Source organism: Ictalurus punctatus, chromosome 13 (assembly GCF_001660625.3).
Source record: "Ictalurus punctatus breed USDA103 chromosome 13, Coco_2.0, whole genome shotgun sequence".
Lineage (NCBI taxonomy): Eukaryota > Metazoa > Chordata > Actinopteri > Siluriformes > Ictaluridae > Ictalurus > Ictalurus punctatus.
The window spans coordinates 23,451,683-23,595,861 of NC_030428.2; the positions used below are offsets into that span (position 1 = coordinate 23,451,683).

The following is a 144,179-nucleotide window of genomic DNA, read 5'->3' on the forward strand; positions in this document are numbered from 1 at the left end:
ATTGTCCCATGAACAATCCTCCACTGTAGCTCAGCAGTACAGGAGGTTTATATAAAGTCTGGAAGTCTGGGCAAGGATATCTGGCCACCTTGAGACTTTTTGTCTCATCAATGAGTCTTTATGTATCGTTCTGACTGTGATGTAGTACATTGCTTATTTTGGCATGCATTTAAAGGAACTTAACGGAGGAGTCTTAAAAGACAAGATGGAGTCTGCTGGGGAGATTTTTAATTCTGTAAACTTCTTCTTATTTCCCATGTCTTTCATATTGTCATGTCTCTGTCCAATGTAAGTCCTGTGACCACTTGCTAATGCATTGTAGATTTTTTTCCTTTAACTTTGACACGAGACATGACGATCTCAAGCCTGTCACCTCTTTAAGCTTTTCAGTCTTTTTCCACCCTTTGTCTGTAATAAATGACCCAGCTTTGTTGATTCTGTTACTCTGAAAGCATTTTCGAACACTTACAGAAGACAGCAATCTAGTTCTGAATGAACGTGTTGAAAAACAGTGGCTCCTCAGGGACCCACTGTTCTGAATTGTGCACATCTTGTTCTGTTCTTACAAGAGATTTCCATGTTTGCAGCGTGGTTCTGTAAAAGGAAGTGAGTTCACATAAGATCCTCATCAAGCTTCATTAGGAATAAGTGTTTATCAAGTCCAAAGCCACCTACTCAACTCATAATGGCGCTTGCAGTCTTTTCATATAACACATCCTTATTGTATAGAAGTCACTGTGCAGCTTGTATCCTGAAAGCACAGATTCGATTGCTCACATCCACCAGGCCTTGACTACCTTCCTGTACTGGAAGGTATAATACTGGTGCACGAATCCAGTGTTGTCCATTCGAGATAAAGTTTACTGCTGCCCTTTGTATGTTTGAGATCAACTTGTCTAGTGGCTCCATAACAATAGTCCTGTGCCATAAAGTAGAGGCAGCCAGATTGTTTACTACCAGAACCCTTCCTCTATAAGACAGTTGTGGTAATAGCCATTTCCACTTCGACAATCAGCCAGACTCCTTTTCCAGCAACCCCTCACAGTTTTCTTTTTTTTTAAATTGTTCATCTCCTAAGTGCAGTTAACCCTAGCAGAGGATGTCTTTTCATATGCTCCAATAGTTTGTGTTAAAGTTACAATATTGTCTTGGTCTGTGATAAAAACCGTAAAAATGTCATCTGTGTACGCTGATAAAAACCCCTTTGGAAAGACTGTTTACATTATGGATTAGACTTCCTTTTAGATTCTTTTTGAATCTGCATAGCAAAGGTTCAATAATTAGGCTATATAATTGTCCAGAAAGTGGAAAACCTTGCCTTATGCCTCTTGAAACAGGTGCTGGAGCACTTAAGCCACCTCCTGCTTTAACCAAAACATACACATTAGAATACAATAACCGAATATATGAAATAAAAACCTCACCAAGTCCAAAATGCTTCAGCATATTGAAAAGATATTCATGATGTACGCGATCTTGATCTAATGACTGTTGTGTCAAGGCAAACCAGCAACTCAATTTCCCAGCATGCTCCACGAACTACAAACATGGCCGACAACAACTCCCAATGAAGCTCACAGACACCTTCTCTTGAGGTGTAATCACACACACCTGTTCCCAGTCACACTGACAATTACAAAACACTACTTAAGAGACTTCTCATGCACAAGGTCTTCGTGAACTAATAGGTTCAGTTGTCATAGTCGCTGTATAGTACCAAGCCATTTCATAGTTGTTGTTTTTTTTGGTCTATTCTGGTTTTGATTCTGCTTTTTCTTTGATGTTGATTTTGCTCTATCCTGATCACCTATCCACTTCCTGTGTTTGTTTGTCTTTTGCCTTTCCCTCTGGACATTATAATTACACTGCGTGATAATGACAAGACTCCCAGGTCATTCTTATTGCCTTGGTTAAGATCAATTATGTCCCTTAGTTAAAAAAAAAAAAAAAAAAAAAAAAGATTGTCTACAATAGATCTTTGAGGAATGCAGTACATTTGATCATTGTGGATCAGCTCATCTAAACAGAGTCTATTTGCTAAACACTTCTTTTTTATTATTATTATTATTATAGTCCAGGCACAACGATGCTACTGGTCTCCAGTTTTTCGGAGTCCCAAGTCTCCCTTTCTTGGAAGCAGTGATAAAACTGCTGGACCACAACTTGTAGGAAGTAATTTGCTTTTGATGTGTTCTAGTATTACATTGTGTAGTGTAAATCTGGTCCTGTTAAGTCCCAGAATTGTTGAGAAAATTCCATTGACAATCCATCATCTTCGGTTGGACACGTTTCCTTTTGAGATTAAAAAAAAGAAAGCACTGGGAGCATCCATGTCTCTGATGGAGCAGTATTTTGTTCTTTTTTGTTTTGTTAAAAACTCTAAAACTATTGCTCATTTATTCCTTTCCCTACCCCCATTAATATTTAAAGATCCTACTCTCAACATATCAAAATATACTGTTTCTCTCATGGTTCATCAATAACAAATAAATCAACTCGTGATTAGCTGTATGACAGTGATGGGATGATATAATTAGTTCTTTATTGTATAGAGATCTAGATGTATAGAGGATGTTTTTAGTATTTTAGGATGTATGTATTCTTATACATTACTTAATAGTATTGTTAATTAATGAGAGAGGGAGTCAGTGCTACTTATGAAATATGCAAATTAGCTCTACTATAGCACACCAAAGATGTATCAGTATTATTTCTGAAAATTCAATATTGTTTATAATCTTATTACAACTGCACTGCTAATTTCTCTCTGTTCTCCTCACTCTCAGATACGATCTGATGAAGTGGGTCTCCAGGAGGTGGATGAGCTGATAAGGACCTACCATCACTCCTGTGCCTGGTTCCTCGGCCCCTTTTATAACCTTGTGCGCTTTTTTCATCCTGACTTTGTCAAACCTTTGCTTCTTGCCTCTGGTAAATGTTTTATTGGACTCTACTGAGTCACCTACGTAACTTGCTAGCATTATATCTTATAACTGTTCAAACACTTAAAACTGTAAATGACCCTGAGGAAAATGATACACATTATTAGCGGATCCTGGCTAGTCTAAGGTACAGTGTAAAGAAAGGCACTATATACATTTTTTAAAAATATATTACTGTTTTATACAGTATTTTATCATTACTGTTATACATACAGTATTGTGTCTTTGTTTTGTTAAATGAATGGAAGGGATCTGGATTTGACATTTAATTAAAACCTGTCTGAAATGTGTTACTATTAACTAATATCAGCTGAGAAAATAGCACTATATTGATCGTATATACTGCTTTTTGGTATTTGTATTCATATATGTTGATTTTCTTTTTCTCTCACCAGCTTCCATCACATTTAAAGATGAACTGTTCTATGGGTTTATGAGACCTTGGCTTGGTAAGTAATGTCCCCTCTTTGCTATTTTCTCTCATCCACACAACCACCCATCCACACACACATATTGCTTAAGATGTAGTAATGTTCTGGTGTGTGTGCGTGTGTGTGTGTGTGTGTGTGTGTTTTGGTGCCTCAAGTTAGCTAACTGGCAACATCACTGCTGTTTCAACTAGGTTACAGACAGTATTAGCATGGTTCCTTCATTAATAAGGATGGAAGAGGCTCCTTTTATAGAGCTTCTCATTCCTTTTGTAAGGCTGTCATTTGTCTGAACCAATCAAATTGCTTCAAAACTTCTTTACAATTCCACCACACTATTATTAGTGTCATTTCATAACCCAGTTATGCAAGAAGCACTTGTTTGATCTGTTTTGGGAAGAAAAGAAAGACAGATTGGTACCAGATCCTAAGTCACTGAAATGTTCTTAAATGATATCATAGCAAATATGTGATGACTTGTGAACACTTGAGCAGGATTAATTTCAGAGCTGTGCATGGCTGTATTCTCAGATTTTTTTTTTATATATATATAAGTGTGTCAAATCTGCTCAATCAGCATTATATGAAATCAAATTGTGTTTTATGTCTCCAAACATGTCCTTTAATGAATTATTGAAAAAAAAAAAAGTGGGTTTACTGGTTGCAAATAAATAAATTCATTGAAATTCAGTAAATGTAAACAGTCTCTTAAACCAATGTTGCTGTTGAGTTTTGTTGTTGTTGTTGTTGTTGTTGTTTGCATTTTTTTTAGATACCATTTGAAGACCTGACCAAATGAAAATTAATACCATGTTAATTCCAGAACAAACTCTAAGAAATTCAAATATGTGAGGTGTCCTGTGAAAACCCTTAACATAGTAAAATCACTGACATTTTCTCCTTTATATACAGGTGCGTCTCAAAACATTTGAATATCATGGAAGTTTTTTTTTTTTCCGTAATCGAATTCAAAAAGTGTAACTTTCATATAATCTAGATTCATTCCACATAAAGTGAAATATTTCAAGCTGTTTTTGTTTTAATCTCAATGATTACTGCTTACAGCTCGTGGAAATCAAACATCCAGTATCTGAAAATATTAGAATAAAGAATTTATAATACAGAAATGTCAACCTGAGAAGTTCCACTTTTTGAATTAAATTATGGGATAAAAAAAAATGAACTTTTCCATGATATTCTAGTATCTGAATACAAACTGAATTGATTAGGTCTATGTCCGTTTCACTACAGTAGCTGTAGTGCAGTTCAATGCAGTAACTATGTAAAAATGTGATCAGATTGTGAGGAAATCACACTTAACTAGTGAGGTTTTGTCAGACTGACTGCGTTTACCGCTGCTTTTGTTAAACTGACTTCCCCTTCCTCGATGTGGGCTTTACATGCAGACTCCAAAGCAAGGGCAGAATATAGCCTAAATAAAAACATTTCCACTGTTTCATTATTTTGGTCAAATTAATTTATGATTTATTAAAATGCATATATCAAATTATATTACTGGCAGAAAAGCAAAATTTTGCTCAAAACCAGATCTTGTCTTTTTTTGGCTGTTTACCAGAATTCAGTTCTAGCAACCTTCTGAGCCACCTCGTATATGGCATGCATGAGCATTTCTTTTATTCATATTGTGCAGGAGATTCACCTACTTATTTTATGTACGAATCACATGATTTAATCTATTTGTGCCTAAATGAAATGTCTGTCAATACCCTGAAACAATCGCTTATTGGGAAGCCTTATAAACATGCAGGTTTCTATATACTGAATGTGTGTGTAAGACCACGACTATGCCACTGAGAGTTTGGTGTTTGCTTGTGTGTGTATGTGTGTGTGTGTGTGTGTGTGTGTGTGTGTAATACAGGACAGGGGCTTCTACTGAGTAACGGAAAACAGTGGGCTCGTCAGCGTCGTCTTCTCACTCCGGCCTTCCACTTTGACATCCTGAAAAACTACATTCATATCTTCAACAGCTCCACCAACATCATGCATGTAAGCCTGTGAGCATCATGCATCTGACCATTACACCAGTTATTAGTCACATTTGCAACTTTCAGCAGTGTGTGTTGGAATGTGGTCTGTGAAAGAGGAAACCACCAAGAGAAATGGTGTCTGGGTACTGTAAGTTGGGTCAATGGTCAAATGTAGCAATACAAAGACAAACACAGTTTCTCTAAATGTACTTAAACTTAAAATTGATCCACTGTATTGACCCAAGAGATTATAAAAGCAATATAAATACATGCAAATATATTTTACAATACTGTACAGTAGGCTAATATGACCATCAGGATTATTAATATAATTTTATTTCAGTGATCATGACTTAAAAAGATGCTAGCTCAAATCTCTGTACCCATGAGACCCTTTTCAATGTTAACCTTGGTGCAAAATATCAGGTTCATGCTTTGCTTTACGTGAAGTATATCATGTTAAAATTTCACATTCTGCATAGTGCATGCACATAGTACATGCACAGGGACTTGTATGATGGACATTTCACATAAACAGAATTTTTTTTAAGTGTAATTGTTGATTTGGGGATGTTTTCTGTGAGAAGATGATTAAAACAGAGTCTCCAGTGTCAGCGCATTGTAAGCATCATAGGTAGGAAAGTTTGTCCTCAGACAGGAAAGTTTGTGCTTTGCTGTTTCTTGTTCATTTGGGTTGGGGTTTGTTTGTCTTTTTCTTACCTTCTTATTACCTTCACGAGAAAGATAAAGGTGAGTGAATGGTGAGGGAATAAATGTTTGTGGCTGTTATGCATGTAACACAGCAACTAATGTTTCACAGATGTTCTACATCATTAAACTTCACTATAAACTGATTGTAAATGTACCTGTACATGGTGTACCTTAATATAAACACAGGATACAGATTTTAAGTGTGGGAATTTATCCCAATTGAGCAAGCCGGTGGCGACTGTGGCGAGGAAAATCTCCCTAAGATGATATGAGGAAGAAACCTTGAGAGGAACCAGACTCACAAGGGAACCCATCGTCATCTGGGTAACAACGGATAATGTGAAAGTAAAAGAAAGTTCATTAGGGTTTTTGCATGAAGTCTTTGTTGAACTACTCCACTGTTTACTAAAGGAGACCTGAGTGCAAAACTGCATGTGGTAATTGCACTCCCAAGGTCATTAGTTATCGGATTAGTTTCTGATAACAGAGCAATTTGCCAGCACATCCAGTTCCGTAAAGCTGCTTTGAGACAATGACCATTGTAAAAAGCGCTATACAAATAAAATTGAATTGAGTTGAATGAATCAACTTCATGATGTTAAAAGTAAATCTACTACATATCAAGCCATGTCACAATACCCCACTGGTGATTATTTAGTTAGAACAGCATGCAACTAAGTGTTTTACTCCTTACTTGTTTAAAATGTACATGATAACACACACAAAAAAAAAACAATCATTAATGATTTACAGAGTAGGATTTTAAGAGAGGCAGATATTCAGATATACATCCCAGGACCTTTATTCACAATATGGTCATACATTGTAACATTCTTTCATCATATTTAATGCCACTTTATTTTTTCCCTGCAGGGTTATTGTGTAAGGATTACTATCTGGCGTCACCTGTAAGAATAATGCTTTCCCTTTTGAGCCTAGTTCCCCTTAAAGTCTCTTCCTAATGTCATCTCAAGAGGTTTTTTCTTTACCACTGACAAATCTGCCATGTTAAGTAAGAATCTAAATATACTGGGTGTCCTAAAAGTCTCCATACACAGGGGAAATTAACTCTTTTTAGTGAAATGTCATTCAGTAGTTTTTATTTATGTATTTATAATTTTTATATATATATTATATTTATATACATCATGCACGACTCTGTTGCCAAACTTATTAACAAAGACTGGAAGTGTTGAAGACCAATGACCAATAGAGAAGCAGATGAAGGTCCAACCGACAATGTGCTGGCATATATAGTTCCCTATATATGGAGACTTTTGGGACACTCTGTACATCCATATTTCTGTGAAGCTGCTTTGTGACCATTCTTGCATTCCTGTGCTGTTTAGGAGAAGTGGCGCCGCCTGCTGGCAGAAGGAAAAAATGACTTGGACATGATTGAACAAGTGAGCTTAATGACTCTGGACAGCCTCCTGAAATGCACTTTCAGCTATGACAGCCACTGCCAAGAGTGAGTGGAACTCTGCTCTGTCAACACACACACACACACACACACACACACACATTTAGACCCCGCTGTGTGTGATAGACACATGGACCTTAGTGATAATAAATCAGTGAAATGGTGTACACATAATACTCACGTTTGTTCACACATTTCACATATGTACATGTGTATTTTATGTGTAATTCTCTGACAGAAAGTCCAGTGAATACATCTCAGCCATTTATGAGCTGAGTGTTTTGGTGGTAAAGAGGCAGCGTTACCTCCCTCATCACTGGGAGTGGCTGTATAAACGCACTGCAGATGGACAGCGTTTCCATCGGGCCTGCGAAATTGTCCATAACTTCACTGCCAGCATCGTAGAAGAACGCCGTTCCCAATTCATCCATCATAGACGGACAGAAAGCTCCACACAAACAAGCACGACAGGCAACAAGAGGAGAGCAGTTGACTTTATAGAGGTGCTGCTTCTGTCAAAGGTGAGTGAGTGATTTCAAACAGTTACTTTTTTTATTCATTCGGCAGATGCTTAGATTCAAACTGAAGCCCAATTCAATCCAAGCATAGATACAGTATGTGGTGGTTGTAGCACAGGTGGTAGTGCGGGTTGTCCACTAATCATAGGGTTGGTGGTTCGATTAGACATATAGGATCCTATAGGATAATGTCTACACAGTGTGAAATAACAAACGACCTGTCGATCAGCTGAGAATGCATTGTTCATATAGGAAGTCTTGGTTTGCTCACACAGGCACATGATGTAGACATGATTTGGTTGCATCATTAAGATAATACAGTCGATGTAATGCTATCAAGAGTCATGAAGAAACATACAGCGCAACAGGAAGGTTAAAGGTTTCCTGCGCAACATCAGAATTAGAATCCATGTAGTTCATATATTATGAAAAAATACATTAAAATGATTTCAAATCCATCATTCCACTTCTTAATCATACGTAAGAAAATCCTAATGATCCTTTTATGAAGCTTCATCCACTGAAAACCTAACAATTCATTTCTCTTTACATTTGGCCAGTCTGTTACAATGTCAGTTTTGCGTAGCGTTCTCAAGATTGGAAAACATTGCAAGTTAAAACAAGTTTTTGAAATGTATCCAAACTGAACTTGTTTTCATACAGTAAACATGATTTAATATTCTACGGAACATGCTGAGGTTTCCGGCTGATCTACTCGAGCATGACTAAACACAATGGTTCAAGTGGAGAGAGTCAGGAATAATGACCCTGCAATTATACCAATTATAACAATTTACCTTGCATGGTAGGCAACGGTTAATTCCTTTTAATAGGCAATGTTCGTTTCCTTTTATTCTCCTTTGCGTCAAAGCTCAGCTTCTAATGGACTTTCCGAGTGGGAGTACGTCCTGTAGTCTTGGGAACAGTTATGAGGGATGACTGTTATTTTGACCCTGTGACTGTACAAGGTTTACATCCAAGGTTAGGTCCATTAACCTTGTACCACAAGGGAAGAAATTTTGTTCAATGAATGAAGAATTTAGAAGGAGAAAAAAATCATTAACATGAATAAAAATCAATCATGCATTTATTTTCTCTGGAGTTCTTTATTCATTTTAACCAAAGTGCTGCTTTTATAACTCGCTCTGATAGATGTTTTATGTTAGTCTTTATAATGTATACCATACTTCTTCTGTCAAACATAAGCGTTTTAAAACAAATGAATAAAATTCGAATTGTTCTGGATAAAGCGTTTTAGATACGAGGGGCCAGTTTGAGCCATGAGGAGTCTAACGTGTTGAACTGATATCTTCTGACAGGATGAGAACGGAGAAGGCCTGTCAAATGAGGAGATTAAAGCACAAGCAGACACGTTCATGTTTGCAGGTAACATGTGCTGCTTTGCGTCATTGCGTTTATATTTTCCATCACAGGAATGTGACGATACAAGGAAAAAAGGAAGTGCTCAAGGAAGTTTGTCTCGTCTTTCTCTCTTAGGTCATGACACAACGGCGAGTGCGATCTCTTGGGTTCTGTATAATCTGGCTATGCACCAGGAGTACCAAGACCGCTGTCGTTCTGAGATCAATGCTCTTCTTGACGGCAGAGACACCGAGGAGCTCATGTGGTTCGCAAGTCACTTATTCCCCTGAAGTTCTCTGTGACCTCCATCTATTTTATCAGCATCAGTTTATTAATCTATAACTTTTTACATGCATCTATGAGTATTATCTTCTGTACATTATAAAATAATAGTTAGGAAAATATGACATGGTAAGAATGTTAAAGCTTTCAATTTATTTGCAACAGTGGCAGTCCTGGGATTTAAACTCAGTCTTTTAGACTTTAGCATAGAACCTTAAATACTGATCCACACAAGGTTAGTATCAGCAACTCCTTTACCGCTGACATGGATCTGATCTAGTTTAACTACTGAGCAGCATAAAAATAATACCTATCATGGAGGATTTTACTAGTTGTACACTAGGCGTTGGTATTTACAAACTATGAATCGGTTTACGTTCCCAAGTCAAATCCTTCACCATCAGCTCTTCAGCAGAGAACCGTCACTTTTGTGGTAGAAGTACAGCACCACTTTGGATTCGAAAAGTGTTGTGATTGTACACATTATTACTATTCAGAAGGTGGTGACTGAACAACAGTTTACAGCCATTATAATGTAAGAGATATGTTCCACAACAGTAAATGTATCTATAAATGGATAAAAGTATGATGTTTCATTCATTAATAAATCAATTAAAAAAATTAACATTTGGCAAATCACTGTGGTATAAGAGGAATAAAACCTCTTGGCATGCTGTTAGTGAAAATTTTACAGCACGACCAGAAGTGTTTTATTCCTTGCTTAATAAACTAAAACTGGGTACTGAAACTCTCAGAATGAATCTGTATTTTTTTTTTAATACAGATTTGATATGAATCAAATACATGAATCAGTGAGATATGCTAATCACTGAATCACTTAGACATCAAAATATAAAGACAGAAAAAGAAGGAAGGTTGACGTGATGGATGATTTCTATACTGTTTCTGATTGACGTGTTTTGTTTGCTATAGAGATTATTTCTCTATTTTTATCGACTCTAGGGAGGACCTCAGTAACCTGACCTTCACCACCATGTGCATAAAGGAAAGCATGAGGCTTCATCCACCTGTGTTGGCTTTAACCCGATACTACTCTCAGGATATGAATGTTCCTGGGGGACGCACCCTACCAGAGGGTAATTAATCACTTCTTAATCTAATTAATCACTTATTAATTAACTTTGTAACTTTCATAACAAGAGTGGATCTCGGGAACACGTCCGGTTGACCTCATCTTCACTCTGTCCATTATTCCTAGCTGTTATGTGTGTAAAATCTTAGAATAAATCAACATTTCATGCCTCATATTCATCCAAAATAACTTCCTGATTAAAGCTTGTTAGGACATTTACATTTATTCATTTAGCATACGCTTTTATCCAAAGTGACTTATAAATGAGGAAATACAAGCAAATCTAGCTGCTACACCAGCATATGCTTAACTTTGACCTGTGATTTTATTGCATTTTATTACTTGAGAAACACTGTCATACGCAGCTCTATTCACTCCCTCATGTTTACATCATATTCACCACAAGAGGGAGCTATCAACACTCAAATAGCCGTTGTGTGTCTATAACGGTGGTGCTGTATTTTAGCGATTCAGTGGTTCTTGTCTTTACTTCAAGCTTTTATGTGAACTCGGTATTTATTAAGGGAGCACTCTGATTTGCAATGCAGCTAAGCACATGTTTTATTGTTCACAGGAGATATCTGTCTGATCAGTGTTTATGGCACCCATCATAATCCAGATGTGTGGCCTAATCCAGAGGTGAGCCATTCATTTTCGTAATAAGACAACAGAGAGAACTTCTGTTTGATATGTAGAGTTCTCTTATAATGCTATGTCGCTAATCTTTTGGGTTTTTCATTGTTTCATGAAGTGCATTCAGATGTATTATTTATTAATCCCATGAAAAGGTCAAGGTTATAATCCTTGCACGATTAGGTCACGTCTCACTGCGAGACTAGATGAAGTTCATCTCAATATATGATCAAAGTTCTGATGTATGATTTACATATTTATAGCATCCAACAATTCAAGATATGATTGAACTGTTTCAAGACACGCATAGAAGCCACACCTGCTTTACTGAAACTGACTGACACAGATGCCACGCCTCCTTCACTCACACTGACGGGCATAAAAGCCACGCATCTTTCATTGATACTAACAGGAAGAGAGGTGATGTCTCTTACCTCAGGACTGACAGGCACAGAGGCCACACCTCCCTCAGTGGAACTAACATTCAAAGAGGCCATGCCTCCTTTACCGGGTCTGTTTCAGTTAAAGGGCATAAACATTGTCTCTTGCAGGTGTATGACCCCATGCGATTTGACCTAGACAACCAGAAACAACGCTCCCCATATGCTTTTGTTCCATTTTCTGCTGGACCAAGGTGAGATTTCTTCTTCTTAATCGTACAGCGTCACACACACTCGTGCACAACTGACCGGCAGTGTGTCCTGTGTTGCAGGAATTGTATCGGTCAGAACTTTGCCATGGCGGAGATCCGTGTGGTTCTGGCACTTACTCTCAGAAGATTCAGGGTTCTTCCAGGGTCCAGATCTCCAAGCCGTCTTTATATGCTCACAATGAGAGCAGAGGGGGGGCTGCCTCTAACACTGGAGCCCCTGTCACCAGCACAAAGCTGAAACACACACACACACACACACACACACACACACACACACACACATACACACACACACACACATGGCTGTAGCCTTGTAACATTTTACAAATTCACACAGCAACAAATATGTGGTCCTACATTTTGTCCTTATTTTCATTACTAAGTGAGACGAATTTGCTTACCTTTTTTTATCAGGTATACTGAACAGAAGCATATGAGTGGAGCTAGAGATGCAGGTTATTCATTGGTCAACATCCATGCACAAAAGTCATCCTCGAAAACTGTCAGAAATTCTCAGTAAATATCAGCACCATTCTCTGGTTATGTACAGTAGAACCTTTCCCTATTGAAATGTTGTCGTTTTTCTACTTCTAGGTTTCAGATTTTTTTATATTGTTATATATGAATGCATTGAATATTGTTTTTCTTTTCACTGAGATCCATGTATTGGCTTTGTTTTGGTCTTTGGCTGTTGGGTCTCTGCTCATTTTAATACCGTGGCTCCTTATATACCATATATATGTGAAATACCTATGCCATAATATAATAGATTCTGCATTTTATATAGTGCATTATAAAGGGCCTGTTGGGATTCTTTTTCCTTTGACTGTGCTGGACTCCAGGCATCCTGTACCCCTGCTGTAGAAGCCTATGTGTGTACTAGACCTTTCAAATCTCCTAAACAGCTGTATTTGAATTATAATTCTTTTTAGTAATGAAATCATTACTCAGCCAATAATTGTATACATTTTAAACATTAGCCATAATGCTAAAGCATGTATTTAGGTTACATAAACCATAGAAGGTACCACAAGGAGGTATTATCATAATTTTATTATAATATATCAGATTTGAATTTATTTTAGACATGCACCGATACTAAATTTTTTAAAAAAATTAAAATTTTAAATAATTCATATAAACATTGACTGAATTCTAAAAGACCTCCTGTTAGTCTCACATTCACTCTCTACAAACAAAAGCATTTCTACTCCATCATTGAACATCAAACTGGTAATATATATTATCAACTTTTTTATATATTAACATTAACTGGATATGAAATATACTACTCTACAAATATATTTTTCTGGCGCAATATATACCTTTTTTGTCAACTCATCTTCATTTAAATCTTCCAACGGTCTACTGGCAATTATTGTCCGATACATCGGTGCATCTCTTATTTATTTACACCCATAATGTTTTCTTGGTGATTATATTTAGCTCAAGTTAGTACATGACCCAAATATCCAACAGCTTTGATTTGTCTTTACACAGGAATATATTTTGTTTTTATTATTATTATTATTATTATTATTATTATTATTTCTTCAAGCCAGTGCACAGAATAGCAAATGTCTTCCTATTCACTATGTAATCTATGACGTACATTATAGATTAGATTATCACATAATGGCGTTATCATATCTATGTAATGCACTATATGACCATTTAGGATTCAACCACTGAGCAACTGTGATTCCAGTAAGGTTATGTGTATATAATATCACATTTATTACCTTTCCTTTTTATATTAGAATCTGAAGATACGTTACATTTAAAAAATAAATAAATAAAGTATGTCATTTATATTGATATACCGTACATGGATAATTTTATACATAGCTCTATGATACATGAGTTTAGAAATTGAAAACATATTATTACTTTAAGTGATGTGTCAATTGAAAACCCTTAAATGGGTCACTTGCCTTCCATCATACACTTAAATGTGGCGCATTCATGTGTATGGTGACCCAAAAGAGATTACATGCAGTTTTATGTCCTCCTTCCTATTGCTATTGCTTGTTGACAAATAAACTAGACGTAACTTCATGGTTTTACATATGTGGTTCAGTGATTCATGATATAACTACTACATGGTGTAACCTATAATAAAATGTATTTTTGGTATCTAAAGATTTTTTTAGGAGACATACTTTAGTTTCTGTCACTGGCATGCACAAGGAGTAAAATTTGGAATTGCAGTGATTTACATGATATTACATAATTTTCTAATTTTATAATCCAGCGTTGTAGCATGTTGAGCAAATACTTTCATTGCAAATATACAAACTAAAACCTATCTGCTTAATGCCTACATAAACAAGCGCAAAGCCAGCTGCTCTCTGTAGAGGAAGAATGTCCTAAATCCATAACAGTTCTGTCACGGAACGAGACTGGAGGCGGATGCAGGTGCAGGTCACCGTCTTTATTATTTAAAGAAACAAACAAAACAGATAAACCAACACAGGGAGCGCGGTCTCTACGGACTAGACTCACTCTGGTCCCCTAGCTACGACCGCTAGCATGCTACACCTTAGCACATACCCGTATACTTCCCTCACTTTACCAACTGAACCAACTTTAATACTGCGCGATGTGCGCAGTCACACGGGGGGTTAAATTTAACAAACCTAATTAAACTCAAAACATGTGCACCTGTGGCAAATCAGAGACATAAACTTAACTCAGTGTCCAAGCGGGAAGTGAACGAAAACAAAAGAGTCACGTGAACAGTCAGCGGCCGTACCGCAGTGCCCTCTGCTGGCCGTGGCGTAACAAGTTCACCCAGAGTAAAGAGGAAACGGTTTTTAAAGAATCAGTTAGGCCAAAAATAAAAATGATCCTTGTATCCTAAATATAAAGTTTGCTTCTAAAACTTATTAGCTATTAGTTTAGTATTGCGCAGGCTGAATGTGTAAATCCTCACATACTTGCCTCAAATCATATTGAGCCTGGTATCTCAAACAGACTTGTTTATGTGCTTTCTGACACAGTACGACACACAGATATCTATAAAAATAAACAAACGGATATGACAGAGCTAAAAGCAGTCACGGTAGACATCCTGAAGCCAAAATCACTGTCTTTCTCCACACAAAGTTTGTAGTCTGCACCAGCATTAGACTCTGTTACTATTAAGTGTAATATAGTTCCAATTTGACTTTCATGTTCTTGTTGTTTAATTATTATTAAATACAATTTTATTAAGCTGTTTTGTGAAATCCAATCCAAAACCAATCCTATTACTGAGCAGTTTTGTAGTACTTTAATCAGTTTGCATGAGACTAATCTGGTAGCTATAAGCTTTCCGTACTTGTTAACTACAACTTCAGACACATTACCTGTCTTGCGTGATAGACTGCAGTAAATATTTGGGGTAGATTATATAAATTCATCCATGTTTCTTGCATCATTTTAGAATTTTAGAAATGTATTTCTCTGTTCATCTACAATATTAATGCAATCAGCTTGTAAATAGAATGTATGCCTATAATAATGCTTAAAGATTATATGCTAAATGTTAAGAAAAAAATTCCTTCTTCCAAACAACCAGCAGTTGGAATCATGAATGATCCTTTAATTAATATATATATATATATATATATATATATATATATATATATATATATATATATATATATATATATATATATATATAAATATATAATCTCCTATAAGAGACGGACAGAAAGCTCCACACAAACAAGCATGACAGGCAACAAGAGGAGAGCAGTTGACTTTATAGAGGTGCTGCTTCTGTCAAAGGTGAGCGAGTGATTTCAAACAGTTACTTTTTTTATTCATTCGGCAGATGCTTAGATCCAAACTAAAGCCCAATCCAATGCAAGGATAGATACAGTATGTGGCGGCTGTAGCACAGGTGGTAGAGTGGGTTGTCCACTAATCGTAGGGTTGGTGGTTCGATTCTTGGCCCACATGACTCCACATACCGAAGTTTCCTTGGGTAAGACACTGGACCCCTTGCACAGCAGCTCTGCTACCTTTGGTGTGTGTGAATGGGTGAATGAGACACAGTGTAAAGTGCAGACCATTTATGTTAAAGGTGACGAGACAGTGTGTTGAATTGGTGAAGTGGTTCTTGAAGGTAAAATGGCCAAACTCGGAAGACAGAGTGATTTTTAAGGGGTTTTATTTATTTATTTATTTATTTATTTATTTATTTAAAGGTTACAGCAAATGCTGTCTTGGATGTGTCTTGTCTCAGCTAATATTGGGTTATATCCTATAGGATAATGTCTACACGGGGTGAAATAACAAAGACCTGTCGATCAGCTGAGAATGCATTGTTCATATAGGAAGTCTTGGTTTGCTCACACAGGTACATGATGTAGACATGATTTGGTTGCATCGTTAAGATAATACAGCCGATGTAATGCAATCAAGAGTCACGAAGAAACATACAGCGCAACAGGAAGGTTAAAGGTTTCCTGCGCAACATCAGAATTAGAATCCATGTAGTTCATATATTATGAAAAAATACATTAAAATGATTGCAAATCCATCATTCCACCTTCTTAATCATACGTAAGAAAATCCTAATGATCCTTTTATGAAGCTTCATCCACTGAAAACCTAACAATTCATTTCTCTTTACATTTGGCCAGTCTGTAACAATACCAGTTTTGTGTAGCGTTCTCAAGATTGGAAAACATTGCAAGTTAAAACAAGTTTTTGAAATATATCCAAACTGAACTTGTTTTCATAAAGTAAAAATGATTTAATTTTCTACGACGCATGCTGAGGTTTCCGGCTGATCTACTCAAGCATGACTAAACACAGTGGTTCAAGTGGAGAGAGTCAGGAATAATGACCCTGCAATTATACCAATTATAACAATTTACCTTGCATGGTAGGCAACGGTTAATTCCTTTTAATAGGCAATGTTCGTTTCCTTTTACTCTCCTTTACGTCAAAGCTCAGCTTCTAATGGACTTTTCGAGTGGGAGTACGTCCTGTAGTCTTGGGAACAATTATGAAGGAGGACTGTTATTTTGACCCTGTGACTGTGCAAGGTTTACATCCAAGGTTAGGTCCATTAACCTTGTACCACAAGGGAAGAAATTTTGTTCAATGAATGAAGAATTTAGAAGGAGAAAAAAATCATTAACATGAATAAAAATCAATCATGCATTTATTTTCTCTGGAGTTCTTTATTCATTTTAACCAAAGTGCTGCTTTTATAACTCGCTCTGATAGATGTTTTATGTTAGTCTTTATAATGCATACCATACTTCTTCTGTCAAACATGAGCATTTTAAAACAAATGAATAAAATTCGAATTGTTCTAGATAAAGCGTTTTAGATACGAGGGGCCAGTTTGAGCCGTGAGGAGTCTAACGTGTTGAACTGATATCTTCTGTCAGGATGAGAACGGAGAAGGCCTGTCAAATGAAGAGATTAAAGCACAAGCAGACACGTTCATGTTTGCAGGTAACATGTGCTGCTTTGCGTCATTGCGTTTATATTTTCCGTCACAGGAATGTGACGATACAAGCAAAAAAGGAAGTGCTCAAGGAAGTTTGTCTCGTCTTTCTCTCTTAGGTCATGACACAACGGCGAGTGCGATCTCTTGGGTTCTGTATAATCTGGCCATGCACCAGGAGTACCAAGACCGCTGTCGTTCTGAGATCAACGCTCTTCTTGAAGGCAGAGACACTGAGGAGCTCATGTGGTTCGCAAGTCACTTATTCCCCTGAAGTTCTCTGTGACCTCCATCTATTTTATCAGCATCAGTTTATTAATCTATAACTTTTTACATGCATCTATGAGTATTATCTTCTGTACATTATAAAATTATAGTTAGGAAAATATGACATGGTAAGAATGTTAAAGCTTTCAATTTATTTGCAACAGTGGCAGTCTTGGGATTTAAACTCAGTCTTTTAGACTTTAGCATAGAACCTTAAATACTGATCCACACAAGGTTAGTATCAGCAACTCCTTTACCGCTGACATAGATCTGATCTAGTTTAACTACTGCGCAGCATAAAAATAATACCTATCATGGAGGATTTTACTAGTTGTAAACTAGGCGTTGGTATTTACAAACTATGAATCGGTTTACGTTCCAAAGTCAAATCCTTCACCATCAGTTCTTCAGCAGAGAACCGTCACTTTTGTGGTAGAAGTACAGCACCACTTTGCATTCGAAAAGTGTTGTGATTGTACACATGATTACTATTCAGAAGGTGGTGACTGAACAACAGTTTACAGCCGTTATAATGTAAGAGATACGTTCCACAACAGTAAATGTAACTATAAATGGATAAAAGTATGATGTTTCATTCATTAATAAATCAATTAAAAAAAATTAACATTTGGCAAATCACTGTGGTATAAGAGGAATAAAACCTCTTGGCATGCTGTTAGTGAAAATTTTACAGCACGACCAGAAGTGTTTTATTCCTTGCTTAATAAACTAAAACTGGGTACTGAAACTCTCAGAATGAATCTGTATTTTTTTTTAAATACAGATTTGATATGAATCAAGTACATGAATCAGTCAGATATGCTCATCACTGAATCACTTAGACATCAAAATATAAAGACAGAAAAAGAAGGAAGATTGACGTGATGGATGATTTCTATACTGTTTCTGTTTGACGTGTTTTGTTTGCTATAGAGATTATTTCTCCATTTTTATCGACTCTAGGGAAGACCTCAGTAACCTGACCTTCACCACCATGTGCATAAAGGAAAGCATGAGGCTTCATCCACCTGTGTTGGCTTTAACCCGATACTACTCTCAGGATATGAATGTTCCTGGGGGACGCACCCTACCAGAGGATAATTAATCACTTATTAATCTAATTAATCACTTATTAATTAACTTTGTAACTTTCATAACAAGAGTGGATCTCGGGAACACGTCCGGTTGACCTCATCTTCACTCTGTCCATTATTCCTAGCTGTTATGTGTGTAAAATCTTAGAATAAATCAACATTTCATGCCCCATATTCATCCAAAATAACTTCCTGATTAAAGCTTGTTAGGACATTTACATTTATTCATTTAGCATACGCTTTTATCCAAAGTGACTTATAAATGAGGAAATACAAGCAAATCTAGCTGCTACACCAGCATATGCTTAACTTTGACCTGTGATTTTATTGCATTTTATTACTTGAGAAACACTGTCATACGCAGCTCTATTCACTCCCTCATGTTTACATCATATTCACCACAAGGGGGAGCTATCAACACTCAAATAGCCGTTGTGTGTCTATAACGGTGGTGCTGTATTTTAGCGATTCAGTGGTTCTTGTCTTTACTTCAAGCTTTTATGTGAACTCAGTATTTATTAAGGGAGCACTCTGATTTGCAATGCAGCTAAGCACATGTTTTATTGTTCACAGGAGATATCTGTCTGATCAGTGTTTATGGCACCCATCATAATCCAGATGTGTGGCCTAATCCAGAGGTGAGCCATAAATTTTCGTATTAAGACAACAGAGAGAACTTCTGTTTGATATGTAGAGTTCTCTTATAATGCTATGTCGCTAATCTTTTGGGTTTTTCATTGTTTCATGAAGTGCATTCAGATGTATTATTTATTAATCCCTTGAAAAGGTCAAGGTTATAATCCTTGCACGATTAGGTCACGTCTCACTGCGAGACTAGATGAGGTTCATCTCAATATATGATCAAAGTTCTGATGTATGATTTACATATTTATAGCATCCAACAATTCAAGATATGACTGAACTGTTTCAAGACACGCATAGAAGCCACACCTGCTTTACTGAAACTGACTGACATAGATGCCACGCCTCCTTCACTCACACTGACGGGCGTAAAAGCCACGCATCTTTCATTGATACTATCAGGAAGAGAGGTGATGTCTCTTACCTCAGGACTGACAGGCACAGAGGCCACACCTCCCTCAATGGAACTAACATTCAAAGAGGCCATGCCTCCTTTACTGGGTCTGGCCTCCTTTACCGGGTCTGTTTCAGTTAAAGGGCATAAACGTTGTCTCTTGCAGGTGTATGACCCCATGCGGTTTGACCTAGACAACCAGAAACAACGCTCCCCATATGCTTTTGTTCCATTTTCTGCTGGACCAAGGTGAGATTTCTTCTTCTTAATCGTACAGCGTCACACACACTCGTGCACAGCTGACCTGCAGTGTGTCCTGTGTTGCAGGAATTGTATCGGTCAGAACTTTGCCATGGCGGAGATCCGTGTGGTTCTGGCACTTACTCTCAGAAGATTCAGGGTTCTTCCAGGGTCCAGATCTCCAAGCCGTCTTTATATGCTCACAATGAGAGCAGAGGGGGGGCTGCCTCTAACACTGGAACCCGTGTCACCAGCACAAAGCTGAAACACACACACACACACACACACACACACACACATACACACACACACACACACACACACACACACACACACACACACACACACACACACACACACACACACAAGGCTGTAGCCTTGTAACATTATACCAATTCACACAGCAACAAATATGTGGTCCTACATTTTGTCCTTATTTTCATTACTAAGTGAGACACAAATTTACTTACCTTTTTTTATCAGGTATATCGAACAGAAACATATGAGTGGAGCTAGAGATGCAGGTTATTCATTGGTCAACATCTATGCACAAAAGTCATCCTCGAAAACTGTCAGAAATTGTCAGTAAATATCAGCACCATTCTCTGGTTATGTACAGTAGAACCTTTCCCTATTGAAATGTTGTTGTTTTTCCACTTCTAGGTTTCAGATTTTTTCATATTGTTATATATGAATGCATTGAATATTGTTTTTCTTTTCACTGAGATCCATGTATTGGCTTTGTTTTGGTCTTTCGCTGTTGGGTCTCTGCTCATTTTAATACCGTGGCTCCTTATATACCATATATATGTGAAATACCTATGCCATAATATAATAGATTCTGCATTTTATATAGTGCATTATAAAGGGCCTGTTGGGATTCTTTTTCCTTTGACTGTGCTGGACTCCAGGCATCCTGTACCCCTGCTGTAGAAGCCTATGTGTGTACTAGACCTTTCAAATCTCCTAAACAGCTGTATTTGAATTATAATTCTTTTTAGTAATGAAATCATTACTCAGCCAATAATTGTATACATTTTAAACATTAGCCATAATGCTAAAGCATGTATTTAGGTTACATAAACCATAGAAGGTACCACAAGGAGGTATTATCATAATTTTATTATAATATATCAGATTTGTATTTATTTTAGACATGCACCGATACTAAATTTCTCATCCGATTCCAAAAACCGATTATTCAGAGAGATATCGGCCGATACCGATAGTTCTGCCTTCTATGCCTTCTTTTCAATGAATAATAATTAATTCTACAATTCTGAAGGAAATGCAAATAAAAACTTTATTCTCTCCATTTCAACAAGTTGTTTCAGAGTAACTGGTCTTATAAACAGAAAACACACTACTCTAATTAACATTAACACATGAACTCAATTCTGAAGCTTAAAGTAAGATTTCTCAACATATTGAATGTTATTAATTCATATAAACATTGACTGAATTCTAAAAGACCTCCTGTTAGTCTCACATTCACTCTCCACAAACAAAAGCATTTCTACTCCATCACTGAACATCAAACTGGTAATATATAATATCAACTTTTTTATATATTAACATTAACTGGTTATGAAATATACTACTCTACAAATATATTTTTCTGTGCAATATATACCTTTTTTGTCAACCCATCTTCATTTAAATCTTCCAATGGTGTACTGGCGATTACTGTCCGATACATCGGTGCATCGATAATTTATTTATTTATTTACACCCATAATGTTTTCTTGGTGATTATATTTAGCTGGAGTTATTACATGACCCAAATATCCAACAGCTTTGATTTGTCTTTACACAGGAATATATTTTGTTATTATGATTATTATTGTTATTATTATTGTTATTGTTATTATTATTATTATTTATTTATTTTTTTCTTCAAGCCAGTGCACAGAATAGCAAATGTCTTCCTATTCACTATGTAATCTATGACGTACATTATAGATTAGATTATTACATAATGGCGTTATCATATCTATGTAATGCACTATATGACCATTTAGGATTCGACCACTGAGCAATTGTGATTCCAGTAAGGTTATGTGTATATAATATCACATTTATTATCTTTCCTTTTTTATATAAATAAAATTATATGTCATTTATATTGATATACTGTACATGGATAATTTTATACATAGTTCTATGATACATGATTTTAGAAATTGAAAACATATTATTACTTTAAGTGATGTGTCAATTGAAAACCCTTAAATGGGTCACTTGCCTTCCTTCATACACTTAAATGTGGCGCATTCATGTGTATGGTGACCCAAAAGAGATTACATGCAGTTTTATGTCCTCCTTCCTACTGCTATTGCTTGTTGACAAATAAACTAGACATTACTTCATGGTTTTACATATGTGGTTCAGTGGTTCATGATATAACTACTACATGGTGTAACCTATAATAAAATGTATTTTTGGTATCTAAAGATTTTTTTAGGAGACATACTTTAGTTTCTGTCATTGGCATGCACAAGGAGTAAAATTTGGAATTGCAGTGGTTTACATGATATTACATAATTTTCTAATTTTACAATCCAGCGTTGTAGCATGTTGAGCAAACACTTTCATTGCAAATATACAAACTAAAACCTATCTGCTTAATGCCTACATAAACAAGCACAAAGCCAGCTGCTCTCTGTAGAGGAAGAATGTCGTAAATCCATAACAGTTCATCCAGAGTAAAGAGGAAACGGTTTTTAAAGTATCAGTTAGGCCAAAAATAAAAATGATCCTTGTATACTAAATATAAAGTTTGCTTCTAAAACTTATTAGCTATTAGTTTAGTATTGTGCAGGCTGAGTGTGTAAATCCTCACATACTTGCCTCAAATCATACTGAGCCTGGTATCTCAAATAGGCTTGTTTATGTGCTTTCTGACACAGTACGACACACAGATATCTATAAAAATGAACAAACGGATATGACAGAGCTAAAAGCAGTCACGGTAGACATCCTGAAGCCAAAATCACTGTCTTTCTCCACACAAGGTTTGTAGTCTGCACCAGCATTAGACTCTGTTACTACTAAGTGTAATATAGTTCCAATTTGACTTTAATGTTCTTGTTGTTTAATTATTATTAAATACAATTTTATTAAGCTGTTTTGTGAAATCCAATCCAAAACCAATCCTATTACTGAGCAGTTTTGTAGTACTTTAATCAGTTTGCATGAGACTAATCTGGTAGCTATAAGCTTTCCTTACTTGTTAACTACAACTTCAGACACATTACCTGTCTTGTGTGATAGACTGCAGTAAATATTTGGGGTAGATTATATAAATTCATCCATGTTTCTTGCATCATTTTAGAATTTTAGAAATGTATTTCTCTGTTCATCTACAATATTAATGCAATCAGCTTGTAAATAGAATGTATGCCTATAAATAATGCTTGAAGATTATATGCTAAATGTTAAGAAAAAAATCCCTTCTTCCAAACAACCAGCAGTTGGAATCATTAATGATCATTTAATATATATATATATATATATATATATATATATATATATATATATATATATATATATATATATATATATATATATATATATATATATATATATATTCATCCATCAGAGACGGACAGAAAGCTCCACACAAACAAGCACGACAGGCAACAAGAGGAGAGCAGTTGACTTTATAGAGGTGCTGCTTCTGTCAAAGGTGAGCGAGTGATTTCAAACAGTTACTTTTTTTATTCTTTCCGCAGATGCTTAGATCCAAACTAAAGCCCAATCCAATGCAAGGATAGATACAGTATGTGGTGGCTGTAGCACAGGTGGTAGAGCGGGTTGTCCACTAATCGTAGGGTTGGTGGTTCGATTCCCAGCCCACATGACTCCACATACTGGAGTGTCGTTGGGCAAGACACTGGACCCCTTGCACGGCAGCTCTACTATCCTTTGGTGTGAGTGAATGAGACACAGCGCTTGAATGAACGGAGACACAGCGGTGTATGAGTGCAGACCATTTATGTTAAAGGTGACGAGACAGTGTGTTGAATTGGTGAAGTGGTTCTTGAAGGTAAAATGGCCAAACTCGAAAGACAGAGTGATTTTTAAGGGTTTTTTATTTATTTATTTATTTATTTATTTATTTATTTATTTATTTATTTAAAGGTTACAGCAAATGCTGTCTTGGATGTGTCTTGTCTCAGCTAATATTGGGTTATATCCTATAGGATAATGTCTACACGGGGTGAAATAACAAAGACCTGTCGATCAGTTGAGAATGCATTGTTCATATAGGAAGTCTTGGTTTGCTCACACAGGCACATGATGTAGACATGATTTGGTTGCATCATTAAGATAATACAGCCAATGTAATGCAATCAAGAGTCATGAAGAAACATACAGCGCAACAGGAAGGTTAAAGGTTTCCTGCGCAACATCAGAATTAGAATCCATGTAGTTCATATATTATGAAAAAATACATTAAAATGATTGCAAATCCATCATTCCACTTCTTAATCATACGTAAGAAAATCCTAATGATCCTTTTATGAAGCTTCATCCACCGAAAACCTAACAATTCATTTCTCTTTACATTTGGCCAGTCTGTAACAGTACCAGTTTTGTGTAGCGTTCTCAAGATTGGAAAACATTGCAAGTTAAAACAAGTTTTTGAAATATATCCAAACTGAACTTGTTTTCATAAAGTAAACATGATTTAATTTTCTACGGCGCATGCTGAGGTTTCTGGCTGCTCTACTCAAGCATGACCAAACACAGTGGTTCAAGTGGAGAGAGTCAGGAATAATGACCCTGCAATTATACCAATTCTAACAATTTACCTTGCATGGTAGGCAACGGTTAATTCCTTTTAATAGGCAATGTTTGTTTCCTTTTACTCTCCTTTACGTCAAAGCTCAGCTTCTAATGGACATTTTGAGTCCATTAGTCTTGGGAACAGTTATGAGGGAGGACTGTTATTTTGACTCTGTGACTGTACAAGGTTTACATCCAAGGTTAGGTCCATTAATATTGTACCACAAGGGAAGAAATTTTGTTCAATGAACGAAGAATTTAGACGAAAAAAAAGTCATTAACATGAATAAAAATCAATCATGCATTTATTTTCTCTGGAGTTCTTTATTCATTTTAACCAAAGTGCTGCTTTTATAACTCGCTCTGATAGATGTTTTATGTTAGTCTTTATAATGCATACCATACTTCTTCTGTCAAACATGAGCATTTTAAAACAAATGATTAAAATTCGACTTATTCTAGATAAAGCATTTTAGATACGAGGGGCCAGTTTGAGCCGTGAGGAGTCTAACGTGTTGAACTGATATCTTCTGACAGGATGAGAACGGAGAAGGCCTGTCAAATGAAGAGATTAAAGCACAAGCAGACACGTTCATGTTTGCAGGTAACATGTGCTGCTTTGCGTCATTGCGTTTATATTTTCCATCACAGGAATGTGACGATACAAGCAAAAAAGGAAGTGCTCAAGGAAGTTTGTCTCGTCTTTCTCTCTTAGGTCATGACACAACAGCGAGTGTGATCTCTTGGGTTCTGTATAATCTGGCCATGCACCAGGAGTACCAAGACCGCTGTCGTTCTGAGATCAACGCTCTTCTTGAAGGCAGAGACACCGAGGAGCTCATGTGGTTCGCAAGTCACTTATTCCCCTGAAGTTCTCTGTGACCTCCATCTATTTTATCAGCATCAGTTTATTAATCTATAACTTTTTACATGCATCTATGAGTATTATCTTCTGTACATTATAAAATAATAGTTAGGAAAATATGACATGGTAAGAATGTTAAAGCTTTCAATTTATTTGCAACAGTGGCAGTCCTGGGATTTAAACTCAGTCTTTTAGACTTTAGCATAGAACCTTAAATACTGATCCACACAAGGTTAGTATCAGCAACTCCTTTACCGCTGACATGGATCTGATCTAGTTTAACTACTGAGCAGCATAAAAATAATACCTATCATGGAGGATTTTACTAGTTGTACCCCTGGCTTTGGTATTTACAAACTATGAATCGGTTTACGTTCCAAAGTCAAATCCTTCACCATCAGTTCTTCAGCAGAGAACCGTCACTTTTGTGGTAGAAGTACAGCACCACTTTGGATTCGAAAAGTGTTGTGATTGTACACATGATTATTATTCAGAAGGTGGTGACTGAACAACAGTTTACAGCCGTTATAATGTAAGAGATGCGTTCCACAACAGTAAATGTAACTATAAATGGATAAAAGTATGATGTTTCATTCATTAATAAATCAATAAAAAAAATTAACATTTGGCAAATCACTGTGGTATAAGAGGAATAAAACCTCTTGGCATGCTGTTAGTGAAAATTTTACAGCACGACCAGAAGTGTTTTATTCCTTGCTTAATAAACTAAAACTGGGTACTGAAACTCTCAGAATGAATCTGTATTTTTTTTTAAATACAGATTTGATATGAATCAAGTACATGAATCAGTCAGATATGCTCATCACTGAATCACTTAGACATCAAAATATAAAGACAGAAAAAGAAGGAAGGTTGACGTGATGGATGATTTCTATACTGTTTCTGTTTGACGTGTTTTGTTTGCTATAGAGATTATTTCTCCATTTTTATCGACTCTAGGGAAGACCTCAGTAACCTGACCTTCACCACCATGTGCATAAAGGAAAGCATGAGGCTTCATCCACCTGTGTTGGCTTTAACCCGATACTACTCTCAGGATATGAATGTTCCTGGGGGACGCACCCTACCAGAGGGTAATTAATCACTTATTAATCTAATTAATCACTTATTAATTAACTTTGTAACTTTCATAACAAGAGTGGACCTCGGGAACACGTCCGGTTGACCTCATCTTCACTCTGTCCATTATTCCTAGCTGTTATGTGTGTAAAATCTTAGAATAAATCAACATTTCATGCCCCATATTCATCCAAAATAACTTCCTGATTAAAGCTTGTTAGGACATTTACATTTATTCATTTAGCATACGCTTTTATCCAAAGTGACTTATAAATGAGGAAATACAAGCAAATCTAGCTGCTACACCAGCATATGCTTAACTTTGACCTGTGATTTTATTGCATTTTATTACTTGAGAAACACTGTCATACGCAGCTCTATTCACTCCCTCATGTTTACATCATATTCACCACAAGGGGGAGCTATCAACACTCAAATAGCCGTTGTGTGTCTATAACGGTGGTGCTGTATTTTAGCGATTCAGTGGTTCTTGTCTTTACTTCAAGCTTTTATGTGAACTCAGTATTTATTAAGGGAGCACTCTGATTTGCAATGCAGCTAAGCACATGTTTTATTGTTCACAGGAGCTATCTGTCTGATCAGTGTTTATGGCACCCATCATAATCCAGATGTGTGGCCTAATCCAGAGGTGAGCCATTCATTTTCGTATTAAGACAACAGAGAGAACTTCTGTTTGATATGTAGAGTTCTCTTATAATGCTATGTCGCTAATCTTTTGGGTTTTTCATTGTTTCATGAAGTGCATTCAGATGTATTATTTATTAATCCCATGAAAAGGTCAAGGTTATAATCCTTGCACGATTAGGTCACGTCTCACTGCGAGACTAGATGAGGTTCATCTCAATATATGATCAAAGTTCTGATGTATGATTTACATATTTATAGCATCCAACAATTCAAGATATGATTGAACTGTTTCAAGACACGCATAGAAGCCACACCTGCTTTACTGAAACTGACTGACACAGATGCCACGCCTCCTTCACTCACACTGACAGGCATAAAAGCCACGCATCTTTCATTGATACTAACAGGAAGAGAGGTGATGTCTCTTACCTCAGGACTGACAGGCACAGAGGCCACACCTCCCTCAATGGAACTAGCATTCAAAGAGGCCATGTCTCCTTTACTGGGTCTGGCCTCCTTTACCGGGTCTGTTTCAGTTAAAGGGCATAAACGTTGTCTCTTGCAGGTGTATGACCCCATGCGATTTGACCTAGACAACCAGAAACAACGCTCCCCATATGCTTTTGTTCCATTTTCTGCTGGACCAAGGTGAGATTTCTTCTTCTTCATCGTACAGCTTCACACACACTCGTGAACAGCTGACCTGCAGTGTGTCCTGTGTTGCAGGAATTGTATCGGTCAGAACTTTGCCATGGCGGAGATCCGTGTGGTTCTGGCACTTACTCTCAGAAGATTCAGGGTTCTTCCAGGGTCCAGATCTCCAAGCCGTCTTTATATGCTCACAATGAGAGCAGAGGGGGGGGCTGCCTCTAACACTGGAACCCCTGTCACCAGCACAAAGCTGAAACACACACACACACACACACACACACACATACACACACACACACACACACACACACACACACATGGCTGTAGCCTTGTAACATTTTACCAGTTCACACAGCAACAAATATGTGGTCCTACAATTTGTCCTTATTTTCATTACTAAGTGAGACACGAATTTGCTTACCTTTTTTTATCAGGTATACCGAACAGAAGCATATGAGTGGAGCTAGAGATGCAGGTTATTCATTGGTCAACATCCATGCACAAAAGTCATCCTCGAAAACTGTCAGAAATTGTCAGTAAATATCAGCACCATTCTCTGGTTATGTACAGTAGAACCTTTCCCTATTGAAATGTTGTTGTTTTTCTACTTCTAGGTTTCAGATTTTTTATATTGTTATATATGAATGCATTGAATATTGTTTTTCTTTTCACTGAGACCCATGTATTGGCTTTGTTTTGGTCTTTCGCTGTTGGGTCTCTGCTCATTTTAATACCGTGGCTCCTTATATACCATATATATGTGAAATACCTATGCCATAATATAATAGATTCTGCATTTTATATAGTGCATTATAAAGGGCCTGTTGGGATTCTTTTTCCTTTGACTGTGCTGGACTCCAGGCATCCTGTACCCCTGCTGTAGAAGCCTATGTGTGTACTAGACCTTTCAAATCTCCTAAACAGCTGTATTTGAATTATAATTCTTTTTAGTAATGAAATCATTACTCAGCCAATAATTGTATACATTTTAAACATTAGCCATAATGCTAAAGCATGTATTTAGGTTACATAAACCATAGAAGGTACCACAAGGAGGTATTATCATAATTTTATTATAATATATCAGATTTGTATTTATTTTAGACATGCACCGATACTAAATTTCTCATCCGATTCCAAAAACCGATTATTCAGAGAGATATCGGCCGATACCGATAGTTCTGCCTTCTATGCCTTCTTTTCAATGAATAATAATTCATTCTACAATTCTGAAGGAAATGCAAATAAAAACTTTATTCTCTCCATTTCAACAAGTTGTTTCAGAGTAACTGGTCTTATAAACAGAAAACACACTACTCTAATTAACATTAACACATGAACTCAATTCTGAAGCTTAAAGTAAGATTTCTCAACATATTGAATGTTATTAATTCATATAAACATTGACTGAATTCTAAAAGACCTCCTGTTAATCTCACATTCACTCTCCACAAACAAAAGCATTTCTACTCCATCACTGAACATCAAACTGGTAATATATAATATCAACTTTTTTATATATTAACATTAACTGGTTATGAAATACACTACTCTGCAAATATATTTTTCTGTGCAATATGTACCTTTTTTGTCAACCCATCTTCATTTAAATCTTCCAATGGTGTACTGGCGATTACTGTCCGATACATCGGTGCATCGATTATTTATTTATTTATTTACACCCATAATGTTTTCTTGGTGATTATATTTAGCTGGAGTTATTACATGACCCAAATATCCAACAGCTTTGATTTGTCTTTACACAGGAATATATTTTGTTATTATGATTATTATTGTTATTATTATTGTTATTGTTATTATTATTATTTTTTTTTTTTTTTCTTCAAGCCAGTGCACAGAATAGCAAATGTCTTCCTATTCACTATGTAATCTATGACGTACATTATAGATTAGATTATTACATAATGGCGTTATCATATCTATGTAATGCACTATATGACCATTTAGGATTCGACCACTGAGCAACTGTGATTCCAGTAAGGTTATGTGTATATAATATCACATTTATTACCTTTCCTTTTTTATATTAGAATTTGAAGATACATTACATTTAATAAATAAATAAATAAATAAAATTATATGTCATTTATATTGATATACTGTACATGGATAATTTTATACATAGTTCTATGATACATGAGTTTAGAAATTGAAAACATATTATTACTTTAAGTGATGTGTCAATTGAAAACCCTTAAATGGATCACTTGCCTTCCTTCATACACTTAAATGTGGCGCATTCATGTGTATGGTGACCCAAAAGAGATTACATGCAGTTTTATGTCCTCCTTCCTACTGCTATTGCTTGTTGACAAATAAACTAGACGTTACTTCATGGTTTTACATATGTGGTTCAGTGATTCATGATATAACTACTACATGGTGTAACCTATAATAAAATGTATTTTTGGTATCTAAAGATTTTTTTAGGAGACATACTTTAGTTTCTGTCATTGGCATGCACAAGGAGTAAAATTTGGAATTGCAGTGGTTTACATGATATTACATAATTTTCTAATTTTACAATCCAGCGTTGTAGCATGTTGAGCAAATACTTTCATTGCAAATATACAAACTAATACCTATCTGCTTAATGCCTACATAAACAAGCGCAAAGCCAGCTGCTCTCTGTAGAGGAAGAATGTCCTAAATCCATAACAGTTCATCCAGAGTAAAGAGGAAACGGTTTTTAAAGTATCAGTTAGGCCAAAAATAAAAATGATCCTTGTATACTAAATATAAAGTTTGCTTCTAAAACTTATTAGCTATTAGTTTAGTATTGTGCAGGCTGAGTGTGTAAATCCTCACATACTTGCCTCAAATCATACTGAGCCTGGTATCTCAAATAGGCTTGTTTATGTGCTTTCTGACACAGTACGAGACACAGATATCTATAAAAATGAACAAACGGATATGACAGAGCTAAAAGCAGTCACGGTAGACATCCTGAAGCCAAAATCACTGTCTTTCTCCACACAAGGTTTGTAGTCTGCACCAGCATTAGACTCTGTTACTACTAAGTGTAATATAGTTCCAATTTGACTTTCATGTTCTTGTTGTTTAATTATTATTAAATACAATTTTATTAAGCTGTTTTGTGAAATCCAATCCAAAACCAATCCTATTACTGAGCAGTTTTGTAGTACTTTAATCAGTTTGCATGAGACTAATCTGGTAGCTATAAGCTTTCCTTACTTGTTAACTACAACTTCAGACACATTACCTGTCTTGTGTGATAGACTGCAGTAAATATTTGGGGTAGATTATATAAATTCATCCATGTTTCTTGCATCATTTTAGAATTTTAGAAATGTATTTCTCTGTTCATCTACAATATTAATGCAATCAGCTTGTAAATAGAATGTATGCCTATAATAATGCTTAAAGATTATATGCTAAATGTTAAGAAAACATCCCTTCTTCCAAACAACCAGCAGTTGGAATCATTAATGATCATTTAATTAATATATATATATATATATATATATATATATATATATATATATATATATATATATATATATATATACATATATATATATATATATATATATATATATATATATATATATTCATCCATCAGAGACGGACAGAAAGCTCCACACAAACAAGCACGACAGGCAACAAGAGGAGAGCAGTTGACTTTATAGAGGTGCTGCTTCTGTCAAAGGTGAGCGAGTGATTTCAAACAGTTACTTTTTTTATTCTTTCCGCAGATGCTTAGATCCAAACTAAAGCCCAATCCAATGCAAGGATAGATACAGTATGTGGTGGCTGTAGCACAGTTGGTAGAGCGGGTTGTCCACTAATCGTAGGGTTGGTGGTTCGATTCCCGGCCCACATGACTCCACATACTGGAGTGTCGTTGGGCAAGACACTGGACCCCTTGCACGGCAGCTCTACTATCCTTTGGTGTGTGTGAATGGGTGAATGAGACACAGCGCTTGAATGAACGGAGACACAGCGGTGTATAAGTGCAGACCATTTATGTTAAAGGTGACGATACAGTGTGTTGAATTGGTGAAGTGGTTCTTGAAGGTAAAATGGCCAAACTCGAAAGACAGAGTGATTTTTAAGGGTTTTTTATTTATTTATTTATTTATTTATTTATTTATTTATTTAAAGGTTACAGCAAATGCTGTCTTGGATGTGTCTTGTCTCAGCTAATATTGGGTTATATCCTATAGGATAATGTCTACACGGGGTGAAATAACAAACGACCTGTCGATCAGCTGAGAATGCATTGTTCATATAGGAAGTCTTGGTTTGCTCACACAGGCACATGATGTAGACATGATTTGGTTGCATCGTTAAGATAATACAGCCGATGTAATGCAATCAAGAGTCACGAAGAAACATACAGCGCAACATGAAGGTTAAAGGTTTCCTGCACAACGTCAGAATTAGAATCCATGTAGTTCATATATTATGAAAAAATACATTAAAATGATTTCAAATCCATCATTCCACTTCTTAATCATACGTAAGAAAATCCTAATGATCCTTTTATGAAGCTTCATCCACCGAAAACCTAACAATTCATTTCTCTTTACATTTGGCCAGTCTGTAACAGTACCAGTTTTGCGTAGCGTTCTCAAGATTGGAAAACATTGCAAGTTAAAACAAGTTTTTGAAATATATCCAAACTGAACTTGTTTTCATAAAGTAAACATGATTTAATTTTCTACGGCGCATGCTGAGGTTTCCGGCTGATCTACTCAAGCATGACTAAACACAGTGGTTCAAGTGGAGAGAGTCAGGAATAATGACCCTGCAATTATACCAATTATAACAATTTACCTTGCATGGTAGGCAACGGTTAATTCCTTTTAATAGGCAATGTTCGTTTCCTTTTACTCTCCTTTACGTCAAAACTCAGCTTCTAATGGACTTTCCGAGTGGGAGTACGTCCTGTAGTCTTGGGAACAGTTATGACGGAGGACTGTTATTTTGACTCTGTGACTGTGCAAGGTTTACATCCAAGGTTAGGTCCATTAATATTGTACCACAAGGGAAGAAATTTTGTTCAATGAATGAAGAATTTAGAAGGAGAAAAAAATCATTAACATGAATAAAAATCAATCATGCATTTATTTTCTCTGGAGTTCTTTATTCATTTTAACCAAAGTGCTGCTTTTATAACTCGCTCTGATAGATGTTTTATGTTAGTCTTTATAATGTATATCATACTTCTTCTGTCAAACATGAGCATTTTAAAACAAATGATTAAAATTCGAATTGTTCTGGATAAAGCGTTTTAGATACGAGGGGCCAGTTTGAGCCGTGAGGAGTCTAACGTGTTGAACTGATATCTTCTGACAGGATGAGAACGGAGAAGGCCTGTCAAATTAGGAGATTAAAGCACAAGCAGACACGTTCATGTTTGCAGGTAACATGTGCTGCTTTGCGTCATTGCGTGTATATTTTCCATCACAGGAATGTGACGATACAAGGAAAAAAGGAAGTGCTCAAGGAAGTTTGTCTCGTCTTTCTCTCTTAGGTCATGACACAACGGCGAGTGCGATCTCTTGGGTTCTGTATAATCTGGCCATGCACCAGGAGTACCAAGACCGCTGTCGTTCTGAGATCAACGCTCTTCTTGAAGGCAGAGACACTGAGGAGCTCATGTGGTTCGCAAGTCACTTAATCCCATGAAGTTCTCTGTGACCTCCATCTATTTTATCAGCATCAGTTTATTAATCTACAACTTTTTACATGCATCTATGAGTATTATCTTCTGTACATTATAAAATAATAGTTAGGAAAATATGACATGGTAAGAATGTTAAAGCTTTCAATTTATTTGCAACAGTGGCAGTCCTGGGATTTAAACTCAGTCTTTTAGACTTTAGCATAGAACCTTAAATACTGATCCACACAAGGTTAGTATCAGCAACTCCTTTACCGCTGACATGGATCTGATCTAGTTTAACTACTGCGCAGCATAAAAATAATACCTATCATGGAGGATTTTACTAGTTGTAAACTAGGCGTTGGTATTTACAAACTATGAATCGGTTTACGTTCCAAAGTCAAATCCTTCACCATCAGTTCTTCAGCAGAGAACCGTCACTTTTGTGGTAGAAGTACAGCACCACTTTGCATTCGAAAAGTGTTGTGATTGTACACATGATTATTATTCAGAAGGTGGTGACTGAACAACAGTTTACAGCCGTTATAATGTAAGAGATGCGTTCCACAACAGTAAATGTAACTATAAATGGATAAAAGTATGATGTTTCATTCATTAATAAATCAATAAAAAAAATTAACATTTGGCAAATCACTGTGGTATAAGAGGAATAAAACCTCTTGGCATGCTGTTAGTGAAAATTTTACAGCACGACCAGAAGTGTTTTATTCCTTGCTTAATAAATTAAAACTGGGTACTGAAACTCTCAGAATGAATCAATGAATATTTTTTTTTAAATACAGATTTGATATGAATCAAGTACATGAATCAGTCAGATATGCTAATCACTGAATCACTTAGACATCAAAATATAAAGACAGAAAAAGAAGGAAGGTTGACGTGATGGATGATTTCTATACTGTTTCTGTTTGACATGTTTTATTCGCTATAGAGATTATTTCTCTATTTTTATCGACTCTAGGGAAGACCTCAGTAACCTGACCTTCACCACCATGTGCATAAAGGAAAGCATGAGGCTTCATCCACCTGTGTTGGCTTTAACCTGATACTACTCTCAGGATATGAATGTTCCTGGGGGACGCACCCTACCAGAGGGTAATTAATCACTTCTTAATCTAATTAATCACTTATTAATTAACTTTGTAACTTTCATAACAAGAGTGGATCTCGGGAACACATCCGGTTGACCTCATCTTCACTCTGTCCATTATTCCTAGCTGTTATGTGTGTAAAATCTTAGAATAAATCAACATTTCATGCCTCACATTCATCCAAAATAACTTCCTGATTAAAGCTTGTTAGGACATTTACATTTATTCATTTAGCATACGCTTTTATCCAAAGTGACTTATAAATGAGGAAATACAAGCAAATCTAGCTGCTACACCAGCATATGCTTAACTTTGACCTGTGATTTTATTGCATTTTATTACTTGAGAAACACTGTCACACGCAGCTCTATTCACTCCCTCATGTTTACATCATATTCACCACAAGGGGGAGCTATCAACACTCAAATAGCCGTTGTGTGTCTATAACGGTGGTGCTGTATTTTAGCGATTCAGTGGTTCTTGTCTTTACTTCAAGCTTTTATGTGAACTCAGTATTTATTAAGGGAGCACTCTGATTTGCAATGCAGCTAAGCACATGTTTTATTGTTCACAGGAGCTATCTGTCTGATCAGTGTTTATGGCACCCATCATAATCCAGATGTGTGGCCTAATCCAGAGGTGAGCCATAAATTTTCGTATTAAGACAACAGAGAGAACTTCTGTTTGATATGTAGAGTTCTCTTATAATGCTATGTCGCTAATCTTTTGGGTTTTTCATTGTTTCATGAAGTGCATTCAGATGTATTATTTATTAATCCCATGAAAAGGTCATGGTTATAATCCTTGCACGATTAGGTCACGTCTCACTGCGAGACTAGATGAGGTTCATCTCAATATATGATCAAAGTTCTGATGTATGATTTACATATTTATAGCATCCAACAATTCAAGATATGATTGAACTGTTTCAAGACACGCATAGAAGCCACACCTGCTTTACTGAAACTGACTGACACAGATGCCACGCCTCCTTCACTCACACTGACAGGCATAAAAGCCACGCATCTTTCATTGATACTAACAGGAAGAGAGGTGATGTCTCTTACCTCAGGACTGACAGGCACAGAGGCCACACCTCCCTCAATGGAACTAGCATTCAAAGAGGCCATGTCCTCCTTTACTGGGTCTGGCCTCCTTTACCGGGTCTGTTTCAGTTAAAGGGCATAAACGTTGTCTCTTGCAGGTGTATGACCCCATGCGATTTGACCTAGACAACCAGAAACAACGCTCCCCATATGCTTTTGTTCCATTTTCTGCTGGACCAAGGTGAGATTTCTTCTTCTTCATCGTACAGCTTCACACACACTCGTGAACAGCTGACCTGCAGTGTGTCCTGTGTTGCAGGAATTGTATCGGTCAGAACTTTGCCATGGCGGAGATCCGTGTGGTTCTGGCACTTACTCTCAGAAGATTCAGGGTTCTTCCAGGGTCCAGATCTCCAAGCCGTCTTTATATGCTCACAATGAGAGCAGAGGGGGGGCTGCCTCTAACACTGGAACCCCGTGTCACCAGCACAAAGCTGAAACACACACACACACACACACACACACACACACACACACACACACATACACACACACACACACACACACACACACACATGGCTGTAGCCTTGTAACATTTTACCAATTCACACAGCAACAAATATGTGGTCCTACAATTTGTCCTTATTTTCATTACTAAGTGAGACACGAATTTGCTTACATTTTTTATCAGGTATACCGAACAGAAGCATATGAGTGGAGCTAGAGATGCAGGTTATTCATTGGTCAACATCCATGCACAAAAGTCATCCTCGAAAACTGTCAGAAATTGTCAGTAAATATCAGCACCATTCTCTGGTTATGTACAGTAGAACCTTTCCCTATTGAAATGTTGTTGTTTTTCTACTTCTAGGTTTCAGATTTTTTATATTGTTATATATGAATGCATTGAATATTGTTTTTCTTTTCACTGAGACCCATGTATTGGCTTTGTTTTGGTCTTTCGCTGTTGGGTCTCTGCTCATTTTAATACCGTGGCTCCTTATATACCATATATATGTGAAATACCTATGCCATAATATAATAGATTCTGCATTTTATATAGTGCATTATAAAGGGCCTGTTGGGATTCTTTTTCCTTTGACTGTGCTGGACTCCAGGCATCCTGTACCCCTGCTGTAGAAGCCTATGTGTGTACTAGACCTTTCAAATCTCCTAAACAGCTGTATTTGAATTATAATTCTTTTTAGTAATGAAATCATTACTCAGCCAATAATTGTATACATTTTAAACATTAGCCATAATGCTAAAGCATGTATTTAGGTTACATAAACCATAGAAGGTACCACAAGGAGGTATTATCATAATTTTATTATAATATATCAGATTTGTATTTATTTTAGACATGCACCGATACTAAATTTCTCATCCGATTCCAAAAACCGATTATTCAGAGAGATATCGGCCGATACCGATAGTTCTGCCTTCTATGCCTTCTTTTCAATGAATAATAATTCATTCTACAATTCTGAAGGAAATGCAAATAAAAACTTTATTCTCTCCATTTCAACAAGTTGTTTCAGAGTAACTGGTCTTATAAACAGAAAACACACTACTCTAATTAACATTAACACATGAACTCAATTCTGAAGCTTAAAGTAAGATTTCTCAACATATTGAATGTTATTAATTCATATAAACATTGACTGAATTCTAAAAGACCTCCTGTTAATCTCACATTCACTCTCCACAAACAAAAGCATTTCTACTCCATCACTGAACATCAAACTGGTAATATATAATATCAACTTTTTTATATATTAACATTAACTGGTTATGAAATACACTACTCTGCAAATATATTTTTCTGTGCAATATGTACCTTTTTTGTCAACCCATCTTCATTTAAATCTTCCAATGGTGTACTGGCGATTACTGTCCGATACATCGGTGCATCGATTATTTATTTATTTATTTACACCCATAATGTTTTCTTGGTGATTATATTTAGCTGGAGTTATTACATGACCCAAATATCCAACAGCTTTGATTTGTCTTTACACAGGAATATATTTTGTTATTATGATTATTATTGTTATTATTATTGTTATTGTTATTATTATTTTTTTTATTTTTTTTCTTCAAGCCAGTGCACAGAATAGCAAATGTCTTCCTATTCACTATGTAATCTATGACGTACATTATAGATTAGATTATTACATAATGGCGTTATCATATCTATGTAATGCACTATATGACCATTTAGGATTCGACCACTGAGCAACTGTGATTCCAGTAAGGTTATGTGTATATAATATCACATTTATTACCTTTCCTTTTTTATATTAGAATTTGAAGATACATTACATTTAATAAATAAATAAATAAATAAAATTATATGTCATTTATATTGATATACTGTACATGGATAATTTTATACATAGTTCTATGATACATGAGTTTAGAAATTGAAAACATATTATTACTTTAAGTGATGTGTCAATTGAAAACCCTTAAATGGATCACTTGCCTTCCTTCATACACTTAAATGTGGCGCATTCATGTGTATGGTGACCCAAAAGAGATTACATGCAGTTTTATGTCCTCCTTCCTACTGCTATTGCTTGTTGACAAATAAACTAGACGTTACTTCATGGTTTTACATATGTGGTTCAGTGATTCATGATATAACTACTACATGGTGTAACCTATAATAAAATGTATTTTTGGTATCTAAAGATTTTTTTAGGAGACATACTTTAGTTTCTGTCATTGGCATGCACAAGGAGTAAAATTTGGAATTGCAGTGGTTTACATGATATTACATAATTTTCTAATTTTACAATCCAGCGTTGTAGCATGTTGAGCAAATACTTTCATTGCAAATATACAAACTAATACCTATCTGCTTAATGCCTACATAAACAAGCGCAAAGCCAGCTGCTCTCTGTAGAGGAAGAATGTCCTAAATCCATAACAGTTCATCCAGAGTAAAGAGGAAACGGTTTTTAAAGTATCAGTTAGGCCAAAAATAAAAATGATCCTTGTATACTAAATATAAAGTTTGCTTCTAAAACTTATTAGCTATTAGTTTAGTATTGTGCAGGCTGAGTGTGTAAATCCTCACATACTTGCCTCAAATCATACTGAGCCTGGTATCTCAAATAGGCTTGTTTATGTGCTTTCTGACACAGTACGACACACAGATATCTATAAAAATGAACAAACGGATATGACAGAGCTAAAAGCAGTCACGGTAGACATCCTGAAGCCAAAATCACTGTCTTTCTCCACACAAGGTTTGTAGTCTGCACCAGCATTAGACTCTGTTACTACTAAGTGTAATATAGTTCCAATTTGACTTTCATGTTCTTGTTGTTTAATTATTATTAAATACAATTTTATTAAGCTGTTTTGTGAAATCCAATCCAAAACCAATCCTATTACTGAGCAGTTTTGTAGTACTTTAATCAGTTTGCATGAGACTAATCTGGTAGCTATAAGCTTTCCTTACTTGTTAACTACAACTTCAGACACATTACCTGTCTTGTGTGATAGACTGCAGTAAATATTTGGGGTAGATTATATAAATTCATCCATGTTTCTTGCATCATTTTAGAATTTTAGAAATGTATTTCTCTGTTCATCTACAATATTAATGCAATCAGCTTGTAAATAGAATGTATGCCTATAATAATGCTTAAAGATTATATGCTAAATGTTAAGAAAACATCCCTTCTTCCAAACAACCAGCAGTTGGAATCATTAATGATCATTTAATTAATATATATATATATATATATATATATATATATATATATATATAAATATATATATATATATATATATATATATATATATATATATATATATATACATATATATATATATATATATATATATATATATATATATATATATATATATTCATCCATCAGAGACGGACAGAAAGCTCCACACAAACAAGCACGACAGGCAACAAGAGGAGAGCAGTTGACTTTATAGAGGTGCTGCTTCTGTCAAAGGTGAGCGAGTGATTTCAAACAGTTACTTTTTTTATTCTTTCCGCAGATGCTTAGATCCAAACTAAAGCCCAATCCAATGCAAGGATAGATACAGTATGTGGTGGCTGTAGCACAGTTGGTAGAGCGGGTTGTCCACTAATCGTAGGGTTGGTGGTTCGATTCCCGGCCCACATGACTCCACATACTGGAGTGTCGTTGGGCAAGACACTGGACCCCTTGCACGGCAGCTCTACTATCCTTTGGTGTGTGTGAATGGGTGAATGAGACACAGCGCTTGAATGAACGGAGACACAGCGGTGTATAAGTGCAGACCATTTATGTTAAAGGTGACGATACAGTGTGTTGAATTGGTGAAGTGGTTCTTGAAGGTAAAATGGCCAAACTCGAAAGACAGAGTGATTTTTAAGGGTTTTTTATTTATTTATTTATTTATTTATTTATTTATTTATTTAAAGGTTACAGCAAATGCTGTCTTGGATGTGTCTTGTCTCAGCTAATATTGGGTTATATCCTATAGGATAATGTCTACACGGGGTGAAATAACAAACGACCTGTCGATCAGCTGAGAATGCATTGTTCATATAGGAAGTCTTGGTTTGCTCACACAGGCACATGATGTAGACATGATTTGGTTGCATCGTTAAGATAATACAGCCGATGTAATGCAATCAAGAGTCACGAAGAAACATACAGCGCAACAGGAAGGTTAAAGGTTTCCTGCACAACGTCAGAATTAGAATCCATGTAGTTCATATATTATGAAAAAATACATTAAAATGATTTCAAATCCATCATTCCACTTCTTAATCATACGTAAGAAAATCCTAATGATCCTTTTATGAAGCTTCATCCACCGAAAACCTAACAATTCATTTCTCTTTACATTTGGCCAGTCTGTAACAGTACCAGTTTTGCGTAGCGTTCTCAAGATTGGAAAACATTGCAAGTTAAAACAAGTTTTTGAAATATATCCAAACTGAACTTGTTTTCATAAAGTAAACATGATTTAATTTTCTACGGCGCATGCTGAGGTTTCCGGCTGATCTACTCAAGCATGACTAAACACAGTGGTTCAAGTGGAGAGAGTCAGGAATAATGACCCTGCAATTATACCAATTATAACAATTTACCTTGCATGGTAGGCAACGGTTAATTCCTTTTAATAGGCAATGTTCGTTTCCTTTTACTCTCCTTTACGTCAAAACTCAGCTTCTAATGGACTTTCCGAGTGGGAGTACGTCCTGTAGTCTTGGGAACAGTTATGACGGAGGACTGTTATTTTGACTCTGTGACTGTGCAAGGTTTACATCCAAGGTTAGGTCCATTAATATTGTACCACAAGGGAAGAAATTTTGTTCAATGAATGAAGAATTTAGAAGGAGAAAAAAATCATTAACATGAATAAAAATCAATCATGCATTTATTTTCTCTGGAGTTCTTTATTCATTTTAACCAAAGTGCTGCTTTTATAACTCGCTCTGATAGATGTTTTATGTTAGTCTTTATAATGTATATCATACTTCTTCTGTCAAACATGAGCATTTTAAAACAAATGATTAAAATTCGAATTGTTCTGGATAAAGCGTTTTAGATACGAGGGGCCAGTTTGAGCCGTGAGGAGTCTAACGTGTTGAACTGATATCTTCTGTCAGGATGAGAACGGAGAAGGCCTGTCAAATTAGGAGATTAAAGCACAAGCAGACACGTTCATGTTTGCAGGTAACATGTGCTGCTTTGCGTCATTGCGTGTATATTTTCCATCACAGGAATGTGACGATACAAGGAAAAAAGGAAGTGCTCAAGGAAGTTTGTCTCGTCTTTCTCTCTTAGGTCATGACACAACGGCGAGTGCGATCTCTTGGGTTCTGTATAATCTGGCCATGCACCAGGAGTACCAAGACCGCTGTCGTTCTGAGATCAACGCTCTTCTTGAAGGCAGAGACACTGAGGAGCTCATGTGGTTCGCAAGTCACTTAATCCCATGAAGTTCTCTGTGACCTCCATCTATTTTATCAGCATCAGTTTATTAATCTACAACTTTTTACATGCATCTATGAGTATTATCTTCTGTACATTATAAAATTATAGTTAGGAAAATATGACATTGTAAGAATGTTAAAGCTTTCAATTTATTTGCAACAGTGGCAGTCCTGGGATTTAAACTCAGTCTTTTAGACTTTAGCATAGAACCTTAAATACTGATCCACACAAGGTTAGTATCAGCAACTCCTTTACCGCTGACATGGATCTGATCTAGTTTAACTACTGCGCAGCATAAAAATAATACCTATCATGGAGGATTTTACTAGTTGTAAACTAGGCGTTGGTATTTACAAACTATGAATCGGTTTACGTTCCAAAGTCAAATCCTTCACCATCAGTTCTTCAGCAGAGAACCGTCACTTTTGTGGTAGAAGTACAGCACCACTTTGCATTCGAAAAGTGTTGTGATTGTACACATGATTATTATTCAGAAGGTGGTGACTGAACAACAGTTTACAGCCGTTATAATGTAAGAGATGCGTTCCACAACAGTAAATGTAACTATAAATGGATAAAAGTATGATGTTTCATTCATTAATAAATCAATAAAAAAAATTAACATTTGGCAAATCACTGTGGTATAAGAGGAATAAAACCTCTTGGCATGCTGTTAGTGAAAATTTTACAGCACGACCAGAAGTGTTTTATTCCTTGCTTAATAAATTAAAACTGGGTACTGAAACTCTCAGAATGAATCAATGAATATTTTTTTTTAAATACAGATTTGATATGAATCAAGTACATGAATCAGTCAGATATGCTAATCACTGAATCACTTAGACATCAAAATATAAAGACAGAAAAAGAAGGAAGGTTGACGTGATGGATGATTTCTATACTGTTTCTGTTTGACATGTTTTATTCGCTATAGAGATTATTTCTCTATTTTTATCGACTCTAGGGAAGACCTCAGTAACCTGACCTTCACCACCATGTGCATAAAGGAAAGCATGAGGCTTCATCCACCTGTGTTGGCTTTAACCTGATACTACTCTCAGGATATGAATGTTCCTGGGGGACGCACCCTACCAGAGGGTAATTAATCACTTCTTAATCTAATTAATCACTTATTAATTAACTTTGTAACTTTCATAACAAGAGTGGATCTCGGGAACACATCCGGTTGACCTCATCTTCACTCTGTCCATTATTCCTAGCTGTTATGTGTGTAAAATCTTAGAATAAATCAACATTTCATGCCTCACATTCATCCAAAATAACTTCCTGATTAAAGCTTGTTAGGACATTTACATTTATTCATTTAGCATACGCTTTTATCCAAAGTGACTTATAAATGAGGAAATACAAGCAAATCTAGCTGCTACACCAGCATATGCTTAACTTTGACCTGTGATTTTATTGCATTTTATTACTTGAGAAACACTGTCACACGCAGCTCTATTCACTCCCTCATGTTTACATCATATTCACCACAAGGGGGAGCTATCAACACTCAAATAGCCGTTGTGTGTCTATAACGGTGGTGCTGTATTTTAGCGATTCAGTGGTTCTTGTCTTTACTTCAAGCTTTTATGTGAACTCAGTATTTATTAAGGGAGCACTCTGATTTGCAATGCAGCTAAGCACATGTTTTATTGTTCACAGGAGCTATCTGTCTGATCAGTGTTTATGGCACCCATCATAATCCAGATGTGTGGCCTAATCCAGAGGTGAGCCATAAATTTTCGTATTAAGACAACAGAGAGAACTTCTGTTTGATATGTAGAGTTCTCTTATAATGCTATGTCGCTAATCTTTTGGGTTTTTCATTGTTTCATGAAGTGCATTCAGATGTATTATTTATTAATCCCATGAAAAGGTCATGGTTATAATCCTTGCACGATTAGGTCACGTCTCACTGCGAGACTAGATGAGGTTCATCTCAATATATGATCAAAGTTCTGATGTATGATTTACATATTTATAGCATCCAACAATTCAAGATATGATTGAACTGTTTCAAGACACGCATAGAAGCCACACCTGCTTTACTGAAACTGACTGACACAGATGCCACGCCTCCTTCACTCACACTGACAGGCATAAAAGCCACGCATCTTTCATTGATACTAACAGGAAGAGAGGTGATGTCTCTTACCTCAGGACTGACAGGCACAGAGGCCACACCTCCCTCAATGGAACTAGCATTCAAAGAGGCCATGCCTCCTTTACTGGGTCTGGCCTCCTTTACCGGGTCTGTTTCAGTTAAAGGGCATAAACGTTGTCTCTTGCAGGTGTATGACCCCATGCGATTTGACCTAGACAACCAGAAACAACGCTCCCCATATGCTTTTGTTCCATTTTCTGCTGGACCAAGGTGAGATTTCTTCTTCTTCATCGTACAGCTTCACACACACTCGTGAACAGCTGACCTGCAGTGTGTCCTGTGTTGCAGGAATTGTATCGGTCAGAACTTTGCCATGGTCGAGATCCGTGTGGTTCTGGCACTTACTCTCAGAAGATTCAGGGTTCTTCCAGGGTCCAGATCTCCAAGCCGTCTTTATATGCTCACAATGAGAGCAGAGGGGGGGCTGCCTCTAACACTGGAACCCGTGTCACCAGCACAAAGCTGAAACACACACACACACACACACACACACACACACACACACACACACACATACACACACACACACACACACACACACACACATGGCTGTAGCCTTGTAACATTTTACCAATTCACACAGCAACAAATATGTGGTCCTACAATTTGTCCTTATTTTCATTACTAAGTGAGACACGAATTTGCTTACCTTTTTTTTATCAGGTATACCGAACAGAAGCATATGAGTGGAGCTAGAGATGCAGGTTATTCATTGGTCAACATCCCTGCACAAAAGTCATCCTCGAAAACTGTCAGAAATTGTCAGTAAATATCAGCACCATTCTCTGGTTATGTACAGTAGAACCTTTCCCTATTGAAATGTTGTTGTTTTTCTACTTCTAGGTTTCAGATTTTTTATATTGTTATATATGAATGCATTGAATATTGTTTTTCTTTTCACTGAGACCCATGTATTGGCTTTGTTTTGGTCTTTCGCTGTTGGGTCTCTGCTCATTTTAATACCGTGGCTCCTTATATACCATATATATGTGAAATACCTATGCCATAATATAATAGATTCTGCATTTTATATAGTGCATTATAAAGGGCCTGTTGGGATTCTTTTTCCTTTGACTGTGCTGGACTCCAGGCATCCTGTACCCCTGCTGTAGAAGCCTATGTGTGTACTAGACCTTTCAAATCTCCTAAACAGCTGTATTTGAATTATAATTCTTTTTAGTAATGAAATCATTACTCAGCCAATAATTGTATACATTTTAAACATTAGCCATAATGCTAAAGCATGTATTTAGGTTACATAAACCATAGAAGGTACCACAAGGAGGTATTATCATAATTTTATTATAATATATCAGATTTGTATTTATTTTAGACATGCACCGATACTAAATTTCTCATCCGATTCCAAAAACCGATTATTCAGAGAGATATCGGCCGATACCGATAGTTCTGCCTTCTATGCCTTCTTTTCAATGAATAATAATTCATTCTACAATTCTGAAGGAAATGCAAATAAAAACTTTATTCTCTCCATTTCAACAAGTTGTTTCAGAGTAACTGGTCTTATAAACAGAAAACACACTACTCTAATTAACATTAACACATGAACTCAATTCTGAAGCTTAAAGTAAGATTTCTCAACATATTGAATGTTATTAATTCAAATAAACATTGACTGAATTCTAAAAGACCTCCTGTTAATCTCACATTCACTCTCCACAAACAAAAGCATTTCTACTCCATCACTGAACATCAAACTGGTAATATATAATATCAACTTTTTTATATATTAACATTAACTGGTTATGAAATATACTACTCTACAAATATATTTTTCTGTGCAATATATACCTTTTTTGTCAACCCATCTTCATTTAAATCTTCCAATGGTGTACTGGCGATTACTGTCCGATACATCGGTGCATCGATAATTTATTTATTTATTTACACCCATAATGTTTTCTTGGTGATTATATTTAGCTGGAGTTATTACATGACCCAAATATCCAACAGCTTTGATTTGTCTTTACACAGGAATATATTTTGTTATTATGATTATTATTGTTATTATTATTGTTATTGCTATTTTTTTTTTTTTTTTTTTTTTCTTCAAGCCAGTGCACAGAATAGCAAATGTCTTCCTATTCACTATGTAATCTATGACGTACATTATAGATTAGATTATTACATAATGGCGTTATCATATCTATGTAATGCACTATATGACCATTTAGGATTCGACCACTGAGCAACTGTGATTCCAGTAAGGTTATGTGTATATAATATAACATTTATTATCTTTCCTTTTTTATATAAATAAAATTATATGTCATTTATATTGATATACTGTACATGGATAATTTTATACATAGTTCTATGATACATGATTTTAGAAATTGAAAACATATTATTACTTTAAGTGATGTGTCAATTGAAAACCCTTAAATGGGTCACTTGCCTTCCTTCATACACTTAAATGTGGCGCATTCATGTGTATGGTGACCCAAAAGAGATTACATGCAGTTTTATGTCCTCCTTCCTACTGCTATTGCTTGTTGACAAATAAACTAGACATTACTTCATGGTTTTACATATGTGGTTCAGTGGTTCATGATATAACTACTACATGGTGTAACCTATAATAAAATGTATTTTTGGTATCTAAAGATTTTTTTAGGAGACATACTTTAGTTTCTGTCATTGGCATGCACAAGGAGTAAAATTTGGAATTGCAGTGGTTTACATGATATTACATAATTTTCTAATTTTACAATCCAGCGTTGTAGCATGTTGAGCAAACACTTTCATTGCAAATATACAAACTAAAACCTATCTGCTTAATGCCTACATAAACAAGCACAAAGCCAGCTGCTCTCTGTAGAGGAAGAATGTCGTAAATCCATAACAGTTCATCCAGAGTAAAGAGGAAACGGTTTTTAAAGTATCAGTTAGGCCAAAAATAAAAATGATCCTTGTATACTAAATATAAAGTTTGCTTCTAAAACTTATTAGCTATTAGTTTAGTATTGTGCAGGCTGAGTGTGTAAATCCTCACATACTTGCCTCAAATCATACTGAGCCTGGTATCTCAAATAGGCTTGTTTATGTGCTTTCTGACACAGTACGACACACAGATATCTATAAAAATGAACAAACGGATATGACAGAGCTAAAAGCAGTCACGGTAGACATCCTGAAGCCAAAATCACTGTCTTTCTCCACACAAAGTTTGTAGTCTGCACCAGCATTAGACTCTGTTACTACTAAGTGTAATATAGTTCCAATTTGACTTTCATGTTCTTGTTGTTTAATTATTATTAAATACAATTTTATTAAGCTGTTTTGTGAAATCCAATCCAAAACCAATCCTATTACTGAGCAGTTTTGTAGTACTTTAATCAGTTTGCATGACACTAATCTGGTAGCTATAAGCTTTCCTTACTTGTTAACTACAACTTCAGACACATTACCTGTCTTGCGTGATAGACTGCAGTAAATATTTGGGGTAGATTATATAAATTCATCCATGTTTCTTGCATCATTTTAGAATTTTAGAAATGTATTTCTCTGTTCATCTACAATATTAATGCAATCAGCTTGTAAATAGAATGTATGCCTATAAATAATGCTTGAAGATTATATGCTAAATGTTAAGAAAAAAATCCCTTCTTCCAAACAACCAGCAGTTGGAATCATTAATGATCATTTAATATATATATATATATATATATATATATATATATATATATATATATATATATATATATATATATATATATATATATATATATATATATATATATATATATTCATCCATCAGAGACGGACAGAAAGCTCCACACAAACAAGCACGACAGGCAACAAGAGGAGAGCAGTTGACTTTATAGAGGTGCTGCTTCTGTCAAAGGTGAGCGAGTGATTTCAAACAGTCACTTTTTTATTCTTTCCGCAGATGCTTAGATCCAAACTAAAGCCCAATCCAATGCAAGGATAGATACAGTATGTGGTGGCTGTAGCACAGGTGGTAGAGCGGGTTGTCCACTAATCGTAGGGTTGGTGGTTCGATTCCCAGCCCACATGACTCCACATACTGGAGTGTCGTTGGGCAAGACACTGGACCCCTTGCACGGCAGCTCTACTATCCTTTGGTGTGTGTGAATGGGTGAATGAGACACAGCGCTTGAATGAGCGGAGACACAGCGGTGTATAAGTGCAGACCATTTATGTTAAAGGTGACGAGACAGTGTGTTGAATTGGTGAAGTGGTTCTTGAAGGTAAAATGGCCAAACTCGAAAGACAGAGTGATTTTTAAGGGTTTTTTATTTATTTATTTATTTATTTATTTATTTATTTATTTAAAGGTTACAGCAAATGCTGTCTTGGATGTGTCTTGTCTCAGCTAATATTGGGTTATATCCTATAGGATAATGTCTACACGGGGTGAAATAACAAAGACCTGTCGATCAGCTGAGAATGCATTGTTCATATAGGAAGTCTTGGTTTGCTCACACAGGCACATGATGTAGACATGATTTGGTTGCATCATTAAGATAATACAGCCAATGTAATGCAATCAAGAGTCATGAAGAAACATACAGCGCAACAGGAAGGTTAAAGGTTTCCTGCGCAACATCAGAATTAGAATCCATGTAGTTCATATATTATGAAAAAATACATTAAAATGATTGCAAATCCATCATTCCACTTCTTAATCATACGTAAGAAAATCCTAATGATCCTTTTATGAAGCTTCATCCACCGAAAACCTAACAATTCATTTCTCTTTACATTTGGCCTGTCTGTAACAGTACCAGTTTTGTGTAGCGTTCTCAAGATTGGAAAACATTGCAAGTTAAAACAAGTTTTTGAAATATATCCAAACTGAACTTGTTTTCATAAAGTAAACATGATTTAATTTTCTACGGCGCATGCTGAGGTTTCTGGCTGCTCTACTCAAGCATGACCAAACACAGTGGTTCAAGTGGAGAGAGTCAGGAATAATGACCCTGCAATTATACCAATTCTAACAATTTACCTTGCATGGTAGGCAACGGTTAATTCCTTTTAATAGGCAATGTTTGTTTCCTTTTACTCTCCTTTGCGTCAAAGCTCAGCTTCTAATGGACATTTCGAGTCCATTAGTCTTGGGAACAGTTATGAGGGAGGACTGTTATTTTGACTCTGTGACTGTACAAGGTTTACATCCAAGGTTAGGTCCATTAATATTGTACCACAAGGGAAGAAATTTTGTTCAATGAACGAAGAATTTAGACGAAAAAAAAGTCATTAACATGAATAAAAATCAATCATGCATTTATTTTCTCTGGAGTTCTTTATTCATTTTAACCAAAGTGCTGCTTTTATAACTCGCTCTGATAGATGTTTTATGTTAGTCTTTATAATGTATATCATACTTCTTCTGTCAAACATGAGCATTTTAAAACAAATGATTAAAATTCGACTTATTCTAGATAAAGCGTTTTAGATACGAGGGGCCAGTTTGAGCCGTGAGGAGTCTAACGTGTTGAACTGATATCTTCTGTCAGGATGAGAACGGAGAAGGCCTGTCAAATGAAGAGATTAAAGCACAAGCAGACACGTTCATGTTTGCAGGTAACATGTGCTGCTTTGCGTCATTGCGTTTATATTTTCCATCACAGGAATGTGACGATACAAGCAAAAAAGGAAGTGCTCAAGGAAGTTTGTCTCGTCTTTCTCTCTTAGGTCATGACACAACAGCGAGTGTGATCTCTTGGGTTCTGTATAATCTGGCCATGCACCAGGAGTACCAAGACCGCTGTCGTTCTGAGATCAACGCTCTTCTTGAAGGCAGAGACACCGAGGAGCTCATGTGGTTCGCAAGTCACTTATTCCCCTGAAGTTCTCTGTGACCTCCATCTATTTTATCAGCATCAGTTTATTAATCTATAACTTTTTACATGCATCTATGAGTATTATCTTCTGTACATTATAAAATTATAGTTAGGAAAATATGACATGGTAAGAATGTTAAAGCTTTCAATTTATTTGCAACAGTGGCAGTCCTGGGATTTAAACTCAGTCTTTTAGACTTTAGCATAGAACCTTAAATACTGATCCACACAAGGTTAGTATCAGCAACTCCTTTACCGCTGACATGGATCTGATCTAGTTTAACTACTGAGCAGCATAAAAATAATACCTATCATGGAGGATTTTACTAGTTGTACCCCTGGCTTTGGTATTTACAAACTATGAATCGGTTTACGTTCCAAAGTCAAATCCTTCACCATCAGTTCTTCAGCAGAGAACCGTCACTTTTGTGGTAGAAGTACAGCACCACTTTGCATTCGAAAAGTGTTGTGATTGTACACATGATTATTATTCAGAAGGTGGTGACTGAACAACAGTTTACAGCCGTTATAATGTAAGAGATGCGTTCCACAACAGTAAATGTAACTATAAATGGATAAAAGTATGATGTTTCATTCATTAATAAATCAATAAAAAAATTAACATTTGGCAAATCACTGTGGTATAAGAGGAATAAAACCTCTTGGCATGCTGTTAGTGAAAATTTTACAGCACGACCAGAAGTGTTTTATTCCTTGCTTAATAAACTAAAACTGGGTACTGAAACTCTCAGAATGAATATGTATTTTTTTTTAAATACAGATTTGATATGAATCAAGTACATGAATCAGTCAGATATGCTCATCACTGAATCACTTAGACATCAAAATATAAAGACAGAAAAAGAAGGAAGGTTGACGTGATGGATGATTTCTATACTGTTTCTGTTTGACGTGTTTTGTTTGCTATAGAGATTATTTCTCCATTTTTATCGACTCTAGGGAAGACCTCAGTAACCTGACCTTCACCACCATGTGCATAAAGGAAAGCATGAGGCTTCATCCACCTGTGTTGGCTTTAACCCGATACTACTCTCAGGATATGAATGTTCCTGGGGGACGCACCCTACCAGAGGGTAATTAATCACTTATTAATCTAATTAATCACTTATTAATTAACTTTGTAACTTTCATAACAAGAGTGGATCTCGGGAACACGTCCGGTTGACCTCATCTTCACTCTGTCCATTATTCCTAGCTGTTATGTGTGTAAAATCTTAGAATAAATCAACATTTCATGCCCCATATTCATCCAAAATAACTTCCTGATTAAAGCTTGTTAGGACATTTACATTTATTCATTTAGCATACGCTTTTATCCAAAGTGACTTATAAATGAGGAAATACAAGCAAATCTAGCTGCTACACCAGCATATGCTTAACTTTGACCTGTGATTTTATTGCATTTTATTACTTGAGAAACACTGTCATACGCAGCTCTATTCACTCCCTCATGTTTACATCATATTCACCACAAGGGGGAGCTATCAACACTCAAATAGCCGTTGTGTGTCTATAACGGTGGTGCTGTATTTTAGCGATTCAGTGGTTCTTGTCTTTACTTCAAGCTTTTATGTGAACTCAGTATTTATTAAGGGAGCACTCTGATTTGCAATGCAGCTAAGCACATGTTTTATTGTTCACAGGAGCTATCTGTCTGATCAGTGTTTATGGCACCCATCATAATCCAGATGTGTGGCCTAATCCAGCGGTGAGCCATTCATTTTCGTATTAAGACAACAGAGAGAACTTCTGTTTGATATGTAGAGTTCTCTTATAATGCTATGTCGCTAATCTTTTGGGTTTTTCATTGTTTCATGAAGTGCATTCAGATGTATTATTTATTAATCCCATGAAAAGGTCAAGGTTATAATCCTTGCACGATTAGGTCACGTCTCACTGCGAGACTAGATGAGGTTCATCTCAATATATGATCAAAGTTCTGATGTATGATTTACATATTTATAGCATCCAACAATTCAAGATATGATTGAACTGTTTCAAGACACGCATAGAAGCCACACCTGCTTTACTGAAACTGACTGACACAGATGCCACGCCTCCTTCACTCACACTGACAGGCATAAAAGCCACGCATCTTTCATTGATAGTAACAGGAAGAGAGGTGATGTCTCTTAGCTCAGGACTGACAGGCACAGAGGCCACACCTCCCTCAATGGAACTAGCATTCAAAGAGGCCATGTCTCCTTTACTGGGTCTGGCCTCCTTTACCGGGTCTGTTTCAGTTAAAGGGCATAAACGTTGTCTCTTGCAGGTGTATGACCCCATTCGATTTGACCTAAACAACCAGAAACAACGCTCCCCATATGCTTTTGTTCCATTTTCTGCTGGACCAAGGTGAGATTTCTTCTTCTTCATCGTACAGCTTCACACACACTCGTGAACAGCTGACCTGCAGTGTGTCCTGTGTTGCAGGAATTGTATTGGTCAGAACTTTGCCATGGCGGAGATCCGTGTGGTTCTGGCACTTACTCTCAGAAGATTCAGGGTTCTTCCAGGGTCCAGATCTCCAAGCCGTCTTTATATTCTCACAATGAGAGCAGAAGGGGGGCTGCCTCTAACACTGGAACCCCTGTCACCAGCACAAAGCTGAAACACACACACACACACACACACACACACACACATACACACACACACACACACACACACACACACACACACATGGCTGTAGCCTTGTAACATTTTACCAGTTCACACAGCAACAAATATGTGGTCCTACATTTTGTCCTTATTTTCATTACTAAGTGAGACACGAATTTGCTTACCTTTTTTTATCAGGTATACCGAACAGAAGCATATGAGTGGAGCTAGAGATGCAGGTTATTCATTGGTCAACATCCATGCACAAAAGTCATCCTCGAAAACTGTCAGAAATTGTCAGTAAATATCAGCACCATTCTCTGGTTATGTACAGTAGAACCTTTTCCCTATTGAAATGTTGTTGTTTTTCTACTTCTAGGTTTCAGATTTTTTATATTGTTATATATGAATGCATTGAATATTGTTTTTCTTTTCACTGAGACCCATGTATTGGCTTTGTTTTGGTCTTTCGCTGTTGGGTCTCTGCTCATTTTAATACCGTGGCTCCTTATATACCATATATATGTGAAATACCTATGCCATAATATAATAGATTCTGCATTTTATATAGTGCATTATAAAGGGCCTGTTGGGATTCTTTTTCCTTTGACTGTGCTGGACTCCAGGCATCCTGTACCCCTGCTGTAGAAGCCTATGTGTGTACTAGACCTTTCAAATGTCCTAAACAGCTGTATTTGAATTATAATTCTTTTTAGTAATGAAATCATTACTCAGCCAATAATTGTATACATTTTAAACATTAGCCATAATGCTAAAGCATGTATTTAGGTTACATAAACCATAGAAGGTACCACAAGGAGGTATTATCATAATTTTATTATAATATATCAGATTTGTATTTATTTTAGACATGCACCGATACTAAATTTCTCATCCGATTCCAAAAACCGATTATTCAGAGAGATATCGGCCGATACCGATAGTTCTGCCTTCTATGCCTTCTTTTCAATGAATAATAATTCATTCTACAATTCTGAAGGAAATGCAAATAAAAACTTTATTCTCTCCATTTCAACAAGTTGTTTCAGAGTAACTGGTCTTATAAACAGAAAACACACTACTCTAATTAACATTAACACATGAACTCAATTCTGAAGCTTAAAGTAAGATTTCTCAACATATTGAATGTTATTAATTCATATAAACATTGACTGAATTCTAAAAGACCTCCTGTTAATCTCACATTCACTCTCCACAAACAAAAGCATTTCTACTCCATCACTGAACATCAAACTGGTAATATATAATATCAACTTTTTTATATATTAACATTAACTGGTTATGAAATACACTACTCTGCAAATATATTTTTCTGTGCAATATGTACCTTTTTTGTCAACCCATCTTCATTTAAATCTTCCAATGGTGTACTGGCGATTACTGTCCGATACATCGGTGCATCGATAATTTATTTATTTATTTACACCCATAATGTTTTCTTGGTGATTATATTTAGCTGGAGTTATTACATGACCCAAATATCCAACAGCTTTGATTTGTCTTTACACAGGAATATATTTTGTTATTATGATTATTATTGTTATTATTATTGTTATTGTTATTATTATTATTTTTTTTTTTTTTCTTCAAGCCAGTGCACAGAATAGCAAATGTCTTCCTATTCACTATGTAATCTATGACGTACATTATAGATTAGATTATTACATAATGGCGTTATCATATCTATGTAATGCACTATATGACCATTTAGGATTCGACCACTGAGCAACCGTGATTCCAGTAAGGTTATGTGTATATAATATCACATTTATTACCTTTCCTTTTTTATATTAGAATTTGAAGATACATTACATTTAATAAATAAATAAATAAATAAAATTATATGTCATTTATATTGATATACTGTACATGGATAATTTTATACATAGTTCTATGATACATGATTTTAGAAATTGAAAACATATTATTACTTTAAGTGATGTGTCAATTGAAAACCCTTAAATGGATCACTTGCCTTCCTTCATACACTTAAATGTGGCGCATTCATGTGTATGGTGACCCAAAAGAGATTACATGCAGTTTTATGTCCTCCTTCCTACTGCTATTGCTTGTTGACAAATAAACTAGACGTTACTTCATGGTTTTACATATGTGGTTCAGTGATTCATGATATAACTACTACATGGTGTAACCTATAATAAAATGTATTTTTGGTATCTAAAGATTTTTTTAGGAGACATACTTTAGTTTCTGTCATTGGCATGCACAAGGAGTAAAATTTGGAATTGCAGTGGTTTACATGATATTACATAATTTTCTAATTTTACAATCCAGCGTTGTAGCATGTTGAGCAAATACTTTCATTGCAAATATACAAACTAATACCTATCTGCTTAATGCCTACATAAACAAGCGCAAAGCCAGCTGCTCTCTGTAGAGGAAGAATGTCCTAAATCCATAACAGTTCATCCAGAGTAAAGAGGAAACGGTTTTTAAAGTATCAGTTAGGCCAAAAATAAAAATGATCCTTGTATACTAAATATAAAGTTTGCTTCTAAAACTTATTAGCTATTAGTTTAGTATTGTGCAGGCTGAGTGTGTAAATCCTCACATACTTGCCTCAAATCATACTGAGCCTGGTATCTCAAATAGGCTTGTTTATGTGCTTTCTGACACAGTACGACACACAGATATCTATAAAAATGAACAAACGGATATGACAGAGCTAAAAGCAGTCACGGTAGACATCCTGAAGCCAAAATCACTGTCTTTCTCCACACAAAGTTTGTAGTCTGCACCAGCATTAGACTCTGTTACTACTAAGTGTAATATAGTTCCAATTTGACTTTCATGTTCTTGTTGTTTAATTATTATTAAATACAATTTTATTAAGCTGTTTTGTGAAATCCAATCCAAAACCAATCCTATTACTGAGCAGTTTTGTAGTACTTTAATCAGTTTGCATGAGACTAATCTGGTAGCTATAAGCTTTCCTTACTTGTTAACTACAACTTCAGACACATTACCTGTCTTGTGTGATAGACTGCAGTAAATATTTGGGGTAGATTATATAAATTCATCCATGTTTCTTGCATCATTTTAGAATTTTAGAAATGTATTTCTCTGTTCATCTACAATATTAATGCAATCAGCTTGTAAATAGAATGTATGCCTATAATAAGGCTTAAAGATTATATGCTAAATGTTAAGAAAAAATCCCTTCTTCCAAACAACCAGCAGTTGGAATCATTAATGATCATTTAATATATATATATATATATATATATATATATATATATATATATATATATATATATATATATATATATATATATATATATATATATATATATATATATTCATCCATCAGAGACGGACAGAAAGCTCCACACAAACAAGCACGACAGGCAACAAGAGGAGAGCAGTTGACTTTATAGAGGTGCTGCTTCTGTCAAAGGTGAGCGAGTGATTTCAAACAGTTACTTTTTTTATTCTTTCCGCAGATGCTTAGATCCAAACTAAAGCCCAATCCAATGCAAGGATAGATACAGTATGTGGTGGCTGTAGCACAGGTGGTAGAGCGGGTTGTCCACTAATCGTAGGGTTGGTGGTTCGATTCCCGGCCCACATGACTCCACATACTGGAGTGTCGTTGGGCAAGACACTGGACCCCTTGCACGGCAGCTCTACTATCCTTTGGTGTGTGTGAATGGGTGAATGAGACACAGCGCTTGAATGAACGGAGACACAGCGGTGTATAAGTGCAGACCATTTATGTTAAAGGTGACGATACAGTGTGTTGAATTGGTGAAGTGGTTCTTGAAGGTAAAATGGCCAAACTCGAAAGACAGAGTGATTTTTAAGGGTTTTTTATTTATTTATTTATTTATTTATTTATTTATTTATTTATTTAAAGGTTACAGCAAATGCTGTCTTGGATGTGTCTTGTCTCAGCTAATATTGGGTTATATCCTATAGGATAATGTCTACACGGGGTGAAATAACAAACGACCTGTCGATCAGCTGAGAATGCATTGTTCATATAGGAAGTCTTGGTTTGCTCACACAGGCACATGATGTAGACATGATTTGGTTGCATCGTTAAGATAATACAGCCGATGTAATGCAATCAAGAGTCACGAAGAAACATACAGCGCAACAGGAAGGTTAAAGGTTTCCTGCACAACGTCAGAATTAGAATCCATGTAGTTCATATATTATGAAAAAATACATTAAAATGATTTCAAATCCATCATTCCACTTCTTAATCATACGTAAGAAAATCCTAATGATCCTTTTATGAAGCTTCATCCACCGAAAACCTAACAATTCATTTCTCTTTACATTTGGCCAGTCTGTAACAGTACCAGTTTTGCGTAGCGTTCTCAAGATTGGAAAACATTGCAAGTTAAAACAAGTTTTTGAAATATATCCAAACTGAACTTGTTTTCATAAAGTAAACATGATTTAATTTTCTACGGCGCATGCTGAGGTTTCCGGCTGATCTACTCAAGCATGACTAAACACAGTGGTTCAAGTGGAGAGAGTCAGGAATAATGACCCTGCAATTATACCAATTATAACAATTTACCTTGCATGGTAGGCAACGGTTAATTCCTTTTAATAGGCAATGTTCGTTTCCTTTTACTCTCCTTTACGTCAAAACTCAGCTTCTAATGGAATTTCCGAGTGGGAGTACGTCCTGTAGTCTTGGGAACAGTTATGACGGAGGACTGTTATTTTGACTCTGTGACTGTGCAAGGTTTACATCCAAGGTTAGGTCCATTAATATTGCACCACAAGGGAAGAAATTTTGTTCAATGAATGAAGAATTTAGAAGGAGAAAAAAATCATTAACATGAATAAAAATCAATCATGCATTTATTTTCTCTGGAGTTCTTTATTCATTTTAACCAAAGTGCTGCTTTTATAACTCGCTCTGATAGATGTTTTATGTTAGTCTTTATAATGTATACCATACTTCTTCTGTCAAACATGAGCATTTTAAAACAAATGATTAAAATTCGAATTGTTCTGGATAAAGCGTTTTAGATACGAGGGGCCAGTTTGAGCCGTGAGGAGTCTAACGTGTTGAACTGATATCTTCTGTCAGGATGAGAACGGGGAAGGCCTGTCAAATTAGGAGATTAAAGCACAAGCAGACACGTTCATGTTTGCAGGTAACATGTGCTGCTTTGCGTCATTGCGTTTATATTTTCCATCACAGGAATGTGACGATACAAGGAAAAAAGGAAGTGCTCAAGGAAGTTTGTCTCGTCTTTCTCTCTTAGGTCATGACACAACGGCGAGTGCGATCTCTTGGGTTCTGTATAATCTGGCCATGCACCAGGAGTACCAAGACCGCTGTCGTTCTGAGATCAACGCTCTTCTTGAAGGCAGAGACACTGAGGAGCTCATGTGGTTCGCAAGTCACTTAATCCCATGAAGTTCTCTGTGACCTCCATCTATTTTATCAGCATCAGTTTATTAATCTACAACTTTTTACATGCATCTATGAGTATTATCTTCTGTACATTATAAAATTATAGTTAGGAAAATATGACATTGTAAGAATGTTAAAGCTTTCAATTTATTTGCAACAGTGGCAGTCCTGGGATTTAAACTCAGTCTTTTAGACTTTAGCATAGAACCTTAAATACTGATCCACACAAGGTTAGTATCAGCAACTCCTTTACCGCTGACATGGATCTGATCTAGTTTAACTACTGCGCAGCATAAAAATAATACCTATCATGGAGGATTTTACTAGTTGTAAACTAGGCGTTGGTATTTACAAACTATGAATCGGTTTACATTCCAAAGTCAAATCCTTCACCATCAGTTCTTCAGCAGAGAACCGTCACTTTTGTGGTAGAAGTACAGCACCACTTTGCATTCGAAAAGTGTTGTGATTGTACACATGATTATTATTCAGAAGGTGGTGACTGAACAACAGTTTACAGCCGTTATAATGTAAGAGATGCGTTCCACAACAGTAAATGTAACTATAAATGGATAAAAGTATGATGTTTCATTCATTAATAAATCAATAAAAAAAATTAACATTTGGCAAATCACTGTGGTATAAGAGGAATAAAACCTCTTGGCATGCTGTTAGTGAAAATTTTACAGCACGACCAGAAGTGTTTTATTCCTTGCTTAATAAATTAAAACTGGGTACTGAAACTCTCAGAATGAATCTGTATTTTTTTTTAAATACAGATTTGATATGAATCAAGTACATGAATCAGTCAGATATGCTAATCACTGAATCACTTAGACATCAAAATATAAAGACAGAAAAAGAAGGAAGGTTGACGTGATGGATGATTTCTATACTGTTTCTGTTTGACATGTTTTATTCGCTATAGAGATTATTTCTCTATTTTTATCGACTCTAGGGAAGACCTCAGTAACCTGACCTTCACCACCATGTGCATAAAGGAAAGCATGAGGCTTCATCCACCTGTGTTGGCTTTAACCTGATACTACTCTCAGGATATGAATGTTCCTGGGGGACGCACCCTACCAGAGGGTAATTAATCACTTCTTAATCTAATTAATCACTTATTAATTAACTTTGTAACTTTCATAACAAGAGTGGATCTCGGGAACACATCCGGTTGACCTCATCTTCACTCTGTCCATTATTCCTAGCTGTTATGTGTGTAAAATCTTAGAATAAATCAACATTTCATGCCTCACATTCATCCAAAATAACTTCCTGATTAAAGCTTGTTAGGACATTTACATTTATTCATTTAGCATACGCTTTTATCCAAAGTGACTTATAAATGAGGAAATACAAGCAAATCTAGCTGCTACACCAGCATATGCTTAACTTTGACCTGTGATTTTATTGCATTTTATTACTTGAGAAACACTGTCATACGCAGCTCTATTCACTCCCTCATGTTTACATCATATTCACCACAAGGGGGAGCTATCAACACTCAAATAGCCGTTGTGTGTCTATAACGGTGGTGCTGTATTTTAGCGATTCAGTGGTTCTTGTCTTTACTTCAAGCTTTTATGTGAACTCAGTATTTATTAAGGGAGCACTCTGATTTGCAATGCAGCTAAGCACATGTTTTATTGTTCACAGGAGCTATCTGTCTGATCAGTGTTTATGGCACCCATCATAATCCAGATGTGTGGCCTAATCCAGAGGTGAGCCATAAATTTTCGTATTAAGACAACAGAGGGAACTTCTGTTTGATATGTAGAGTTCTCTTATAATGCTATGTCGCTAATCTTTTGGGTTTTTCATTGTTTCATGAAGTGCATTCAGATGTATTATTTATTAATCCCATGAAAAGGTCATGGTTATAATCCTTGCACGATTAGGTCACGTCTCACTGCGAGACTAGATGAGGTTCATCTCAATATATGATCAAAGTTCTGATGTATGATTTACATATTTATAGCATCCAACAATTCAAGATATGATTGAACTGTTTCAAGACACGCATAGAAGCCACACCTGCTTTACTGAAACTGACTGACACAGATGCCACGCCTCCTTCACTCACACTGACAGGCATAAAAGCCACGCATCTTTCATTGATACTAACAGGAAGAGAGGTGATGTCTCTTACCTCAGGACTGACAGGCACAGAGGCCACACCTCCCTCAATGGAACTAGCATTCAAAGAGGCCATGCCTCCTTTACTGGGTCTGGCCTCCTTTACCGGGTCTGTTTCAGTTAAAGGGCATAAACGTTGTCTCTTGCAGGTGTATGACCCCATGCGATTTGACCTAGACAACCAGAAACAACGCTCCCCATATGCTTTTGTTCCATTTTCTGCTGGACCAAGGTGAGATTTCTTCTTCTTCATCGTACAGCTTCACACACACTCGTGCACAGCTGACCTGCAGTGTGTCCTGTGTTGCAGGAATTGTATCGGTCAGAACTTTGCCATGGCGGAGATCCGTGTGGTTCTGGCACTTACTCTCAGAAGATTCAGGGTTCTTCCAGGGTCCAGATCTCCAAGCCGTCTTTATATGCTCACAATGAGAGCAGAGGGGGGGCTGCCTCTAACACTGGAACCCGTGTCACCAGCACAAAGCTGAAACACACACACACACACACACACACACACACACACACATACACACACACACACACACACACACACACATGGCTGTAGCCTTGTAACATTTTACCAATTCACACAGCAACAAATATGTGGTCCTACAATTTGTCCTTATTTTCATTACTAAGTGAGACACGAATTTGCTTACCTTTTTTTTATCAGGTATACCGAACAGAAGCATATGAGTGGAGCTAGAGATGCAGGTTATTCATTGGTCAACATCCCTGCACAAAAGTCATCCTCGAAAACTGTCAGAAATTGTCAGTAGAGTACAGTAGAACCTTTCCCTATTGAAATGTTGTTGTTTTTCTACTTCTAGGTTTCAGATTTTTTATATTGTTATATATGAATGCATTGAATATTGTTTTTCTTTTCACTGAGACCCATGTATTGGCTTTGTTTTGGTCTTTCGCTGTTGGGTCTCTGCTCATTTTAATACCGTGGCTCCTTATATACCATATATATGTGAAATACCTATGCCATAATATAATAGATTCTGCATTTTATATAGTGCATTATAAAGGGCCTGTTGGGATTCTTTTTCCTTTGACTGTGCTGGACTCCAGGCATCCTGTACCCCTGCTGTAGAAGCCTATGTGTGTACTAGACCTTTCAAATGTCCTAAACAGCTGTATTTGAATTATAATTCTTTTTAGTAATGAAATCATTACTCAGCCAATAATTGTATACATTTTAAACATTAGCCATAATGCTAAAGCATGTATTTAGGTTACATAAACCATAGAAGGTACCACAAGGAGGTATTATCATAATTTTATTATAATATATCAGATTTGTATTTATTTTAGACATGCACCGATACTAAATTTCTCATCCGATTCCAAAAACCGATTATTCAGAGAGATATCGTCCGATACCGATAGTTCTGCCTTCTATGCCTTCTTTTCAATGAATAATAATTAATTCTACAATTCTGAAGGAAATGCAAATAAAAACTTTATTCTCTCCATTTCAACAAGTTGTTTCAGAGTAACTGGTCTTATAAACAGAAAACACATTACTCTAATTAACATTAACACATGAACTCAATTCTGAAGCTTAAAGTAAGATTTCTCAACATATTGAATGTTATTAATTCATATAAACATTGACTGAATTCTAAAAGACCTCCTGTTAATCTCACATTCACTCTCCACAAACAAAAGCATTTCTACTCCATCACTGAACATCAAACTGGTAATATATAATATCAACTTTTTTATATATTAACATTAACTGGTTATGAAATACACTACTCTGCAAATATATTTTTCTGTGCAATATGTACCTTTTTTGTCAACCCATCTTCATTTAAATCTTCCAATGGTGTACTGGCGATTACTGTCCGATACATCGGTGCATCGATTATTTATTTATTTATTTACACCCATAATGTTTTCTTGGTGATTATATTTAGCTGGAGTTATTACATGACCCAAATATCCAACAGCTTTGATTTGTCTTTACACAGGAATATATTTTGTTTTTATGATTATTATTGTTATTATTATTATTATTATTATTATTATTATTATTATTATTTCTTCAAGCCAGTGCACAGAATAGCAAATGTCTTCCTATTCACTATGTAATCTATGACGTACATTATAGATTAGATTATCACATAATGGCGTTATCATATCTATGTAATGCACTATATGACCATTTAGGATTCAACCACTGAGCAACCGTGATTCCAGTAAGGTTATGTGTATATAATATCACATTTATTACCTTTCCTTTTTTATATTAGAATTTGAAGATACATTACATTTAATAAATAAATAAATAAATAAAAGTATATGTCATTTATATTGATATACTGTACATGGATAATTTTATACATAGTTCTATGATACATGATTTTAGAAATTGAAAACATATTATTACTTTAAGTGATGTGTCAATCGAAAACCCTTAAATGGGTCACTTGCCTTCCTTCATACACTTAAATGTGGCGCATTCATGTGTATGGTGACCCAAAAGAGATTACATGCAGTTTTATGTCCTCCTTCCTACTGCTATTGCTTGTTGACAAATAAACTAGATGTTACTTCATGGTTTTACATATGTGGTTCAGTGGTTCATGATATAACTACTACATGGTGTAACCTATAATAAAATGTATTTTTGGTATCTAAAGATTTTTTTAGGAGACATACTTTAGTTTCTGTCATTGGCATGCACAAGGAGTAAAATTTGGAATTGCAGTGGTTTACATGATATTACATAATTTTCTAATTTTACAATCCAGCGTTGTAGCATGTAGAGCAAACACTTTCATTGCAAATATACAAACTAATACCTATCTGCTTAATGCCTACATAAACAAGCACAAAGCCAGCTGCTCTCTGTAGAGGAAGAATGTCCTAAATCCATAACAGTTCATCCAGAGTAAAGAGGAAACGGTTTTTAAAGTATCAGTTAGGCCAAAAATAAAAATGATCCTTGTATACTAAATATAACGTTTGCTTCTAAAACTTATTAGCTATTAGTTTAGTATTGTGCAGGCTGAGTGTGTAAATCCTCACATACTTGCCTCAAATCATACTGAGCCTGGTATCTCAAATAGGCTTGTTTATGTGCTTTCTGACACAGTACGACACACAGATATCTATAAAAATGAACAAACGGATATGACAGAGCTAAAAGCAGTCACGGTAGACATCCTGAAGCCAAAATCACTGTCTTTCTCCACACAAGGTTTGTAGTCTGCACCAGCATTAGACTCTGTTACTACTAAGTGTAATATAGTTCCAATTTGACTTTCATGTTTTTTTTTTAAATTATTATTAAATACAAATTTATTAAGCTGTTTTGTGAAATCCAATCCAAAACCAATCCTATTACTGAGCAGTTTTGTAAATCAGTTTGCATGAGACTAATCTGGTAGCTATAAGCTTTCCTTACTTGTTAACTACAACTTCAGACACATTACCTGTCTTGCGTGATAGACTACCGTAAATATTTGGGGTAGATTATATAAATTCATCCATGTTTCTTGCATCATTTTAGAATTTTAGAAATGTATTTCTCTGTTCGTCTACAATATTAATGCAATCAGCTTGTAAATAGAATGTATGCCTATAAATAATGCTTGAAGATTATATGCTAAATGTTAAGAAAAAAATCCCTTCTTCCAAACAACCAGCAGTTGGAATCATTAATGATCATTTAATATATATATAAAGTAACATCTGAAGAGAATAACAGCACATAACAACAGAGTTTTGTCCTGTGCAGCTTTCCTGTGTGTGATTTTATGATTAGCCTCTGCTGAAAGAAAAAAAAACAAAAAAAAAAACAATAGAAACCCCCATACAGTTTGTAATGATTTTAATGGTTATAATAAGGAATTGTATTTGTTTTAATGGAAACTGTAATGGTCCCTGTGGGTTTCTACTGGTAATTTGTTGCCTTTTATTGATGGCATGTTATATCTAGTGGATACCATTAAGGAGCAATAATGGTAATGGTTTTAATGGTTAATGATATGTAATGGTATCTGTAGTGTAAACCATTAGAATTTCTGTCATGGTTTCCATTGAGCTTGTTTTTTGGGGGGGTTTTCCAGCAGGGCGAGTTGACCAGCAACTGTGAACTCCATTTCCCAGAAACACTCGGGGTTTTTCCCAGAGGCCAAAAAAAAAAAAAAGTAGTTTGGGAAAGAATCCGTGGAATTCATTTCCTGTGAAAGTTCTTGTGGAGGCGCAGAGATGCAGAGACGCTGGGTCTCAGGGAAAACATGCGGAGTGAAATTTAACTGAACGGATTTTATTTCTGTATTGTTTTTTTTTTTCTTTTATAATTTCAAGCTCGTGCTCAGCAGCAGGGCGGAATAAAGTCTGGGAATGGCTGAGCCCTTACTGAAGCGGACCTTGTCCAAACTCCGGGGTAAAGACCGATCCCGCCGCAAAACCGACCCCAGACTGAACGGTACTGCTCATTCAACACCAAACTTTCATCATCATCATTATTATTATTATTATTATTATTATTATTATTATTATTATTATTATTATGTTTACTGTTTAGCTGTAATGTTTGTTTTGTTTTGACGCAGACCTCTCTGTATAGGCTTCTTCATAATAAACATAATAAAGAGTCATAATAAACAGAAGCGTGCGTATGTGGCTTTCAGCAGGGTTGATGTTTGCTGTGTAAAGGTTTATGATGAGGATTTATGATGTCTGAAGGATGCTGGAGAGCTGAGTTTGATCCTGAGTAGGAGATGCATGAACCATTCCAATGATACTGGATCATTTCATTTCCAGTCAGTATTGAGTTCTAGTCGATTTGTTTGTTTGATACAGATGTACCTCCTGAAATCAGAGTAGGGTTTGAGGTCATAAGTTTACATTCAGAATGTTAATCATTTTTAAAACAAAAACAAAAGAGGGATCTTTAAAAATGACATTTTGTGTTTTTTTTTTTTATTATTTAGCTCTTCCCTGAATAAACTATTTCACACAACAGATGTTTACATATAGTCCACAAGACTCAATAATAACTGATTTTACACATGCGTTATTATTAACACTTGTTGTTACCTGGATGACCATCGACTTTATGTGTTTATGTTTTGTGAGAGTTGTTCATTGTCTGTCCTGAGCAGTTGTTTGTCCTGAGCAGTTAAACTGCCCAGGTCCTGCACATTCTCTGCTTTTCCTGCATCTTCTGCATATTTGACCCCTTTCCAACAGCGAATATATGATGTTCAGATCCATCTTTTCACACTGAGGACGACCGAGGGACTCGTACACGACTATTACAAAAGGTGCAAACGTTCACTAATGCTCAAGAAGGCAACACGATACATTAAGAGCCGGGGGGGGGTGTAAACTTTTGAACAGGATGATCGGTGTAAATTGTTATTATTTCATTTAAAGGTCCTTTTTTTCCATTTAGTACTGCTCTTCAGAAGCTAAATAAGATATTGACATGTTTCCCAGAAGACAAAATAATAATCTTGATTTGCTTAACTTAAATCTCTTATCTTGACTACTGATCACAGACTGGTTGAAGAGTGTGTCCAGCTTCCGTCGCTTATAGAGATTGTGTCGATCATGCTTCAGGCATTTAAATTTTCCTAAAGAGTTCCCAAAACCACCGAGGCTGATACTAATCCTGATGACCAGTTTAATTATGATAATGATAAAAATGAATGCTGTAAATAGAAAACGGAATAGAATGCAAAAGATTTTTTTTGAAGGTAAAATGAAATTTAAGTTTAAATTAATGTTAAGGGATAATAAATAAATAAATAAAAGAAATCAGAAAACATATAATGAGATGAAGTTTTATTGACCTTTGTAACAGGAAACACTGGTTGCATAATCAGATTTTGAGCAATTAGACCAGAGTTGTTTCTGTTGTTTGGTTTTGGGTTGTTGACCCCGCACTGTCTGTGTACACAGCCTGGTGATCCCGGTGGGTTCATCCACGATCTTGGCTCATTGTGGTGCTTTTTTGTTGCTCTGATCGAACTGATCCAGATGTGCAAGACCAGAGGTTTTTCAACCTCAGTGTCAGTGTTGCGTTTTACCTTTTCCTTATCCGCATGATAAGACTGTTTAGCTAATCGTCATCGGTTGTGTTGTTCAGACTGTGCAGGTCCTCGAGACCAGAGAGTCGAGAAACCGTAGTGTAGATTGAACGACAGAAGGAGGGAGGTGTTTACTAAAGTGTTAGAGCACAGTTCAACACCGAACTGTGCTTAAACCCCTGACACATATGACCAGAGTTGTGCTGTATTGATGTGTCAGGTGAGCTTACGTCATATGGTGTCCCAGCTGTAGGATGGAGCTCAGAGTGATAACCTGCAATTAACTCCTACATTGAAACTAAATCTCATTCTTCAGGAGTAAATTTACTCCTGTAGTCAGGGATCCGACGTCTGATGTCACGGTGTAGCTATTTGCTCTAACTCCCGGTCATTTGGTGGTGCTACTTTCCCTGCTGAATAACTGCTATTGGCTGAGTGATGGGCGTTCTGCAGTCCAAGCTAAATTTGATCAGTGAATTACAAACTTGATCATATTACCACAGCATAAGGCTTTCATTTTAATCTCTTTGGCCTGATGTCATGCATAGCATAAAATACTCCATTTAATTACAAAAGATACTATTTTAACAACAAGCAGGCTTACTGTAGCTGGTCTGGTTTACAGAGCGCTGCAGTAACTTTACCTGACCAGCTGGCATACCTAAATGGCGCACTTATATAGCACTTTTATCCGAAGTTTTTATCCATACCTATCATTTAACATTATATCCAGCAGTAATTAGGATATTTTGTATTTGTTTAAGTTTGCTAGGTCAGTTAACATTGCTATAGTGCTTCAAAAGAGCATCCAAGTTCACTCCCAAGCTGCCTGCCACTAGGAATGATGGATAAACTATTGTAGTGATGTCATATCATGTTTGTGATGGACTGAATAAATGTAACTTAAGCTCCACCCATATAGACCCAGGAGCACCTGTCAAATGCATTTACCGGTTAGCACGTTTGCCTCGCACCTCCAAGGTTGGCGGTTCGAATCCAACCTCCGTCCTGTGTGTGGAGTTTGCATGTTCTCCCCGTGCTTCAGGGGTTTCCTCTGGGTACTCCAGTTTCCTCCCCAGTCCAAAGACATGCGCTGTAAGCTGATTGGCATTTCCAAATTGTCCGTAGTGTGCGAGTGTGTGCAATTGTGCTCTGCGATAGGTTGGCATCCTGTCCAGGGTGTCCCCTGCCTTGTGCCCTGAGTCCCCTGGGAAAGTCTCCAGATTCCTTGCGACCCTTTTGTAGGATGGATGGATGGATGGATGGATAGATGGATGAAGGCATTTTTGGATTTTGAAAGTGTTACTGCTAAGCCAACAAGGCATTACTTAAACGATTCAGTACTCAGTAGTCAATAAAATACATTGCAATATTTGAGACCACAATATTGTTACTGTGAACAGATCAGTACTGGCAACTTTACTAGCTGGCTTTCTGTGATATGAGATGATGTTCAGTCCATACAGGATTTCATGTTTTTTTTTTTAATTTTTAATTTTTATTTTATTGTTGCAGCCTAAAATGCGTGTTTTTTTTCTGCAGCTTTTTTTTCTAAATTTGTGATGCAATTTGCGGAGTTTTTTGTGCTTTTTTTGCCGAAAACTACGTGAATTGGCCAAATTACAATTGCCCGAGATTGTTTTGCATGGTCTTTGTACTCATGTTCCACACACGTGAATCGAAGAATCCTTTGACTGAATGTGCATTGTGACGACATCACATGACGTGTCTTGACCCAAATCTGTGGAAAGTCTGTGGTAACTTTGAAAAATTGCAAGTTCCTCGGAATATTGCACAGATTGCTTAATTTTGCATTCATTTCTGCAATTGCAAACTCTCTAAATCATGGAAGGAATGAATGATGCTTTTATAAGGCCTGTCTTTTAAGATTTCTTATTTTGGATGAATCTATAGGAGCATCGCATTATTTCATGGATGGCAATCGAGTAATTCTGTTCAGCTGATAAGATGAGAGTTTGAAAAATATACTTAAAAAAACACTATTGTGATATGAGGTAAAAGGCTGATGTGATGGGAAAATGTAACACTGGCACATGACTTACTGATAGTGTGTGATTTAATGAAGTGGTTTCCCCTTTCTCTCTCTCTCGCGCTCTCTCTCTCTCTCTCCCTCTCTCCCTCTCTCCCTCTCTCTATCCCTCACTTGCAATGTCTAAAATAGGGAAAGTAGTTTGCTGGCTGGTCTACATTAATGTGTGTGTGTGTATAAACACCATGCCACTTGGGTTCCTAGTGTGAGTGTGTGCTGGAGTGTTTGTCGTCATTTCTGATGACACAGTGTGAGGTATGTGGTTGGGAAAGGGGTGAGAGAGGTATTGTGTGTGTGGAGAGAGAGAGAGAGAGAGAGAGAGAGAGAGAGAGAGAGAGAGAATGTATGATAAAGAGTCTGACAGTGCGAGCGTGTGAGAGGTTCTGATGTAATAAGTGTGCAAGAGGAGAAAGAGATTGTGAATTCCTGTGATGCCTTAGGGTTCAGACTTGTAGTTATGATTAATATATGTTTAATCTTACAGTCCAGACAGGGTGGTGTGTGTGTGTGTGTGTGTGTGTGTGTGTGTGTGTGTGTATGTATATGTGTTTGTCTGTGAGAGAGAGATTAAGTGAGAGAGGAGCGAAGTAAGCTGCCCAGCTGCACTGTCATGGCTGTTATGGAGTAATCTTCATGTTCTTTACAGTGTGCACTTGGCCTCCTAAAAGCATTATTGTGTGTGAGCGAGAGCGTGTGAGCGAGAGCGTGTGAGCGAGAGCGTGTGAGCACGGTGGCTTAGTGGTTAGCATGTTCGCCTCACACCTCCAGGGCTGAGGATTCGATTCCCACCGTGGCCCTGTGTGTGTGGAGTTTGCATGTTCTCCCCGTGCTGCGAGGGTTTCCTCCGGGTACTCCGGTTTCCTCCCCCAGTCCAAAGTCATGGATGGTAGGCTCATTGGCGTTTGTGTGAATGGGTGTGTGAATCACTGCACCCGGGGGCCATCTTCAGTCGTCTTGACTCGGTCTTGCCACTGGATCACGGTGGTCACCGGGAAGTGAGATTGAGGCCGATGCTGCGCAAGTCTTCCTCACTTTAATCCAATTTACGTGCAAGTCGAGTCCCAGTTTGTGTTTTCGTCTGACAGATTTCGACGGACGAACTCCTGTGTGTGAGAGAGAGTGTGAGCGCTTGTGTGTGTGTGTGAGCATGTGTGTGAGTGTGTGCTCATGCGTTCTCTCTATAATGACTGTCAATAGAACTCTTTATCTTAAGCATCTGTGAGCCACGTGAGAGTGAGGAAACAGGACTCTTTCTGTTCGCTCTCTTTCCAACCCATTTTATTATTTGTGTATTCCTTTTCCTCGCTGATTTTATTTCTTTCTTCCCCCCAGAATATTTAGATTTCCACAGTTTTCAACATCATGGCATTATCTACAAAATTATCTGAATGTCTATTTCATAGGATTGTCCTGATAATTTGAATACTTGAGTCTTTATTATGTTTATGTCTGTATTCAGTATTCAATAGATTCATCTCTAATCTCCTAAGGCCTAGATTGGTGCCGCACGTAGGCAATGATAGAACGGTCTCTCCACCCTATGAAGGGTATGTTCAAATTGCTAGGCATTTGGGATTCTCCTACGCACACAGTTTCCAGGAAGACCTAAATGACAACTGTTGATCAAAGACAGTATCAGACACGTGTGTTGATGTGTGTCCCTGAATAATAGCCCATCTTATGTAAGTAAAATATTGTTTACAAACTTGTTTACGAAGCAAATCTGTTTATACCACACCAGATTATTGTGGGTTATAAACACTTGCAGGTACTGAAACATGCAACTTTTACACAGTAGGTTATTTTTTTATTATTATTATTTCTTCAAAAGTCCCCAAACTGTCAATTATGGGGTTTTTGTATGTCTGTTTTTTTGTTTTTTATTTTAACCATGGTTTATGTGTTGCACCATCAGAGTATCTTAGATTTGTTTACACTCGTGTGTTTTAACCTAAACGCCTAAAAGTATGGTTAATTATGAAGCATAATGGTTTAGTGGAGAAGTATTTAGGTACTGAGAAGAGCTATGAAGTTCGGATCATCATTACATGAAGGATTTTATTAGTTACGAGACCGGGCTTCCTCCAGCTCTACATCCTGTCAGTGTGATGAAGATTAGCCTATTTATATTCTCAATCCCCTTCTGGGGTTTTTTTTTTTTTTTTTTACCCCTTCCTCTTCCTGGACTTCCTGGATGATTGCAGGTTTGCTGAACTCTTCACGTTGTTACTGTAGAAACAGATATGACATATATTAAATTAATACTGAAACTGGTGTTATTAACATAGCTGTGGAGTAAATTAGACACATTGTACACAGTCATGAGAGGGCAGAGGGATTGTGTGTAATTAAGGAAAATATGTTTACAAACCTGCCTCATAAGTGTGCGTGTATGTGTGTTTGGCCTGATGTGGTTAAAGAAAGAGACAGGGTGAATCTGTCTGTCAGCAGTTAACCAGTAAATGACGAAGCTAATCTGTTCTAAGTATCTAATTTACTGTCTGTTCTGTGGTTGTGGCTTGATAATGTAACTCTTCCAAATAAACAAAGCAGGACAGTTCAAAGTGGGACATGTAGATGTTTACAGTGGAGTTTCCTCCACTGTGTTTGTGAGACATGAGGAGGACACATGGACATTTACTTCACTATCTGATCTGCAGAGAGAGCAGGACTGTGTTGGAGAGTGAGAGAGTGAGTGTATGAGTGCAGCGGAGTGAGGGGTGCAAGTGCAGGAGTTTAGGAGTGCAGGGGAGTGAGGGGTGCGAGTGCAGAAGAATGAAGGGTGCGAGTGCATTAGAATGAAGGGTACTAGTGCAGGGGAGTGTGGGGTCCGAGTGCAGTAGAATAAAGGGTGCGAGTGCAGGGGAGTGAGGGGTGCAAGTGCAGGGGAGTGTGGGGTCCGATCTAGAGATAGATATAAAGATGGTGCATGAGTGAGAGACAGAGAGAGAAGGGCTCTAGATATAGAGACAGTGAGTGAGGTGAATGAATGAGGTGAGTGAAGAATGGGCAGAGCATGAGTGGAATAAAGCTTGAGGGAACTGCAGATTGAAGAAGAAAAAGAGGCAATAAAAGACCGAAACCGAGGCAGAGTTTTCACTAATGACTTTTAGGGAAACTCTTGCTCTTTTTACAGGCGCACACACAGTCTTTCCAGAGTACTGCCTTATGTGAAAGTCATGTGTACTGAGGGAAAGGAGACCACAGTTCACTCTGGACTTCAGAGAATCTTATTTATCTGGGATGTTTCTGACATCTGCAGTAGAAATGAGCCAATAATTGATGATATGATGTACCCTGATATAAAATCCACACAACACTGCCATCATAAACACTTCAGAACATCGTCCTGTTCCCAAGGCAGACCGCTACAGTCATGTATTCGCTGATTTCCAGCAAATGTTACCAATGTTTCATTTATCTGGCTGAGCTAATGCAACCTGACAGGAAGTGTATGCTATGGTGCAGTCAAAGGGAAATTCATGCTTATGACATGAAAAAACAAACGCACAACACGCTCAACTAGACAACCATCCATGTGGTTCAAAGTAGTTAGAACATTGTTGCTAGGCAACCAGAAACCACTGTTGCTGAGCGTAGAGTGAGCGAATGACTGATACTAATGGTTTAGCTGCCATTGTAAAGGCAGAATTTTCCAGGAAGTCTGATAGGTTTGTAAAGACACTATTATAACACTGCAAGCTGAACTTTCAGGAACAACTTCCAGCATTGTGTAAGACTCATGAAATCTGAGCCATCAGAAAAATTTGACTTAGGAAGTGGTAAATATTACAAGAATGCACCATACATATGGGATCGCTCTTCAAAAGCTTGGCAAGTTGAAGTAATCCTTTTTTTTTTCTTTTTTTTTTTAAAATAGAGACAAGGTGCTAGTGGCAGTGACTAATCTGGAACCGTGTTGCAACTGGCAAATCAGTACCAAAACATGTCAAGGGCTTGAGATCGGTGTATAGTTTCATGCAAACAACTCCTCTGTTAACAACAAAGGATTTCATGACAACCAAAAATACATGAATATTGCAGGGTGTTTTACAGATTATTGTTAGAAAAATAAAAAAAAGTTAGCCATGGATCAAAGTCCAATGATGCAAAGTAATGATACTGAACGTACAAGTTCAATCGACAAAAGTAAAATCTTGTGTACAAAAAGTACAAAGGTTTGGTTAAAAAAAATCCTCCATACAAAAACCAATCATTTAATAGCCAAAAGCCTATCACATTTAAGGATAAGGTGATCCATAAAGTGTATATATATATATATATATATATATATATATATATATATATATAAACTGCTAAGAGTCACTGTGACCCAAAACATGTCAATTTTGAACAAAACTATCCTCAGAGCACATTGGTACGAACCTCAAAACTAAACCGGCTAAAATCACCAGATCAAGCTTGCTATTATTTACAAGAGCCGACCCAGTTTTTAAAAATGCTAGTCAAGGAGATTGTATGCTTAGAATGATAACAAGCAACTGTAGTCAGCTTGCTTATGTCAGCCATATGTTAAAGATTAAATAAAAGATACTTCACTTACTAAGTGCATGGTGTAACACTGGCTAGCTAGCCAACTAAAACTAGCAAACACTGTGAGCTTAGCCTGTTTAAGAATGCTAGCCAATGAGACAGACATAGATAAATATGGTGTAATATCATGCTTATTGTAAACATTTGAGCAATTACTGTGATGTAAAAATAGCATTTCAGTACATGGCTATGGAAAATTTGTTTCAAAAGATGGAATAAATGCCTCGGTTTATTTGGAAAATTGTTTCTGTTCAGAGGAAAAGTTGCTCCGGAGTGATCATTATTTTTATTTGCAGCAAAGAGGTTTAGAACACTGCTGCTTTCTCACAGGATGTCTCAAATTATGTGTGTGTGTGTGTGTGTTTGGGTAGGGGTGGGGGCGTTAGGGCTGGTATTTTTGGGAAAACACTTAACGTGTTGTTGGAGGCGTGCGTTCTCAGCAAACTTTTCCACCATGTCTTTGACTCGCTGCCGAACGTGGCACGACATCGCTGGAATTAAATAACAGTGTTCAGTTCAGGGAAACACGCACTCATACAGTATATGCACCTCCTGCATGGCAAGTATTTATGAGCGTAAAATCAGCTGAAAATTTTAAGAGATGCCTGTTTGGTTGCACCATTTTCAGTAATCATTTATTTAATTTTTTTGGTCCACGATTAAGCTCCCTTTAGGTCTGTGACAGTGTTACAATTTCCATATTGTATAACTATCAGAGAGGCAGTTTATCTCTCATGGCTTTCATCAAGCTCTCGTCATCTGAACTGAATTATGGGATTTCCTTTTCCAGGAATGACACGTGCTGTACTACCAACAAACTTGGACAATTAAGAACTCTCATAGGACAATCTTTATTTAATTCTGCCCAAAATTGTTCCCTGCCCAGACTGATTCTCTTAAATGGAAGAGAATCCCCCGCTTAGTTTGGGTGAACCTAACCTGAGATTTCTGTTATTGGCTGACAGGAGCATAATCTGGTGTGGTCTTCTGTTGTTATAGCATTTCCTCCTATGACGTGTTGTGCATTATGAGATGCTTTTCTGCTCACCACGGTTGTAAAGAGTTGCCATAGCCTTCTTGTGAGCTCGATGCAGTTTGGCCATTTTTGGCTAATTCTGCCGTCTTTTAGCAACAAGGCGTTTCTGCCTGCAGAACTGCCATTTCCTGGATGTTTTTTTGTTTTTCGCACCATTCGGCATAAACTCTAGAGACTATTCTGTGTGAAAATCCCGGGAGATCAGCAGTTTCTGAAATAATTAAACAAGCCCATCTGGCTCCAACAACCATGCCATGGTTAAAGTAATAGAGATCACACTTTTTGAACATTAAAGTGCACCTATTATGTTTTTTCAGATATTACCTTTCATGTAGTGTGTTATCGAGCTGTTTGTGAATGTAAAAAGTCTGCAAAGTTTCAATAATCAAAGCGCACGACAAACGGAGTTATTGACTCCCAAATGAAGGAAAAGATTCTGAGCCGCTGAATCGAGTCATTAGTGATTCCAGACTTACTTCCTGTACTAACCTACGTAGGTTTGTATCAAAAAGCCCCGCCTCTCATCTCCTGGCTGCTGGCTGACAGCGGTAGACCAATCACAACAGACTGGGACATCTGACCAATCAGAGCAGAGAATGCTCTCTGAAAGGAGGAGTTTAGAATAAATCCTTTATAACGGATCGTTTAACGAGTCGTTTGTGACACCGGGAAAAACAGGTAACGCTGCAGTTTAAATTATGAGCACGTTAAAGTGTTTTTTAACCTTGGATGCATGTAAATCTATTGCATGAGACCTTTAAAACAAAACTAGGCACGTTTCAAAACCATAATAGTTGTGCTTTAACATTAAGCTCTTGACCTGTGTCTGCATGATTTTATACATTGCACTGCTGCCACATGATTGGCTAATTGGATAACTGTGTGAAAGGGCATATGCAAAGGTGTTCCTAATAATGTGGGTGGTAAGTGTAGGTTTATATTAATAATGTTCTAATACGTTATTGTTTCTATAGTAGCAGGTCATTCACATGTACTTGTCTGTAGGACACTCCGAGGTAATAATAAATGGATTTTTATTTTTTAAAAAGAAAAGGTTTTATATGACTAAGGGTACAGGATATGAACATCCATATAGTGAATCTTTCTGTGAGGAGACGTTTATTTAACATTTATGTAAGGAGTTTCCAGTTTCAGCCCCTTTTTAGGTCTCCAGAAGCTCTCCAAAGTCTTCAGTATAGAGTTTTGCACTTCACTGTGGTATAAGAGTAATGAAACACTTCATGGATGCTAGCCATTCATTTCTGTCCAGTTCATTTGAGTTACCAAGCTAATTTCTGAATAACGGTGTTGTCCATAGATGTTTTGCAATAGTATTCCTAATTATCATCTGTCTTGAGTGTAGATGCAGTCTCTCACATGCTCATCGTTGGTAAATATGGGCTGTTTCTATCGCTATTTTACAAATTGTTTATTTGAGAAAAATGGTGTGTTCAAAAATGTCGGAAAGATCGTATTTACGAGTTGAACGCACATAAGCACTACCACAAAGTCGTAATTACAAGTGGGGAAACTTGGGATTTTCTTTGAGTTGGGGGTGTGTCAGTAAGAAAACATGGTGGAATCCAATTTCAAAATAAAATAAGCTAATTGCCTGCACAAAGTACAATAGCATCGTACAATTACCATATAATATGTAACAATAACACTTACAGTGGCTTCATAAATTGATTAAAAACATAAAAAAACAAAACACATCTGATGCACATTCTTTGTTCTTCATTTTTTAGAAGTAGAGTTAAAAAAATAAAAATAACTTGCTGTATTATTTATTTATTTATTTATTTTTGTAGTTAATTAAGAGAAAGTACACCGCCACCTTGCGCCGACCAAAGTGACTTAAACGCACCTTACGTCGTAATTACAGCTTCCCAACTCATAAATATGAACTTCCCAGGGGGACTTGAGGGCACAGGGAGATTCTGTAGTTCAACAATGCTGTTTGAAGTGAGAATATGAAGATTTAGGTCTATTTCGTTAAAGAAAAAGATTTTGGCTGAGTAATGTCATTACATTAAAAGTAAAGAAGCAAATGATTGACAGGCAAATTGTATAAATAAAATTTTTCATGAATCTTTTCCTGTTGAACATGGACAGAACTATCATTGTGCTCACATGAGTTCCTCTCCCTACCACTTTGTACCTCAGTGGCGCGTGTGTGTGTGTGTGTGTGTGTGTGTGTTGTATGGATTGTGAGTGGAGTACATGTGATAATAGATTTTATTGTTATTATAATGGGGCTTAAAGCTGTAGTGACCTCTGCATTCCTACTCTCATTATGTTTAAATGCAAGATGTTCTGTACACTCATGATTGATTAAGTGTGTGTGTGTGTGTGTGTGAGTCTTTCTCTCAGCATCCCTACTGTAAGAGGGAACCTGAACCTCTGCCCTGTGTGTGTGTGTATTTTTGGACATGGCAATGAATAGTGAATAGGGTTAACTGTGTGTGTGTGTGTGTGTGTGTGTGTGTGTGTGAGTGTGAGAAGCTACGTATAAGGGAGGCTGCTTTAACAGACTGGTCATTGATGAGCGCTAGGCTGCACAACAGCTGCTTGTTTAGTATTATGATGACGAAGGGTTGTGTATGTGTCTTTTTCCCTCTTTCCCAACCCTTTCCATCTTTTTTTTTTTTTAGTTTTTCTGTCTCTCATTCTTTTTTTGTCCCTGATGTACCCGTTCTTTTTCATTTTTACTGACTCTTTTTTGTCACTCTTCAATTCTGTCTCCTTCACATTTTATCTCTCCCCCTCTCCCTCTTTCTGTTGGTCTCTATCTTTCTCTTTTTCCTATTTATATCTTGTTCCTTTTTGTCCCCGGTGTTTCCTTGTCTACCATTCGTACCCCCGCACCCCCCCCCCTCATCTGTCCACTTCTCTCTTTCACCTTTTCTGCCACTCTCCTTCTTTCTTTTTCTCTCCCTCTTCTGTCTGTCTTCCAGTGTCTTACTCTCTTTCTCTCTCTCCCTTGTGCTGTCTCTTCGTCTCTTTTTTCTGCCTCTCTCTTTCTCTGCCATTTTTTTCTCCTGCTGTCTTTTTTTGTCACTTCCTCACTCTCTTGTTGTCTCTCTCTCTCTCTCTGTTCATGTGCTGCAGGAAGTGATTATCAGGTCTAGTAAACCTCCATCCTGTGTGTGCACCTGCGTGGGTGTGTGTGTGTGCGCGCGCGTGTGTGCATGCGTGTGTGTGTGTGTGTGTGCACGCGCATGTGTGTGTGTGTGTGTGTGTGTGTGTGTGTGTTGAAATTCCCCTCTTCCTGTATTAAGCTGTAATGTTCTGCTCCTCAGAGGTTCCTGACCTGCTGTTGGAGAACTCACCCCATCTCCATAGGTCAGGCTGTGTATCAAACAAATAATACTCACTCAGTAGTGAACTCCACAGATCATCATTGATAATTACATCACTGGAGTTAACATTGGTGCATGCTGTGAAGATGAGTAATATGTGTTTTGCAAAATATTTAAAGTCCCCGTGAAGTGCCTTGAAATGCACAGCGTTATTCGATGTGTTGACGTCATTTCCACTGAAACAGGAAGTCAGAGCGGGACATATCGAGTGGCTCCTCACCCTTTTTTAAACAGCCAATAGCGTTTAGCTTACATCACAACCTAGGCAAATCCGTACTTGACAGTTAGTACCATGGATATTTATGACAATGGAGGCGGGACACTTCAGATTCTCGAGAGCATTTGATTGGACAGAAAATCTGATGAGAAGCTGAAGTGCAGAATGATGTCATCAAAATTGTTGAACCATATTGGTGGTAGAGAGAGACTGTACATTTTGAACGTATATATCTACTAAATACAAATTTTGTCATTGATTTGGAGCGCACTAGCTTATAGATAACCTTAAGACATTGACACATTCATACTAAAACCCACAAAACTTTTAAAATTTTTATTTAATGGGCACTTTAACTAACCGGTGAACCAGTGATGGGCCGGCTTAAATATCGGCCTGCGTGTATTACTTGACCTTTTTAATTTCTTTCTTTTTTTTTAAACCAGTAATACAATTTGTCAGCTCACCCACTCAAGCAATAAGCACTCTAATACAGCAGTGGATTGATTATTCAAAACAAAAATAAACGAAAAAGCAAGAGAAATGGTTTATATGCTGAAAGATTAACTGACCTCAGAAGAGATTGAGCTTTGATGTAGCTTTGAAAAAAATTATTTGAAATAGCGGTGCCTGAACAATTGCTCTGTATATTGTTAAAGTGTAGTGACAAAGCCTAGTGCCCTATTGCCCTATTCATTCCATGAATTCCATTCGTGGCCAAGAACAAAATTGGCCGTGCTGTCTGGGTGGAAGGGATGATGTTGCTGTCTTCCTGTCAATCGGAGCGACACGAACCAATCGTGTGCATCCGTGAGCTCGTGTATCTATAGAAAGAAGCGTGTTCAGCTGCTTTGTGAGATGGCATGAGAAGCCATTTGAAATGATGTGATCGTTGGCTTTAGTTGTTTTAGAGGAAGCACGTGTTAACGTTCCTCTCTCCAGCTGCTAGCTGTCGTGTGCTGGGATCATCCATCATCCAGCTAATATCTGGTGAGCAGTGGTCCTTTTCTGTTGATCATTGAGAGGTTTGACTGACAAACTGTAGTGCAACAGATGGGCTACATCAGTAATTGTACACCTGCGTAGTGATATATCTCTCATGGGGGAATCTGCTCAAATGGCAACTTGTTGTGTTGTGTTTCAGTGGAAGCAGTTTAATGTGTTAGATGTAGATCCATTTTTTATCACTTCTGTCAACTCGGATAAACAGTGTCATTACACACATTCAGCTGAGAGACATGTTCACTCAGAACTTTTATCGTAGATCAGGGAGCTGAATACGATATTCTCTGTATCGTGGTGATCTGTTAAGCTGAAAGAAAGATAGCTTCCAGATGTGCAGGATGTGAGAGAGAAGAGGATGGGGGGGGAGAGAGAGAGAGAGAGAGAGAGAGAGAGAGAGAGAGAGAGAATTAAGCAGAAGGAGAGTAAAAGTAACTTCTGCCATCTAGATGAGCGTTTGATCTTCTCCCCCTCTTTCCCATTCCCCCTCTGTCCCTTTTGTGCTTTGGTTTTTCATGCTTTCCAATGAAATTATGTAAAGGTTAACGACTGTCTCAGGCACCACGTGGATTAGCCATTAAACGAAATCCCTCTCGATTTGGTGGCTTCGGCTTTACGCCGATCCATTCTTTATGCGGTTATTCACTCCGCTCAAACTAAATACCCTGAGTGCCAAATAAGGTCTAATAGATGGTCTAATAGACTGTCTGTTTCCTCTCTCTCAGATGGACAGAGGAAGACAGCGCTTGTCCACAGCTCTTCATCGTCCTCGGTGACCGAGATCGAAGAGGATTTCACCAGACACACGCAAAGCACCGTGTCCAAAAAACAGAACTGGGCCAAACTCAATTCCATCTCTCGAGATGTGGAGCAGCTCTCAAACCTGAGCTCGGTGTCTCAAGAACGTGAAAGCTGCTCAGACAAGGCCCAGGCTTCCAAACAGTCCTCTCTCAAGGAGAATGGGTTCGAGTGGAAATGGAAAGATCTGCATAAAGACAGAACGTACGGAAGAGCTTGCCGGGAGGCTCACATGGCCGACGGTGCTGACCTGGCCGAGACAGGTCTTCCAGAGTTAGTAACGCCTCCGGTCACGGAGTACTGCACCTCCTTAGGCATGGGTAAGCTCTCCGGTCAGGGAGTGTACCTTCAACACCTGGAGAGGAGTAGCCGAGCTTGGGTGCTGTCATCAGGAAAGACCCAGGCTCCGGATGAGGCCTACACAGCCTGCTTCACAGAGCGAAGGCGCGTGACTGAAAGCGAGAGCAACATTTGGTACAACCCAATCCCAGAGGAAGAGGACACTCGGGCGAGCGGAGGGAAGCTGAAGCTGAAGGAGAGGGAGAAGGATGTACTCGAAGATCCATGGAGAAGGAGAGAGACAGAGGGAGCACCAGATGAGCGGAGAGGTGAGAAATCATCCGGAGTCCAGTGAAGACCGAAAGTGTGAGCTGTAAAACGTGGAAAGAGCGCAGTGCAAGAACATCAGAGAGATTGTATTGAAATCGGTGGATTTCAGCTCCATTGGTTCAAGTCGTTCTTTAAAATATTTATGAACATATACCATGTTTAGTTTCATCGTGATGTCACCCAGTTTGTGTGTAGTTATGGGAAACCCTGTGGGCTTCTGTTAATTTTATAGGTTTTTTTTTCTCAGGGTTTCACAATCAGTGTTAATAGTCACTGTGCGCAGCGTAACAGGAAATAATTTGCATTCCATGCCTTTTAATAGTCTGTGGGAGATGTTCCTCACTGTAGCCCTGTCTGAGTTCTGCTATGAAATTCAAATTCATTTCAATGAATCAGTTGAAGGCTGAAGGTTTAGTTATGTGAGTCTAAAATGAAAAACATTTTTTATTCCTGTTTATTCCTGTTTATTCCTGTTTGGAACTTTTCCCACTTTACTCACTAACTTTACTTCTTCCCAAATAGGTAATGTATCCCTGTGTATATTTTTTTTATGAGACAACAGAGAAGAGGGGAATAAGATAATACACAGTAATTATTGGCACCCTCGAAAAGAATGGGCCAAATGTTGCAATGATTTAAACTTTCCACTCAAACAATAAAAGATACTACCTGCAGATGAGTGACAAATTAAAGGGAAAGGGAAAAAACAACATAAAGTTTCTAAGGTTTGGGTCACTTTGAGCCACTAGAACAGCTTTAATCCATCATGGCATTGATTCTAGACATCTCTGGAGCTGTACTGGAGTGATGAACCCTGTTCTTCTCAATTGGGTGGCAATCTGATGACTGAAGTGATTATTTCATGTAAAGACACAGAAAGACATTTCTCTGTGTCTATAAACAGCTTCTGTGAGAAACAATCTTGTAGCGTACTGAAATAATCCTGTAATTAATGTGGTTTAGCTTTTTCACATTAGATGAGTAAAGACAGTGGAATTGCTAGGAAGTACTGAGTTAATAACATTTTTTCAAACCATGTAAACTTACCAAGAAACTCCAAAGCGCACATTCTGGATATTTCAGCATTATTTTTACCTGCTTGTAGTTAGTTTAGAGTTAATAGTCCCTTTGGAGCATGTGTAATATTTTCTAAGCAAACATTTTTAATATTCTCTCGGTTTATTTTTTTCACAGATGTTCTTCAGCAATCTTGTCACCCCGATGCTCATTATCTGGGTGGCAGCAGCGGAGGTGCTAGTAGTATTGGTGAAGGTGCTATTGGGACTGCTAGCGGTTCAGCAGGCTCCTCTGGAAGTCCAGTAGCACAAACGAAAAGCTCAGGAGTAATCACGACCACCAGCAGCAGCATGATGGAGAAGATTAAATCCCCCGGCACAGTACGACGTCTCTCTATGAAAATGCGCAAGCTCCCAGAACTGCGGCGTAAGCTCAGTCTGCGCTCATCACGTAACCAGAGGAACGTTCAAGGACAAGGTGGTGGCAGGGATGCACCAGAGGGCGCCGACGAGGCCTCACCACCCAACGCGCGTAAAGAATCCTCGAACAATGTCATCAGCAGGTACCATCTGGACACCAGTGCTCCCGCAAGACCGAGGCGCCGATCGTCACGCATGCGTTCTGCTAGCAAAGGCGGTTATCTTAGCGACGGCGACTCCCCTGAGCTTCTGCCCAAACAGGATTCGAGTCAGGGTTTGACTGAGGGGTCTCACGGATCAGGTCAAGAGGCACAGGAGTCACCACAAGCTCCTCCACACCGCGGGTGGCAGGATGCAGTCGGGTCCTTCCGGCACTACTCGCTAGCAGAGCAGCCGAGGTCCGCCCAGAGAGTGTCAGGCCTCCTCACAGTGCATCTGCTCGGTGTCTCTGAACTCGTGCGATCTCGCACAGCGAAAGACGTCTTCTGTGCCATCCAGGTGGACGGAGTGACGCGAGCCCGCACCTCTTTGCTCACCTGCCAGGAGACGTCACTCCCGCTAAACCACACCTTCAACCTGGAGCTGGAGCGAGCGCGGATGCTAAAGCTAATCGTTCTCACACCGAGTCCTAACGCTGTGGACGGATCCACAGGCCCTAGTGGTCAAACACGCAACCGGGTATGCTGCCTCGGCGCAGTTGCAATTCCTCCTCTGTTTAAAGGTGAGGATTTCTGAGTGCATATTTTATTCTTAGCTGCATATTCATTCATCCAATCATTTATTTGTTTATTTAATTAGTTGTTATGATTTAATATAATATTTAATGTTTACTGAGCATGGCAGTATTAAGAGTAAAGGCCTCAGCATTCTTAATGCAGCGTTATAATAATGATAATGAGTCTTTATTAATCACATATACATTACAGCACAGTGAAATTCTTTTCTTCGCATACCCCAGCATGTCAGGAAGTTGGGGTCAGAGCACAGGGTCAGCCATGATGCAACGACCCTGGAGCAAAGAGGGTTAAGGGGCAGTGCTGGGGCTTGAACCCCCGACCTTCCAATCAGTAACCCACAGCCTTAACCGCCAAGCCACCACTTCCCGTTTTGTAGGAATACAGGCCATTTTGTATGAATGCTCCAGTCATGCAAGTGTTCATCACGTAACGTGTTCTTTTGCAAAGTGAGAGAAGCTTCCTCACGTCGATCACTTGCACTGCAGTTACGTCGTGTTGTTCGTGGAAGGCATCCGAACAATGTCTTCGCCTTTACGGTGCCTTTACGTCATGTTGGACTTTATGATAATTATCAGTTGGTGTCTTGTAAATACCATTCCTTTAAACTAAAACTTACTAGTTGGAATTTTATGATCTAATATGATTATCGAGGATGCCCCAAACGAGTGGAATAACGGAGCTTGATAAAACCGAATCCTGAATAAGACAATTACGGTTAATAATGTATTAAGATAATTACAGTTAATAAGATTAAGATCATTTCACAATTCATACACATGTTTGTTCTGCCCACTGCTGTCATTTCTAAGCACGAAGTACTTCTTAAATATTTTTTTTTAAACATTTTTAATTGACATCTTCTTGTCTTCATTTGGCAGATGTGTTTATGCAAAACAACTCAAGTGATGCAGCGTCAAAATCCGAGAGCTGATCAAGGAAAATCCGATCCAAAAATAGAACTGTTAAAGGCCTGATATTTGTGCTGCAAGCTTAGGTTTCCCTCCAGTAAGATAGTTGTAGTTGAGCTGTAAACACAATGGCTGGCTTCATGCAAAGACCTGAATGAAGTTATTCTGATTTCAGATTCCAAATGAACCTTTTATATATTTACTCTAAACGCAGCAATATGTTAAATCTCCATTTATGTTACGTGTAATTTGACTCAGATGTATAGAAATTATACTTGGTGTCAGCATTACCATAGCAACAAGCGTGTGAGTTTTGGCAGAGCCTGTTTTGTTTAAGGTATTAGCCGGTATTAGTCATCTCGCTTGTACTTAATGGTGTCAATAACCAATTAAACGAATTTCCTTATTGCTTTATACAGGAATCTTAAAATGATTAACATGGGCTTCATAGGAGGAATCAAGACTTGCGTATTATTAAATAGATCACGCACTTCTTTTCGAAGTATTATGTGTATACACAGCGATCTTTTATGCCAACTGAGCTGTCAGCTTTCTTCACTTTCTCATTTTTCATGGAACCATAAAAGTGCTAGTGTTCAGCTCGGATTTACAGGGTGAAAGAGGAACAGGACTTTTTACTGGCTCTCGTGTCTGTTAGTGAGTTTATGTTCCCTCCGATTTGGCCCCCTTCTGCCCTTCTGGTTGTTTATCTTTACCCCCTTTCTCCCTCCCTCCAGCCTCCCGGACTCAGCAGCTGTGTGTGAAGCTAGAGCCGAGGGGTTTGCTGTATGTGAAACTGACTCTGTTGGAGCAATGGGAGGTGCCGACACCCCGCCTCAGCGAGCTGCCACCCCCCTCTGTATTCGGCGTGGAGCTGCGCCGCCTGGTGGAGAAAGAGGCCTGCGTTCCCAAAGTGCCTCTCATCATTCAGAAATGTGTGGCTGAGATTGAAAAGCGGGGACTCAAGGTAAAACTTTAGCTATATATGTGTTTGTTTTGTTAAAACTTCATTTAAGATTAACTTCAGATGAATTTTCCGGTTTACAAAATTGTGGAATGTCATATTTTTATGCATGTTTGTAGACAATTATTAAGTGTATACTGTTTAACTGTTCAGTGTGTTTGGGCTGAAAAATACACAATAATTCTAGTACAGTAAAAAGGGGTAGGATTGAGACTATAGTGACTGACCAAATTAAATGTGTTGTGTTGGAAACTTTTTCACGTTAGCATGTCCAATGTAAACTTAGCAATTGTTCATCACAGAGTCTAACTTCATAATTACTTATGGCACTGATTCTCAAAATAGGGTCTGTAAAGTATAGCACGGGGGGTCTGCGATTCGTTTAATTTAGTTACAGCAGTGAAAATCCCAACCCATTGTTATCAAAGATGTTATGTTTATTATTGAGCTCTTCTAGTTATTAGCCACTCTGATGGTTCACTTTGAATTGAATGGGTTTAATCCAAACCTCAATAACTACTCAAAAACAAGTGGTCTATTAATAATGTCAGCTTGACTCTAATGTTTTGTTGAGGGGAATGTTTAGGAATTTAAAGGTCCATGGAGTTCCTGGGTACAAGATGCTTGAGAACCCATGGGTTATACCATAACATGGGAAAAACTCGTTTCTAGCTGCAACTGTGTTGAAATGAAACCATGAGAACGGCTTATCATCTGCTTAGACAAATATACAATGATGCATACTAGAAATGTGGAAAAATAAAATGAGTGTATTTTTGTTAAAGTATCTGTTAAGATGAATCAAAATATTTTTTTAATCATAGACCTGGTGTAAACACAATAACTATTCCTATTTAACTATGTCAGTTGCTTTTTTGGGTATTTTTGGGACCCCTCACTGGCCATTATTCTTACCGAAAAGACCTGACTGTTATCAATGACCTGTAATGTGAGCTCTCTAAGCAGGCTGATCTAAAAGCTGTGTGTGTGTGTGTGTGTGTGTGTGGGCGTGTGTGTGTGGGTGTGTGTTGTTTAGGTTGTGGGTCTGTATCGTCTCTGTGGCTCTGCTGCTGTTAAGAAGGAGCTGCGTGATGCGTTTGAGAAGGACAGTGCGGCCGTCACTCTCACTGAAGAGCTGTACCCTGACATCAATGTCATTACTGGTGAGTTCAAACACACACACACACACACACACACACACACACGAATACCCACAGCTTCCTCAGTGTGAAGTGTCAGAGTGCTGTGTCTGCAGGCATTCTGAAGGATTATCTGCGTGAGCTTCCATCGGCGCTCATAACACGGACTCTGTATGAGGTGGTGCTGGAGGCCATGTGTGTGAGACCGGCGTGCAGGAATGACGACACACACAGATCTCACAACACTGTCGCCCTGCTGCAGTGTCTGCCTGAACCAGAGAGGGTACTGCCTGTCTGCCTGCCTGTCTGTCAATCTGTGTGTGTCTGAGTTAATTGTGTGTGTGAGTCTGAGTTGAGTGTGTGCGCATGTGTCTGAGTTAATTGTGTGAGAGTGTGTGTATGAGTGTGTGTGAGTGTGTGAGTCTGAGTTAAGTGTCTGTGTGTGTGTCTGAGTTAAGTGTGTGTGTGTGTGTGTGTGTGTGTGTGTGTGTGTGTGTGTGTGTGTGTGTGTGTGTGTGTGTCCCTGCACTCCATTGCGCACATGAGTGTGTGTGTTTTTAATGACAATACACCTGTATGTACTCGTCAATTTAGGGAACTGGCACAGCATTGACAGAGTGTACGTTTGCTTTCACATGCTTGATGAAATAACTCTGTGTGTGTGTGTGTGTGTGTGTGTGTGTGTGTGTGTGTGTGTGCGTGTGTGTGCGTGTTTGCACTCCCTCCAGGCCACACTATCCCTCCTGTTGGATCACCTTAGTCTGGTAGCTTCCTTCAGCGACTGTAATCTGATGACATGCCAGAACCTTGCTGTGTGTTTCGGCCCAGTTCTGCTCACTCCGACGCAGGACTCGTGGAAAGGGGCGGGGCCTGGCACTTTCCCATCAGCCCCAGCAGGACCTGGAAGCAGCCTGGGAGGAAGAAGCTTCCCACAGCAGAGTATGGAGATGGCCAGCGCTGTGGACTTCAAGCGGCACATCGAGGCTCTGCACTATCTGCTGCAGCTCTGGCCGAGTGAGTGAGAGCTTCACATCTTCTTTCACTTCACGTCTTTCACCGCATGTTCCTAAATTACACACTGACAGTTCGCCTACATTTTAATAACATACACACATACAGACACACACACACACACACACACACACACACACACACAAAACTGCTTATTTATTGGTGGCCTGCTTTCAGACCCTCTCACCAACATGAGTGTTAATTGGTAAAGCATTCCTTAAACACTTCATGCCTGTCAGCAGTAATGGCTGCCATTTTTAATCCTGCCTCATGCATCATGTGTCGTACACACAGCTGGACTTTGAGCTTCTCTTTCCAGCTGTGGAGAATTTGTACAGCAGATCAAGCGCAAAATATGTTCAGTCTCTGTGTGTGTGTGTGTGTGTGTGTGTGTGTGTGTGTGTGTGTGTGTGTGTGTGCGTGAGTGCTAATGCGATTATACACATTTTATCTGTACCAGTCATAATAGTAAATACTTTCCAGCTGTTTGTTTGTATTCTTTCATTTCAGTCTTTCATTATCTTCTCATTGTTGTGATTATTGTAGATGCTTTCCTCCTTTTAACAAAAGAATTCTACTACAGTTCCAACAGGAAGCGTGACCGATCGATCACCCTACCGTTCAGAGGATGAAGAGGCTCCTTCTCGTCCCTCCCATAATTCCCTGCAGCGTTGTCCTCAGCGCTCGGCGTTACGCGTGGAGCTGCCTTTACCACAGGACGTGGCAGTGGTGTCGCGCAGGGGGCGTGGCCGTCTGGAAAGCCCACCCTGTAATCGCTACGCTGGTGACTGGAGCGTGTGTGGGCGGGACTTCCTGAGCAACGACGACGCAGATTACGACGAGGTGGCAGGCAGCGAGAGCGACGAGGAGAAGAAGAAGGACTGGGCGTACACGGACGATTTTGCGCTGGACTTTGACGCGCCGTTTACATGCAGACTTAGTCTGAAAGACTTTGATAACCTAATTTCAGATCTGGAGCGTGAACTCGCCAAACAGATCAACATCTGCCTCTGAGCACCGCCTCCACGTAAACCCCCGTATCTGCACTGCGCTCAGGTCATTCAGCAGGAACTACAGAATTAAATATGTGCTACAGTTAGCTCAGACAGTGTTGATCAACCAAGACATGAAGTGCCTCTAAATATAGAATCTGCTTTATTTGTATTTTTTTATTTTTTTTTTTTGCTCTCAACCTACGAGGATAATGTAATTCCATACATTTCCAACATAATGGAAATTCCAGTTTAGTGGTGTGAAAAACCTCAAACTGTCCAAAAAAACAAAAACCTCTGCAATAATCTCAAAACAGACTTGCATATACAGTCAGGTCCATAAGTATTTGGACAGTGACCATTTTGTCATTTGCCTCTGTACACCACCACAATGGATTTGAAATGAAGCAATCAAGATGTGATTGAAAGAATTTCAGCCTTAATTCACGAGGTTTAACAAAAATATTGCATTAACCGTTTAGGAATGACAGGTTTCTTTGTTTGTTTGTTTGTTTTTGTTTGTTTTTACAGTCCCTCTATTTTCACAGGCTTAAACGTAATTGCACAGTTGACTGATAAGCAGTTTCATGGCTAAATATGGCCTGTTTACTCATTAAGGGGATAAAAGTTCTGGAGATGATTCCAAGTGTTAAATTTGCATTTGGTACAGTAGCCGTTCTCAATATGCGGTCCGAAGAGGCCTTGATGCAAGTGAAGGAGGCTATCGTTTAGCGGAAAGAAAAGAAAAAAAAAGACCTATCGGAGAGATGGAGTGGCCAAATCAACAAATTGGTGCATTCTTATGAAGAAGGAAAGCACTTATGTACATTATGAAGCTTGTGTCAATTTCCAGCTACTGTACATATGGACCTGATTGTGTGTGTGTTAATACTTTACAGCACATTGTTATGTTTTTAAAAATTGATAAAAGGACCTCACAGATCTAAAAACAGTCATATCAGCCGCCATCTTGAAGCATCAGACTCCCCTTTATGGTGTGGCACAAAAACAATTGAAGGCTTAAGGGTACTTTTGAATGATTTGGATAATATAATTCACAATTGAATATTATTTAGGCAAACGTTTAGGCACAGTGCTAAACCGGAGGCTATAAGTTTTCCCTGCTTGTTAGGTACATGAGTCTTAGAGTAGCGCCAGTAGTGAAAACCTGAAGAGGCGAGCTTCAGACACCTTCATGTCTTGGCTGATTGGTGAAAGGGATTCAAACGTGGATTATGCACATAATTTTATATATATAAATGTCCTGATGATGGAAAAATGTACTGCAGATACAGGTGTTCATGTGGGTGGTTTAATGATGAAGGTTGACGATAAGCAGGTTCTTCTGCTTTAGTGAAGTGTGAAGTTATATTTAATAGAATGCCCAGACAGAGGTGTGTAGGGCAAGTCAAATCCTGCAGAGTCTCAGGAGCACAGAGGTTAGTTTTCATTCCCAATACAAACACAATACAACACACATGATTGGTGTAAAAAGGACCGAGTCGTAAATTATCTTCCTAGGGTTAGGGTTAGGAGCTTTTATAACTTCTGGTCTGATGTCGTTATAATTGCATTAATACTCAAAATCATAGTGTTACACCCCCGCTCCTTAAAATACCACAATCATCTCTGCTTTTATGGTCAGGATTCACTAACACTGCAGTACTGACGGCACTTAGTATACTATTTTATTCTACGGCATTTTATTCTACATTGCCTGGGGAGTTTCCTAGCAGTTTGAAGTTAAATTATAACATGTCGCTTAACACAGCGCTCGCTAGAGGGCGCAATCTCGTCTCAGATTATTAGTACAGATTATTAGCTCTGTTTAAGGAGGGAAAAAAACATGCAACAGTTCCGTTTAGAAATAAATTATTTGTAACACAGTACTACCTTCAGGTCTGAGAGCATCAAAACTGCGTTAATACTCAAAGACGATGTGGATGGTCATACCCTGTTCCTTTCAGGAGGCAGCTGCTTACAGTAGACGGATTTCCATTTGGAAAGCAGAATAAGGAAAGCTAATTACTAAGGTTCATTTGTAGGCTTGATCACATTTATCCTATTACTACATTGATATGAAAGGCAGTTATTTAACACGAGCAGACTTGTGAGATTGTTTATTCACTGAAATAATAGTACGTTCCAGCTCAAAGTGTTTTATTTCTCTTATACAAGAGGAATTTGCTAACACTAGCCATTTTTATTCATTAAAGAATAAAAATGTATCCATTTGTGAAGTGTCCCAAGAGTCAAGTTAGTTCCTGTTATCACTTATATTAGAGCAGCTATAATGTGAACAACAGTCATTCCTTCACCAGCCTCTTTCTTTTTCTGTCTCGGAGTAAATCCGACATGCGGCTTATCGTGTTACAAAAACTGTGTCTGGGTCTCTGTCCCCTGTCATTCACAGCAACACCAGCCAATCTCAGGTGTCTGTGAGCTCCTGGGTGTGTAATACGGCAGATAGAGCTTTCTTCCAAGTGTGTTACACAGACTTATTGCAAGGTTGCTCCACAGCAAGGTTGAATTCTCGAATCTGATTGGGCAGAATGTGTGCATTATTTTTGCATAACAGCACGATTTGGACAGTAGTTCCAGCTATGTCATGAACGATAAGTGAATTTCAATGCGTTTGTCCGAATTTTTGTTTTTATAGTAACAGCTTTCCTTTGAGGGTGTTACACAACCCTGAAGTTGTAGTTGCAGTTGGCTGGCTTCATATGTCTCTGGAAGAAGCGTGTGTTAACTTGACCCTGTCCGGGGAGAGTTAACTTGTTTTTTCGGGGGGGGGGGGGGGGTGATCTGTTTACCTATGCAGCTGCCTCCTAATAGTTAAAAGTGATTTGTGAGATTTCTGCTCATCTCCACAAATAAAGATGTTTCAGTTAGGCTCTTTTTCAGCAGCAAAAATTTCTGAACAATCTCCTCTTCTCTACTTATGGTCCGCATTTACACTTCGTTACTGACTTATTTGTATCGTCTCCAAATTGTTACGGCTAAATCTGGATTTTCCATACATGACTAGTGATCTAAAACAGCAGGAAAGCCTGTGCAGTGCCTATTTATGCACGTCTTCTTTCCCCTGAAATAACTCTTCCCATCCAGTGTGACCCGCCAGCGGCACTTGGGCCAAACGTTATGTAAAGTTTTCCACTGGGACATTCCGTTACTAGTCAAGTCTTAATGCTTGGGATGCTTTACCCGTTCTGTTCCTGAGTTCGGAAAGATTGCCTTTTATTCTCATGCTGATGTGTCTATGAGCCAGCAGAAAGGCCTAGGAATTTTTGGTCTCTAGTGATGCCCCCTAACCTCTGAGCTAGCAGTCAGGTGTTTGGATTCCTGTAATATTCAGTATTAGAGGCGAAACTGCATTTTTGCTTTCGTTTAGAAGGATTAATTACTTAATTTGCACAGTTCACATTGAGCTTGTCAGCATTTCAGCAAAGAAGAACGAATGAGCAAATGAAGAATCCACATTTGCAGGATTATTTAGCCTCAAAAACAAGCACAACATGGATCAGGACACACACACACACACTACTTTCTAAAAACTTCCAGACCAAAGACACGTTTGATGGTTGTTTTGCACTTCTGTATTGCGTATATGGTTATATGATGTTGCTGCTTACTTGTTCGAGTGCAGTACACGGTGTTGCCGTTGCTGGTGTAGCACTGTTTCTTTAACATTTGAGCACGGTACATATGTTTATCCGACTGTGATTTAGTTAATGGAAGAAAAAAAAAGGATATACGGAATACAAAGGCCATTATCGAGCAAAGGTTTGCTCATCATGCAAAAATGTTGTAATCATTTTTATTCTATTTGTTGTTCTATACAGTATTATTTTGTATTGCACATTTACAGCAAGCACTTATTTTTTTTTCTGTGTATTATGCCTGTTTACTAGTGTTAAAAAAAAAAACTTAAATTGGTACCTTTTAAGTACCCTTCAGTGTTAACCAAATACAAATAAAAGCACAGTGTTATAATTCCTAAACGAATTTCTCATGTCATAATGATTAAAGCAGTATTGTATTCAACATTTGGAAATGTGTACTTTTTTTGTAAATCCTACTTTAAATACTTTGTGATTGTATTTTTGGCTCTCTTTAGCCAGTAGTGCTTTTTTTTTTCCTCAATCATCTCAATCATCAGTGGGAATTATATTTCATTATTTGACGCTTCCAGGAACATGTCAGTGGGTTTTTGAGTGTTTGAGTGGTCTGCAGTCCTTAAATCTAAACCCTGTTGAACATTTTAAGGATTTGTGCGTTTGGCTTCATGAACAACTGGAATACTGGACTTTTTTCCAAAGGTCAGTCTTCTCCGTCTCATACTGGATATCACCCACAATGTGCTGAGTGAGAACAATGTAGATCACATGTAGATATGTATATAATCATGTAGTCTCAACCAGATGAAAATTGTTTAAAGTACCTTTTCTTTATATAATGATTGCAGTCCCAGTATATACAATCTAAATCATCTAATTAGGCTCTTCATAAGTATCATAACCATGCAGACCCTGTACCTTTAAGAACATATATGCAGTAGTCTAATTCAGTATAGTACCTGGTAGTTTGGTACTGAAGGTAACTAGGAGGACAATGTATTTATTTCATGTAGTTCAATCACACAGTCCAGTTTATCATTATTCTTTGATAGATTTGAACTAAACACTTGAGGTGGCGTTACACTGGTTCACTGACATTTAGCCCAGGGACTGAAGAGATCTGACGCTGCCTGCGTTCCTCCTTGTCACTCTCCTGCAGGGGATAAGAGGAAGGAAGTGTTAAATCTGCACTTGTCAAAAAACTGTATTTGTTTTAACATGCATCTCAATATTTGATCTAATATGTATACTATAAGTATTAACAAAGTATTAATTTACAAAACGCTTCAAGACTGGAACCTGGACCCAAGACTGACCTAATTCATCTTAGTTTATGGTGGTGTAAAAGACAAAATTCCTGCTTCCTCCAATCACTGATCTCTATTCTTCGCAACGACCAATCACTGATCACTATTTACCCAATAATCCATCACTGATCACCATTATTCCCAACAACCAATCACTGATCACCATTATTCCCAACAACCAATCACTGATGACCATTATTCCCAACGACCAATCACTGATCACTATTTACCCAATGATCAATCACTGATCACCACTGTTCCCAACGACCAATCACTGATCTCTGCTCTTCCCAATGACCAATCACTGATCACTATTCTTCCCAGCGACCAATCACTGATCACCACTGTTCCCAACAACTAATCACTGAACACCACTGTTTGTCCATCCCACACACGTCTTTATTCTTTTGCTTTAAACTCTCGTCCTGGCTATATTTACAAGTAATAAATTTGAGCGATTCCATTTCCTTTAGAATATTTCCCGACTACACAGTACCACTGCTTCTTTTTTGTCTGCATTCTTGATAGCAATTATAGCATTTTGTAAATATGTAAATAGTTTGTTTGAGCCATGTCCAAAGATGTCAATAAGAAACAAGTTATAATCTCAGAATTATTTTTCTATTCTTATAAAGCTCTATTCGATTTGTTGCTTCAGAAAAATCTTCCTTCTTCATGTATCACATTTCTATATGCAAATGGTCATATAATATGCCACATTACAGAAGAAAAATGTGTTCTGCATGATGTTAGCTTGCTAACTGTGTTCTTTCATGCTGTGGTGCAAAATGAGACCAGTTAGTACAAAATTACTTCACACTTTGTGTTCAACAAAATACAGTTCATCATCTGGCTCTTGTACTGTACTGTAGCTGTTGATTGTTTCGCAAAGAATTCGATCATTCCTAAAACTCAAGATGAGCTGGTTATTGAGCACACTCACGCTGGTTTGCGTTTCTGAGAAAAGATTGGTGCATTCTGGCTTTTAGTCGGCTGCGGAACCCTACAGGGAGAGGAAATGTGAATGTAGTGTTTACAAAGTAGTGTATTTGTAGCTCAATCTATTAGCCTTGCTTAAAAAAGACGCAATAGTATAGGTTACTTAATTGTTATATATATATATATATATATATATATATATATATATATATATATATATATATATATATATATATATATATATATATATATAGACACACACACACATTGTGTGTGTATGTGTGTGTGTGTGTTCACCTCTGCCTCATGTGGTCCAAGGAATTCTGGGTAACAGAGGTCTGGCAGGGTGTGTTCTGTTCACTCATAGCTTTTTCCTGTGACATAAACATGCAACTGCATCCTTGGCCTTGTATGTATCAGTTTTTTTTATTCATATTATCTATGTGTGTTTAGTATATCATCTTTTTTCTCTGTCCTGTTGTATATGTGTGTGTGTGTGTGTGTGTGTGTGTGTGTGTGTGTGTGTGTGTGTGTGTGTGTGTACCTGTTTTTTCACCCTCGGCTCACTGTGCAGCTTTCGGTCCTGTTGCAGTAAAGCTATTCTGTCTCTCACAGGCCACACAAAAAAGATCTTATGCACACCACACATGGCTGCATGCAGCTATAGAAACACACACACAGAGACACATAATAGCATGTAAAAGTCGTACATTTCTATGGACCAGGAACTACTCAGGAGGAGCTTGGCATATTGCAGATCGTAGATCGTTCCAACACAAGCTTCAACTTTCTCTCATTATTTTCAGTTTATTATTTTCAACTTGCGCCTGTTTTTTCGCTCAGTGCTCTGACACAACTGGCAAGCTGTGCATGTGTGTTACCTGTGCTCTGACTCTGTGCTGCAGTTTGAGTTCCTGTATAGTGAAGGAAGCTCTCCTCTGGTGTGTATCCTCCTGGAAAAAACCAATGACCTCTCTGGAGTCCTGCGGAACAAATAAACACACAAGCAAAGCTGATGCAACTTGTGTATTTCACCAGATGAAATATATGTGTGTGTGTGTGCATACATGTGTGTGTCTACCTGAATGGTTTTGCTCAGGTGTTTGATGTTCTCGGTCTGGAGAAGTCGGCGTGTGAGGAAACCTCGGGCTACAGCGGTCGGACAACGTGCTGCCTTCTGCCGTTCCTGAAACTAAATGAAACTAAAATAAGTAGCATGAATACTTTTTGATCTTATCACTTCAGAAATGTGATTCTGTGTCTGTGTGAGCTAGTTAATAACCACAATTCTTTACAAATACATGTGACACCTACATAATTTTCTGCAATAGAAATAAGCCTGCGGTAGAAGAAGGATGTTATGTAAAATTTATACTTTATGATGTGTAATTTTTAAAAAATGACATTAATGTACTTCTTCAAGCTGTAGTGTTTACTGTATCCTCTCTCTCTATCTATCTAGTTCTTTACAAATGTAGAAAAGATATCAGATTAACGGTACACATACACTACCGGTCAAAAGTTTGTGGACACTGGACTGAAATGTTTCTCATGATCTTAAAAACCTTTTGATCTGAAGGTGTGTGATTAAATGTGTGAAATCGGTGTTGTAGATAAAAAATATAATTGTGTCAACATATTCGTTTCTTTCATTAGAAAACTAATATTTTATTTACAAAAAAATCTTTTTTAAAACGAACGACTCCGCGCAAAATTTTTGGAAAAGCAGCCGATAAGACTCCAGTGTCGGTGGGAACTCCTTTAATACTGTTTAAAAAGCATCTCAGGGAAATTCCTCAAGAATTTGGGTGAGAAAACGCCAAGAATACATTTCTGGAAATTCTAGGAAAAAAGGGCGTCTACTTTGAAGATGCTAAAATACTTTTTTTATCACGACATAATTCCCATAGTTCCATTTGTGTTACTCCAGAGTTTTGATGACTTTATTATTATTCTAAAATGTGGAGAAAATGTGTGTAAACTTTTGACCAATAGTGTATGCTGTTTACCCCAATTACTGGGCTAAAATCTGGAAGTTTTATCTAATATCTGACCATTTTCATGCCGTTATGCTGTTTACATGATCGCTTGATTAATCTGGTAATGATTCAGTTGTGATTGCGTTATTAGTATGCATGTAAACAAACTCAGCTTGAAATTGTTTCTTCTATTCAAGCCTTTTTGCAGACCAGGACATTTGTCTATATAATAATAATCAATTATTTGGGACATTTTTACAAAGAATTTTCTATCAGACAATAGAAAAGTGCACAGACGGCCTGGATTTTTACTCTCATCAAGAAGTACTGATTCTATAAATACCTAAATTCAGAGAAGCCCCCAATCTTATACCCCTCGCTCCTTTTTCCTGGTAAACCAGTTTTACATGCCCTGCATGTGCATACGAGAATCTAACAGACCCTCCATATTCATTATTCAATTATTCAAATGCTTGCCCTGTGTTCACCACTGACTCTGATTTTTCCAATGAGAATTTTACAAAAGGATGTTATATAAAGTGTGGGCTGTCTTTAATCCAAGGTTGTGTGATGGATGGGACCTGTTGGTGGTGCTGTGTCTCTTGGTCCTGTGTTTTAAGTATGTCTGTGAGTTGGAGAGTGTGCTGTTCTTTCAGATGCTCACATGGTATGTCTAATACCTGGACATCACCTACAACAGAACACAGGTTATGGAAATGTATTCATTTAATGACATGTACTTAAAAGAAAACATTTGTAACTGAATTATAATCTTTAACTGTACAAATGACCCGACACTTATAGTAGCGTTCACAATTTAAATAACTAATTTCTGTCCTATGCTATATTTCTGCGTAGCAATGGCGCCCGTACTGGTCGATTGGGTTAGGTTTCTAGTTAAGGCGAGTAAGGTGACTTGATTGTACTGAGACAAATACACCGCTGCAACCAGAGTGAACGTATGAGTGTAAAGTGCTTAATCTTTGTCAGGTTTGAGAACACTGCGAGGTGGGAATACACCCTGGTTACATCATAAGCACCATGCACACACATTCACACAATCATTCAGACCTAGGCCAATTTAGTGTAAGCCAATTGACCCACCAGCATGTTTTTGGGAAGTGAGAGAAAACTGGAGAACTCAGATGAAACCCCTGCATATAGATACAGAGGAGCATACAGAGGAACTCCACAGTAACCCAAGTTCAGACCAGGATCAACCCGGGGCTCTGGAGCTGTGAGGGGGCAACAGTACCCACTGCACCACCATGCCACCACGTGAAAAAAATATATTTTATACTATTCAGAAAACAAAAATTCTACAAATTCTGCCATGTACTGTGTGTTACAGAAAAAGACGTGACAAATTTTATGAAAATCATTGCAAGTCTATGAGACACACTCATTTATAAGGACTGTGCTCCAGTATGTATATCTGTGACATGAAACTACAACAAGCACATAACTAGACTCTTCTTTGTGTTTGCTCTAATTCTCACTAACCTACTGTTTTATCCTGGAGGAAATCAGCTGCAGCCAGGTGCTGCTGGTTCATTCTGTTCTGTGGACATCTTACCAGCTCCAGCTTGTGTCTGACGAAGGTTTCTGAGGCTTCAGAGGCTGACCTGATCTGTGGCCTGAGCAGTGTCAGGGACGGACTCTCCACATCGTAGGACTGATTGAGCGGAGCTGAAGGGAAGCGCTGACGGGTGGTACAGTGGTTATTCTGGGTTTTCTTTTTTTTAAGGGTCTCTGGTTGGGTTGGGTTTAGCACACCAGTTGGTCTGCTCAACGTTAAGCTCCTGGGAGTGGAAGAGGTGAGTAAATTACAACTTGTCTTTTTTAAGTCAGAGCAGCTGCAGTTCCACTCCACACCAGAAGATGCTGATAAAGCTGACTGTTCTACTGAGATTGTCGCTCCTCGGTTGAAGTTTTGAAATGTTTTTTTAAAGCGATGAGGATGGACCTCTGACTCATTAATGGGAACGGCGATGAGCATTTTGCACGAATGGTGGTCCGGTGGACTCGGTAACTGGGCGTACGAGCCCATTATACTAGCACAAATAGAAAGACCAGTCAGTGATAAGTCAGGTGAGGTTGTATCAACATCAGAGCTACAATCCAAGCAGTTACTACACTTCATTACCGGTTGATGCTCCAGCGTTCGACAGCCTTCCTTCTCCCTATCAGTGTCAGGCTCTTCCCTTTCCCTTTTCTTGCCACTTTGCATCTCTGCATATCTCAAATCCTCACTTCCTACTTGAATCCCTCCAATACAGCCTGGCTGAATCTCTTCCTCTCCTTTTTCCTCTCCTCTTTTCCTCATTCTCTCCATCTGGCTGTTCAGTAGCCGTAGGGTCTCCTTCCGCAGTGCAGTACTATTTAAGAAGAGGCCGGTGTGTGGCTGCTGCTCTATTTGTGTTCTTTTGGAACATGGGGATTCTACAGCTTGGGAAACGTCATCATCCTGCACCTTTCGCAACTGCAAAGGAAAGAAAATGTTAATTGTAGATCATGAAATACAATTTGGAGGTATAATTCGCATCTGTGTAGTAGGAGGCAGTATACACCTAACATGTGGGTCAGTGAAGAAACGTTGCAAGGAAATTCACTACCATGTTATACCACAAATATCCCAGATATCCCACAAAATGGATCTGTCAGAATATAGGCAGGGAAAAAGTAACGCTTCGCTGTTTCTCAAGTTTTGCTGTGGCTGCTATGGTTTGTGAACAAACTACAAGCCAGTCATAATAAAGGTGCAGGGATTTGTTGAATGTAGGGGAAAATGTTGCATATTTGTTTAGTTCTCCGTCAGAGATACAGTCCTTTATGTGTGGTAGCAGAGACAAGAGGTAAGATAGCTGGTGCGTAAAGTTGTGTGAGCCCTTGCAACCCTAAACGCTTTGTTTTTGTGCCGAACATTGTTTAATTCATGAGTTAAGACACCCCATAGGATTAGTCCAAGAAATGTAATTATTTACATAATTTATCATTTGGATGTGTTGCTTTACCAAGTAATAAATACGTTACCATTTACCATTTACTTAAACGTCATTTGTTTCAGCTCTTGTCACAAAGTTATACAGGAAATGAACCTGCACTCGCTCACCTGTCGCTTTGTGGACTGATCGTGTGAACGCATTATTATTGTGACTGCCTGTTCTAGCTACAGTCGCTCTGTTGTTCTTCATATTAAGACAGGAAAACCAATCAAATTCTACCATACTATCCACGATTTATATAAACCAGACATAGGTCTCAGATCCCCTACGGCTGTGCTATTGATAGTGGTCCAGCAAAACGAAAGATGCCTAGTCTTGTTGTTAATTGCTGTAAGTCGTTAGTAGTCATTACTCTGATTGTGTGAGGTATATTCTGATTATATGATCCAAGGTTCATTTGTTTACCCTGGAAAAGCAAAGTTAGGCCAATGGGACACAACGGGGAACAAGTTGGAAAAATGTGGATCGGTGGAGGTAGTCCTTGTGTCAAGTCATTTTGAATCCTTACAATCCTTAAGAATGTGCTACTAAAGAATAGCCACTAAAGAATAGTGCTTTGTGTTATGTTTGTGAATTTATAGCTAAATGGGTTTTTTAAAAAAAATCTTTACAGACCCATAATTATAGCTCTTTTTTATATATATATATATATATATATATATATATATATATATATATATATATATATATATATATATATGTGTGTGTGTGTGTGTGTGTGTGTGTGTGTGTGTGTGTGTGTGTGTGCTTATAAAATTTAATCAGGGCTTAAAAGAGAGAACTTTTCAAGGCCAGAAGAACTAGTTTATGCCTGACCACACCAGGAAGTAGTATGGTATGTTAAGGACATTAAACATAAACATGGATGTTGGCGACTCTCACCAGATGGCTCACTAAATGGACTGACTATCCCACATCTGTTACTTACACTCACCAATTAGTGCATCAGTTTGAGTTTGTGCATAATCTATCCTGCTGAGTGTAACACTGAGCACATGTACTGTACTGAGCATGTGAAACTGTCCAATAAAAAGCATAGAAGCATGGAAAGCATAGTCCCCTGAATGTTTTACAAGCCATACAAATGTCTGAGGCCACAGACTTTAGGAAAAGTGTGTTTAGAAAGTTCAGTACACTGGGTTTAGTGTGCGTTCAGTAGTAAGTGTTGAGTGAGGTATGGAGATGACCTGTACGTGTTTGATGATGTCCTGCACTCGATCGAGCAGAGATCTGAACGTCTGTGTGTGTCTCTCACACTCTCTCTGCGCTGCCCTCTGTCTCTGTTCAGCCATCTCGGCACGCTGCTGTTCACTGAGCTACACACACACAAAACACACATAAAACACACAGACCGAGTGAATTACTCACCTGCATTATAGGTTTTTATCACAATAATTTGCAACAAAGTGTTGCTTTTTATAAATTGCTAAATCTTTGCATGTTTATGTGCATTATGTGCATCATTTACTGCAGGAAAGTACAATTAATCTTTTGTAATTTTGAAATAAGGCACCTTGTTTAAGAAACTGTTTCACTATGTTGATCTTGTATATAAGGGTTGCCATATAACACCATGATTAAATAACAGCGAAACATTGTAAGATCTATGTGATCACTGTACGTCCATGACAACACACACACACAGCTCCTCTAACTGAAGTCCCCCTGATGGATATGGCGCATTGCTATATATAGATATGCTGTATGTACTGTATATCTCTGTATATCTATACATACCGTGCTGTGCAAAAGTATTTTCCCCCATCCTGATTTGTTCTGTTTTTATGTACATCTCACACAAAGTTTTTTCAGAACCATATCTCCCTGCAGTTATTGCCTGGTAACTAAGCAGGGTTGAGCCTGGCCAGTACCTGGACGGGAGACCTCCTGGGGAAAACTAAGGGGACACTATACTGTAAAAACTGCACCATCTTTCGGATGAGATGTTAAACTGAGGTCCTGACTCTCTGTGGTCATTAAAAATCCCAGGACACTTATCATAATAAAGTAGGGGTATACAATGGTGTCCTGGTGAAATTCCCCCACTGGCCCTTCTCTATCACGGCCCCCTAATAATCCCCATCTCTGAATTGGCTACCTCACTCTCTCCTCTCCACTAATAGATGGTGTGTGGTGGGTGTTCTGCTGCACTATGGCTGCCGTCGCATCATCCAGGTGGATGCTACACATTACTAGTGGTCCTTGGACACTAGTGGACATTTCCTCCTCCATACAAGATAAAACAAAGGCAACCGGAGTAAACACGAAACACAGTTTTTAAATGATAATGCTATTTATTGAGGCAAAAAAGTTATCCAATACCAAATAGGTCTGTGTGAAAATGTATTTGCCCCCGTAGTTACTAAAGGTGGCACAACCAGATTTTATTATTTATTTATTATTAAAGTTAGCACGTGTCTCATATAAGCTGTTACATTTAGATCACTACAGTGATTTATTGCACACAAGACCACTCAACCCTGCATCCCATAATAATAAGTGCTAGCAAATAGTGGGATCATGTAGTGCATTTCATTTTATGGAGCATTCATTTCTCAAAGTGATTTAGTATTTTAAATAATGTGACAGTTCTAGCAGTAATTTTGGGGGGGAAAAAATAGGTTTATGTGCATTCAACTACTCTATAAATAATATAGATAATACAATATAAATAATGGTTGGTGAAAAACCTCCTATGACCCCATCAGCGTCTCAGACGACCCCACGTGTTTTGATCTTTAAGGTACATTATGTAAAATTGGGCGTGGGGGGTTGTTGAGTTGTTGAGAGGGGATCCGTAGTGTCTGTAAAATGACTTGACAGTAGGCGCAAGCTTTCCGGACCAGAATTCAGAGCAGAAAACAGGTTTTCTCACTGACTTTATACACTTTTGATAAGGACACGACTTCGTGTTGTTGTTGTTGTTGTTCTCATGCTCTACATATCTTCCATGTTATTTGTACATGTAATGAATAAAAAAATAGATTATTACAACTTTAAGGACATGTGAATGCAGATTGTGTTCTACAGTAACACAAAGAGCAGTGTTATTAGATTGTTAATGTGATATTTTGTCATTCAGGATCATACAATTCATGCATTTTGGTAATGCATTACAAAATATCTAAATAAAAAATAAATACAAATAAATAAATAAATACACTAGGCTTGTAGTAATCTTAATTATCACTTCAATGCAGACGATACTCAGATTTATATTCACTCGAAGCCTGGTCAAAATGTGGATGTTTCTTTTCTCTCACATTGTATTTCTGAGATAAAAACATGGATGCCCCAAAACGTTTTGTGTCTTAATAGTGATAAGACTTAGGGTTACTGAAGTCCTTGCACTGGCTCCAGTCAGGTTTTTTTTTTTTTTGCTTATTCTCTCTTCTCATCTTCTTGGTATAGCTGATTCACTAATGTTGAAGGTAGACGGTTCTGCTTTGGAGTTCCAAACTAAATAAAAAAATCTAGTTTGTCTTTTGACCCACACGTATAATCTACTGTAAAGAATTCATTTTTTCATCTCAGAAATATCACTAGACTTTGCCCTATGCTATCTTCTCCTGTGACTGAAAGGCTTTCATCATTTGTGGTTTTTCTCGTATTGATTACTACAGTGCACTTCTTGCTGGGGTTCCTAAATCCACACTAAATACATTGCAATGTGTGCAAAATTCGGCTGCTAGGATCCTCACTGGTGTCAGGAGAAATGAACACATCACTCCAATACTGAAGTCCTTGCACTGGCTCCCGGTCAGGTTTCGCCTTGGTTTTAAAATCCTTATGCTCACATGTAAGGCACTGCATGGACTGGCCCCTCAGTATCTGTCTGCACTTTTAACTTTATATACTCCCAAGCGTCATTTGCGCTCCTCTGGAGCTGGTTTACTGGCTGTCCCATAGACACGGTTCGATCTGTAGGGGACAGGGCTTTCTCGTCCTGTGCTCCTAGACTCTGGAATGCACTCCCTGCTCATACTACAGATGCACAGAATTTGAGTATTTTTAAATTTAACCTAAAAACTACTTTATTTGTTTTTAATCATTTTGTATTCAAGTCTGTATTTATCTGTGTATTTTTTTCTTGTTATTTTCTTATTGTGTAAAATGCCTTGAGAAGCTGCTTTAAAGGCGCTATATAAAAATAAAAAGTTTATTATTGTTGTTGTTGATGTTGTTGTTATTGTTGTACCCTGGGAAGAAGCGCGTGCCTCCCGTGGAAGCGGATGGCGGACTGTGCCCCCGTGTGTCCGTGTCGCGCACTGCACCCTCTCTGCGCGTGCACGCGGGCCAGGCTCTTCAAACGGTACTCCTCATAGCTCTCCATCACCCTTTTCTTTAAAGAAAAAATACATTCTTCATAACAATCTCTCTGAGCTGATTAAATAAACTGATTTATTGTTATTAGGATTGTGCGAATCGGTCATCTGTTAGATTAAAAGGCGCTGGTATAAAGTATATAAGGTATAAAGTTGGCTTGATGTTGGACGGTCGATATTCGCAGATATGCGGAAATTAAGGGACCGTCTCTAAAGTTACATACGACATTGTTAAACACGATTCTAAATTCAATCTGAAAAAAGATAATAATAATCTTATCAAACTGCTCAGTAAGCAATTAGTTTTTCACTCACTCTCTCACTCACTTACTCTCTCTCTCACTCTCTCACTCTCTCTCTCTCTCTCACTCTCTCACTCACGTACTCACTCACTCTCCCTCTCTCTAACTCTCTCACTCACTCTCTCTCACTCTCTCTCTCACTCACTCACTCACTCTCTCTCTCTCACACACACTCTCTCTCTCACTCCCTCTCACTCACGCACTCTCTCTCACTCTGTCTCTCACTCACTCTCTCTCACTTACGCACTCTCTCTCTCTCTCTCTCTCTCTCTCTCTCTCTAAAAAATGTCGGTTGAGTCAGCAAGGCAGTAATCTGGTGGCCAGCTCACAGACATAAAATTCAGAAAACAAATAAACATCTTTGAAATATTAAAACATTCATGTATTATCAGTACTTTTAATGCTTTCATTAATAGGACTTTTTTGTGTGTGAAGAAAATTATTAATTTCAATACGGGTCATTTTGACCCAGCTTTATGCATTCGTGTAGGTTTTTTGGTTCATGCATTGTAGGGTTAAATATTTTTTAATATCTGAAAGGTGTGCATTATACCTGACACCTACATGAACACTTTACAGTTGGTTTTGTGACTGTAAGCCATTCTCTTCTAATGCTACTGAATTTAGAAACGTGTATAAACGTGTAACTTGAGAGACGGTCCCTTAATTTAACATCAAGCCAACTTTATCCCAGCTTCAAACATAGAACTTTCCAGCTTAGTTTTTAAACTTCAGAAAAGAAAAAGCAGAGGTTTGTGTTTTTTGTTTTTTTTTACCTGTAAGCTTTGATCCATTTATCAGTTTGTCTTGTTTCACTTTCTGAGGTATTTTTTTTTCTGTCTTTCTTTTCTTTTTTTCTCGATAGCTCAGGAGATTGATAAAAACCTAAAGGTCCATCATTCTCATTAAATCTATTCTTAAATGTATTCTTCTTAATACTTGTTTATACTACAGTCTGATATAATGATGATGAAATATATAAATATAATATATAATCAGATAAATGGTTGAATTTGTTGTAGTTTATCCGCGTATATGAAGCCTCTACTCGGTTTACACTTCCGGAAACTAACGGTTGTAACTATTACCTAGAAACCGACAAGCCCCGCCCACTGGTCTGTGTCATTCTGGACTAGAAAATAAATAAATAAACAAATAAATAAGATAAACAAATAACAATGATAATGATTTGAATTATTTTCCTTTCATTTTTCAGGCTACATTTAAAGTTGAGTCTAGGTTTGTTTCACAAGCCATTTTCCAATATTTTAACAGTGTGTGTGTGTGTGTGTGTGTGTGTGTGTGTGTGTGTGTGTGTGTGTGTGTGTGTGTTTAGCTCGTCCCCACTTGCTTTCTAAAAAAATAAATTTTATGAAAAAAGTAGAAAATGCAAACAGCTCATGATAATCTCTCTCTCTCTCTCTCTATCTCTCTCTCTCTCTCTCTCTCTCTCTCTCTCTCACACACACACACACACACACACACACACACACACACACACACACTGACTGTGTATTCCATTAATCTAACATTCTCCCCTAAATCCTGATGCTACCTGGTGTATTTAATGGGGTCTGAGAGGTATTTAATGGGGTCTGATAGTCTAATGTTTCTGAGAAATAAGACAGGGCAAACAAATAAAATAATGATTATGGAAAATAATAAAAGATTAATGTTGTATTATGGAGTTAGCAAATTGTCTTAATTGATTTGGAATAGGAAATTTAAGTCTATAACACTGCACTCAGAGTCCACGATGCAATTGGTCGATATTTCATAGCTTGCGGCCAATATATCACACATTCGAGTGGTCGAGAGAGAATGGCATTTTATCATAAAAATACAATGCACGTCGTACAATGAATTGATATTAAAATTGGTTTGTGGGGTTTTGTTCAGGTAGCTACAACGTTTCATTTCCACTTGACAAACTTCCCTTCTATGCACAGTACAGTGTTGGTATATCTTGACAACCCACCTTTACCACAAGAAAACCTTTTTGACAGACATCATCATTTGAATTAAAAACAAAACCCTCAGATGGTGAATTTGAAGTTGTTGGTTACGTGGCAGTGTGAATGAACATAAGCTTATTAGAGTACCAGCTGTCAAATGATCTGCAACGTACATACTTCATCGCTGATCCTGTAGAGATCAGAAGGACGAGATGAACTGATGAAAAAGATCAATTTGAATGCTAATAAAAAATGACATTTAATCACACCCAGGGATGTGTTTCAGCTGTGTTTTCCTCAGTCAATTTGTAAATTGACTAAGTAGGAATCAGTCTTCAAACAGGAAAAAGAAACTATTTGAATCTGGCAAAAATCCATTCCAGAATTTTTAAGCCTTGGATTAAAAATCATTAACAAAAACTGTACTAGATAAAACATTTAGGAAAAACCTAGTATTAAAGCAAAGCTCAAAATATATGCCTCTTTTCCAGACTTTTGCAATGTTGGTGCACTTTGCCACACATATGGTAATGTAAAAAAAAACCAACAACAACAACAAAGCTTTAATGCATAGCCATTACATGGTGAAGGGGTTACCTAAGAACAAAGGTATATAGTAAGTAAAACAACATGAGGTCTTATTAAAAGTTTTTATAGAATAAGATGTGATTAATGTGTATTTCGTCCGTGTAATCACTACGGTGAACTGGCCTGTGTAATTAGGTGAAACATATTCAGATAAAAGTCACCAGGAGCTTCATGCTCTAATTTGGGCCACTCTCACTCAATATGTTATGGGCGTGTTTAAAGTGTTTAAAGTGTACATTTGTTAAAGTGACAGTTTAAAGTACATCAATCTTTTAAAATATGTTTGGATCTTTTCTGCAGTTATCAGTAATTTATGTAAATCAAAATGAATCACAAACAAGCAATTTAATAGTCATTTTATAGCCTTTAAAAACACTTTTATGCATAACCGTTACATTGGATAAGGGATTGCCTAAACACCATGGTACATAGAAAGTGAATCAGCAGGAGAGATGTTTTCAAAACTGCATCTCATTAAACGCATTTGTATTTATAGGGTTGGCTGTGGCTCAGGTGATGGAGCGGGTTCTTCACTAATCACAGGGTTGACGGTTCGATTTCTGGCCCACATGACTCCACATGCCACAAGCATCCGTTGGCAAGACACTGAACCTCAATTTGCTCCCAATGCCTTTCATGGCAGCTCTGCTGTCATTAGTGTGTGTGTGTGTGTGTGTGTGTGTGTGTGTGTGTGTGTGTGTGTGTGTGTGTGTGTGTGTGTGAACGGGTGAATGAGACGCAGTGTAAAGCACCTTGTAGAACCGCTAAGGTTCGTTTTTTGTTGTTGTTTGTTTTGTAAATGCTTCAATGCATAGCCATGATGTGACATCAATTACTGCAGGACTAAAGTACATTACGTTCAGTGTACAGTATGGAAATTTACAGTATTTTCAAAATCTTTTTTGTAACGTTGGATTGGTGAAATGGTTATTTAAGCAGATACGAGTCGTGGTGGGTTACAGCAGAAGTTGTCTTTGCTGTGTCGTTTAAAAACTAACAGTGAGCTGTTTCACAAAAACTGACAAAAACTGACTGGACAGTTGAAGACTGGAAAAAGACCAGGTGATTTCTATTTAATGTACTGTCCAGTTTGGGTGAGTCTGTACCCATGATAGCCTCAGATTCCTGTTCATGGCTGATAGGAGTGGAACTTGATGTGGTCTTCTGCTGTTGTAGCCCATCCACCTCAAGGTTTGACATTTTGTACATGCTAAGATGCTTTTCTGCTCACCATGCTTGTAAAGAGTGCTTATTTGAGTTAATATATCCTTCCTGGCAGCTCAAATCAATCTGGCCATTTTCCTCTGACCTCTATTATCAACTAGCCGCTTCCAAACATCGAACTGTCGCTCACTCAATGTCTGTTGTTTTTCACACCATTCTGGAGGCTGTTGTTTGTGGAAAATCCCAGGAGATCAGCAGTTTCTGAAATACTCAAACCACCCCATCTGACACCAACAACCATGTAATAATCAAAGTCACATTTATTCTGATGTTTGATGTGAATATTAACTGAAGCTCTTGACCTGTATTTGCATGATTTTTTTCATTGCGCTGGCACCACGATTGGCTGATTAGATAACTGCATGAATGTGCAGGTGTACAGGTGTTCCTAATAAAGTGACCGTGAGTGTATGTAGGGAAATAAAATTTGTCATCTTCTTATCATATTTAAACTTATGCCTATTTATTTATCGCACACTATATAAATCTAGCAGCTCTTTGCATTAAGTGCAAATAGTTGTTAGATGTTATTTATACATATAAATAGTGTCAGATACTATTTGCACCTCAGAATTGTTGTACATTAACAGGATGCAGTAATAACAGAGTGTAAATGACTATATTTATTAAAATTATTAAATGGATGCCACCTTACTGGGACAATAAAGCCCTCCCTACACCTTCCCCTAACTGATCAACACTTTATTATTAAATATTTTCTTAAATTTTAGTGAAAATAAATGCCTTTCCGATCTGATATGTGATGGGAAAAGGGACATGAGCGAGTTCAGCAAATGACGGATTTGAACTCAGGTCAAGCGTGTTAAAGGCTACTTTCAGGCGCCTCAGTCCATACGGCCTACAGTACTGTACACGTTAAGTGGAGAGCGTCTTTATAATCTTGTGTGGCCAACCAGACATAGCCCCCCATTTTCGGCAATGTAAAAAAAAAAAAAAAAAGGAAAAACAAAATAAAATAAAAAATGTATTCCCCTCACTTGGGCCCCATGTGTGCACGGGATCTGCTGCTAATGTCTTGGTGCCAGATACCATAGCACACCTTCAGAGGTCTTGTAGAGTCCATGCCTCAACGAGTCAGAGCTGTTTTGTTGACACAAAGGGAACCTACACCATATTAGGCAGGTGCTTTTAAGCCTCTTTTTTTTTTCCTTCTTTTTTTTTTTTACAGTTTGGTGCGATCCCTTGTGTTGCGCGTCACCTCTTGTAATGATCTGGGAGTATTTCCCTTGGAGACCAGGAGAGGGGTATGACCGTGTCCTGCACTGTGTGTGAGTCTGCAGCAAGTGTGTGAGTGAGCAGCCGAACTGTAACCATGATAATGCTCAATATCATTAATAAAAACCAATGTAAAAGGTTTAAACAGTAAACTGGGTCGTGTGTGGATCACTCCCCCTGGTCCGAGTGCCCACCCAGGAACATGTTTAAGATGTGATGGAATCGAACCATTGATGAAAAAAAGAAATCAAAAAGAAAATATATTGGCTGATATATCGATTTGCTTGGGGGGGGGCTAATGAATCTAATGGTACTCGTGTCCTCCCTCAGTCCAAAGACATGCGTTGTCGGCTGATTGGCATTTCCTAATTGTCCGTAGTGTGTAAGTGTGCCCTACGATGGGTCGCACCACATCCAGGGTGTCCCGTCTTCTGCCCCTAGGCTCCAGGCTCCACACGTCCCTGTGTAGGATAAGCGGTATAGTAAATGGACGGATGGACGGATGGATAAAGTAGCTTTAAAAGGAAAGTGAGGTCACTGTATTTAGCACTAACATGTTGGTGCACTAATGATTTATTTTATTCAGTACACAGGAAAGGAAGTAATGTTTGGTTGAATGTAAAGTTTTTTATTTGTTATTTGAATTTCATACCCACTCTTAATCAACTTATACCTTCTTGTCTGCTAAGACATTTCAATGATCGGCGCTTTGGAGACAATTCCAGACGACGATGTTCTAGTTTGCCTGATGTAGCCCAAGTTATCACTTTATGTGTTTAACTAGTTTATGGCTGAACCTATGTTACCAGTTGTTTGGGTTTTTTTGTCAAATCTATCTTCCCAAATATGCATGAAAGACACGTTTTGGAAAGAGGTTAGGTTATGCTAACCTGGGAAGAAATAGTTATATACAGATAATGATCTGCAGTGTAAGAGATGATGACCAAAGAAGCATCCTGATATCAGAAAATAACAGCCATGGAAGTAAGAAAGAACAATAAGTGTGTCATTTCCTTGGCAATTTGTACTTCCTCCTGACTGAATGATTTATTTCGCTAACCATGGTTATATCTGTTCTTGTTGATTTTAATGACTTTTTCAATTTCTCAAATTCTCCATTTGTTCCAAGGCAGTAATGTTTCATCATGTGTGCAGATCGTCACACCCGATAACCAGTTCCTGCTGAATGCCTCAGAGGACGGCTCGCTTCTCATCTGGAGGATCACTGACCAGGAGCAGCATGTTGATCATGGTGAAAGAAGCAGACTATACTGAGAGGTTCCCCTGTACCAAGGCTTATCTGGAGAAAAAGGACATGCAACGAACTATACATTCATTGAAACTGATGGAAAGATCTATATAGTAGTAACTTTCGCAGTGGTGCCTTGTCACCTCAGAGCTCCAGGATCCCTGGTTCAGTCCTGAGGTCAGGTGACCATCTGTGTGCAGTCTTGCATGTTCTCTCCTTGGGATTTCCTCTACGTAGGCCAACGCAACATTTTATAGTAACACAGTTGAATGATAAGTTTCATCCTGAACCTTTGCTTTGATGTGAATTTTTTCTGTCTTTAACCATCCAGGATCAGAGTACAGTAGAGGTAGCAAACCAGGAGGACAAGCTAAATGAGAATCATGTGGGGTGCAAGACAAAGATTAACAAAGTCAGGCAGAATTTCCTCCATGAGATTGAGGCTTTGAAAAACCAAATCCAGGTTTGATCATGAGATCTCAGTTCTGATCATTTATCTGTGAGGCCTCATTAGTTAAAATAAGACAGTAGATAATGGTTATTTTATGATATATGAGTTGATATAAAACATTAGCTGTGTCACAGGCAGTGGGAAAATATTCAGATAAGCTCTGTCATGTACTGTGCTTAGTTTTGGTATGAGGAGTGTGTTGACATTGAGAAACACAGTGAGATGTACTGTAGAATTTTGACTTGATGTGTGTTGGTGTACATAATACATAATGAGTAGTGTAAGAGTATAGCATGTATTGTGTGATTTTAGACAGCCATATAATTCAGTTTCATGTGAGGATTTGAACGTATTCTTGAGTAACAGGTATCAAATGAGGACAAATAATTATTACATGTTGATTAATAATTCAATACAAATGGTATATATCTCACTGTAGGTTCTGAAAACTGAGAAGGAGGAACAGAATGTCTTTCGCCACCAGACGCTGACCTTGATAACGGAGAAATATGACAGAGAGCTGAAGGATGAAAGTAAGTACACTCACTATATGCAAACTTTCCCTCTTTATGCTTCACTGTACAGAATGGCTTTTTATACTTTAACACAGAGTTTGGGTTTCAAGGTTCAGTGAATCATTGGTCCTGAGCTCAAATGAAATGTATTTATTTATTTATTTGTTTGTTTATTTCTTCATTTATTGAATGTATTTCCTCAGCCTAAAATACGTTTGCCTCTGTCTGTCTAATGAGCCTCAGACGTGGGTTTTTGTCGAATTTTCTTGATTGCTCTTTGTACTAAAATTGTTAATTCACTGCAATAGTAGGCATTTTTAAAAGCATGGCTAATTTTGATACAGGACCAGGTCCACGAGATCGATAATGTAAAGAAGGAAGTGCAGGGCCTGTAGGACCAACATAAGAAACCAAAGAAGTGAGCTAGTACTATTTTTATTATTATTATTATTATTATTATTATTATTAATGACTGTCTGATCAGAGGATGTTTTTATTTTAGCTCCAGGCTGAGGTAGGACGTGGTCAACATCACGAACAACGAAACTGTTCATGACATGAATCAGAAGCTGAAAGTAAAGGGAAAAAGAGCTGTGCACAGAGAGGGAGAGGGTTTGTTTCACCAAAATATGCTTTGTTTATAATTAATAAAAATTTCATGCATAATTTCTGAGGTCAGAGCTCAACTCGCCACAAGCTAACTATAAGTGGATATGTGGAAAACAAGGCTGACAAATGAGGAATTGTCTCTAATAATGTCATGTCACAGCAAACCAGCGACTACATTTCCCATCCTGCACTGCGGCCTACGAACATGGAGTACACTTCCCAGAACACTCACATTCATTCTAATCACACACACATGCATCAAATTCATAGCACTCACAACCACAGTATAAAGAGACTGTTTGAACACACTGACTTTGCGAAGTATTGAGTGTTATCACTGTACCAGTGTTTGTACCCTGTTCGTCATTTTGCTTCATGGTCATTGATCTTGGTTCTGGCTCTCAATTCTTGCCTTGCCTTATTTTTTCCTGTTTGTTGACTCCGTTAAGTCACTCTGGATATAAGGGACGCATTTCCAAAACTTGGGATTACGCCAGATCTAAAAGACATGTCAAGTCCTTTGTTGGATCTCAACGGACTGCAGAATTTAAAGCTGAATGAAGTAGAACAGAAAGTGATGTATAGATGTTTTGTGAAGGTTTTTAATAAAGGAGCACTGAATGGGAGGGTTGATACAGTGTGGAGGAATAAACCCTCAAACTTTCAGGGTTGAAAGAGGAAATGAAGCCAGTGTGGAGTGTACTGTATAAACCCCCATTTACAAAACAATCTGGTGATTTACAATGGAGAATATTATATGGGGCTGTGGATGGTAATGCATTTCAGTCATTAATCCAAACACTGATGATAAATGTGTGTTTTGTGGATCTAGAGAAACTATTTTTCATTGTTTTTTGGAGTGTGTAAGACACTTTTTAATTTGTTAGATTTGTTGTGTGGTAAAATCGGGGGAAAGTTTACACCAGATGTTTTTATTGTTGGGGTAGGGTACAATCAGAAGCAAAAGATTAAATGGCAGCTGCTTAATTTTCTGTTTGGACAGGTGTAACGGGTATGGAAAATAGAATTATACAAAAAGGAGATACCTGTACCTGGTGTGACTGTTTGTGTGAGTGCTTTTCCTTTTAATTGTCATGATGTCATTGGTTTGTGTAATTTCTTGTTTTGGCTCCTCTTCCCTTTCGTGTTATGGTTGAATGGGAGAGGTAGGATTTTATTTAGCTCTGATTAATCTAATTTCATCTTTTCATCTTTATTTAAATCATCACTTATATACTTGTGTACTCATGTTAATTTGTGTGTATATTGCTATTTTATTTATCTGTGATTATTCTTGTTGTTTTACCCTTCTTTTGAGTGATTTTTTTTTGTGTGTTTTGTTTCAACATGTGCCCCCCCCCCCCCCCCCCCCCCCGTGTTATGGTTGAATGGGAGAGGAGAGAGAGAGGAGAGAGAGAGTAAATGAAGTCAACCCACTTGCCGTCCGCCTGTGTCTTTGACTAAAATAAAACACACACCGCAGACTAGAACCAGTTACACAGGCAAAGCTCGTAATTTATAAAAACAAGGAAGAACAGAACATAGAAAATAGGTGTGGTCAAGAGATTACATCTTTATTTAAATCAAGTGTCAAGTCAAGAATTGCTGTGGAGTTTAAGTCTTATACAGCAAAGAAAGATATAGAAACTTTTAAACTACAGTGGTGTTACAAATCTATTTTGTGTATAGTGGTAGAGTGTTTTATATTACTGTAGCTTACTTGTCTAAACTTACTGGTCTGAGCACAACAGTAACAATCACCATAATCTAGAAGCCAGGCATGACCAGATAGAATTCATAAATCAATAAATATTCAGACAAAAAGTCACACACACACACACACACACACACACACACACACACACACACACACACAAAAGACAATTGCAGTAATTTACATTTGTTTACATTAAAGTAGTAATTGAGCCAAAAAATGAAATTTGCAGCATTTCCTGCTTAATGCAAAAGTAATCAGTCAGCAAGGAGATATTTTGCTTAGCTAGTTTTAGAAGCATGCAAACTGCATGCCGAAATCACCCAGTACGCACTCACCTTAAATCGTGCTCTGTATGACAAACAAGCATGTTTTTCATAGGCTTTCTATACATGTAATGTTAGCAGCATTTTCTGACTAGCTTGGTTGGTGATCATCTACAAGGACTTCATTGTAGACAGCGTGGCGGTGACCAAACATTGAAATAAATATGTGAAATTAGTAAAACTCTTTCCAGTTCTTATAATAAAAAAAAGTTTAACATTAAGAGCCTTCCTTGAAGGTCCAACAGTGGCTCAGAATGGATTTATGCTACAGTTTATATACAGTATATGCTTTACATACGTTTGTAGAGACTTATAGTAGCATTTTTAAAAATAGCTAGGATCATTAATGAAAGAGCCAGGAAAGGCTGACACAAGAAAGGCTGACACAGCGCACAAGACTCGGCTGCAGTTATATAACTGAGAGAGTCACTGAATACACAAGTGACTGCAAAACATATGCTACAGACAGAAAGGGTATCAGTGAACTGTTGCTATGTGTATATACATAGACAGCTTACTGACAAAATAGCTCTTTAAGCTTTCTCCACCCACAAAGACGCCCCAGTGCCTGGCGCACCTCCTTATTTCTCATGGCATATGCCAGTGGGTTGATACATGGTGGAACCAACACTAGCATTATCATATAGATCTGATTGTCCACATCCCTGCCACACATAGTGATCAATTTAATTGTGCTTGGAAACAACTGAAGCAAAAAGATGACAAAGTAGAAAAAGATGGTACATCTGGCACGGGCATTGTCCTGCTGGAATGGTTGCTGCATCTTCCGGGCTTCCTGATACATACGGCCGTAGGAGAACAAGAACATGAGGAGGCAGAGGAAAACCACAGCTCCGACAAATATTTTATTGAAAGTCTCAAAATATTTTGACTGCTCGAGCTGGGCTTGCACAACTTCTGGCTCACACACAAACCCTGCAATGATGCCACCAAAGCTTGCACCGCCCATCAGCACCAGGACAGTAGACATCCCGGCACCTGTTAAAGCCAGCAACCAGAGGAGAATCATAAAAGAGTACATTCGAACGTTAGTCATGATGCCCAGGTAGTGAATGCCATGGCACGTGTACACAAAGCGCTCCAAAGCCATGGAAGCAACAGTCAGAAGTGAATTAATGAGAGATACTGAAACTGTGAAGTACTGAGCTATGCATCTGAAGCTGAAGCTCAGAGTTACACGGTACAGCAAGCAGTAAAGTGTTGGAGTACCGATGGTCAGAGTTAGCAGCAAATCACTCACAATCAGATTCTTCAGCAGTATGCAACGTGGATACCAGGAAAGAGCTTCTGCGTGTTCCAGTCCCAGGAGCAGATAAACGTTAACAACCAGGGAAAAAGAGAAGAGCAGGAGAATTATAAGTATTGAGATGTTCAGCAACACCTCATTGTAAACAATAATCCAAAAGAGACAGGATGTCACTTCAGAGCTCCACTGAACTGAAATGTGTGTCTCATTGAAAGATTGTGATGAAAAAATAGTGCAGTCCACTTGTTCCTTCTGTGAAGAATTCATGTTTTTGCTCTAGCTCAAGTTGGGAGAGAAATAAAATGAACCCGGGCTGCTGGAGACCGAAACACCATCTATTAACAGCAAAGTGCTGCATGGCATGTAAGACCCAGGTCTTCGATTCTTCAGTTGCTGTGACCCAAAATTGACGAGATCATCTCCTAGCAACGTTGTGTGGAGAGGGGAGGGATTAGGACCTGTTCTTTTTCTTACTTATTATTGAAATGGCTTTAGTGTTTACAAGTATATCGTTAAGGGTATTGTTTGTATATATTGTTAATAGTGTTATTAACATAACACTATTCATGTTAAATCTTGAGCACGTATAGTGTCCTTTAATTATTTAATATTACAACACATCATTAAGTCCTGTTTTTTGTTGGTGATAGGCAGTCATGGCATGTGCTAATGAGTGTATTGGTATTTCCTGGTGAAAGATACTTACTAAAGGTATAACAGATATGTACAACCCCAACGACCAGGAATGGTACAGACCCTGTTTTCTGAGAACGTGATATTGCAGGCCTTTATAATGATATGAATGTGGGTTGCTGTTCTTAAGATCTTGCTACAGAATGCATTATGCACAGTATCTCACAAAAGTGAGTACACCCCTCACATTTTTGTAAATATTTGATTATATCTTTTAATGTGACAACACTGAAGAAATGACACTTTGCTACAGTGTAAAGTAGTGAGTGTCCAGCTTGTGTAACAGTGTAAATTTACTGTCCCCTCAAAATAACTCAACACACAGCCATTAATGTCTAAACCGCTAGCAACAAAAGTGAGTACACCCCTAAGTGAAAATGTCCAAATTGGGCCCAATTAGCCATTTTCCCTCCCTGGTGTCATGTGACTTGTTAGTGTTACAAGGTCTCAGGTGTGAACGGGGAGCAGGTGTGTTAAATTTGGTGTCATTGCTCTCACACTCCCTCATACTGGTCACTGGAAGTTCAACATGGCACCTCATGGCAAAGAACTCTCTGAAGACCTGAAAAAAGAATTGTTTCTCTACATAAAGATGGCCTAGGCTATAAGAAGATTGCCAAGACCCTGACTCTGAGCTGCAGCACGGTGGCCAAGACCATACAGCGGTTTAACAGGACAGGTTCCACTCAGAACAGGACTCGCCATGGTCAACCAAAGAAGTTGAATGCACGTTTTCAGCGTCATATCCAGAGGTTGTCTTTGGGAAATAGACGTATGAATGCTGCCAGCATTGCTGCAGAGGTTGAAGGGGTGGGGGGGGTCAGCCTGTCAGTGCTCAGACCATACACTGCACACTGCATCAAATTGGTCTGCATGGCTGTCGTCCCAGAAGAAAGCCTCTTCCAAAGATGATGCACAAGAAAGCTTGTCTTCTGTGTATATAGATTGAATGAGCGACAAAATATGAACTATGCAATTAGATGTCTTGACTCTGGCTATTTATTGAAGATCTGGAACTATTTTATTGATGTGCTTTCCCAGGACAGAGCACATTAGACACATTAGTCATTGACAGTTTTTTTGAGTAAATGACCAGTCATCTATAAGAACTCAGTAACGAACGTAGCGGACTTTTGCCTATATAATTAGTGCGGCAAAAGATGCCCTGGGTTCTCTTACCCTATTCAACTTCAATGTCTATGGTTGCAATTCCCCTTGTATGTGTTTCAATGTCATAAACTGTCACTAACTAGATGAATGTTTTTTAAATGGTATACTTATGTGTAAGCTTGTTAACTGAGGTAATACTAAGTGTAGTCAAACACCTTTTCTAATGCGTACACTCTATTCTATATTAAATGAATATAAATCTTAATCTGACACATCAACCCTCCACACCCCGTATAGCAATAATGAATTCCCAACAACCAGGTAAAGTTTAGGTATATGTATTAAAACAATTCTTGCATGTATATCAACTTAGAAATAAAACGTATTCAAAACTTTAACTTAATGTTATACCTTTTTCTGAGGTTTTTAAATCAATACCATTACCAAAACGACAGGTTACATATAACCCCATGTACATGCATAAAACAAGCAGTTTTCAGTTATACCCTTTAACCTATGGGCCCAAAACAATAGCCTACCTAAGCCGGCACACCAGAATTTCTATAAACCCCACACACACACCACTGTTCCTGATGCAGGCCTGAATCGTAGCTTGGGGGTGTTGAGGCCTTAAAACTGAAACGAACAAAATTCGTTTTGAAAATGTCTCTATGTGATACCGACTTCTTCCGCATACAAAGTAGTGAATAGGTTATCGGTCTGACAACCATTAAGTGTCACTTAAGCACGAAAAGTAGCATTAATCACTTACAGTTCTCCAACGTGATCTTCTCCGTGCCTCGCCTGCAGCTGAAAGAGAGCGTGACTTTTCCTTACGCAGGACTTGCCTAATTCCATGAACTCTCACCTTTCCCATGGATTGGTTAACATTTTAACCTAGAAACAAATAATTTTATATCTTTCATATTTTCTATCATTTTCGTAGAACAAAGTAGCAATCTTTTCCACATGCATTTGTACATACAATTATTTAACATGCAAATACAGAATTCCAGAAATACAGTGTCTGTGTATTTAAATTCGTACAAAACAAAAGGAAACTTAACCATGTATTTTCTACAGGGTTACATGAATACATACTGTATAAAAATTATAAAGACATATTTGTTAATGGTGGGTTGTCATTCCTACCACTGTAACAAAATTAAATTTGCAAACCTCATTGCTATTCTTCACAAACCCCACTATGAGAATCACTGTCTTACGAGTACATATGGGTGTTTTTCTTTTTGGTATGTTTAGAAAAATGGCAGTACACTTGCAGTGTAATTTAACAAACTGCTTCCATGGAAACCTGCTTTCAACATTTCTTTGTATCCCTACATTACAGGAACGCTCCGCTGTGCTGCTTTATTTAGTCAAGTGCACTATGCGAGGTGGTCAGCTATTAGGATGAATGGAAAAGGAAAAAAGAGAACGCCATGAGGCATTTCTGCAGCTATTGGTGAATTGAGCTACAGACTCACTGAAAAGAAGCAGTTAAGAGGTATAAACATAACCTGTCTATCTCTACTTGATGTACTGTATGTACAATTTGTTCTTTCTTTAAGCAAATTTAGATACTATATTATACATAGCAAGAAATATTTTATAATAAAACTAAGCCATGTTAAATCTGAAAATGTTATTCACGATAAGATTTGTCTAAGTATACTTCATTTCATGATAGAATAAGTTGAAGAGATAATATGTACATTTGCTTTTCATCTCAGAATGAAAACAAGAATGTTTAATTAATTTATTTTTTTTTACAGCTGCTATACATGTAGTATAAAACAGATAATAAGACATTATATAAACATGTTTTATTCTCCTTCAACGCTTTTAAATGATTTCAACAGGACCAATAGAGCATGAAGAGAAATCCAGGTGAAATGACGTGGATTATTCGTCAGGGTTTTATCAAAACTTCTTATATCCCGGATCGTCCTCTCGGGTTTCACGGTCACTTGTCAGCGGAGACCCGGTTGAAGGTTCATCCGTCACGTGACGTGACAAGGTGATATCAGCCCCCGCGTGCGCGCCGTGTGTCCAAAAAGGGTGCGCGAGGGACACAGCAGCGGTGGGACGACACACGGGTTACACACAGGTTTGAACGTGTAGCATAGGACCAGCCGGGAATCAGCACTAACTTACTCTTAGGCCCGGGTTTGTGTGAGAAGAGGCGATTCGATGATGATGACGACGATAGTGACGATGAAACAAACAGAGACGCAGTACAACAACGGTTACGTGCAGGAAGAGTACATGCTGCCGGAGGATGAGTGGGACCGGGACCTGCTGCTCGACCCCGCCTGGGAGAAACAACAGCGCAAAGTGTGTGAGATCCCACAATCCTGCCCTGTGTGTGTGTGTGTGTGTGTGTGTGTGTGTGAGAGAGAGAGAGAGAGAGAGAGAGAGAGAGAGAGAGAGAGATTGTGCCCTGCGATGGGTTTGCACTCCGTCCAGGGCATTCCCTGTCTTGTGCCCCGCGTTTCCTGGGATAGACTCCAGGCTCTCTGCGTGGTACGGAAAATAGAATTCAATGGGAACAAATGATCCGTTTCAGTGATTTACTGTAGGGCCATGCTTAGGGCTTTATGCAGTGACTCAATGCTGGGATTTATGAACTTATGTCCTTCCAATCACTAGCACAACAAATTAACCACTCAGCCACCACTGTACACATCTCAGTACAGATGTGCACCATGAGTTCAGAGTATATTCATTCTGAAAATGACTCAGATGTTGATCTAGAGACCATAGAGTGTTTTTCTGATGTGGATGATGCTGAAAGAACAGATTCTCTCAGCACTAGACTGTACACAATAAAGCAAATTAATGACTTTCTAGATGAAACTAAAGGAGCTCGGAAACCACAAATTGAGACCTTTTTCCCTGATTTAAAGCGCTTTTTGGTGTCGTGTAAAACTGCAATGAATAAAGCAACTGACGAAGAACTTAGCATACAGAAGCGTCATCGCCTCAGGAAAATAATAACAAAGGCAAAAGTCATGATTAACCGTAAGGTGAAGAATGTTTGAATATTGTGTTGTAATGAAGAGAAAAGATTATGGGACCTGTGTTGCAATATCATTCGTCATTTATTCAGTAGTCAGCATCATGGCATCCTTAAACTTTGGACCTTTGAACGTTAATGGATGTCGTGGTGCTGAAAAACGATTTGCTTTGTTAGATTTTTTTAGTTGGAAAAAATCAAGTGTAGTTTTTCTGCAAGAAACACACACAGATATGGACAATCAAGTGCAATGGCTAAGTGAGTGGGAGGGTAAAGCCTTTCTTAGCCATGGTTCAAACGTGATTGCCGGAGTAGCAGTTATTTCATCGGATTTACAAATCCAAGACAGTAGAGCTGAAGAAATTATACCTGGCAGAATGCTAATTATAGAATTTACGCTTTATGAGTTACTGCTCTCTCTTATTAATATTTATGCTCCAAATGATGGGGTAGAAAGAGCTTCTTTTTTTTAAAAAAATTAAAAGACGTTATTTCAAAAGTTTCACAGAATAGAATAATAATTTTAGCTGGTGATTTTAATTGTACCCTCGATTACACTATGGATCGGAATCATGTTGAACCTCATCCAAATTCATCTGAGACTCTCAAAACCATTGTTCAGTATCATGGTCTTGTAGATGTATGGAGAGAAGCTTTCCCTAGCAGTAAACAATATACGTGGGTGAAAATTAATTCTAATACAGTTTCTGGTGCACGACTCGATAGATTTTATGTTCAGATGAACAACAGAGGAAGATTTTCCAATAGTAATATTTCGCCAATACCATTTTCGGATCATCGCTATATTGCAGTAACTATGACTATAACACAGAGTAACTCTTATTATAAGATTTGGCGTTTCAATAATAGATTATTGCAAGATAAATTTTTTTTACAATTAGTCACTCAGTTTTGAGGAGAGTGGAGAGAGAGAAAATCACAGTATAATACTTTAAGCCAGTGGTGGGATATTGGAAAAGTACATATCCGGCTCTTGTGCCAACAATACACAATGAGTCACCTGACTGAACTAAAAGAAAAGGTCATGTTTTTAGAACAGCAGATTCTGAAGCTAAGCAGCTCCATCAGTGACGGTGAAGAGACGTAAACTGCAAAAATGCTTGAAGAGTACAACATGATTTTGAAAAATTTGTATGAAGAAAGAAGTCGTAGTACATCCACACGGGGAAGATATCTTCAGTGAAACAGCATGGATTCTTCAACAACTTTTTCATTGGAAAAGAACATAAGAGAAAAAAGAAAATGAATTATCTTAAATTGTTAAATGGGAAAGAAATAACGGAAAAGAAAGAAATTTTTTCACAAACACTATCTTTTTATGAAGAATTATATACTGTAGAACCCTGTGACCTTAGAGCAATTAATCAGCTTCCAGATGGACTGCCGCATCTTGGAAAAGAAGATAAAGCTGAGCTGGAGAATCCTCTGTCCTTTCAAGAGTTAACGGAAGCTGTCCAGCAGCAATCCTCAGGAAAATCACCAGGATTGGATGGTTTGACTTCTGAATTTTATAAAGCCTTCTGGTCCCCCATTGGACAGGATTTGTATGCGGTGTTTCTTGAAAGCTTTGAATCAAAAATCCCACCCCTCAGTTGTAGAAGAGCTGTAGTGACTCTTTTACCCAAGAAAGGAGATCTTGGTTTATTGAAGAACTGGCGACCGGTCTCTCTTTTAGGAACTGACTATAAAATATTATCTAAAACTCTGACAAATCGTCTTAAAAAATCTAAAGCATCCATCATCCATGAAGATCAGTCCTACTGTGTACCCAAGCGATCTATATTTGACAATCTTTTTTTTGTGCGGGACTTGGTGTACTTAACGAAACTGCATAAATTAGATCTTGGTCTTGTGTGTTTGGACCAAGAAAAAGCCTTTGATAAAGTTGACCATGAATACCTGTTCAAACTACTTGAAAGCTTTGGCTTTGGGAAACAGTTTACTTCATGGATAAGGCTTCTTTATAAAGATGTCTATAGTATGCTGAAAATAAATGGAATTTTGACCAGACCTTTTCCTGTAGGTAGAGGAGTAAGACAAGGTTGTAGTTTATCTGGTCTCTTGTACACGATTTCCATTGAGCCAATATTGAGGATGCTGAGAGAGAAGCTGCAAGGATTTACAGTTCCAACATTCACCTTTCAAACACACCAATGGTGAAAGAAAACAGCGTATGCAGATGACATCACAGGGATCATTAGATCTGAAGGTGATGTTAAACATCTAACCTCATGCCTCAACGTCTTTCAGAGTGCTTCTTCCGCACGGATCACTTGGGAAAAAACTGACACTTTGTTATTAGGCCATTGGTCAAACCAAAATCCACTTCAGCTTCCACATTAGCACCCTTGGAATAAAGAGGGGGTTAAGATACTGGCACTGTTTTTTGGGACTGAACAGCACATGAACAAGAATTGGGAAGGACTTGTAGAAAAAGTGACAGGCAAGCTCCAGAGATGGAAGTGGATTGAAGCCCAGCTTTCCTACAGAGGCAGGGTGTTAGTAGTGAACAATCTAGCCGCCTCAATGCTGTGGCATCGTCTAACAGTGTTGGACCCTCCGAAAGAGCTTTTGTCACAACTTCAAAAAGCTTTTGTAGACTTCTTTTGGGGTGGTCATTATTGGCTTCCCCCGGGGATACTGTGTCTCCCTGCAATCGAGGGCGGTCAAGGATTAATTCATGTCCAACACCAAAATTTCTAACTTTGTTTTAGCTGGGATAACTAAAGTTGGAAACCTGTTTGACTTGACAAATAGAGAGTGTTTTTCAGTACAGAATCTAACTAGAAAGACTGCAGGTAGATCAGAGAGAATAGTCGGGAACATATTGAAGAATTTGAAAACATCTTTTCCCACATCTTTCTGGGAATATATAACCGATTTTATGTCCGGTAATAACACAAAGGTTCTGTATAACTGTACACACGTAGTTCAAAATAACGATGGAGACAATGTAAACATGTTATCTTTTAAAGGCTTGCATAGTCTTCCGTTTTCTATGGTGAACAAACAAAATGCATATATTTCCTGTGTAAAGTCCTACTTTGTCGGACATCTAAGAGGGAGGAGGGATACAAAATGGAGGACTCATTTCTTGACGTCGGGAAATAAAGTACCTTCATGGAGGTTATTGTATAAAAACCCTCTACCAAAAAGGTCTGGTGATTTACAGTGGCGGATTTTACATTGTGCATTATAAACAAAAGTGTTTTTGTTTAAATGTAAATATGCATACTCCCCACTGTGCACTTTGTGTAATGAACTCGACACTGTATTTCATGTCTTTAGTGATTGTTGTAAATTATCTCCACTCTTTAATCTATTGGATAAAATGTTTTGTAGTTCAGGGATAATTTTCTCGAAAACAGTGTTTATCTATGGGTGTAGATATTCTTGCGACAGGCAGGAAATCTGTACCTATTCAGATTTTTTGGTTGGTCAAGCAAAATTAGCCATTTGGAAGGCTTACAAAATGGGATCGGAAGGAAAAGAAGTCAACATGGTTAATTATTTAAGGCCTTGGTTGAGTCTAGGATTAGATTAGAGTATGAATTTTACCAAATGAATGGTAATCTTCCGATGTTTGAGAAGAAATGGTGTGTAAACAAAGGGGTGACTTTTATAGTAGGCGAGAATCTCTTTTTCAAATGGTAATGGGTCATTAAAACAATGTCTTCTGTATATTAAGGGTTTTTAATTGTAGAATAAATTATATTTTAAAAGTCAAAGACAAACTTCAGCACGAGGTTAATTTATTACAGTAGTGGCACACAACACAGCTGACACAGACAGGACAAATGTCCTTCTGTCCATCTTAACCTACACCCTTTGTATTCTGCATGTTTTGATGATTACTCTCCATCCATCTTCAATACCACTTATCCTTTTCGGGTTGATTCTCTTAGTAAGAAATAATATTCCACAGGTTTTTTTTTTTTTTTGTGTGTACAGTAAACTACTACTATGTTTAACATAGTGTAAAATCTTTTCTAAACTTTTCTAAATGTTAAGCTTAATGGATTCCACTGAATTCAGCTCATTCACCTGTTTCTCCTATTCTTCTGTTATCGGCATATTGCATGTAGGAGCAGAGAGCTGTAACGAGAGATGTGGATCCAGTAATGAGTGAGAGGCACAAGAAATAAAACATTTCATTCGTCATGGTACCGTATACAGTTTTGGGTGTTTTATTTGTAATCCTACAAAAGCTTCAAGTGCAGTTAATTGTTTGTCATGCTATACGTGCTAAAAGACGACGGCGGATACATATTCTCTTGTTTGCCGTCAAACGGTTGAGCGCTGCCGTGTGTGTACATGTCCTGTCGCAAAATGCGGTGAGTATTGTCTTAATCAGATTGATATCGGATTATTGTTGTCCATGTAAACGTACTGACTAAGTCTGTACAGGAGTTTTTTTGTTGTAGTCAAAAAATGATTGCTTTTGCTGTGGCTTTTTTCAAAATTTGTGATGGAATTTATCATTTATTTTTTGTGGAAAACTGCTTTAATTGGTGAAATTGCAATCGCACGAGATTGTTTTGCATGGTCTGACCCGGTGATGTTTGTTGGTAAATGAGATAGCTGTAGTCATGTTCAACGCATGTGAAGCGAATAGGGCTTTGGCTGAATGCGTGTTGTGATGGCGTCACATGACACATCTTGGCCCAAAGCTGTGGAAAATCTGCAGAAATTTTTTTATATTTTATATTTGAAAATTGTATATATTGCTGAGTTCCCATCCACTGGCACCTCACCATGTGTATATATGAGTCTATATAAGAACATAAAGTATATTGGACAGTTTAGAATTGAGACTCTGCGTATAAATTCCCGTTTTCATTCATGTAAAATCTTTCAGATCATGTCTGGAAATCCGGCTAGCGTTTATGTTCAGTTATTCGTCTTAAACCATGGTATTCAGTAATTAGGTAGGCATAGTCCATTGTGTTGAATCCAAATCAGTGTGTTTGATAATGGAGTGAAAAGTGTTACATTTATAGTACATAGTGTGTTATACACATTTTAGGGCATGCTTGAAATGTGTTAACTCTAAAGCCTTTCCCGATCTTGTTTTTCCATCTCTCTATCTGTGTGTCTCAGACTTTCACTGCATGGTGCAACTCACACCTGCGTAAGGCTGGGAATCAGATTGAGAACATAGAGGAGGATTTTCGTAATGGACTCAAGCTGATGCTCCTTCTGGAAGTCATCTCTGGTATTGAGACGATTCCACTCCATATATTCATTTTAATGAACTTTGTCTTAGTGTAAGTACTTGTGTAATACACACACACACGGTTGACGGGGAAATTGTATAAATAACATTTTTCACTAAGCTTTTCCTGTTGAACATGTACAGTACTATCATTGTGCTCACATCACCTCTCCCTACCACTTTGTACCTCAGTGGTATGTGTGTTGTATGGATTGTGAGTGGAGTACATGTGATAGTTTTTATTGTTATTGTAATGAGGCTTAAAGATGTAGTGACCTCTGGATTCCTACTCTCATTATGTTAAAATACAAGATGTATTGTACACTCATGAAACATTGGCCTGACTAATTAAGTGTGTGTGTGTGAGAGAGAGACAGAGAGAGTGTGAGAAGCTACGTATAAGGGAGGCTGCTTTAACAGACTGGTCATTGATGAGCGCTAGGCTGCACAACAGCTGCTTCTTTAGTATTATGATGATGAAGGGGTGTGTATGTGTCTTTTTCCCTCTTTCCCAACCCCTTTCCATCTTTTTTTTTTTTTTAGTTTTTCTGTCTCTCCTTCTTTTTTTGTCCCTGATGTACCCGTTCTTTTTCATTTTTACTGACTCTTTTTTGTCACTCTTCAATTCTGTCTCCTTCACATTTTTTCTCTTCCTCTTTCTGTTGGTCTCTATCTTTCCCTTTTTAAAATTTATATCTTGTTCCTTTTTGTCCCCGGTGTTTCCTTGTCTACCATTCGTACCCCCGCACTCCCCCTTCTGTCTGTCCACTTCTCTCTTTCATCTTTTCTGCCTCTCTCCTTCTTCTTTTCTCTCGTCCTCCAATGTCTTACTCTCTTTCTCTTTCTCCCTTGTGCTGTCTCTTCCTCTCTTTTTTCTGTCTCTCTCTTTCTCTGCCATTTTTTCTCTCTTCTGCTGTCTTTTTTTTGTCACTTCCTCACTCTCTTGTTGTCTCTCTCTCTCTCTCTGTTCATGTGCTGCAGGAAGTTGTTATCAGGTCTAGTAAACCTCCATCCTGTGTGTGCCCCTGTGTTGAAATGCCCCCTCTTCCTGTATTAAGCTGTAATGCTCTGCTCCTCAGAGGTTCCTGACCTGCTGTTGGAGAACTGACCCCATCTCCTTAGGTCAGGCTATGTATCAAACAAATAATACTTACTTAGTAGTGAACTCCACAAATCATCATTGATAATTATATCACTGGAATTAACATTGGTGCCTGCTGTGAAGATGAGTAATATGTGTTTCGCAAAATATTTAAAGTCCCCGTGAAGTATCTTGAAATGCACAGCGTTATTCGATGTGTTGACGTCATTTCCACTGAAACAGGAAGTCAGAGCGGGACATATCGAGTGGCTCCTCACCCTTTTTAAACCGCCAATAATGTTTAGCTTACATCAGAGCCTGGGCAAATCTGTACTTGACAGTTAGTAACATGGATATTTATGACTTTGGAGGCGGAACACTTCAGATTCTAGAGAGCATTTGATTGGACAGAAAATCTGATGAGAAGCTGAAATGCAGAATGAGGTCATCAAAATTGTTGAACCGTATTGGTGGTAGAAAGAGACTGTACATTTTGAACGTATAATCTACTAAATACAAATTTTGTCATTGATTTGGAGCGCACTTGCTTATAGATAACCTTAAGGCTGACACATTCATACTAAAAGCCACAAAACTTTTTAAAAATTTTATTTAATGGTTACTTTAACTAACCAGTGAACCAGTGATGGGCCGGGTTAAATATCGGCCTGCGTGTATTACTTGACCTTTTTAATTTCTTTATTTTTTTTTAACCAGTAATACACTATCAGCTCACCCACTCAAGCAATAAGCACTCTAATATAGCAGTGGATTGATTATTCAAAACAAAAATAAACAAAAAAGCAAGAGAAATGCTTTATATGCTGAAAGATTAACTGACCTCAGAAGAGATTGAGCTTTGAAATTTTTTTTTGAAATAGCGGTGCCTGAACAATTGCTCTGTATATTGTTAAAGAGTAGTGACAAAGCCTAGTGCCCTATTGCCCTATTCATGCCATGAATTCCATTCGTGGCCAGGAGTCCAAAAGAACAAAATTGGCCGTGCTGTCTGGGTGGAAGGGATGATGTTGCTGTCTTCCTGTCAATCAGAGCGACACGAACCAATTGTGTGCATCCGTGAGCTCGTGTATCTATAGAAAGAAGTGGGTTCAGCTGCTTTGTGAGATGGCATGAGAAGCCATTTGAAATTATGTGATTGTTGGCTTTAGTTGTTTTAGAGGAAGCGCGTGTTAACGTTCCTCTCTCCAGCTGCTAGCTGTCGTGTGCTGGGATCATCCATCATCCAGCTAATATCTGGTGAGCAGTGGTCCTTTTCTGTTGATGATTGAGAGGTGGGATGACAAACTGTAGTGCAACAGATGGGCTACATCAGTAATTGTACACCTGCGTAGTGAGAGATATATATATATATATATATATATATATATATATATATATATATATATATATATATATATATATATATATATATATCATGGGGGAATCTGCTCAAATGGCAACCTGTTGTGTTTCGGTGGAAGCAGTTTAACGTGTTAGATGTAGATCCATTTTTTATCACTTTTGTCAACTCGGATAAACAGTGTCATTACACACACTCAGCTGAGACACATGTTCACTCAGAACTTTTATCGTAGATCAGGGAGCTGAATACGATATTCTCTGTATCGTGGTGATCTGTTAAGCTGAAAGAAAGATAGCTTCCAGATGTGCAGGATGTGAGAGAGAAGAGGATGGGGGAGGGGGGGGGGGAGAAAAGGGGAATTAAGCAGGAGGAGAGTAAAAGTAACTTCTGCCATCTTCATAAGCATGTTTGATCTTCTCCCCCTCTTTCCCATTCCCTGTCCCTTTTGTGCTTTGGTTTTTCATGCTTTCCAATGAAATTATGTAAAGGTTAACGTGGTCTCAGGCACCACGTGGATTAGCCATTAAACGAAATCCCTCTCGGTTTGGTGGCTCCGGCTTTGCGCCGATCCATTCTTTATACGGTTATTCACTCCGCTCAAACTAAATACCCTGAGTGCCAAATAAGGTCTAATAGATGGTCTAATAGACTGTCTGTTTCCTCTCTCTCAGATGGACAGAGGAAGACAGTGCTTGTCCACAGCTCTTCATCGTCCTCGGTGACCGAGATCGAAGAGGATTTCACCAGACACATGCAAAGCACCATGTCCAAAAAACAGAACTGGGCCAAACTCTCTTCCATCTCTCGAGATGTGGAGCAGCTCTCAAACCTGAGCTCGGTGTCTCAAGAACGTGAAAGCTGCTCAGACAAGGCCCAGGCTTCCAAACAGTCCTCTCCCAGGGAGAATGGGTCCGACTGGAAATGGAAAGATCTGCATAAAGACGGAACATACGCCAGAGCTAGCCGGGAGGCTCACATGGCCGACGGTGCTGACCTGGCCGAGACAGGTCTTCCAGAGTTAGTAACGCCTCCGGTCACGGAGTACTGCACCTCCTTAGGCATGGGTAAGCTCTCCGGTCAGGGAGTGTACCTTCAACACCTGGAGAGGAGTATGTAATCCTTATTACGAGGTAGTAAGAATGTACATAGGTGTAGTAGTCTAAAGTAGTCTTAGAGGTTATCGGAAATATGAATTTGGACCAGAATCAGAAGATGCTAAATTGTTAAGAGCCTGAGAATTGAAGGTCAATAAAAAGAATACCACACCAGAATGACAGTTTGCATAAAGTGTATTAAATACACAGGGCTGGTACATACATATACAAGAACAGTTATGAAAAATTAACAAACTAAAATAATAAAGTGCGCGCGTAAATAAATCCCCTTTTAAATTCCCTTGAGCTCAGTTCGTCCTCAGTTTCACTTGCCTTTGTTTACAAGAGTTCTGTTACCAACGTTGGGCCCTTTTTAGTTCGTGTTAGTGTTTGTCCTACCACCATGAAGATGATGATCCTGGCAATCCGTCTAAAGTCAGAGTCACAAACACGTTTGGCTCGCCACCCAGCCACCCAGACGGGAATCTATGAATCTCTGGAAGAACGCCTGGAACGTGGGGATCTGTATCATTCCGTGGAATGGATCTCCGCATGATGTTTCCAACTCTTTACCAAAACCTGACCTATAAATAAGGCCAGATCATTTCTCTCAATTACCATTCAGTGAATAAATGACTGCTACAGGCTACTATAAAATAAAATTTGAGGAGATAATACTTCAGTACACGTATAATGCAATGTCAAAATCTCTCTCTCGTTGTACAACAGCTCTTATGTTTCTTTTCAGGTATCAAAACTATATGAATTTCTCTCCAGTATCCAAAGTACATTTACATCACAAATTCATAACAACACACATTTCTAACTCAACTTGTATGAAACCTTAGTAACGTTAGCAGTATAAAGAATAAAACTGCATGAATTGCATGTAAACATCGATTAACTTGTATTACTTTAATTTAGAGGCATTAAGGTGTCCGCGTGCTTATTTATCCCCCTCTGCACCGGTAACAGTGGAAAGAATGCACTAAAAATTGTACCTTTTAACCTCCAGTAAACACAATTAAATCCACAACTTTTAACATCATTATTTAATAAACTGACCATTTACCAAGAGTAGGGGAAAATAACATTTCTTTTTATAACCCACAACAAAATCATTAGTTGTTTTCAAAGGCATTAAACAGTAGTCCGCTAGCCTGTTGTGGCTAATTACCATATTAGCATTTGAATTGATTTACAGCAGGCTCACATTAGCTTTCACCATTTTCCACCATTAGCACCTTTGCCTTGCTTACCCATTAGTGCCAATTAACATAAATGCTAGCGAACTCATAGTAAAGTCAGCAGGCTAAATTAAATACCAATGGGCATCAAAAACCTGAGGCCTGTTCACATGGATGCTAACAAACTCAAGAGGCCAGGTAAACAACTCAGCATTTTAGCAGAATTCACTGCCTTTAGCTCCGTGACAACAGTGGATTCAGGCACAGCTCTCTTTTACTCTCTATATTACAACAAGGTATAGTCAGTATAAGCAATAATGAGTATAGAACTTGTTTAATTCACCCCATGTCGTTTTTCGTCTCACCAAGTGGATAACGCAGCCTCCTATGCTCAGGTGCAAGCGCCAAAAGAACGTGCAGAGACACTAACCTACAGGTGAAACTGTAACAGAGCCTAGCTGGCAGCTGATTGGTCAGCTCGCTGCCTCATAGAGTTCACCCATTTGCTCACTTATAAATACATCAAAGATAACAAGAAAATCAAAGTTAAGCCTTTTGTGACTTGGTTAGACAGCTAAATAGTGTTTCTCATTATTAAGCCTGGGCTACAGTATGATTAAATGTGTGAAATCGGTGTAATTAATCACTTATTAATCTAATTAATCACTTATTAATTAACTTTGTAACTTTCATAACAAGAGTGGATCTCGGGAACACGTCCGGTTGACCTCATCTTCACTCTGTCCATTATTCCTAGCTGTTATGTGTGTAACATCTTAGAATAAATCAACATTTCATGCCTCATATTCATCCAAAATAACTTCCTGATTAAAGCTTGTTAGGATATTTACATTTATTCATTTAGCAGACGCTTTTATCCAAAGCGACTTGTAAATGAGGAAATACAAGCAAATCTAGCTGCTACACCAGCATATGCTTAACTTTGACCTGTGATTTTATTGCATTTTATTACTTGAGAAACACTGTCATACGCAGCTCTATTCACTCCCTCATGTTTACATCATATTCACCACAAGGGGGAGCTATCAACACTCAAATAGCCGTTGTGTGTCTATAACGGTGGTGCTGTATTTTAGCGATTCAGTGGTTCTTGTCTTTACTTCAAGCTTTTATGTGAACTCAGTATTTATTAAGGGAGCACTCTGATTTGCAATGCAGCTAAGCACATGTTTTATTGTTCACATGAGCTATCTGTCTGATCAGTGTTTATGGCACCCATGATAATCCAGATGTGTGGCCTAATCCAGAGGTGAGCCATTCATTTTCGTATTAAGACAACAGAGAGAACTTCTGTTTGATATGTAGAGTTCTCTTATAATGCTATGTCGCTAATCTTTTGGGTTTTTCATTGTTTCATAAAGTGCATTCAGATGTATTATTTATTAATCCCATGAAAAGGTCAAGGTTATAATCCTTGCACGATTAGGTCACGTCTCACTGCGAGACTAGATGAGGTTCATCTCAATATATGATCAAAGTTCTGATGTATGATTTACATATTTATAGCTTCCAAAAATTCAAGATATGATTGAACTGTTTCAAGACACGCATAGAAGCCACACCTGCTTTACTGAAACTGACTGACACAGATGCCACACCTCCTTCACTCACACTGACAGGCATAAAAGCCACGCATCTTTCATTGATACTAACAGGTAGAGAGGTGATATCTCTTACCTCAGGACTGACAGGCACAGAGGCCACACCTCCCTCAATGGAACTAGCATTCAAAGAGGCCATGCCTCCTTTACCGGGTCTGTTTCAGTTAAAGGGCATAAACGTTGTCTCATGCAGGTGTATGACCCCATGCGATTTAACCTAGACAACCAGAAACGACGCTCCCCATATGCTTTTGTTCCATTTTCCGCTGGACCAAGGTGAGATTCCTTCTTCTTAATCGTACAGCTTCACACACACTCGTGCACAGCTGACCTGCAGTGTGTCCTGTGTTGCAGGAATTGTATCGGTCAGAACTTTGCCATGGCGGAGATCCGTGTGGTTCTGGCACTTACTCTCAGAAGATTCAGGGTTCTTCCAGGGTCCAGATCTCCAAGTCGTCTTTATATGCTCACAATGAGAGCGGGGGGGGGGGGGGCTGCCTCTAACACTGGAACCCCTGTCACCAGCACAAAGCTGAAACACACACACACACACACACACACACACACACACACACACACACACACACACGGCTGTAGCCTTGTAACATTTTACCAATTCACGCAGCAACAAATATGTGGTCCTACATTTTGTCCTTATTTTCATTACTAAGTGAGACACGAATTTGCTTACCTTTTTTTATCAGGTATACCGAACAGAAACATATGAGTGGAGCTAGAGATGCAGGTTATTCATTGGTCACACACAGTACTGCACCTCCTTAGGCATGGGTAAGCTCTCCGGTCAGGGAGTGTACCTTCAACACCTGGAGAGGAGTAGCCGAGCTTGGGTGCTGTCATCAGGAAAGACCCAGGCTCCGGATGAGGCCTACACAGCCTGCTTCACAGAGCGAAGGCGCGTGACTGAAAGCGAGAGCAACATTGGTACAACCCAATCCCAGAGGAAGAGGACACTCGGGCGAGCGGAGGGAAGCTGAAGCTGAAGGAGAGGGAGAAGGATGTACTCGAAGATCCATGGAGAAGGAGAGAGACAGAGGGAGCACCAGATGAGCGGAGAGGTGAGAAATCATCCGGAGTCCAGTGAAGACCGAAAGTGTGAGCTGTAAACCGTGGAAAGAGCGCAGTGCAAGAACATCAGAGAGATTGTATTGAAATCGGTGGATTTCAGCTCCATTGGTTCAAGTCGTTCTTTAAAATATTTATGAACATATACCATGTTTAGTTTCATCGTGATGTCACCCAGTTTGTGTGTAGTTATGGGAAACCCTGTGGGCTTCTGTTAATTTTATAGGGTTTTTTTTCTCAGGGTTTCACAATCAGTGTTAATAGTCACTGTGCGCAGCGTAACAGGAAATAATTTGCATTCCATGCCTTTTAATAGTCTGTGGGAGATGTTCCTCACTGTAGCCCTGTCTGAGTTCTGCTATGAAATTCAAATTCATTTCAATGAATCAGTTGAAGGCTGAAGGTTTAGTTATGTGAGTCTAAAATGAAAAACATTTTTTATTCCTGTTTATTCCTGTTTATTCCTGTTTGGAACTTTTCCCACTTTACTCACTAACTTTACTTCTTCCCAAATAGGTAATGTATCCCTGTGTATATTTTTTTTATGAGACAACAGAGAAGAGGGGAATAAGATAATACACAGTAATTATTGGCACCCTCGAAAAGAATGGGCCAAATGTTGCAATGATTTAAACTTTCCACTCAAACAATAAAAGATACTACCTGCAGATGAGTGACAAATTAAAGGGAAAGGGAAAAAACAACATAAAGTTTCTAAGGTTTGGGTCACTTTGAGCCACTAGAACAGCTTTAATCCATCATGGCATTGATTCTAGACATCTCTGGAGCTGTACTGGAGTGATGAACCCTGTTCTTCTCAATTGGGTGGCAATCTGATGACTGAAGTGATTATTTCATGTAAAGACACAGAAAGACATTTCTCTGTGTCTATAAACAGCTTCTGTGAGAAACAATCTTGTAGCGTACTGAAATAATCCTGTAATTAATGTGGTTTAGCTTTTTCACATTAGATGAGTAAAGACAGTGGAATTGCTAGGAAGTACTGAGTTAATAACATTTTTTCAAACCATGTAAACTTACCAAGAAACTCCAAAGCGCACATTCTGGATATTTCAGCATTATTTTTACCTGCTTGTAGTTAGTTTAGAGTTAATAGTCCCTTTGGAGCATGTGTAATATTTTCTAAGCAAACATTTTTAATATTCTCTCGGTTTATTTTTTTCACAGATGTTCTTCAGCAATCTTGTCACCCCGATGCTCATTATCTGGGTGGCAGCAGCGGAGGTGCTAGTAGTATTGGTGAAGGTGCTATTGGGACTGCTAGCGGTTCAGCAGGCTCCTCTGAAAGTCCAGTAGCACAAACGAAAAGCTCAGGAGTAATCACGACCACCAGCAGCAGCATGATGGAGAAGATTAAATCCCCCGGCACAGTACGACGTCTCTCTATGAAAATGCGCAAGCTCCCAGAACTGCGGCGTAAGCTCAGTCTGCGCTCATCACGTAACCAGAGGAACGTTCAAGGACAAGGTGGTGGCAGGGATGCACCAGAGGGCGCCGACGAGGCCTCACCACCCAACGCACGTAAAGAATCCTCGAACAATGTCATCAGCAGGTACCATCTGGACACCAGTGCTCCCGCAAGACCGAGGCGCCGATCGTCACGCATGCGTTCTGCTAGCAAAGGCGGTTATCTTAGCGACGGCGACTCCCCTGAGCTTCTGCCCAAACAGGATTCGAGTCAGGGTTTGACTGAGGGGTCTCACGGATCAGGTCAAGAGGCACAGGAGTCACCACAAGCTCCTCCACACCGCGGGTGGCAGGATGCAGTCGGGTCCTTCCGGCACTACTCGCTAGCAGAGCAGCCGAGGTCCGCCCAGAGAGTGTCAGGCCTCCTCACAGTGCATCTGCTCGGTGTCTCTGAACTCGTGCGATCTCGCACAGCGAAAGACGTCTTCTGTGCCATCCAGGTGGACGGAGTGACGCGAGCCCGCACCTCTTTGCTCACCTGCCAGGAGACGTCACTCCCGCTAAACCACACCTTCAACCTGGAGCTGGAGCGAGCGCGGATGCTAAAGCTAATCGTTCTCACACCGAGTCCTAACGCTGTGGACGGATCCACAGGCCCTAGTGGTCAAACACGCAACCGGGTATGCTGCCTCGGCGCAGTTGCAATTCCTCCTCTGTTTAAAGGTGAGGATTTCTGAGTGCATATTTTATTCTTAGCTGCATATTCATTCATCCAATCATTTATTTGTTTATTTAATTAGTTGTTATGATTTAATATAATATTTAATGTTTACTGAGCATGGCAGTATTAAGAGTAAAGGCCTCAGCATTCTTAATGCAGCGTTATAATAATGATAATGAGTCTTTATTAATCACATATACATTACAGCACAGTGAAATTCTTTTCTTCGCATACCCCAGCATGTCAGGAAGTTGGGGTCAGAGCACAGGGTCAGCCATGATGCAACGACCCTGGAGCAAAGAGGGTTAAGGGGCAGTGCTGGGGCTTGAACCCCCGACCTTCCAATCAGTAACCCACAGCCTTAACCGCCAAGCCACCACTTCCCGTTTTGTAGGAATACAGGCCATTTTGTATGAATGCTCCAGTCATGCAAGTGTTCATCACGTAACGTGTTCTTTTGCAAAGTGAGAGAAGCTTCCTCACGTCGATCACTTGCACTGCAGTTACGTCGTGTTGTTCGTGGAAGGCATCCGAACAATGTCTTCGCCTTTACGGTGCCTTTACGTCATGTTGGACTTTATGATAATTATCAGTTGGTGTCTTGTAAATACCATTCCTTTAAACTAAAACTTACTAGTTGGAATTTTATGATCTAATATGATTATCGAGGATGCCCCAAACGAGTGGAATAACGGAGCTTGATAAAACCGAATCCTGAATAAGACAATTACGGTTAATAATGTATTAAGATAATTACAGTTAATAAGATTAAGATAATTTCACAATTCATACACATGTTTGTTCTGCCCACTGCTGTCATTTCTAAGCACGAAGTACTTCTTAAATATTTTTTTTTAAACATTTTTAATTGACATCTTCTTGTCTTCATTTGGCAGATGTGTTTATGCAAAACAACTCAAGTGATGCAGCGTCAAAATCCGAGAGCTGATCAAGGAAAATCCGATCCAAAAATAGAACTGTTAAAGGCCTGATATTTGTGCTGCAAGCTTAGGTTTCCCTCCAGTAAGATAGTTGTAGTTGAGCTGTAAACACAATGGCTGGCTTCATGCAAAGACCTGAATGAAGTTATTCTGATTTCAGATTCCAAATGAACCTTTTATATATTTACTCTAAACGCAGCAATATGTTAAATCTCCATTTATGTTACGTGTAATTTGACTCAGATGTATAGAAATTATACTTGGTGTCAGCATTACCATAGCAACAAGCGTGTGAGTTTTGGCAGAGCCTGTTTTGTTTAAGGTATTAGCCGGTATTAGTCATCTCGCTTGTACTTAATGGTGTCAATAACCAACTAAACGAATTTCCTTATTGCTTTATACAGGAATCTTAAAATGATTAACATGGGCTTCATAGGAGGAATCAAGACTTGCGTATTATTAAATAGATCACGCACTTCTTTTCGAAGTATTATGTGTATACACAGCGATCTTTTATGCCAACTGAGCTGTCAGCTTTCTTCACTTTCTCATTTTTCATGGAACCATAAAAGTGCTAGTGTTCAGCTCGGATTTACAGGGTGAAAGAGGAACAGGACTTTTTACTGGCTCTCGTGTCTGTTAGTGAGTTTATGTTCCCTCCGATTTGGCCCCCTTCTGCCCTTCTGGTTGTTTATCTTTACCCCCTTTCTCCCTCCCTCCAGCCTCCCGGACTCAGCAGCTGTGTGTGAAGCTAGAGCCGAGGGGTTTGCTGTATGTGAAACTGACTCTGTTGGAGCAATGGGAGGTGCCGACACCCCGCCTCAGCGAGCTGCCACCCCCCTCTGTATTCGGCGTGGAGCTGCGCCGCCTGGTGGAGAAAGAGGCCTGCGTTCCCAAAGTGCCTCTCATCATTCAGAAATGTGTGGCTGAGATTGAAAAGCGGGGACTCAAGGTAAAACTTTAGCTATATATGTGTTTGTTTTGTTAAAACTTCATTTAAGATTAACTTCAGATGAATTTTCCGGTTTAGAAAATTGTGGAATGTCATATTTTTATGCATGTTTGTAGACAATTATTAAGTGTATACTGTTTAACTGTTCAGTGTGTTTGGGCTGAAAAATACACAATAATTCTAGTACAGTAAAAAGGGGTAGGATTGAGACTATAGTGACTGACCAAATTAAATGTGTTGTGTTGGAAACTTTTTCACGTTAGCATGCCCGATGTAAACTTAGCAATTGTTCATCACGGAGTCTAACTTCATAATTACTTATGGCACTGATTCTCAAAATAGGGTCTGTAAAGTATAGCACGGGGGGTCTGCGATTCGTTTAATTTAGTTACAGCAGTGAAAATCCCAGCCCATTGTTATCAAAGATGTTATGTTTATTATTGAGCTCTTCTAGTTATTAGCCACTCTGATGGTTCACTTTGAATTGAATGGGTTTAATCCAAACCTCAATAACTACTCAAAAACAAGTGGTCTATTAATAATGTCAGCTTGACTCTAATGTTTTGTTGAGGGGAATGTTTAGGAATTTAAAGGTCCATGGAGTTCCTGGGTACAAGATGCTTGAGAACCCATGGGTTATACCATAACATGGGAAAAACTCGTTTCTAGCTGCAACTGTGTTGAAATGAAACCATGAGAACGGCTTATCATCTGCTTAGACAAATATACAATGATGCATACTAGAAATGTAGAAAAATAAAATGAGTGTATTTTTGTTAAAGTATCTGTTAAGATGAATCAAAATATTTTTTTTATCATAGACCTGGTGTAAACACAATAACTATTCCTATTTAACTATGTCAGTTGCTTTTTTGGGTATTTTTGGGACCCCTCACTGGCCATTATTCTTACCGAAAAGACCTGACTGTTATCAATGACCTGTAATGTGAGCTCTCTAAGCAGGCTGATCTAAAAGCTTTGTGTGTGTGTGTGTGTGTGTGTGTGTGTGTGTGTGTGTGTGTGTGTGTTGTTTAGGTTGTGGGTCTGTATCGTCTCTGTGGCTCTGCTGCTGTTAAGAAGGAGCTGCGTGATGCGTTTGAGAAGGACAGTGCGGCCGTCACTCTCACTGAAGAGCTGTACCCCGACATCAATGTCATTACTGGTGAGTTCAAACACACACACACACACACACAAACACACACACGAATACCCACAGCTTCCTCAGTGTGAAGTGTCAGAGTGCTGTGTCTGCAGGCATTCTGAAGGATTATCTGCGTGAGCTTCCATCGGCGCTCATAACACGGACTCTGTATGAGGTGGTGCTGGAGGCCATGTGTGTGAGACCGGCGTGCAGGAATGACGACACACACAGATCACACAACACTGTTGCCCTGCTGCAGTGTCTGCCTGAACCAGAGAGGGTACTGCCTGCCTGCCTGCCTGCCTGCCTGTCTGCCTGCCTGTCTGCCTGTCTGTCAATCTGTGTGTGTCTGAGTTAATTGTGTGTGTGAGTCTGAGTTGAGTGTGTGCGCATGTGTCTGAGTTAATTGTGTGAGAGTGTGTGTGTGTGTATGAGTGTGTGTGAGTGTGTGAGTCTGAGTTAAGTGTCTGTGTGTGTGTCTGAGTTAAGTGTGTGTGTGTGTGTGTGTCCGCACTCCATTGCGCACATGAGTGTGTGTGTTTTTAATGACAATACACCTGTATGTACTCGTCAATTTAGGGAACTGGCACAGCATTGACAGAGTGTACGTTTGCTTTCACATGCTTGATGAAATAACTGTATGTGTGTGTGTGTGTGCGTGTGTGTGTGTGCGTGTGTGTGCGTGTTTGCACTCCCTCCAGGCCACACTATCCCTCCTGTTGAATCACCTTAGTCTGGTAGCTTCCTTCAGCGACTGTAATCTGATGACATGCCAGAACCTTGCTGTGTGTTTCGGCCCTGTTCTGCTCACTCCGACGCAGGACTCGTGGAAAGGGGCAGGGCCTGGCACTTTCCCATCAGCCCCAGCAGGACCTGGAAGCAGCCTGGGAGGAAGAAGCTTCCCACAGCAGAGTATGGAGATGGCCAGCGCTGTGGACTTCAAGCGGCACATCGAGGCTCTGCACTATCTGCTGCAGCTCTGGCCGAGTGAGTGAGAGCTTCACATCTTCTTTCACTTCACGTCTTTCACCGCATGTTCCTAAATTACACACTGACAGTTCGCCTACATTTTAATAACATACACACACACACACACACACACACACACACACACACACACACACACACACACACACACAACTGCTTATTTATTGGTGGCCTGCTTTCAGACCCTCTCACCAACATGAGTGTTAATTGGTAAAGCATTCCTTAAACACTTCATGCCTGTCAGCAGTAATGGCTGCCATTTTTAATCCTGCCTCATGCATCATGTGTCGTACACACAGCTGGACTTTGAGCTTCTCTTTCCAGCTGTGGAGAATTTGTACAGCAGATCAAGCGCAAAATATGTTCAGTCTCTGTGTGTGTGTGTGTGTGTGTGTGTGTGTGTGCATGAGTGCTAATGCGATTATACACATTTTATCTGTACCAGTCATAATAGTAAATACTTTCCAGCTGTTTGTTTGTATTCTTTCATTTCAGTCTTTCATTATCTTCTCATTGTTGTGATTATTGTAGATGCTTTCCTCCTTTTAACAAAAGAATTCTACTACAGTTCCAACAGGAAGCGTGACCGATCGATCACCCTACCGTTCAGAGGATGAAGAGGCTCCTTCTCGTCCCTCCCATAATTCCCTGCAGCGTTGTCCTCAGCGCTCGGCGTTACGCGTGGAGCTGCCTTTACCACAGGACGTGGCAGTGGTGTCGCGCAGGGGGCGTGGCCGTCTGGAAAGCCCACCCTGTAATCGCTACGCTGGTGACTGGAGCGTGTGTGGGCGGGACTTCCTGAGCAACGACGACGCAGATTACGACGAGGTGGCAGGCAGCGAGAGCGACGAGGAGAAGAAGAAGGACTGGGCGTACACGGACGATTTTGCGCTGGACTTTGACGCGCCGTTTACATGCAGACTTAGTCTGAAAGACTTTGATAACCTAATTTCAGATCTGGAGCGTGAACTCGCCAAACAGATCAACATCTGCCTCTGAGCACCGCCTCCACGTAAACCCCCGTATCTGCACTGCGCTCAGGTCATTCAGCAGGAACTACAGAATTAAATATGTGCTACAGTTAGCTCAGACAGTGTTGATCAACCAAGACATGAAGTGCCTCTAAATATAGAATCTGCTTTATTTGTATTTTTTTTTTATTATTTTTGCTCTCAACCTACGAGGATAATGTAGCTACATAATGGAAATTCCAGTTTAGTGGTGTGAAAAACCTCAAACTGTCCAAAAAAACAAAAACCTCTGCAATAATCTCAAAACAGACGTGCATATACAGTCAGGTCCATAAGTATTTGGACAGTGACCATTTTGTCATTTGCCTCTGTACACCACCACAATGGATTTGAAATGAAGCAATCAAGATGTGATTGAAAGAATTTCAGCTTTAATTCACGAGGTTTAAGAAAAATATTGCATTAACCGTTTAGGAATGACAGGTTTCTTTGTTTGTTTGTTTTTGTTTGTTTTTACAGTCCCTCTATTTTCACAGGCTTAAACGTAATTGCACAGTTGACTGATAAGCAGTTTCATGGCTAAATATGGCCTGTTTACTCATTAAGGGGATAAAAGTTCTGGAGATGATTCCAAGTGTTAAATTTGCGTTTGGTACAGTAGCCGTTCTCAATATGCGGTCCGAAGAGGCCTTGATGCAAGTGAAGGAGGCTATCGTTTAGCGGAAAGAAAAGGAAAAAAAAGACCTATCGGAGAGATGGAGTGGCCAAATCAACAAATTGGTGGATTCTTATGAAGAAGGAAAGCACTTATGTACATTATGAAGCTTGTGTCAATTTCCAGCTACTGTACATATGGACCTGATTGTGTGTGTGTTAATACTTTACAGCACATTGTTATGTTTTTAAAAATTGATAAAAGGACCTCACAGATCTAAAAACAGTCATATCAGCCGCCATCTTGAAGCATCAGACTCCCCTTTATGGTGTGGCACAAAAACAATTGAAGGCTTAAGGGTACTTTTGAATGATTTGGATAATATAATTCACAATTGAATATTATTTAGGCAAACGTTTAGGCACAGTGCTATAAGTTTTCCCTGCTTGTTAGGTACATGAGTCTTAGAGTAGCGCCAGTAGTGAAAACCTGAAGAGGCGAGCTTCAGACACCTTCATGTCTTGGCTGATTGGTGAAAGGGATTCAAACGTGGATTATGCACATAATTTTATATATATAAATGTCCTGATGATGGAAAAATGTACTGCAGATACAGGTGTTCATGTGGGTGGTTTAATGATGAAGGTTGACGATAAGCAGGTTCTTCTGCTTTAGTGAAGTGTGAAGTTATATTTAATAGAATGCCCAGACAGAGGTGTGTGTAGGGCAAGTCAAATCCTGCAGAGTCTCAGGAGCACAGAGGTTAGTTTTCATTCCCAATACAAACACAATACAACACACATGATTGGTGTAAAAAGGACCGAGTCGTAAATTATCTTCCTAGGGTTAGGGTTAGGAGCTTTTATAACTTCTGGTCTGATGTCGTTATAATTGCATTAATACTCAAAATCATAGTGTTACACCCCCGCTCCTTAAAATACCACAATCATCTCTGCTTTTATGGTCAGGATTCACTAACACTGCAGTACTGACGGCACTTAGTATACTATTTTATTCTACGGCATTTTATTCTACATTGCCTGGGGAGTTTCCTAGCAGTTTGAAGTTAAATTATAACATGTCGCTTAACACAGCGCTCGCTAGAGGGCGCAATCTCGTCTCAGATTATTAGTACAGATTATTAGCTCTGTTTAAGGAGGGAAAAAAACATGCAACAGTTCCGTTTAGAAATAAATTATTTGTAACACAGTACTACCTTCAGGTCTGAGAGCATCAAAACTGCGTTAATACTCAAAGACGATGTGGATGGTCATACCCTGTTCCTTTCAGGAGGCAGCTGCTTACAGTAGACGGATTTCCATTTGGAAAGCAGAATAAGGAAAGCTAATTACTAAGGTTCATTTGTAGGCTTGATCACATTTATCCTATTACTACATTGATATGAAAGGCAGTTATTTAACACGAGCAGACTTGTGAGATTGTTTATTCACTGAAATAATAGTACGTTCCAGCTCAAAGTGTTTTATTTCTCTTATACAAGAGGAATTTGCTAACACTAGCCATTTTTATTCATTAAAGAATAAAAATGTATCCATTTGTGAAGTGTCCCAAGAGTCAAGTTAGTTCCTGTTATCACTTATATTAGAGCAGCTATAATGTGAACAACAGTCATTCCTTCACCAGCCTCTTTCTTTTTCTGTCTCGGAGTAAATCCGACATGCGGCTTATCGTGTTACAAAAACTGTGTCTGGGTCTCTGTCCCCTGTCATTCACAGCAACACCAGCCAATCTCAGGTGTCTGTGAGCTCCTGGGTGTGTAATACGGCAGATAGAGCTTTCTTCCAAGTGTGTTACACAGACTTATTGCAAGGTTGCTCCACAGCAAGGTTGAATTCTCGAATCTGATTGGGCAGAATGTGTGCATTATTTTTGCATAACAGCACGATTTGGACAGTAGTTCCAGCTATGTCATGAACGATAAGTGAATTTCAATGCGTTTGTCCGAATTTTTGTTTTTATAGTAACAGCTTTCCTTTGAGGGTGTTACACAACCCTGAAGTTGTAGTTGCAGTTGGCTGGCTTCATATGTCTCTGGAAGAAGCGTGTGTTAACTTGACCCTGTCCGGGGAGAGTTAACTTGTTTTTTCGGGGGGGGGGGGGGGGGGGGGGGGTGATCTGTTTACCTATGCAGCTGCCTCCTAATAGTTAAAAGTGATTTGTGAGATTTCTGCTCATCTCCACAAATAAAGATGTTTCAGTTAGGCTCTTTTTCAGCAGCAAAAATTTCTGAACAATCTCCTCTTCTCTACTTATGGTCCGCATTTACACTTCGTTACTGACTTATTTGTATCGTCTCCAAATTGTTACGGCTAAATCTGGATTTTCCATACATGACTAGTGATCTAAAACAGCAGGAAAGCCTGTGCAGTGCCTATTTATGCACGTCTTCTTTCCCCTGAAATAACTCTTCCCATCCAGTGTGACCCGCCAGCGGCACTTGGGCCAAACGTTATGTAAAGTTTTCCACTGGGACATTCCGTTACTAGTCAAGTCTTAATGCTTGGGATGCTTTACCCGTTCTGTTCCTGAGTTCGGAAAGATTGCCTTTTATTCTCATGCTGATGTGTCTATGAGCCAGCAGAAAGGCCTAGGAATTTTTGGTCTCTAGTGATGCCCCCTAACCTCTGAGCTAGCAGTCAGGTGTTTGGATTCCTGTAATATTCAGTATTAGAGGCGAAACTGCATTTTTGCTTTCGTTTAGAAGGATTAATTACTTAATTTGCACAGTTCACATTGAGCTTGTCAGCATTTCAGCAAAGAAGAACGAATGAGCAAATGAAGAATCCACATTTGCAGGATTATTTAGCCTCAAAAACAAGCACAACATGGATCAGGACACACACACACACACTACTTTCTAAAAACTTCCAGACCAAAGACACGTTTGATGGTTGTTTTGCACTTCTGTATTGCGTATATGGTTATATGATGTTGCTGCTTACTTGTTCGAGTGCAGTACACGGTGTTGCCGTTGCTGGTGTAGCACTGTTTCTTTAACATTTGAGCACGGTACATATGTTTATCCGACTGTGATTTAGTTAATGGAAGAAAAAAAAAGGATATACGGAATACAAAGGCCATTATCGAGCAAAGGTTTGCTCATCATGCAAAAATGTTGTAATCATTTTTATTCTATTTGTTGTTCTATACAGTATTATTTTGTATTGCACATTTACAGCAAGCACTTATTTTTTTTTCTGTGTATTATGCCTGTTTACTAGTGTTAAAAAAAAAAACTTAAATTGGTACCTTTTAAGTACCCTTCAGTGTTAACCAAATACAAATAAAAGCACAGTGTTATAATTCCTAAACGAATTTCTCATGTCATAATGATTAAAGCAGTATTGTATTCAACATTTGGAAATGTGTACTTTTTTTGTAAATCCTACTTTAAATACTTTGTGATTGTATTTTTGGCTCTCTTTAGCCAGTAGTGCTTTTTTTTTTCCTCAATCATCTCAATCATCAGTGGGAATTATATTTCATTATTTGACGCTTCCAGGAACATGTCAGTGGGTTTTTGAGTGTTTGAGTGGTCTGCAGTCCTTAAATCTAAACCCTGTTGAACATTTTAAGGATTTGTGCGTTTGGCTTCATGAACAACTGGAATACTGGACTTTTTTCCAAAGGTCAGTCTTCTCCGTCTCATACTGGATATCACCCACAATGTGCTGAGTGAGAACAATGTAGATCACATGTAGATATGTATATAATCATGTAGTCTCAACCAGATGAAAATTGTTTAAAGTACTTTTTCTTTATATAATGATTGCAGTCCCAGTATATACAATCTAAATCATCTAATTAGGCTCTTCATAAGTATCATAACCATGCAGACCCTGTACCTTTAAGAACATATATGCAGTAGTCTAATTCAGTATAGTACCTGGTAGTTTGGTACTGAAGGTAACTAGGAGGACAATGTATTTATTTCATGTAGTTCAATCACACAGTCCAGTTTATCATTATTCTTTGATAGATTTGAACTAAACACTTGAGGTGGCGTTACACTGGTTCACTGACATTTAGCCCAGGGACTGAAGAGATCTGACGCTGCCTGCGTTCCTCCTTGTCACTCTCCTGCAGGGGATAAGAGGAAGGAAGTGTTAAATCTGCACTTGTCAAAAAACTGTATTTGTTTTAACATGCATCTCAATATTTGATCTAATATGTATACTATAAGTATTAACAAAGTATTAATTTACAAAACGCTTCAAGACTGGAACCTGGACCCAAGACTGACCTAATTCATCTTAGTTTATGGTGGTGTAAAAGACAAAATTCCTGCTTCCTCCAATCACTGATCTCTATTCTTCGCAACGACCAATCACTGATCACTATTTACCCAATAATCCATCACTGATCACCATTATTCCCAACAACCAATCACTGATCACCATTATTCCCAACAACCAATCACTGATGACCATTATTCCCAACGACCAATCACTGATCACTATTTACCCAATGATCAATCACTGATCACCACTGTTCCCAACGACCAATCACTGATCTCTGCTCTTCCCAATGACCAATCACTGATCACTATTCTTCCCAGCGACCAATCACTGATCACCACTGTTCCCAACAACTAATCACTGAACACCACTGTTTGTCCATCCCACACACGTCTTTATTCTTTTGCTTTAAACTCTCGTCCTGGCTATATTTACAAGTAATAAATTTGAGCGATTCCATTTCCTTTAGAATATTTCCCGACTACACAGTACCACTGCTTCTTTTTTGTCTGCATTCTTGATAGCAATTATAGCATTTTGTAAATATGTAAATAGTTTGTTTGAGCCATGTCCAAAGATGTCAATAAGAAACAAGTTATAATCTCAGAATTATTTTTCTATTCTTATAAAGCTCTATTCGATTTGTTGCTTCAGAAAAATCTTCCTTCTTCATGTATCACATTTCTATATGTAAATGGTCATATAATATGCCACATTACAGAAGAAAAATGTGTTCTGCATGATGTTAGCTTGCTAACTGTGTTCTTTCATGCTGTGGTGCAAAATGAGACCAGTTAGTACAAAATTACTTCACACTTTGTGTTCAACAAAATACAGTTCATCATCTGGCTCTTGTACTGTACTGTAGCTGTTGATTGTTTCGCAAAGAATTCGATCATTCCTAAAACTCAAGATGAGCTGGTTATTGAGCACACTCACGCTGGTTTGCGTTTCTGAGAAAAGATTGGTGCATTCTGGCTTTTAGTCGGCTGCGGAACCCTACAGGGAGAGGAAATGTGAATGTAGTGTTTACA

The 144,179-nt window shown here is 38.3% G+C and overlaps 5 protein-coding genes, 1 long non-coding RNA gene and 4 pseudogenes across 7 annotated transcripts; 8 read left to right on the forward strand and 2 right to left on the reverse strand.

Moving 5' to 3' along the window:
* Positions 1–205: 205 nt before the first annotated feature.
* Positions 206–44,869, forward strand: LOC108274321 (docosahexaenoic acid omega-hydroxylase CYP4F3-like; the record flags this gene model as incomplete). Its single annotated transcript, NM_001329279.1, is given in 15 exon segments — positions 206–288; positions 744–813; positions 2,787–2,931; positions 3,338–3,391; positions 5,250–5,377; positions 5,473–5,506; positions 6,943–6,977; positions 7,419–7,540; positions 7,731–8,013; positions 9,330–9,396; positions 9,508–9,644; positions 27,441–27,506; positions 27,801–28,153; positions 28,232–28,315; positions 44,764–44,869. Coding segments are annotated over 15 exon segments (1,767 nt in total), but the record flags the coding sequence as incomplete, so codon positions are not given.
* Positions 15,729–22,498, forward strand: LOC108261996 (cytochrome P450 4F3-like). The gene is made up of 7 exons (XM_053685324.1): positions 15,729–15,806; positions 17,426–17,492; positions 17,604–17,733; positions 18,715–18,846; positions 19,417–19,483; positions 20,048–20,130; positions 20,209–22,498. The coding sequence occupies exons 1-7, from the start codon at positions 15,750–15,752 to the stop codon at positions 20,384–20,386; spliced, it is 714 nt and encodes a 237-aa protein (XP_053541299.1). The 5' UTR covers positions 15,729–15,749; the 3' UTR covers positions 20,387–22,498.
* LOC128634550 (cytochrome P450 4F6-like) lies at positions 31,091–38,019 on the forward strand (annotated as a pseudogene).
* Positions 39,158–46,102, forward strand: LOC128634551 (cytochrome P450 4F6-like; annotated as a pseudogene).
* Positions 46,103–47,874: 1,772 nt separating this feature from the next.
* On the forward strand, positions 47,875–61,604 carry LOC128634624 (cytochrome P450 4F2-like; annotated as a pseudogene).
* A 2,686-nt stretch (positions 61,605–64,290) lies between these two features.
* LOC108273935 (rho GTPase-activating protein SYDE1) lies at positions 64,291–91,038 on the forward strand. Its single transcript, XM_053685322.1, has 8 exons — positions 64,291–64,570; positions 79,126–79,806; positions 81,002–81,964; positions 83,626–83,855; positions 84,889–85,015; positions 85,108–85,274; positions 85,720–86,005; positions 86,586–91,038. The coding sequence occupies exons 1-8, from the start codon at positions 64,486–64,488 to the stop codon at positions 87,014–87,016; spliced, it is 2,970 nt and encodes a 989-aa protein (XP_053541297.1). The 5' UTR covers positions 64,291–64,485; the 3' UTR covers positions 87,017–91,038.
* Positions 91,039–93,392: 2,354 nt separating this feature from the next.
* On the reverse strand, positions 93,393–94,535 carry LOC128634625 (uncharacterized). The gene is made up of 3 exons (XR_008397783.1): positions 93,939–94,535; positions 93,739–93,840; positions 93,393–93,518 (listed from the first exon to the last, which is right to left on the reverse strand). It is a non-coding gene; the product is annotated as an uncharacterized LOC128634625 (long non-coding RNA).
* A 304-nt stretch (positions 94,536–94,839) lies between these two features.
* Positions 94,840–103,778, reverse strand: LOC108262726 (uncharacterized). The gene is made up of 5 exons (XM_053685323.1): positions 103,245–103,778; positions 102,040–102,183; positions 99,029–99,157; positions 96,340–97,318; positions 94,840–95,527 (listed from the first exon to the last, which is right to left on the reverse strand). Exons 1-5 carry the CDS (start codon positions 103,260–103,262, stop codon positions 95,367–95,369), a joined length of 1,431 nt encoding a protein of 476 aa, XP_053541298.1. The 5' UTR covers positions 103,263–103,778; the 3' UTR covers positions 94,840–95,366.
* Positions 103,779–128,525: 24,747 nt separating this feature from the next.
* Positions 128,526–130,780, forward strand: LOC124627525 (cytochrome P450 4F2-like; annotated as a pseudogene). The gene is made up of 4 exons (XR_008397738.1): positions 128,526–128,583; positions 129,594–129,655; positions 130,201–130,283; positions 130,362–130,780. The product of XR_008397738.1 is annotated as a cytochrome P450 4F2-like (transcript).
* Positions 130,781–130,792: 12 nt separating this feature from the next.
* Positions 130,793–142,261, forward strand: LOC128628799 (rho GTPase-activating protein SYDE1-like). Its single transcript, XM_053685185.1, is given in 8 exon segments — positions 130,793–130,943; positions 130,946–131,083; positions 132,279–133,241; positions 134,903–135,132; positions 136,168–136,294; positions 136,387–136,553; positions 136,975–137,260; positions 137,829–142,261. Coding segments are annotated over 8 exon segments (2,493 nt in total). The 3' UTR covers positions 138,260–142,261.
* The last annotated feature ends 1,918 nt before the right edge of the window (positions 142,262–144,179 follow it).

Coding starts and splice junctions, on each gene's coding strand:
- LOC108261996 (XM_053685324.1), top strand. CDS start 15,750: ATGACAGGCAACAAGAGGAGAGCAGTTGACTTTATAGAGGTGCTGCTT. Junction 15,807..17,425: donor AGGTGCTGCTTCTGTCAAAG/GTGAGCGAGTGA, acceptor ATCTTCTGTCAG/GATGAGAACGGAGAAGGCCT. Junction 20,131..20,208: donor CCATTTTCTGCTGGACCAAG/GTGAGATTTCTT, acceptor CCTGTGTTGCAG/GAATTGTATCGGTCAGAACT.
- LOC108273935 (XM_053685322.1), top strand. CDS start 64,486: ATGGCTGAGCCCTTACTGAAGCGGACCTTGTCCAAACTCCGGGGTAAA. Junction 79,807..81,001: donor AGCACCAGATGAGCGGAGAG/GTGAGAAATCAT, acceptor TTTTTTTCACAG/ATGTTCTTCAGCAATCTTGT. Junction 86,006..86,585: donor TCTGCTGCAGCTCTGGCCGA/GTGAGTGAGAGC, acceptor ATTCTACTACAG/TTCCAACAGGAAGCGTGACC.
- LOC108262726 (XM_053685323.1), bottom strand. Junction 99,158..102,039: donor GGCACGCGCTTCTTCCCAGG/GTACAACAATAA, acceptor GTGTGTGTGTAG/CTCAGTGAACAGCAGCGTGC. Junction 97,319..99,028: donor ACATCATCAAACACGTACAG/GTCATCTCCATA, acceptor TTTCCTTTGCAG/TTGCGAAAGGTGCAGGATGA.